The sequence below is a fragment of the Rana temporaria genome, chromosome 4 (genome assembly GCF_905171775.1).
Source record: "Rana temporaria chromosome 4, aRanTem1.1, whole genome shotgun sequence".
Lineage (NCBI taxonomy): Eukaryota > Metazoa > Chordata > Amphibia > Anura > Ranidae > Rana > Rana temporaria.
Genome location: NC_053492.1, coordinates 369,640,945 through 369,785,123, shown reverse-complemented (window position 1 = coordinate 369,785,123; position 144,179 = coordinate 369,640,945). Strand labels below are relative to the sequence as shown.

The 144,179-nt window shown below is 45.0% G+C and overlaps 1 protein-coding gene across 1 annotated transcript; it reads right to left on the bottom strand.

The window, feature by feature from the left end:
* Window positions 1-25,180: 25,180 nt before the first annotated feature.
* Window positions 25,181-101,603, bottom strand: MEMO1 (mediator of cell motility 1). Its single transcript, XM_040350936.1, has 9 exons — window positions 101,092-101,603; window positions 93,606-93,687; window positions 90,382-90,450; window positions 62,541-62,653; window positions 61,003-61,114; window positions 60,048-60,190; window positions 57,685-57,761; window positions 40,023-40,127; window positions 25,181-25,935 (listed from the first exon to the last, which is right to left on the bottom strand). The coding sequence occupies exons 1-9, from the start codon at window positions 101,150-101,152 to the stop codon at window positions 25,804-25,806; spliced, it is 894 nt and encodes a 297-aa protein (XP_040206870.1). The 5' UTR covers window positions 101,153-101,603; the 3' UTR covers window positions 25,181-25,803.
* Window positions 101,604-144,179: the final 42,576 nt, after the last annotated feature.

The following is a 144,179-nucleotide window of genomic DNA, read 5'->3' as shown; positions in this document are numbered from 1 at the left end:
CTATATGGCAGGCGGCAAGTGGTTAAAGGTTAATTTCCCACATTTGTGGCTTTTAAAATCACAATTAGTGTCTGTGTATAAATAGTCAATGAGTTTGTTAGCTCTCACATGGATGCACTAAGCAGGCTAGACTCTGAGCCATGAGGTAGAAAAGAACAGTCAAAAGACCTGCGTATCAAGGTAATGAAACTTTACAAAGATGGAAAAGGATATAAAAAGATATCCAAAGCCTTGAATATGCCAGTCAGTACTGTTCAATCACTCAAGAAGTGGAAAAAGATGGTGTGGTTGTTTTTAAGGAGCACAATAAGATGATACTTGAACAAAAAAGAGCTGCATGGTCAAGTTGCCAGAAAGAAGCCTTTACTGTACAAGTTCCACAAAAAAAGCCTGTTTACAATATGCCCAACAACACCTTGACATGCCTCATTGGCTTTTTTGTGGCATTGGCGCAGTAAAGGCTTCCTTCTGGCAGCTCAACCATGCAGCTCTCTTTTGTTCAAGTATCGTTGAATTGTGCTCATTAACTTACAGCCCAAGGACATCATATGAGGTCTTTGACTTTCAGTGGGGATATCTTAATGATGCCTGCAGCTACAGTCATCATTCAAATATCATCTTTTAGAGCGATTTTGTGCACCGTAAAAATGATCATAGCAACAGTTCTACAGCTTAATCATTCTTACAGGTGACTGGAGGGGACATCCTCCCTCCCTCCGGGCTCTCCAATGCCATCAGGGATCCGGAGAAAGAGTCCGCCTCCGCTGGATGTAGAGCATAGAGATTTCCGGTGACCAGATGATCACCAGTCATCTCTATGACCGTCGAAGGCCCCGACGTGACGTTATGATGGACCGCGGTTGTAAACAAAGCCGCAACCTCAGCTGGAAAGCATGGGATCATTCATTTTTTTTATGATCTGATGCTGTCCAGCCTGGAGGAGAGATGTGGGGTCTTATAGACCCCATATCTCTCCATAAATAGAACCTATTACTCACCATTCCTATTACAAGGGATGTTTACATTCCTTGTAATCTGAATAAAAGTGATCAAACATTTTTTCAAGAAAAAGAGTATAAATAGAAAAAATGCAAGTAAAATAAACAATAATATATTTTTTAAAGCGCCCCCATCCCTGTGTGCTTGTGCACAGAAGTGAATGCACAAGCAAGTCCCGCCCACATATGTAAACGCCATTCAAACCACACATTTGAGGTATCGCCGCGTGCATTAGAGTGAGAGCAACAATTATAGCACTAGACCTCCTTTAAAGCTTCACCTATGAAGATTTTAAAGTACCAAAGTTTGGCGCCATTCCACGACATGTTGGGTATCTTTTTACTCGGTATAACATCATATTTCGCATTATACAAAAAAATGGGCTAACTTTACTGTTTTGTTATTTTTAATTCATGAAACATGTTTGAAAAATGTTGTGCAAATACCGTGCGACATAAAAAGTTGCAACGACTGCCATTTTATTCCCTAGGGCAGGGGTGCCCAACCTTTTGAAGAGCGAGGGCCATTTAAGCGACTTGGTAAATGGTCGCGGGCCACAATGAGTGGAGCAGTGGATGTCATGTCCGTGTCTGCTCTGCATATGCAGAGCGGAGACGGACACAACCCACTATACTCTTTTTTTTTTTTTGCGGATCGGATTGGAGGAAGGACACAAGTCGGTTTATGTCTGCCACTACTTAGAGATGAATGGAGGGTCCAATTGGTCAGGCTGTCGGATTGACCGTGTGAAAGGGGTCCAAGGCTGCTTTCACACTGATGCGCTGCGGTTTACCTGCACAACGGGTGCAACACAGTGTACCTTTTGGCTTTCCTGCACTTTGCAACAGACTTCTATTATATTCTGCAGGTTTTGTGCACTTTCAAAAATCTCACCAAACTCGCAGGTAATAACAGAAGTCTATGACTCAGTGCAGGTAACCCGCAAGTAAACTGCTCTGCAGCCCAGTAACCACTGCAGAACAGATATGCCCATATATACACTGTGATTTTAGTAACAAACTGACCTTTAATAACAATATTCTATCCCAGAGCAGGAGGTCACGGGCCACATCAGAAGCCTCCACGGGCCACATGTGGCCCCCGGGCCACTGGTTGGGCAGCCCTGCCCTAGGGTATCTGCTAAAATAAATAAATAAATATTATATATATATATATATATAATGTTTGGGAGTTCTGGGTAATTTTCTAGCAAAAAAAATATGATTTTACATGTAGGAGAGGAGTGCCAAAGTAAACCTGGTATAAAAACAACCACTCTGTCTTTTTGGAGAACAGCCTGTATTTCTCCTGCGGTTAACTGTGGGTTTGTCTTTATATCCTGAGCAATTCTTCTGCCAGTTGTAGCCAGGGCCGGACTGGGAATGAAAACCAGCCCTGGAAATAATTTCACAGTATAACGTCAGAGAGAGAGAGGGGGGTGCAGCAATGAGAGAGAAAGATGCAATGCCCTGCAGGCCAAAACAACTATAAATGCACATTTATTTTTACCTGCTTTAAAAAAATAAAAATAAATCCATGAGAGAGCAAGAGAGGGGCTGGGGTGCAATGGTGAGAGAGAGGGGTGCCATGGTGAGAGAGAGAGGGGGTGCAACCGTGAGAGAGAGGGGGGGTGCAACAGTGAGAGAGAGGGTGCGCAACGGTGAGAGAGAGGGTGTGCAACGGTGAGAGAGAGAGGGTGCGCAACGGTGAGAGAGAGAGGGTGCGCAACGGTGAGAGAGAGAGGGTGCGCAACGGTGAGAGAGAGAGGGTGCAACGGTGAGAGAGAGAGGGTGCAACGGTGAGAGAGAGAGGGTGCAACGGTGAGTGGGAGGGTGCAATGGTGAGGGGGAGGGAGTGCAACGGTGAGAGAGTGCAACGGTGAGAGAGAGAGAGTGCAACAGTGAGAGAGAGTGCAACGGTGAGAGAGAGAGAGTGCAACGGTGAGAGAGTGCAACGGTGAGAGAGAGAGAGAGTGCAACGGTGAGAGAGAGAGAGTGCAACGGTGAGAGAGAGAGTGCAATGGTGAGAGAGAGAGTGCAACGGTGAGAGAGAGAGAGTGCAACGGTGAGAGAGAGAGAGAGAGTGCAACGGTGAGAGAGGGTGTGCAATGGAGAGAGTGTGCAACAGTGAGGGGGAGGGTGCAACGGTGAGAGAGAGAGGGTGCAACGGTGAGAGAGGGGGGTAGCTTAGGTGACAGAGAGGGGGGGGGTGTGAACCATGCTATGGTGAGAGAGAGATTATTATACAGATTACAATTTGCAGGGGCAGCAAAGGTGACAGAGAGAGGGGGGGGGGGTGCACCATGCAATGGTGAGAGTCTGAGAGACTCTCACCATTGCATGGTGCACCCCCCTCTCTCTGTCACCTTTGCTGCCCCTGCAAATTGTAATCTGTATAATGATCTCTCTCTCTCGCCATTGCATGGTGCACGCCCCCCCTGAGATTATTGTACAGATTATAATTTGCAGGGGTAGCAAAAGCGACAGAGAGGGGGGGGGGGCACCATATGCAGAGAGGGGGAGGGGGGCACCATGCAATGCCTGGTGAAAGAGAGATTGTTATAAAATTACAATATGCAGGGCAAGCAAAGGTAGGTGACACTGACAGAGAGAGGAAGGGGGGGGGTCGCTGCACCGTGCAATTGTTAATTATACTGTGATTGCAATTTGTGTTCACCTGACCCGAGTTCCTGTGCTCCAACTCCGAGGGCGGCCGACGCCATTCACTCCTCCTGTGACCTCCCTGCAGACAGACATTGTGGGCGGTGCTGGCGCTGCACAGGCAGATGGAACTTGGAAGGGGGAAATAGAGCATAGAGCAGAAGAACCACTGCGTTCTGAAGTTCTCCTGCTCGGCTCCTCCCCTCAAGGTTGACATGATCACGCTGAGAAGGAAAGTGTGACGGCGATCATGGCGACCGCAACCCATTGGCCTGCCGCTTCTTTTACTAACATTACACGGCAATCCCTCCCTGCATAATTTATACAGTGCGATGGCGGCCGCAGCTGTGGCGATGTCGGCCGCGGCTGCGGCCCGCCGCTGTTTTGTATTAGGCTTACTGGAGACAATTCAGCCCCAGGGCACTGAAATGCAGGCGGCCTACCGGGAATTTTCCCGGGATCCCGGTAGGCCAGTCCGGCCCTGGTTGTAGCTACAATCTTTCTTGGTCTACCTGACCTTGGCTTGGTATCAAAAGATCCCCTAATTTTCCACTTCTTAATAAGTGATTAAACAGTACTGACTTGCGTGTTCAAGGCTTTGGATATCTTTCTATATCCTTTTCCATCTTTGTAAAGTTTCATTGCCTTGTTGTCTTTTGACTGTTCTTTTCTACCTCCTCATGGCTCAGTGCCTGTTTAGTGCATCCATGCGAGAGCTCACAAACTCATTGACTATTTTTACACAGACACTAAAAATAATAGTGGGGTACATTTTCCTTGTTGTTTCACAGAAAGTCGGAACTGAGGAAAGAAACAATGTACGAAAATTCTCTTACGACAAAGACTTTTTTTTGTTTCTGATCAGGTGCAGTCTTTTGTTTCTGATTTGTCTTGTGTAGAAATCATAAAAAAACGATACACATTAAACAAAAATCGTTCATTCTGGTCCCAAAAATTTTGGAGTTTGTCCCTTTGGAAATTTTAGTTCAGAAGGTCGGAATCGGCTGTCAAAAATTGTGTACACACTATCAGAAAATTGTATAATCATTCCTCAGACGAAAATGTTTGCCCGATTTTCTAATAGTGTGTATGAACCATTAGTCAAGGTGTGCATTCATGGTCCAGAGCCATTGACATTGCCTCTACATTACCCTGTCTCCAAAGACTCACTCTGTGAGTAGGTAAATCAGGCAGAGCACTGGAAGCTACCTTATTGTCTTGGATTACTGGGAGCTTATACAATATCTGCTTTTTGCCAGTTCCCAATTGTGAGGAACTGAGCACTAAATGTAATGTGCTAGCTGGAGAGCAATGTGTAAACAGTTTCTGTCAAAATATATAAAGTCGAGGATGCATCTGCCTGTTGCTGCCCCTGCAATGGAAAGAGGCACGTGTCTTTATCTGCAAGCTGCCAACAGTTCCCTGGTAACCTCAAATACCTGCTACTAGCTTTTTGGGTTTTGTGAATACCTGAGGCCTTGCTTCATAACCTGAACTCTTGTGACTCAACTTCTACTCGGCAGGTTTGGCTATAGACAGAGAGGGGTTAATCCTGCTGCAATGGATAACCCATGCTCACACTTCACTAAGGAATCTGGAACTGCTTTTTCTGTACCTTCTTAAGGTGCCATGGCTCCTGCCTTGTTGGCTGGGATCCTTACTACAGTCACAAAAAACGTTATGGCCAAATGGGTAACACTTCCTTGCAGACTCTGACCAGAGACCACAAACACACATCCATGCCTTATTCTGCAAGTTGTATAGCTGATCTACCCATGGCCATACCAGCTTCCAGCTTTTTTTTGCCAGCAGTGGCTGTATGATTCCAATTTGTTCCAGTCTGTACCTGGTGAGACAGTTTTCTGCTATTATTACAGAATTAAGAGAGACAGCTTTGGCTCCTATTGTTTTTGTGTGCCACTGTGAATGTGGAAAATCTGCCTAATGCAGTGTTTCTCAAATCCAGTCCTCAAGGCGCCCTAACAGGTCATGTTTTCAGGCTTTCCATTATTTTGCACAGGTGATTTGATCAGTTTCACTTCCTGAGGCTGGGTTCACACTACTACACTACTTTCATCCTACTTTGCTCTGCTACATTGGTCCTACATTTATCCTACATTGGTCCTACATCCATCCTACTTTCATGAACAGGATACTACTTTGGTCCGACTTCAATGGGTTGAAGTAGGATCAATGTAGGACCAAAAGTAGTACAGGGAGCATTTTCAAAGTCGGACCGACTTGTGTAGGACCAGTTAAGACGGCTCTCATAGGGAAACATTGATTTTCACACGTCATGCTACATGAGGCTCCCAATGTAGGACCGTTTGTCGGACAAGTGTGAACCCAGCCTCAGTTATTACCACAGCCGTTTCATCTGAGAGAAATCCTGAAAACATAACCTGTTGGGGCGCCTTGAGGACTGGAGTTGAGAAACACTGGCCTAGCTTCAAAGACCTTTTCATTACAACCGTTTCTTTTGAGGTTTTCTTCTATGGGGTTTGGACACACCCCAGAATGAATTTGATGCCCTGTAAAAGCTTACTAGACTTCCCATTTGTAAAGGATTTTGTGATCTATCCCTGCTCTGAATCTGTCAGTGGCCCACAAGGTACACCGCGGTAGTAGGGGGTAGGTTTCTGTAATCAAAGACCCTACTAATAAAGTGGTTGATACAGATTTTAGAACTCAGTTTTTGCAAGTAGACCCTGCCCTTCTCTCTGTTCTGGCAATGACTTTAATTTGTCAAATTACACAAGACTTTGTGGACCAGTTCTTTGCGGAATATGACCACAGAGGCTACAAACTTCTATGTGCTCCTCAGATTCTACAGCTGATCTGCCCACAGCCTTATTGGCTTTGAGCCATCAGTCACTGTGACTGTTTATAATTATTCTGAGTCATTCCAATCTTTAGTTGATGAGCTTATCCTTAAGGAGACACATTTTTCAATTATGACAGAATAAAAAAAAAAACTTGATGTTGTGTGCACAACTCCGAATGTAGATCAGCATGCTTTCTCTGGTATCAGGTCTTTTAGAGCCACTGAAGGCTGTAAAGACCTTTTTGTTATAACCAGTTTTTGAGGTCTTCCTCAATAGGGATTGGAAATACTCCAACATGCCTTTGACTCCCTGCAAAGGCTTACTAGACTTGTTCACATTAGTCAAGGATTTTGTCAGACAGTGACCCACTAGGGATGAGCCGAACACCTCCCCGTTTGGTTCGCACCAGAACCTGCGAACAGACCAAAAGTTCATGTGAACTTTAGAACTCTGTTAAAGTCTATGAGACTCAAACGTTTGAAATCTAAAGTGCTAATTTTAAAGGCTAATGTGGAAGTTATTGTCCTAAAAAGTGTTTGGGGACCCGGGTCCTGCTCCAGGTGACATGTATCAATGCAAAAAAAGTTTTTAAAACGCATTTTTTTTCAGGAACAGTGATTTTAATAATGCTTAAAGTGAAACAATAAAAGTGAAATATTCCTTTAAATTTCGTACCTGGGGGGTGTATAGTATGCCTGTGAAGCAGCGCATGTTTCCTGTGCTTAGAACTGTCACTGCACAAAGTGTCATTTCTGAAGGAAAAAAAGTCCATGTTGATGGGGACAAGGGCCTCATCCCCACAACCCTTGCCCGGTGGTTGTGGGGGTCTGTGGGTGGGGGGCTTATTGGAATGTGGAAGACCCCTTTAACAAAGGGGACCCCCAGATCCCGGCCCCCCCTATGTGAATTGGTAATGGGGTACATTGTACCTCTACCATTTCAATAAGGACGTGTAAAGAATTGTAAAAATAAAACACACACACCGTGGAAAAAGTCCTTTATTAAAAAAAATAATAATCCATTGGTGGATCCCATCACGTGACCCACCCCCTCTGACGCAAGGGAGAGCCTAGACTTCCCCAGTGACGTAGTCAGAGGGTGCGTCAGAGGGGGACGGGGTCACGTGACGGGTGGCCCCGCCTTACCTATATAAGAGCTGTCACTGGCTCAAGCCGCGTCATTCGCCGGGCTGTCTCCGGTGGAGACAGGCCGCCGGCGATGCGTGCGCTCTGGATCCCGGGCCTGGATAAAGAGATCTTCTTATCGCTGAACCCCGGTGGAGAGGAGATCACCCGTCGCAGGATACCGACAACGGAGCGGGGACAGAGAGTGGATTACCACTGCTGGATTTTTTTTAATAAAGGACTTTTTCCATGGTGTGTGTTTTATTTTTACAATTCTTTACACTTCCTTAGTGAAATGGTAGGGGTACAATGGTAGGGGTACCCCATTACCAATTCACATATGGGGGGGCCGGGATCTGGAGGTCCCCTTTGTTAAAGGGGTCTTCCAGATTCCGATAAGCCCCCCGCCCGCAGACCCCCACAACCACCGGGCAAGGGTTGTGGGGATGAGGCCCTTGTCCCCATCAACATGGGAACATGGTGCTTTGAGGGGTCACAGATGTTCCTCCCAATGTTGAGGGCATGTGGCCTGGTATGGTTCAGGAGGGGGCACTCTCTCGTCCCCCCTCTTTTCCTGCAACTGGCCAGGTAGCGTGCTCGGATAAGGGGCCTGGTGTGGATTTTTGGGGGAACTCCACACCATTTTTTTTTTATTTGGGGTGGAGTGCCCCATTATATCCATACCAGACCTGAAGGGCCTGGTAATTGAATTTGGGGGGACTCCCATGCTTTTTATTTTTTTTTTTTATAAATGACTTTTCTCTGAATTGCTGGGAGCCGACAATTCATTATAGCCGCGAGTGATTTTAAATTACTTTTTTTCCTTTAGAAATGACACTTTGTGCAGAGACAGTTCTAAGCACGGGAAACATGCACTGCTTCACAGGCATACTATACACCCCCCCCCTAGGTATTACATTTAAAGGAATATTTCACTTTTATTGTTTCACTTTAAGCATTATTAAAATCACTGCTCCCGAAAAAACTTCAGTTTTTAAAACTTTTTTTTGCATTGATACATGTCCCCTGGGGCAGGACCCAGGTCCCCAAACACTTTTTAGGACAATAACTTGCATATTAGCCTTTAAAATTAGCACTTTAGATTTCTCCCATAGACTTTAACAGGGTGTTCTGCGGCTTTTCGAATTTGCCGCGAACACCCCAAATTGTTCACTGTTCACCGAACAGGCAATGTTCGAGTCGAACTCAAAGCTCATCCCTATGACCCACTTTAACAAGCTACATTAGGGCAGTAGGGGATGTTCCTGTATTCAAAGACTCTACCGCTGAGAGGTTTAAAACATCTTTAGAACTCAGGGCCAGATTCACAGAAGAGATACGACGGCTGATTCATAGAATCAGTTACGCATAGATAGCCCTAAGATCCGACAGGTGTAATTGACTTACACCGTCGGATCTTAGGATGCAATTCTAGGCCGGCCACTAGGTGGCGATTCCATAGCGGTCGGCGTAGAATATGCAAATGACTAGTGTGACGGTATCGGTATGATATCCCCGTCAAAGATTCCCTTCTTCCATAAGAACATCACCCCAATATTCCACTAGGAGGAATATCCCTGAGATCGCCCATTAAGCCACACATTAGTCCAGGCTTACTGCTAGAACAAGACAGACTTTAATGTTATATCACACAGCTTATATGTCATTTCCAAAACTGTTACAATGACAAATCTCCGCCCCCCTCACACTGGGGCTTCCAAACAGATGATTAGGCAGACACGGCGGAGCCGATGCTGAAAACACATTTTCTTTAGACAATGACATCAAGGACGCTGATTACTAGTTGTACTGAATACATTAACTAGACCGCTCGACCCCGCATATAGAGAGATAATTACCACACTGGAGCAATCAGAATAATTAACACAAGCCACTTAAACACAGATCTCCTTCACACAACACAATAGATCAATTAACCTTTAGAAATAGTGAGGGGACATTAGCACCTCAATAACCTGTTGGCCGAGGACAGAATTACACAGGGCAAGCAGGGAGAATTACACTGAGACATATAGGCAAATGCATCACAATGGCCCCCCTTTTTCTCCCTGCTACGGCAAACCCGGTTGGACCTTCCCTGGTCCAGTAGGGTTGACGGGTTTAGAGCTTTTAGTCCGAGGTTAACTCCGTTTGGCGTGACTGACCTCCTTTGGCAACTGCTTCAGACTCAGGTATGCCACCGGGTCGTCAGATCACACGCCGGTCAGTCCCAAAGTCTTTGTGCGATCTGCAAAGTCACCAGAAGTCAGTGTGAAGACGGCGAATGGGTCTGTGCGCCGCCATCTAGGTGTCCCGCTATGGGAGGGCCAGGTTATGGCTCTGAAGTGACAGTCACAGGAGATTCATAAAAAGAACGCCAGCCGCCAGTTCTCCTCTTTGAGCTTCTCCAGCTCCATCTCCAGTTCATGGAGCCTGGGGGGGTCAGCCTGCTGTGACCTCAGGTGGTTGTTCTCCTCCTCCATGCGGCTTATGCACTCCTCCAGCTCCATGTACTCACGGATCAGCTCCTGCTTGCTCATGTCCTGCAGGCTCTCCACGTGGTCCTTCATCATCAGGAACTGGGTGGTGGTGTAAGGGGCCACCGGTGGGCCCTTGGCGAACATCTCGGCCCGCATCTGGGACGCCCGCTGCGACTCCCTCTCCTCCAGTCGCTTCTTCTCCTCCCAGGTCAGCTTGTTATACGGCTTCCAGGACCTCTTCTTCTTGGGGGGTAGCCGGCGGTGCCTCTTTCTGCCCAGCTCCCTCCAAGGCCCCTCCGGCTCATGGCTGTCGCCCATGACCAGCTGACAATGGTGTTCCCTGTTGTCCGTAATAACAGATTGTACCGTGAGGACTTCGTAAATGGTGTCCAATGGTTCTTCCGGACCCAGCTCCTGGAGATCCCAAGCCGAGTCTACACAATGGGCTGCTGCTGGTGGGCGGTACCCAGGTTGAGACCAATTTGACCTGGTGTTGTCGTTCATGGGGCAATTCTGCTTGAAGTGACCCAGCTGTTTGCACCGGAAGCAGCGTTGTTCGTTGTCCTCCTGGCGTGGATAGCGAGGGCTAGATGTCATCGGTCTGTTAGGTGGTTGGTATCTAGCGGCTGGTGGGTGTGAGGGCGCCGTTGGTCTTGGAGGTTGTACCCGTGGTGTGACCTGGTTTGTCTTGCGAGTATCCGCATATTCATCTGCCAACTTCGCGGCCTCTGGTAGAGTCATGGGCCTGCGATCTCTCACCCAATCTTTGACATCCGTCTGGATGTGATTGTAAAATTGCTCCAGGAGCATTAGTTGCAAAATGTCCTCTGCGGTGGTGGCCTGGCTGCTGTTAACCCAGTTAGAGGCCGACAGGGACAACTGGCATGCCCATTCCGCGTAAGAGTCTTTCGTGGTTTTGCGTGAGTCCCTGAACTTCTGTCGGTGGGACTCTGGGGTTACTGCATAACGAGCCAGGAGCGCTTCTTTAACCCGGGCGTAGCTATGGATATCCTGATCTGGCACGGTCCGGAAAGCATCAGAAGCTTTGCCTGACAGTTTGCCTGACAATATTGCAACCCAGTCTCCTCTAGCTATTCGGTGCAGGTTACATTGTCGCTCAAAATCTGCCAGGTAGTTATCAATTTCACAGTCCTTTTCATCAAAAGCTTTAAAAGCGCTAAACGGAATCTTCCTTGTGTCTGCTGTGCTGTACTCACTGTTCGGAGAATGTGCGGCTGCTTGTTGGACTGCTGCCAGTTTTAACTGTAGCTCTGCGTCTCTTATTTGTTTATCCTTCTGTAGCTCTGCGTCTCTTATTTGTTTAGCCTCCTGTAGTTCTGCCTTTGCTAACAGGTCCATCACTTTCAGCACCACATCCGTTGTTGGGTTTGGGCCGAACCATGCTAGCTTCTCTCTCATTAGCTTGTTGGCTGGCGATTCCTCCTCCTGAATCACTGGTGTCTCCATCTCTTGTACTGCTGGCGTTGCTGCAATCCCGTCCTCCTGGTCTATCTCCATTGATTCTGCTATGATGACCCGCTTGGTTTTGTTGCTAGCAATCCTTCCACGAACTTCAAGTAGTTCTTCCAGTGTCTGCTTGGAATCCGGGTGTGAAGGGGAATAGAAGGGAAAATCCCACTGCTACCAACCAATTGTGACGGTATCGGTATGATATCCCCGTCAAAGATTCCCTTCTTCCATAAGAACATCACCCCAATATTCCACTAGGAGGAATATCCCTGAGATCGCCCATTAAGCCACACATTAGTCCAGGTTTACTGCTAGAACAAGACAGACTTTAATGTTATATCACACAGCTTATATGTCATTTCCAAAACGGTTACAATGACAAATCTCCGCCCCCCTCACACTGGGGCTTCCATACAGATGATTAGGCAGACACGGCGGAGCCGATGCTGAAAACACATTTTCTTTAGACAATGACATCAAGGACGCCGATTACTAGTTGTACTGAATACATTAACTAGACCGCTCGACCCCGCATATAGAGAGATAATTACCACACTGGAGCAATCAGAATAATTAACACAAGCCACTTAAACACAGATCTCCTTCACACAACACAATAGATCAATTAACCTTTAGAAATAGTGAGGGGACATTAGCACGTCAATAACCTGTTAGCCGAGGACAGAATTACACAGGGCAAGCAGGGAGAATTACACTGAGACATATAGGCAAATGCATCACAACTAGTTACGGCGATCCACGAAGATCCGCGCGTTCGTCGCAATCCCGTACGTCGTCGCTTTTTCCCGTTGCAAAATTACACCTGCTTTAACAAGGCTTATCTTTAGATCAGCCATGTTAAAGTATGGCCGTCGTTCCCGCGTCGAATTTTTTTTTTTTGCGTAAGACGTCTAGGAATACGAAACGCCGTTACGTACGTCGCAGTTCAAAAAAAAGTCAGGGCGCCGTAATTTCCGCCGAGCGGAATTACGTTACACCGCCGCAAGTTTACAGGTAGGAGCTTTGTGAATCAGGCACTTACGCTGTAAACCTGCGGCGGTGTAATGTAAATCAGATACGTTACGCCGCTCTGGAGCAACGTAATTGTACCTGAATCTGGCCCTCGGTTCTCATCGTTAGGCCCTGCCCTTCCCCCTTACTCTGGCTGTGACTTTTTCTTCTGTGAAACTATGGAAGAATGGTCAAAAGCCCTGAATAGTGATCTTTCCATTACAGCAGTGGAACCCCCACTACTAGCTGCAGCTTTACACATCAGCTGTGATGGACAGATGGAAGCATTTCGACTATCAATACACATGTTTAGGACACTGGTTAAAGCACTGGTCTGTGGATCCTGTATCCAAGGAGCACATGACTCATATGGTCTTTGAGGGACAAAATCTCTTTGAACCAGCCCTTATTATCATCAAGGATGTCTATGGAGACCAGAACACCTACCTGCCACAGCAAAAGAGGCAGAGGGAACGGTCTGTTAAGTATTTTCTCTTTCATTTCTCTACTTCTGTAGGATGCACACCTAGAACTCCTAACTGTGGTTCGGTGGCTACCAGCAAAGTCAGTGGTAAAATGCCTACTAAACTCTAGAAAAGACCTTCATCAGCATGGAGGTGCATCCTCACTTTCCAACCTAAAGGGACGTTTGTGAATCTTTGCAGACAACTGCATAGCTTGCACCCTAGGTGCAGGAGGTGACATTTCAAGAGTACAAACTGAACCTTGGCCTATCATCCCCTCTTTAGCTCCTTACTTTTAACCTTTCCTGTGTCACTGCCTTGATTAGCAGATATTCATCTAGCTCTTTGCAGTCTTCTGGACCAGGAACAGGTCTGGTATCAGAAAGGCTTCAAAATCTATACTCCAACTTAAATACCAGTACCACTTGGTACAGTGTTAAGCTCCATACAGATGCAGTCTGCCATAGCCCGACAGGCTGCCTGCAGTCGGGCTGGATGTTGCCCCTGTGAATGGCTTTGTAAGTTGTTAGTACAGTAAAACCTTGGATTGCGAGTAACTTGGTCTACAAGTGTTTTACAAGTTAAAAAAAAAAAAAAGATGTAACCTGACACGACCAATAATGGCATGCCTCCACCCCTAAAAAATGATTTAATACAAATAATCAATGGACATGATTGGTACAAGAAATTCAAAATAGATAATACAGATCATCATATAGACATGATTTACAAGATAACATACAGGCATATATATATATATATATATATATAAAAATTGAAAATTCATAATTTGGACAGGCTTGTCTTGGCACCCTTAGATTTTACTAAAAAGGTGGATGAGTAAAATGTCTATTAGTATATGGTGCCCTCTAGGGGAAGGAAATAACAAGTACAAACAACTGGTCAATAACTTACAAATCAGCTCATAAGCTGTGCCCAGCTTATAAATGGGAAAAATCTGTGGTCTTGGATACAATGTCTCACCCGGGGTTGAAGCAGTAGACCCAACCCCCCAGAAAAAGGGGAGCAAGGGGAACAGACATGGGACATGCCAGACTGTTACCACACAGTCCCCGAATGTGGTGTGTGCACTCAACATACACACCAGTCCAACATACACACCACTACAAATTGTATTTTTTTTATAAAATTGTGAATGAATGAAATAAATATAAATGAAAAAAAAAAAAGTGAGTGAATGAAATTGGTATATCTATTGAGTGAACCATCTATGTGTTCCCACAAAGGGAGTACGGAGTAAATGTGTCAAAATGTGTATGTGGGTGTATCTCACAAATAAAAAAAAAAAGTAAGATATGTACAACTAAAGCATGTATAGAATTGTAAATAAATAAATGTTGACACATTTCTGTAGCGGTGTACAATCAACAAGTTAAATGCAGTGTGTGTATATACGGAGTCATAAGGTGACCCCCAGCTACCTGAATTGGGTGAAGGTGACATGAATGGTGTCCCTTCCTGGTGATAGGAACATGTGAGGCGATCTGCTGGCTTGCTCTGGCTGATATACCCCTGCTGGAGGGCAGGTCCCCCCGCCAACGTCATTGCAGCAAGGAAGAGGCAAGGAGACTGGCCCACTTACGGAACATATGCCCGCAACAGATACCCACCCACCTAAGCTGCGAAGTAAGACGGAGGACTGTTCCTGCTCCCCCTATAGCAAAACAGGGATGAGGAAGGAGAAAGAGCTGAAGCGCATCGCAACCCCTAAGTAATATAGGTAATTACCATTAAAACCTATTATAAAAAAAAAAAGGTAAAAGCTATTACCTTTTGTACCACCAACCCCTCCCTTTAGAATGTAAGCTCTATGAGCAGGGCCCTCCTGTATTGAACTGTACTGTAGTTGTGCTGTCCCCCCTCTACATTGTAAATCGCTGTGTAAACTTTTGGGGCTATATAAATCGTGTATAATAATAAGTAATTAACTAAAGATAGGAAATTATTAACTAAGGGTGTTTCTATATATATATAATATATATATATATATATATATATATATATATATATATATAAAAAATCAGACAGAGGTGCACAAAAAAGGGGGCCCATGGTGCACTTCCCGGCACCAAGGAAAAATTATATCAACTGTATATGAGGAACAACTGATAATAAACAGTGAATAAATGATAAATAAGTTAAATAAATTAAATAAATAGATAAATACCGGTACTTAAAGCGGGAGTTCACCCATAAACCGAAAGAAGTAGCCGAACGTTGGTGCGGCTCTATACGGCGCCTGCGCACCGACGTTCAGCTACTTTCGGAAAATCGTGACGCGATGGATGTCAATCAAAATAGGAACGCCCAGTCCCGCAGCCCATACCCGGAAGCGGCGGAGAAGATCGCTCTCTACAACGGTAAGTACAGCTTCGATTTTAAAACAACTAGCCGATTCCCCTAGACAAAATGAGCATCAATCTAAGGGTAAAAAGTGGTATTTCCGGGTGAACCTCCACTTTAAGGTGAAATAAAATCTATCTATAGCATCAGCTGTTTAAAATAAATGAAAAGACATTTATAAAACATAAAACAAAGTATCAAGATAATAGAACCAAAGTCTGATTGATAAAACAGCGCTAGTTATTGGATAAAGTCTAACTCCTCAAAAAATAGAAGTCCAGAAACAGGTACAGTTCTAAGGTGATCAGTGCTTCTAGGATAGGCTTTGTAGTGCACCCTACACCAATTCCCAGTCTTCACCTCAAAAGTGGGTCACACTCTCCCTCTGGGGTTCACACTCACCAGAAGGCAAATAGATAAGAGCCTTGTATACCAATTTCTCTTAATTAGGCTTCCATCATCTCTCCAGGATCAGCAGGGGTTAATTTCATTCAGGGCACATAAAAAACGAAGGCACTAAATAGTGTAATCCTGTTTAATAAACGCCCCCCTGCAAACACAGCCCCGCTTCCAATATACATGCAATATAAATACTTGTGATGAACATAAAAAGAGAATAGAAAGGGTTCACCGCTGTCCTCCGAACACAGGGGCCGCGCGTGTGCTGGGAAGCACTGTGCTGATAAGACCTTTCCTGGTTACAGTATGGTTGGCGGTGGAACGCACTTCTCTTCCTGGTTACGCCGTTGTAGCCACGCCTTGATGCGTTTCGTCACTTCCGACTTCAACAGAGGGCGTGATCAGTCTATTTATTATACCTCCTCCACGGCCATTGGATATGACAGCCCTGCCTTCCTGATCCCGATTGGTGCATCATAGGGCGGAAGTTAAAACAGGACGTCAGCCGTGTCGAGTCACTGGGATATTTAAACATAGTAATATGTAAAACCTGCACATAAATAAGTTTGAAAAATACAATGCGCCCGCAAAGTGTGTCACATGATCATGGATTAATCATGTCTAGCTGGCATAATTTCTATTTGTATGCAATAAATTGCAGCGATGTGACCTGGCTTAGGTAGGAAACAGCTTTTAATAAAAAGACGTGACACATCACGGCCACTCAAAGCAGCTATTATCGAGGAGGTAGACATCGATAAGCAAAAGATATATATATGTATAGATAAAAGATATATGATATCAGAAATTAAATGTCAATGACTTAAATAGGTAAATATATTAAATATACCCAATATCAGTTTTAGTCAATGGTAATAGTCGAAGGCGAAGGCTGATTAAAATGAATAAAAATTCATAAAATATTCTTAAAAAGATATAAAATATAGCCAGACCATGATTAAACCTATACAAAAATTAGAAACTATATATATATATCTAAATTATCTGAGTTAAAAGAAAAGACAAAATGAAACCATAAATATATATAAAATACCTAGATATGTAAAATTATATATAAATATACAATATAAGTACAAATAAATATATAGGATAAAAATAATAATAAAAATAAAGATAAATTAGAGTAAAAGGGAGGATAATCGGTAATCACTAATAAAGCAGTTGATGTCAAGGTCTACATTCAATCCTTTCGGCAATAAAGTATCAACTGTATATATCCACTGTGTTTCATAATTCTCGAACACAGTTGGATCCTCTCCATGCTGGTTTTATGTGATCAACCCCCCAAAATTTGAGGCCTGCTGGGTTGCGATCATGGAATAACTTGAAAATGTAGCGATACATTGTGGTCTTTGTAGCCTAATTTGATATTTGCAACATGTTCTGCTATGCTCACTTTCAATACCCTTTTTGTACGGCCTATGTACAGGAGTTTGCAAGGGCATTCAAGGATGTAAACTACATAGGAAGTATTGCAAGTTATGAATTCCATTATAGGGAACTCGATCTTATTGGATGTGGAAATAAAGGTTTCAACCGCTCTCATTGGTCTATTAGCTTCCCTGGCATTTCCTACAAGGGAAGAAGCCATCTTTGTCCCAGATGGACGGGAGTTTTTTAGGGGGATCTAGAACTTTTTTTTACGATTGTCTCCATAATTGGGAGCTTTCCTATAAATAAAGCCTGGTTTGGTTGGAATGACTGTTTTAAGTATTCTATCCAAGAAAAGAATATGCCAGTGGCCAATGAAGATCTTCTCCACTTCTTTATATTGACTGTGGTAGCCTGAAATAAAACTCCATTCATGTATATTTCTATCTTTGGAGGGTACAGTCTCTTTTAAACAATTTATTCTAGGTACTTCTAGAAGGTTTTCTATAATCTTCACAACTCGATCTTCTTGATATCCTTTCTCCATAAATTTCTCTTTAAGTATCAGAGATTGTGACTTGAAGTCTTCATCATTAGAGCAATTACGCCTTACTCGCATTAATTGACCCTTCGGGATATTTCTCAGCCACATCGGGTGATGTCCACTTTGCATAGGGAGGTAGCTGTTGGAATCCGTTGGTTTAAAGTAAACACTTGTTCCTAATTTATTATCATTCCTATAGATGTTCAAGTCCAGGAAGTGTATACTTTGTTGGTTATACTCACTTGTTAGGTGAATATTACATGTGTTAATATTTAGCTCTTCCAGGAATTTTTCCAAAGAAAATAAAGACCCTGCCCATATAAAAAATAGATCGCCTATGTACCTCCGATATAAAACCAATTCATTTCTCTTAACATTAAAAATAGTTTTATCCTCCCATTCGGCCATAAAAAGGTTAGCTATGCTTGGAGCAAATTTAGCTCCCATTGCTACACCTTTCTTTTGAGAGTAAAAACATCCATCGTACAAGTAGTTATGCCCCAGAAATCTAAAGAGTTACGTAAAAACACCTTTTGAGCATATGTGATGTCATTCCTCTGAGACAATGCCCAATTCAGGGCCAACAGAGCGTCATTGTGTTGGATCTCTGTATACAGGGATCCTACATCTGCCGTTACTAGGAAAACTTCACTTCTTCCAGAAAGATCAATGTCTTGTAACAGGATAAGTAAGTCTTTTGTATCCTTTAGATAGGCTCGTGTTTGGGTAACACTTTTTTGTAGATAGTGGTCCAAGTACTGACCTAAACGAGATGTAATAGAGCCTATCCCATTTACTATGGGTCTTGCTGGGGGGTGGTTAAGGTCTTTGTGGATTTTGGGAAGAGTATAGATAGTAGGTATCCTACTACTGCTTGGAACTAGGTATTTCCTCTCCTTTTTGGAAACAGCTCTTGTTTTGATACCCGCTTTCCACTAAAACCTTCAGGTTTTCTTCATAGTGTGAAGTGGGATCTTTATTCAGCTTAGAGTAGGTGTCTGCGTCTATCAGCATATCCATCATTTGTTTGTGATAGAATTATTTTGTTAAAATGACCACTCCACCTCCTTTATCTGCCGGCCTTATTACAACATCCTTTCTTTTTTACAGTAGTTCTATACCCTCTCTTATGTGTCTTGGATTAACATTTTTCTTAGGTTTCAAGTGTTCTAGATCACGAAGCACCAGACCTTTAAAAACATCAAGAGGTTGATTTGTTCCTAAAAGAGGGTTAAAAAGAGATTTGTTCCGTAGACCATGGTCTGTGGGAACTAGGGACACACTGGCCACTGGGTTTGGATTTCTGTTAAAACATTTTTTTTTTCATGTTCAGCTTCCTGATGTATTTGTGAACATCAATGAACACATTGAACTTGTTTATCGGGCGATTCAGTCCACATTTGAGACCCAAGTATAAAATATTGGTTTCTTTATCGGTTAAAATCGTTAGTTAAATTGAAAATCCCTCATTCTTCTTCTTTTGTTGTTTTCGGGCCCTTCATCCTCTGATTCTTCTCTCCAAGGACCCGATTGTGGCATTCTCTCTCGTTCTTGATAAGGTGGATCCTTCCACTGTGGATCTTTGTATAACGGTCCCTGATTGGGCTTTCTGTATTTGGATGGTTGTTGTGGGTATGTTGGTCTCCTCCCTCTGTAGGTGGATGACCCTCTGCCCCTCTTCTGCCATCCTTGACCTCTCCCTAAAAAAGGACAAGGTGACTGGTAGCTTTGCCTGTTTTCATCCTCCCGTAAGAGTTCATATCTATTATGGACCGGTAGGTGATAGTATCCTTCAGTGGGTGGAAGACTTTGGTTATAATAAACTGGTCCTGAGTTTCTTGCTCTTCCCCTTGTCTGATTTGGTTTGTTCCTTAAAGGCGTAGAGTGATTAATCGGGGCATATTGTGGACCTACATCCCTTCTGTCAATCACAGATGGTATTTGACTGGCAAGTGGTTGAGGTCTGCCAGTAGTTATTTCTTGTTGGGTGTCCATGATGTTTGCCTCATTTTCCCCTCACGTCTACAGTGTTGGTTTGTTGCCACAAATAAAAAAGTTAGTTTGAAAATCACCTACATCACAACGACATTTTTTTTTTTTGTTTTTTTTGGGTTTCTTTATCAACCTTCTCCAATCTTTTCTTTATATGACTTCGCCTATTACCATTGACTTAAACTGATATTGGGTATATTTAATATATTTACCTATTTTAGTCATTGACATTTCATTTCTGATATCATATATCTTTTATCTATACTTATATATATCTTTTGCTTATCGATGTTTACCTCCTCGATAATAGCTGATAATAGCTGCTTTGAGTTGCCCTGATGTGTCACGTCTTTTTATTAAAAGACGTTTCCTACCTAAGCCAAGTCACATCGCTGCAATTTATTGCATAAAAATATAAATTATGCCAGCTAGACATGATTAATCCATGATCATGTGTCACACTTTGCGGGCGCATTGTATTTCTCAAAATTGACGCTCTTTTTTTGTTTATAGCACAAAAAATAAAAACCGCACAGGCGATCAAATACCACCAAAAGAAAGCTATATTTGTGGGGAAAAAAGGACGTAAATTTTGTTTGGGAACCATGTCGCACGTCCGTACAATTGTCAGTTAAATCGACGCAGTGCCGGAAGCTGAAATTTCGCCTGGGCAGGAAGGGGGTATATGTGCCCAGTAAGCAAGTGGTTAAGAGAAATTGGTATACAAGGCTCTTATCTATTTGCCTTCTGGTGAGTGTGAACCCCAGAGGGGGAGTGTGACCCACTTTTGAGGTGAAGACTGGGAATTGATGTAGGGTGCACTACAAAGCCTATCCTAGAAGCACTGATCACCTTAGAACTGTACCTGTTTATGGACTTCTATTTTTTGAGGAGTTGGACTTCATCCAATAACTAGCGCTGTTTTATCAATCAGAGTTTGGTTCTATTAGCTTGATACTTTGTTTATATATATATATATATATATATAAAATGTAGTTATTGATGGTTAGTCAGTAATAGGTGTGGCAGGTCACTGAAAAAACAGGTATCTTCCACCCAGCTATATAAACAACTAAAAATAGATGAGACCTGACAAGACCAGTAATGGCATGCCTCCATCCTTGATATGTTAGTACAAAAAGAAGGAAAGATGATGGGACTTTAAATGAGCCATGTCATTGTAAATGATACATAACATTTTAATGTATGAAGATAAAATAAATATACTTTAATGTCACAATCGCATAGGATAATTAATGATTTAAAAAAATATAATATATCAATAAATCTTAATAGTATATATATTTTAATAGAAGATTAACATACCAAATGTAAAACATAATAAATATAATAAGACTAGCAAAATGTTTTAATAAATCTTAACTTGATAAACGAGCGAGGTCTTGCAATACCAGTAGCTTGGGATCCGACTTGTGAGACTATAAGTTGCGTGATATGTGAAATCCCATTTTAGCCAATGAGAGCTGTCTTAATTAGTACTACTAAAGAAGTCACTCCGACTTTAGAAAATTTCCTGTACTACTTCAAGGCAACTGCTATCCAACTTGTGCCCATAGACTTTAAGGTGGGTTTGAGGTGGTGGTGGGGGGGATGCTTATGCTTAAAAAAAAAAAAAAAAAAAGCTCAATAAAAACATGCACAAGAGCACAAAAAAAAAAAAAAGCAGCACAAACTTCTTCAAGAGGAAATAAAAGCTCAAAATGAGCTGCAGTGTGCATGAGCCCTAAATCTGATCATCATCTTAATTGATGCCATTTGGATCAAGCGTTACAGGAAAATTACCTAGGCATTCCCTGAAGTTGCCTTGAATCTTTTTATATGGACTACAGCCTGAAGGACTTAAAGGGGTTGTAAAGGAAAATAAATGTTTCCCTAAATAGCTTCCTTTATACCTTAGTGCAGTCCTCCTTCACTTACCTCATCCTTCGATTTTGTTTTTAAATGTCCTTATTTCTTCTGAGAAATCCTCACTTCCTGTTCTACTGTCTGTAACTACACACCGTAATGCGAGGCTTTCTCCCTAATGTGGAGAAAGCCTCTTGAGGGGGCGAGCAGGAGGGTCAGGATGCCCACTAAAACGCAGCTCCTTTCTCTATCTGCAAAGTAGAGTGTCCTGATCCTCCTGCTCGCCCCCTCAAGAGGCTTTCTTCACACCAGGGAGAAAGCCTTGCATTACTGTATGTAGTTACAGACAGAAGAACAGGAAGTGAGGATTTCTCAGAAGAAATAAGGACATTTAAAAGCAAAATCAAAGGATGAAGAAAGTGAAGGAGGACTGCACTAAGGTAAAAGGAAGCTAATTAGGGAATTTATTTTTTTACCTTTACAACCCCTTTAAGAAATAATGGAAAAATCAGATGATTCGTTCCTCAACCATTTGGACATAAGGGGAAATTCACTTTGATATGTATACATACAAGTGCTTTGGATTACAAGCATATTTCCAGAACAAATTACACTTGCAATCCAAAGGATTTACAGTATTTGGCGTTTTGCAGCCAATAGAGGGACTGGCAGAGAGGTAGCAGACGCTGAGTGGTTTGCAAGGTGGCCGAGTCTGGCAGCAGCATTCATGGACTGAATAGGGGATAGCGTATGTAAAAGGTAAGCCAATAAGAAGGGCGTTGCAGTAGTCGAGGCAAGAGATGACCAAGGAGTGCATAAGTTGCTTTGTTGTGACATTGGTTAGGAAGGGGCATATTTTGAAGAACTTCCCATGGTTGAGGCAGCAAACTTTGAAAAGTGATTGGAGGTGTGGCCAAAAGGAGTTGAGTCCAGAACACCCTGGCATGCAGGGAGATTGATGGTTGTGCCATTGATCATAAGACATTTTAGTTTTCTTACATGGCTATGGCATGGCATGGCTATGCGTGTTCTATGACTATGGGTTGTGAGAATCTTGCGAGCTACCTAGTGCAAAAAAAATAAAAAAAAAATAAAAATATATATATATATATATATATATATATATATATAAATATATAAAAGAAAAAAAGAAGATGATCAGCAAGTGAAAGGTGCCAGCACTAATCACATCTCCTATACCCTGTTGAAGGCAATTAATGTGCTGCGCTCTATAACCCAAAATAAAATGAATAAAATATATTTTATCTGTAAATTATACTGTGATATATGTCACATCACTGTAAATATGAAAGTAAATTATACTATATAAAAACATGCAAATAAATCAAATACATAAATATAGTGCCACACAGTAGGATATACTAGATAATTCATAAAATTATAGTGCCACAAACATGAATCATAAAGTGCTGTAGTGCATAAAACAGTGATATTCTAAATCAAGATGGAAAATCCATCCAATGTAGTCGATATAAAAGTAATTTTCCTATATATTTAGTGACTTGAAAAAAAAATGAGACAAACCGCTTGCTGCACACTCAGGTGCTCCCCACCCTGAGGTAATGGCTGCTCACCTCTGAGCGTGTGACCTCACAGCCAAGTAAGGTCAAAACATGCTTATAAATCACTCCCCCCCCCCCCCCCCGAGGAAGATACGAAATCCCTTGTATCATGCACTTAAAACACCTAACCCGTGTGAGTACCCAGCATTGGGGTTTTATTTGTCTGCACAATAAACCGTTTTAAACGATAGTATGCCATAGTTTATTTTTACAATGTTCCATGTGAGGACAGCACCAGTAAGCAGCTTTGAAACAGCCTGCCTAGAATCCCTAAAGTGATTCATAAGCATGTTTGACCAAACTTAGCTGTGAGGTCACACGTTCAGAGGTGAGCAGCCATTACCTGAGGGTGGGGAGCATCAGAGTTTGAACACTACAGCAAGCCGTTTGTCACATCTTTTTTTGTTAAGTCACTAAATTGATTGAGATTGATATACTTGATAGATTGATTGATTGATTGATTGATTGATATATATATATATATATATCAATCAAAAGAACTTTATATCAACTACATCGGATGGATTTTCCATCCTGAATTAGAATAACTGTTTCATGCACTACAGCACTTTGAGATTCATGTTTTTATGTATTATAGTCTGTGTGTCACTATATTTATATATTTGATTTATTTGCATGTTTTTATATAGTACAAGTTACATTAATATATATTTACAGCAGCGTATGACATATCACAGTATAATTTACAGATAAAATAAATTTCATTCATTTTAATTTGAGAAGATTTTGGGCGAGATAGAAATAGTCATAGAACATTAATGTGCTGTGCTAACAGTTCACTCAGAGAAGGCAATTGCATACTTTTGGATATACTGGTGTTGATTTACTTAAAGGCTGCCCACTTTAAGGGAAATTGTCCCCCTCACTCACACAAATCGGTTTTCTTTGAAAAGTGCATTTTCACCACATTCCTCAAGCATATATTCCCTTGCAAACAATGGATTTGCTTAAAAACAAAACAAAAAAAAAACACCACACACACACACACACACACTATCTCAATGTCAAATAGAGGATTTAATTCTTTATGTGCCCATTTAAACATTGCATTCAGGTTCATTGCATAAAATGCTCACATATTAACGTGGGTTGCATTTAGGCAGTCCATTTATTTGAATGTGCACCAAATGCAAGCATGTGGTGGTATACTGCAATGCAGGTATGTTACCATGCATTGTGGAACCAGTCAAAATAGCATGTTTTCTAGGTAATACACAATTCCTTTACAAACAGTTGTAGGATGTTCTCAAGCTATGGTGTGTGCAGTCTGAACAGATTGGGCATTTGATATTGGGTTTCCCCAACATGTCTGGTGTATGATCATTTATGTTGTTAAAATGCCTACTAGAGTATTACTACCATGCTATATGTGTTGATGACTTTAGTTAAATCTCTTTTGCAGCTATAAAAAAAAAAAATATATATATATATATATATATATATATATATTTATTATATATATATATATATTAATATATATATATATATATATATATATATATATATATATATATATTCACATATGTATTCTTTGGTTTAAATTGTTTGATCTCCTCCCCATGAGTTGAAGTATACTTCAGTATTGACACAAGCAGGGGAATGCTTTACAGACTCTCCTAATGCCTATGAACACAGACTTGGGTTTTGAGCCCATCACAGGTCAAGTGTTGCTGTGGTGATGGAGCGTGACTTTGCACTTTCAAATAGCATAGATGTGCTGCACTTGTTCTTGGAAATAATTTACACAATAGCACTTTTCTACAGGCTTGCATTTTATGCCTTTCCTCAAGTAAGCATGCTGTACCAGACCACAACAGGATATAGCTGGATCTGCTGCACTTGTATATGGCAGTACACCAATGACAACACTACAACGTTTCAGCTAGAAAACTTGAGACATAAAAGCAAATGAAGATTTGCTGAACAACAAGTTTAAAATATCAATGTAGTACAAACACTTGGTCACATGGGAAAGAAAACACCATATTAACCGATTTGTGTAGCCCTTTATTAGCAACTAAAATAGAAGGTATTTGTTGTACAACACTGGTAATAACCAACTATACATGGGTTGTATTATATTCGAATACAGGATAAAGGATAATTTATAAATGCATTTTTTTTATTTTATTTTTTTATTAAAAAGCTTCCACCCTTTATTTTTGTTATAATTCCGTTTCGTTTTACAACTTGCAAAACTATTCTGAAAGCTGAGTACATGTGCACATATCTGCAAACAGTGCAAATTTAGGTTATGGTAAAAGGCTAACTTATTCCATGTAACTAACATTGTATAATCTTCTGCCACCACCTGCCATTAGTCTTCAAGGTCACAAACAGTTTGACACAACTTCTGATACTATAACCAAGAAAGCAACTCTTGCTTTGAATGGAAGGAAACAAAGTAAATCATGATAGGACTACACCTAAAAAGAAAGGAAAAGTGTGTGTGTGTGTGTGTGTGGGGGGGGGGGATACAAACTGGGTTGAGCTTCCTCTTAATCCCCAGAGCAGCGTTGTGCAACTGCTTGGCTATGACCCCATGGACAGAAAAGAAAACGTTGTGTCAACATTGTGTTTCGAGGTGGCATCCCTGAGAGCTCATTGCTTCAATGCACCACAAGTGCTCCAGCAGCATAACTCACTGAACTGTCCTGCCAGCTTCGGCACTGGCTAGATTGAGCATAGTTCAAAAACGAGAAGCTCATGTTTACTCCATTCCTTCGGAGCTCTGTTGCAGCCTTGAAGATAAACAGGAGAGAATTTATTATTCAAACAATACATTAGGGAAAAAATAAAATAAAATTATAATTTTTTTTTCCTTAAAGGGGTTGTAAAGGTAAACGTTTTTTCATCTTAATGCATTCTATGCATTAAGGTGAAAAAACTTTGACTATACCCCCCCCCCCCCCCCCGTTATACTTACCTGACCCCTCGAAAGTCCTGCGCTCGGCCCTGACATTCTCTTCACCGCTTAGCCTGGCCGTTGATTGGCTAGAGCGGATGGATTGAAAGCAGCGCAACCATTGGCTGCCGCTTCTGTCAATCACATCCAATGACGCGGCGAGCCAGAGTGATGCAGTGAGTGGCTATGGCCGCTCGCTGTGTAACGCCCGCAAGGACTCCACACAATGAGAGGGAGCTTGCATGAATGTGTGGAGTTCTTGCGGGGAGAACCAGAGACACCCGCCGAGGGACCCCAGAAGACGTGGATCTGGGCCACTCTGTGCAAAACTAGCTGCACAGTGGAGGCAAGTATAACATGTTTGTCATTTAAAACAAAAACAAAAAATTCTTTACAACCCCTTTAAGCTCAGACCATGATGATGGATTATAGTTCTCTTGGTTTAAATAAATGTTCATTTTTTTTCCAACTTTTTATTGGCAAAAGTGCAGGAACATAAGGGTATATTACATTAAGAGCATTATCAAACTACAACAAAACAATTAGACCAGGAATAATAGTTAATAAACATTGGTTAATTGCATCAAAAACAAAATGCATAGTGGATTTGAAAAGTTATCCATACAACAGTGATGTTTTAATTAAGAACAAAAGTAAAGAGCAAACAAAGTAAGACTGTCAAGGGTGATAAGTAGGGTGTTATGAATTGTTATGCTTCAATCTTCAACTTAATGCATAGTAGAGGTTGCGACAGGTAGGAACTTCAATTTGTTTGGTGTACTTTGAAGGGTTGCTCTCATTACGGAATACTCTGGTCATGTGTGACTTGTGAATGCATGTGACCAGCACAGGCATTACAGTAGATTCTGGTCTTGTATTAGAGGTTAATGGGGGAGGGGAGGGAAGGGAGGACTAAAACCATAAGAAGATGGTGTAGAGGGGAAGGTAAGATGTTGGAGAAATATAGACTTTCATTTAAAAGAGAAGGGGGAAAAAAAATATATGATTTTCCAGATTAGTACTTACCTAGGTGAATGCAGCATTGATCCGATGCTGCATCTGTCCCCTGGCTCCTCTACACTGATAACGAGCAATCTAACACAGCCACTCGGTTTTTAGAGCTCTATGAGCAGAGAGCCGCAGACTGTCACAGAGCGCTTGTAACACTTATTTCATCACATTCGAATAGATTGAAGTCAATGTTTTTTTTCACGAGACTGAAGAAAGTGCAGAAAAGGGCAACCAAACATAAGAGGCATGGAAGAACTCTGCTGAGGAAAGATAAGAGGAACTGAATGTATTCACTCTTGAGAAGGAGACTAAGAGGGGACATGATCAACATGTACAAATATATAAGGCAGGGGTATCAAACTCAATTTCATCATGGGCTGCATCAGCATTGCCCTTAAAAAGGGCCGGCGGTTGAATCTGTAAGATTAGATGTCCAGCGCATCCCCTCCCATTAGATTGAATGTCAAGGAGCCATCCCACCATCAGATGAGTCCCCTACTCTCCCTTACATCACCAGTGCACTCCCTTTCCTTATGCTGGGAAGAAGCTGGATGCATTGCTTGAAAGCAGAAAGTAGGGGTCTGGGGGAGAACCAGAGGAGGGCTGGAGCTCGCCTGCAGCTGCAGGAGAGGTACGAGGGCCACATGAAATGGCCTGGAGGGCCGGATTCAGCCAGTGAGCCTTGTGTTTGACACCTGTGATACAAGGGGTCCATATAGTGAACTTGGTGTTATTCACTTTACGGTCAACACAGAGGACAAGGGGGCGCTCTTTACGTCTAGAGGAAAATTAGATCATCTCCAAATACGGAAAGTTTTTTTCACAGTAAGAGCTGTGAAAATGTAGAATAGACTCCCTCCAGAGGTGGTTCTGGCCACCTCAGTTGATTGCTTTAACAAAGGCCGATACTTTCCTAAACGGAAATAATATAACTGAATACTAACATATATAGGTAAAGTTGATCCAGGGAAAATCCGATTGCCTCTCGGGGGGTCAGGAAGGAATTTTTTCCCCTGCTGTAGCAAATTGGATCATGCTCTGCTGTTTTTTTTTTGCCTTCCTCTGGATCAACTGTGGGTATAGAATTGGGTAATATGGGATTGTACAATTTTTTTTTTTTTTTTATGGTTGAACTAGATGGACTCATGCCTTTTTTTAAACGTAACTATCTTTTTTTATTGACACCAAATTATATATTTTATGGACATGTTCTATATTTTCATTTTGTATTTTAGTTTTTTTTACATGGTGATGCACTTCAGTGCGCTACTGTGAAATGTATGTGAACTGAGACTAGGTAATTATCAAGACAGTCAAAGCCAATGACAGAGCATCCTTGGTAGAGGCCACAAAAGCAGTTGCTTGTTGAATACAGAGGCTGGTATGTCTACAGTCGGAGTGTCCCATTTCTGATACTGAAGATATCTAGGTAAGGGGGCCATTCCCCTTGATCCAGATGGTGGCAGCCGAGGAGGTCAGCTTTGCAGTTATTCAAGCCCCAGATGTGGACTGCAGAGATCAGATCACTGGACAGTGAATTTCCATCCATGTGATTATCTTGTTTGCTACCTTCAAGGCTGCTTGACGCTTGGTACCCCATTGATGGTTGATGCTTGCCACAGCTGGGGCACTATGACTGGCACCCTGATTAAGTGTCCTTATGGAAGGATCCAGTGTTAGAGTCACCTGTACTGCTACACGCTCCAAGATTTTGATGGGGAGCTTGAATTCTGTGTGTGACCAGGTTACCTGAACCATGAGGGGCCAAAAGACTCCTCCCCAGTCTGAAAGACTGGCATCTATTACATGCCAGTGATCAGGAAGAAAAGACTTCCCGTTAAGTCTGGGCTCGAGACGCAACAAGTTAGGGAATTCCTTGCTTGGCTAGACAGGGGCATGGGTAGGCCATGTGGAGGAGCAGGTTTGTTTCAGGTCGACAAGATGTTGTGTTGGAGAACTTGAATGAAATTAGATGAATGGTATATTCAAGAATAGATCTCTTTCTGATTCCGCATCAGTGGTTACACTTAATACAGGATATCTCAATTGGGAATATAACTTGGACAGATCATGCCCCGGTAACAATGGAAATAACCTGGGGAGAGGGAACTCAGACGTCAGAATGGAGATGGAAATTAAATGAGAGTCTACTACAGAATCCCTACATAATTGAAGATGTAAAAAAAAGAAATAGGGTGGTACTTTCAGATAAATGATACTGAAGAAAATGATCCGGGTATAGTTTGGGAAGCCCATAAATCAGTGATTCGAGGGGTTCTAATTAAACATGGTTCCCGAGTAAAGAAAGCAAGAGAAAAACAAATAAAAGAAATATTAGAAAAGATACAGAGATTGGAAATACAACATAAAAAAAAAAAGACAGAAACTGGTATAGGAACTGAACTAACACATTTAAGAAGACAGGTAGCGGATCTCCTTAGATATAAGGCTGAAGCGGTTTTACAATATGTAGAGAAGATGACGTATGACTCAGGTGATAAATGTGGGAAGTTACTAGCAAAAAAACTGAAAAAATTACAGTCACGGTCATATATCCCATTTATTAAAACTAAAGAAGATCAAAAACTTCATCTTTCAAAAGAAATAGCACAGGAATTTAGGAAATACTATGCCTCGTTATATAATCTAAAAGGGGAGGAGAACCCCCCTGGGTCTGTGGAGAAATATATATCCTCAGCAGGTCTGACTAGATTAACATCCCCAGAACGAAGGGACCTAGAAAAACCAATTACTATGGAGGAAGTGCAATCAATAATGAAAACAATAAAACATGGTAAAGCCCCTGGCCCAGATGGGTTCACTATACAATATTACAAAAGTTTTAGTACACTACTGGGGACCTATATGACTAAATTATTTAATACAATAGGACAAACTAGATCGTTACCGTCAGAGGCGTTATTAGCACATATCACGGTTATCCCAAAAGAAGGGAAGGACCCAGGGGCATGTACTAGTTATAGACCAATATCATTAATAAATGTAGACATTAAAATTTTGACAAAGATTTTGGCATCCCGCATACAGCCCTATCTATCAAAACTGGTACACTTAGATCAAGTTGGGTTTATACCAACTAGAGAAGCGAGAGATAGTACCATTAAAGTGTTAAATTTAATAAATCAAGCTAACAAAAATAAGATATCGAGTGTTTTCCTGAATTCAGACGCAGAGAAAGTATTCGAGAGAGTGAATTGGGAGTTTATGCTGGGAACAGTAAAACAAATGGGGTTGGGAGAACGGATGTCACAATGGATAGAGGGGGTGTATGCGGGACCCAGAGACTTGGTAAAAGTAAATGGTGTATACTCTGAGCCTCTGGCAATTACAAATGGTACTAGGCAGGGCTGCCCCCTGTCGCCTTTACTATTCGCCCTGACGTTAGAACCACTATTAAATAAGATTCGACAGAACAGAGATATAGTGGGTATTCAACTAGGAGGAAGGGAATACAAAGTATCGGCTTACACGGATGACATTCTCTTCTCCCTGGTAAAACCACAGATATCCCTTCCAAATTTAATGAAAGAAGTAGAACTTTACGGGAAGATGTCAAATTTCAAAATAAACTATAGTAAATCTGAAGCGATGGGGGTCGCTCTGCCGGAGTCGATTAAAAACAGTTTAGAATATAGCTTTAAGTTTAAGTGGACGACGAGGGCATTGAATTATTTGGGGACACAAATGCCACCAGATTTAAAGGATATTTTGGAGTTAAACTTTAAACCACTACTGGGTACAGTTAGAACAATGCTAGATGGATGGAGTAGAGGAATGCACTCTTGGTTTGGGAGATCTAATATTTTAAAAATGAGTGTAGTGCCAAAATTTCTATCTCTTTCAAGCTCTACCAATTCAGATCCCCATGTCGTACATCAATCAAGTCTGGGCTTTATTCACAAAATTTATATGGGGGAGTAAAAGGCCAAGGATCGGTAGGAAACTATTGATCCTGCCCAAGAAGGCTGAAGGAATATCAGCACCGGATATGCTAAAATATTATCAAGCAGTTCAATTGGGAAGGATAGCAGATTGGAGTAGACATGGGGATTATAAATTGTGGATCACTATAGAGCAACAAATGTGCCCTGTACCGTTGAATAGGGCTATATGGTGTTATTCAGCATTACCCCTTACAGTTAAAACCCATCCAACGATAGGCCCAACTTTATGGACTGGAAATAAAGTATGTCATAACTCGAATTTCTCGACTAAAAACTCCCCCCTCTATCCGATAATAGGAAATCCAGAATTTCAGCCAGGCATGGATTCTCAAATATTTAAGAAATTAAAAGAAAATGGTAGATTTTAAGCCTCCCACTTTTTGGGAGAAAGTGGGTGGATGACAATAGGAGAAATAGTACAAGGGGGAGGGAGTTGTGGGATACCGATATGGCAAGCGCGACAGGTACGACATTTTCTGGAGACTCTGGGTGGTGCAGAAAAGTACAAACGGGCACTCACAAAATTTGAGGAGTACTGTGGAGGAAAGGAACCATTAGCCCCATATGGTCGCTAAAATGTATACACTGCTGACTGCACCACCAGAAGACTTTAGAATGTCGAGCCTGGTCAAATGGGAGAGAGATTTAGGAGAAACCTTCTCCCCAATACAAAGCCAAAATATTATAAATTTAGCACTAAAATCTTCAAGATGTACGAAAATACAAGAATTAAGTTATAAAATATTAACAAGATGGTATTATACGCCAGCGCGTCTAAATATATATTTTCCTGAAATGTCAGATAGATGTTGGAGAGGTTGTGGGGAGAAAGGGACAAAGTTGCATACATTCTGGGGATGTCCAATAATACGACAATTCTGGGAAACGGTACGGAGAATTACACAAGAATTTACGGAATACCAGATTCCAGATGACCCCTCGTTTTTCCTTTTACATCATACTGAAATTTCTCGGGTAGGATATATGGGATCAATGATATGTCATTTGATAAATGCGGCAAAAAGTTGTATCGCAACAAAATGCAAAGACTCCATGGCACCTCCAATATCTATGTGGCTGAAAAAAGTAAGGAAAATAGGGATAATGGAGAAACTCCTCCCAAGAACAATAGATAAGAAAGAGCAAATTAAAATGATATGGGCACCCTGGGAATTATTTGTACAATCGGAGGAAGGCAAAAAGTTTTTAGGGGTATAAGGATAAAGATTAACAGATGGAAGAAAGAAGGGAAATAGAAGAGAGATTATATTGCGTTCGGGGGGAGACTGCGGAGGGGGGGGGGGGGCGATGTATGTTTTTCTTTTTTTTTTTCTCTCCTCTATTATAATTATTATAGTTATATTTTTAATTTTTTTTTCTTTTTTCTTCCCGGTCTATGGATATCCACGGCCGGAGGTGGAGATGGGGGTCTAGAGGTGGGGATAAGAGGGGAGGAAAGGAGGGGTTTAAAATGAGGAAGGAAGCGTGACAGGGATACTGAGGGAATTAGTCCATTATATAGAGAATATATGGATAATTAGGGCGGAGATGGAATACTTGGGGAAGTTGGAAATTTAGTTAAAAGTAGTGAGTATTTTTGTTTATTATATCTCTCTTAGGGGAATGGTCTGAAATTATCAGTGATATAGATATTATAATCTCCTTCGGAAAGTAATTTATGAATAGAAAATAAAGTTGAAGAGAGAGAACAAATGTAATATCCATATATATGTTGATGTATAGGACTGTGACTAGTCCTTTTCTTATGTTTTCTGTAGGGTTGTCCCGATACCACTTTTTTAGGACAGAGTACGAGTACCGATACTTTTTTTTCAAGTAGTCGCCGATACCGAATACCGATACTTTTTTTTAAATGTGTCCCCAAATGCAGAAATGTCCCCCCACAAATGCAGCCATGTCCCCCCACAAATGCAGCCATGTCCCCCCACAAATGCAGCCATGTCCCCCCACAAATGCAGCCATGTCCCCCCACAAATGCAGCCATGTCCCCCCACAAATGCAGCCATGTCCCCCCACAAATGCAGCCATGTCCCCCCACAAATGCAGCCATGTCCCCCCACAAATGCAGCCATGTCCCCCCACAAATGCAGCCATGTCCCCCCACAAATGCAGCCATGTCCCCCCACAAATGCAGCCATGTCCCCCCACATCCAGCAATGTCCCCCACATCCAGCAATGTCCCCCACATCCAGCAATGTCCCCCACATCCAGCAATGTCCCCCACATCCAGCAATGTCCCCCACATCCAGCAATGTCCCCCACTTCCAGCAATGTCCCCCATTTCCAGCAATGTCCCCCATTTCCAGCAATGTCCCCCATTTCCAGCAATGTCCCCCATTTCCAGCAATGTCCCCCATTTCCAGCAATGTCCCCCATATCCAGCAATGTCCCCCATATCCAGCAATGTCCCCCATATCCAGCAATGTCCCCATATCCAGCAATGTCCCCCATATCCAGCAATGTCCCCCATATGCAGCAATGTCCCCATATCCAGCAATGTCCCCATATCCAGCAATGTCCCCACATCCAGCAATGTCCCCACATCCAGCAATGTCCCCACATCCAGCAATGTCCCCCACATCCAGCAATGTCCCCCCATCCAGCAATGTCCCCCGTATGCAGCAATGTCCCCCGTATGCAGCAATGTCCCAATATCCAGCAATGTCCCCCACATGCAGCCATGTCCCCCGTATCCAGTAATGTCCCCCGTATCCAGTAATGTCCCCCGTATCCAGTAATGTCCCCCGTATCCAGTAATGTCCCCCGTATCCAGCAAGGTCTCCCCATATGCAGCCATGTCCTGTCCCCCTTACCTTCATCGCGGCGCATCCCCGCTGCCGCCGACTGCTTAATACGGGCGGGAACATTACAGCTTTGAATAGCTGTAATGATTGGCGCCGCGCTGCAGATAGACACTCCCCCTTGCTCGGGATTGGACAGTTCACCCGAGCAAGGGGGAGTGTCTATACGCGGCGGGGCGGGAAACACTACAGCTATTCAAATGAATGCTGTAATGTTCCCCGCACGTATTAACCAAGCGGGGATGCGGCGGGATGCGTTGTAGCGGCAGGATGCGTCGGGGTTGGCGACGGCGGGGGGGGGGGGGGGGAAGTATTCTATTTTGGCATCGGGGGTATTTGCGGGAGTACGAGTACTCCCGCAAATACTCGGAATCGGTCCCGATACTAGTATCGGTATCGGGACAACCCTAGTTTTCTGTATCGCTTTCTTGCTCTTTGTTTTTGTTTTTGAAAAGAAATAAAATGAAAATAAAAATATAGAATTTAAAAAAAAGAAATTAGATGAATGGTACAGTCTTGAAGGAGGGTACCATGAGGTTTAAAACATGGAGAATCAGTTTGTGGGATTAAGCTCAGATACAGAATTTTCTAATCTGAAAGAAAAATGTTTGCTTGGGATGTGTATTCCAGGCAAAGAGAAGGTTGCATTTTTAGAAAACTGAGCACTCAACCAAAGGCCAGGAGCATCTGAATTGCCCGCAATTGTAATGCCGACACCACGGAGAGGAGAGGGAGAAAAATGGAGGGTTTGAGCAGCCACATAGCTGGAACATTGGACAGGTGAGTGTATATTAAGTCTTTTAAACTATTAGACTGGAACTCTGCTTTAGGCCTCATGCCCACGGACGTTTTTACAGCCACTTTTCTGAGCGTTTTTTGCAGCTTAAAAACGGCTCTCCATGTTAGCCTATGGCGTTTTTGAGCTGTAAATGGCCGAGCCGTTCTTAAGCTGCAAAAAAAAACCCAGGACCAGTGCGTTCTGAAGCTCCAGCGTTAGAGCTGTAAAGACGTCAGACGCCGGCAAACGTAATTTAACGAGGCTTAACGCTGTGTTAAGCCTCGTCATGCATTTCTTTCTCTATTCAAAATCAATGGTTCCCTATGGGAGCCATTGATTTGAATAGAGGTCGCACCAGAAGTCGGATCAAGATGATCCGACTTGCGGGGCGAGAATCTTGAAGGAGAACCCCGCGCAAATTAAAAAATAAAATAAAAAATGTGCGCGAGGTTCCCTTCAGTCTGGTATAGATTTTAAGGGGAACACCTACGCTGCAAAGACCCAAAGACTCCATACCAGACCCTTATCCGAGCACGCGGCCCGGCAGGTCAGGAATAGGGGTGGGGACGAGCGAGTGCCCCCCCTCCTGAGCCGTATCAGTCTGCATGCCCTCAACATGGGGGGGTGGGTGCTTTGGGGCAGGGGGGGGCACTTCACCCCCCCATCCCAAAGCACCGTTGTCCCCATTACCTCTTACCGACAACCCTGGCCGTTGGTTGTCGGGGTCTGCGGGCGGCGGGCTTATCGGAATCTGAGAGCCCCCTTTAATAAGGGGGCCCCCAGATCCCGGCCCCCCACCCTATGTGAATGAGTATGGGGTACATCGTACTCCTACCCATTCACCATGGGTAGAAAAAAGGTCAATAAAAAAAACACTACACAGGTTAGCTGTGAGCTGAAAGAAGACAGCGGTGGTGCCCGGCAGAAGACCCCCGAAGTCAAAAGAAGACCCCCGGAGCTGCCTAAAAAACTACTTTAAAAACCTGTGTAGTGTTTTTTTTATTGACATTTTTCTACCACCAGGTGAATGGGTAGGGGTACGATGTACCCCATACTCAATTACATAGGGTGGGGGGCCCCCTTATTATAGAGGGCTCTCAGATTCAGATTCCCACCGCCTGCAGACCCCGACAACAAGAGGCTCTTCCTGACAACCCTGGCCCCCATCAACATGGGGACAACGGTGCTTTGGGGTGGGGGGCGCAGTGCCCCCCCTGGCCCAAAGCACCCACCCCCCATGTTGAGGGCATGCGGACTGGTACGGCTCAGGAGGGGGCGCTCGTCCCCACCCCCATTCCTGACCGGCCGACGTGCTCGGATAAGGGTCTGGTATGGATTCTGGGGGAACCCCCACTCCGTTTTTGCGGCGTAGGCGTTTCCTTAAAATCCATACAAGACCGGACGGTCTGGTATCATCCTGGGGGGAACCTCACGCAAATGTTTTTTTAATTTGCGCGGGGTTCCCCTTCAAGATTCTCAGCACACGAGTCGCCCCGCAAGTCGGATGATCTTGATCCGACTTCTGGTGCGACCTCTATTCAAATCAATGGCTCCCATAGGGAACCATTGATTTTGAATAGAGAGAAAAACGCAGGGGAAAACTAGCGCGGCAAAACGTGCATTGAATTCAATGCAAAACGCGAAAAAATTGCATTAAAAAACAGTTTTTTTCCTGGCGTCTGTACTAGCCTTACAGCCCGTTTTTTTAAAACGTCAGTGGGCATGAGGCCTTAAGTTTAAAGTAGAACTTCACAAATATTAAGTAAACACGAGATTTCAGTGCAGAAGAGATCTACAAGGTCTACTCTGCATTAACACTCTTACTGGCTTGTTAGCAGGGTACACAATGTCTGCATCTGCTGAGAAAAAAAACACGATTCCTATGCATGCACTCAAGTGACATCATCCAAGCTTGGCCAATCAAAAATTTACAAAGATTGGAGCCTGGAAGAAGACCAGCTAAAATGCCATTTGCCAGTGAAAGTGCTTGAGGATACTGCATTGCTGGAGTGAAGTCAATTACAGTTCAAAATGTAAAAACCTCTACTTATAATCAGCAGCAAAGAGAAATTTGCAGCCTCTGTCTTTGCAGCCTACAAATAAACCATAAGAACATTGCCCAAGATGCCCAAAACGCAACTATTTTTTTTTTTAAATCAGGAAAATGTTTATTGTGCCACAAACATAAGAAAAACAAAAAACAAAGTACAGGCCATTTTCATGAAAGTCACAAATAATAACGAAGGAGCAAAAGTACATCCTGCACGATACAATATTGGCACCAAAATTATAAACATGACACACTACATCAGAAAAAAAAAAAAAAAAAGGTAAACATTTTTAAGACAGTGCTGGGCGGGCAGGAATAGTCTCCCACCTATCACGACTAAACAAGCGGCCAACGGGCCACAACTCAATCCCACAACCCCACAGTCTGCCCACACAGTCAAGACCATTTCTCAACATTAAATAGAATCATATTTTGGGCATGGGAATGTTATACAATATACAATTCAAACAAAGCCAATACCAGCTTCTGTATAGAAAAAGAAGAAAAAAAAAGCCCCCCTACTACTCAGACCCGCAACAACCGAGTCAAAACCAGTCTCGGAGGTGCAAGTCCAGGGGTCTCTAACCAGGGCTGCCAAATGGAGTTAAATTTCCGGAATGCATTTCTATGCCGATATGTATGGTGCTCTTTTATAAGGATAAAAGTTAACTTGTTCGATCCATTGTTTCTTGGTAGGGACATGCGGGGACAACCAGAGTCTAGCTATTCATTTTCTTGCTAGGTATAAAAGTCTGATCACAGCTATATTAACCGGATGAGGGTAAATTTCTTCATCTACTGCACCCAGTCCAATGGGACCCTAACTTGGAACACAGAGGACATAACCTCAGTAACAGTACCCCAGAACCGGGGCAGCGCCACATCAGGTGTATAAGGGAACCCTCTTCACAGTGTTTGGGACAAAGAGAAGAATCCCTCCTTCCCCATCGGAACAGTTGAACAGGTGTGCGGTAGGCCCTATGTAGCAAAAACGGGTGTGACAGCCTATGAGACTTCGAAACTGAAGTAAGAGGGCCAGCTTGCAAACATGTGCCCCACGTTTCGCCATTAATAACTCTCAGGTCCTCCGTCCACCCTCTCCTACAAGATAAAGTTGCTGAGTCTTGTACTGTCGATAATAGAGTAGAGTAGATATGGGATATTAGGCCTTTCTTATCCTTACCGAAAAATATATCTTTTATCTAGTGATGATTAGATAATTGGAGAACAGAAATCTGACCCTGAGCCTGCAATGCGTGCCGGAGCTGCAAGTATCTATAGAATTGATGTCTAGGGAGGTTAAATTCATCCTGCAAGTCCTGAAACGATTTAATTATATTCTGGTGATAAAGCTGAGCAATATTGTAAATACCAGCCAGTTCCCATGACAGGAAACCGTCCAGCTTAGAGACTTCCGCTAAATTGGGATTGTCCCACAAAAGGAGTCTCCGCAATAAATCCTGAAATACACAAATTAGACCGTACCATAGACCACAGTTTAAGGATAAACCACGGTAGGCACAGCTTGTGGCAGGTGCGGAAACCCCGCCTCCAAGCATGCCAGAACCAAAGCATTCCGAGACCCCATATGTAACAGAATGTCAGTAGAATCACAGGCCTTGATACACCCCATTCCACTGAAATTCTGCAACTGAGAAGCCAGGAAGTAGAATTTGGGGTTAGGGACTGCAGCTCCTCCCTGATCTTTACCATATTGCAATGTGGAAAGTCGAATACGAGCAGCCTTTTTTCTCCAAATTAAAGATCTAAATAAGGTATCTATCCGAGTGAACCACTTACGAGGAATCCACTGAGGGGAATTATACATGATATATAAGAGTTGGGGGCCCCATACCATCTTGATAAAATGTATCCTACCTATAACTGAAAGCGGTAGTTTACACCAGGCAGTACAAGTAATTTGTAATCTTTTGAAAAGGGGTAGGAGATTATCCTCTAAGTACTTCTGTGGGCTAGCCGATATATGAACCCCAAATATTTAAAAGAGGAGATCACCTTCAGGGACCGTGCAGCATCCGGCAACAAAGCAATAGGGCCATCTATGGGCAGAAGGACAGATTTACTCCAATTAATCGAGAAACCCGACAAGGAGCCAAATTGTTCGATCAACTCCATTGCTGCCGTAAGGGACGTGTCCACATCCCCCAAGTACAGCAGAGTATCATCCGCGTAAAGGGATATCTTTTCCATGCATAGACCCCTATTAAAGCCAACAATCGAAGGGGATGATCTTATCAAAGCTGCCAATGGTTCAAGAGCCAAAGCAAATCGCAGGGGTGACAACGGACACCCCTGTTTTGTGCCTCTAAACAATGGAAAAGAGTCCGAGATCTCCATTCACACGGATCCTAGCTGAGGGGGCGGCATACAACAAACGCACCCACCTGATGAAGTTGTCCACCAGGCCAAATCGGCCTAAGACCTCCCATAAATAGGGTCATTCGACGCTGTCAAATACTTTGACAGCATCCAATGAGAGAATTGCCCTCTGGCCTTCATTGTCAGCAGGTATCTGAAGATTAAGAAAGAGACACCTGATATTAAGGGCTGTCGACCGGGAAGGAATAAACCCCGATTGATCCCTATGAACAAGCTTGTGTATGACTTTGGCCAGTCTGGTAGCTAGCACCCACGTTTTTTTTTTTACCAAAAATATGAAGAATACATATTGGCCTAAACTGATGAAAATTTGTTTTACCTTTTTGATGGGATATTTGTTAAGGCAAAAAAATTAATTATTCTTCAAAATTATCGGCTTTTTTGTTTATAGCGCAAAAAAAAAAAAAAACCCACACACATGATCAAATACAACCAAAAGAAAGCCATTTTCAGAAAAAAATTATAAAAAAATTGTTTGGGCATAGCGTCGCAGGACTGCATAATTGTCAGTTAAAGCGATGCAGTGCCATGTTGCAAAAAAATGGCCTGGTCATTAAGGGGGAAAATCTTCCGGTCGTTAAGTGGTTAAACAATGGTGTAGTTTGCATTTAATAAAATCTCGAAAGGAAATACTTGGCTAAAATCTGATGGAAACATACTGCTTTAATAAAGATTTGGAATCATATCAATATAAAGAAACAGATCAGGTTTTTCATTAAGTTTGTGGAAAGAGATATAGGTCTTTGTAACCTGACAGTTTTTTTAATATGATGTAGAATATAACAGAAACAGATAGATATCAATAGCATAGATTCACTAAATATAAGCAAGATGCTAACTTTAAAAAAAAAAAAAAAAAAAAAAAAAAACAACAACAGCAAACAATATGATACTCACGTTTAATAACACCCCAATGGGGTGTCTTCCACATATAGTATTATGATACTTCTTCAAGTAATTACTAAATGGCACAGGATCTAGTTGTTCTATAATACTCATACCCTGAAAAAGGAAGCAAAAGAGCTGGTTAAAAAAAAAAAAATGAGGTACAGGTGTAGGAAAAATTACTGGTATATATTTACATACAGTGTAAATCAATCATCGGTATCCAAAGGGGCTCTTGCCAATTCTAAAGCACTATTTTTAATGCCAATATTTATATGGCAAAAAATATATATATATATATATATATATATATATATATATATATATATATATATATATATATACCCCAGTGTGAATGTTTAACATTAAAAACAAGTAGTATGTATCTTTTTGGAATATTTCAGCCCGTTCCCGAAATTAGGTGGCCCTTAAAGAAACTGGCGAGAAAAATGCTTTGTGTCAGCTGTCTTTGTTGATCTACATTCTATAGAATGGAGAGAGGAATCTTAAGATCTTGATAGGTTCAAAAGGGTTGTTTCTGCAGGACAGCGAGAATCAAGTTGAGATTCTAAGAAAGCACAGGGTGCTGCAACAGGTAGTTTGTTGTTGAACCTGAAGGCTAAAAAGGTGTCCACATCTGAAATCTGCCCTTTCACATGTTAGATTGAAGACATCTAGAAGAGGTTCCCATATGATCCAGGCGGTAGTAGCAGAGATAATTTGTTTTTCAGTCGTCCAGTCCCGAGATGTGGGCCGCAGAGTTCGCTGGACACTTGGCGTCTGTTTAAGAGATGACCTGGTTTACCCTTTTCAAGGCAGCAAGACTCCTGGTGCCCCCTTGATGGCCGATCTAGGCCACCGCCATGTTATTGTCTGACTGCAGAAGGGGGATACAGTGCTGTAAGGCCAGCATGACTGCGCTGAGCCCCATGATGTTGATGGGAAGCATTGCTTCCCTCGATGACCATGTTCCTTGGACTCCCCTAGGGACTGGAACACTCCAGCCTGAGACTTGCATTTGTGCCACTACTTTCCAGTGATAGGAAATGTCTCCCCCTCTGTTAGGGCTGAGGTGGCAATCCACCAAGCTAGAGAATGCCTTACTTGGCTGGAAGAAGCATGTGCAAATCAGAAAAAGCAGCCTGCTTTTTCCAGGTTAGCAAGATATTTTGTTGGAGAGTTCTTGAATGGTGGTAGGCAAATTATACTTCAAAAAGGAGGCTACCATTAGGTCAAGAACTCAGAATTTCAATGTGGGGAGGTCTCTTAGTTCTCAATTCTCAAGCATGTGCTCTTAGAAAAATAATAGGATTTTTAATAACAGCTTACCTGTAAAAATCCTTTTCTTGGATTACACCACGGGACACAGAGCCTCTATTCATTACATAGTGGGTTGTATGGTCACCAGAGGTGATTGGACACTGGCACAACCAACTAAGACAAGTTCCCCTCCATATAACCCCCCCAAGGGAAGTACCTCCGTTTTGTAGCAAAGCAGCAAGGTCCCCATAAGAAGGGAGGGACCTCTGTGTCCCGTGGTGTACTCCAAGAAAAGGATTTTACAGGTAAGCCGTTATTAAAAATCCTATTTTCTTTATCGTACACCATGGGACACAGAGCTGCTATTCATTACATAGTAGGACGTCCCAGAGCAATGCTCAATGAAGGGTGGGAGACACAGATCCAAGCAGGCCGCTAACGGAATAAAAACCTAGACCGCTGCCTGCAGCATGCTACGCAGAATCCTCATGTCCTCCTACATTTATTTGATAGAATTTGGTAAATGTCTGGACTGAAGACCAAGTTGCAGCTTTACAGATCTGAGCCATCGAAGACTGGTGATGCACCGCCCATGAAGCACTTATTGCCCTGGTAGAGTGCACCTTAACAGAAAAAGGAGGATTCTTGTTCCTTAAACCATAAGCTTGTCGAATCCACCTAGAAATGGTGGATTTTGATGCCGCTTGGCCCTTCCTGGGACCATCTGGCACAATAAACAAAGACATCTGTTTTGCTTATCTGGGCAGCTGCCTGCAGATACATTTTTACTGCTCTCACTACATCTAGAGTGAAATAGCTTTCCCCCCGCTGACTGCGGCTCAGGAAAAAAGGAAGGCAAAACAATGTCTTGATTTAAATGAAACGCTGATACCACCTTTGGAAGAATGGTAGGATGGGGGCGTAGTACAATCTTGTCCTTGTGACAAACTAAATAAGGCTCTTTATAAGAAAGAGCTGCTAACTCTGATACTCTTCTAGCAGAAGAGCTAGCAATCAAAAAGGCCAATTTCCTGCTCAAAAGAATCAAAGGAATATGGTGGATAGGTTTAAAAGGTTGCTTTTGCAAGACTGACAATACCAAGTTCAAATCCCAGGGACATAAGGGAGATTTGACTGGCGGGTTTATCCACAATACTCCCTGAATGAATGCCCGGACTAGGGAATGAGATGCCAGCGGTCTCTGAAAAAAAAACTGATAGAGCGGATATTTGACCCTTGATGGTACTCAGGGCTAATTCCATATCCACTCCCAATTGGCAAAAGGCGAGAATCCTATTTATGGCATACTTTTGAGGATTCCACCCTCTGGATTCACACTAGGAAACATACGCCTTCCAGACTCTGTAGTAGATTAGCCTGGAGGCTGGCTTTCTAGCATTGAGTGTAGAAAGAACTAGACCAGAGACCCCTCGTTTCTTCAAAATGTAGGTCTCAGTAGCCAGACCGTCAAATTTAGCTTCTGTAAGGAAGGATGTAACACTGGACCCTGTGATAGCAGGTCGTGACGTAGTGTAAGCACCCAAGGTCTTCCTACCGCCATCTTTATGATCTCCGCGTACCAGCACCTCCTGGGCCAATTTGGGGCCTCTAGGAGTACCGGCATTCCCTTCTTGATCTTGCAAAGCAATCTCTGTAAGAGAGGGATCGGGGGGAATGTATAGATCAGTGAAAACTGATTCCAAGGAATTATCAGAGCATCCGTTCCGTAGGCCAATAGATCTCTCATCCTGGACACAAAGTTGTCCAACTTCGTTGAGCCTGGAAGCTAGCAGGTCTACATCCGAGGTTCCCTATCTCTGGCATATTGCCTGAAAGACCTCGGGGTGGAGAGACCACTCTCCAGGAGACAGTTGCTGGCGACTTATAGTCCGCTTGCCAGGTCTCTACCCCTGGAATGAAGATTGCAGAAAGACAAGGAACATGTTCTTCTGCCCATGTCAAAATCAGATTCACTTCCTTATGGCCATCTCGACTCCGGGTGCCTCCTTGGTGATTGATATAAGCTACTGCAATAGCATTGTCGGATTGAATCCGAACAAGGTGACCCTGTAACCTGTCTGTCCAGGTTCTGAGGGCCAAGTATACTGCCCGAATTTCCAGTATGTTGATGGGCAGGCTCTCTTCAGTTCTGGCACAGGTACCCTGGGCTGAAGCTTCTTCCAATACTGCTCCCCAGCCCAACAGGCTGGCATCCGTAGACACGACCTTCCAGGTGACTGGCAGAAAGGACCTTCCTTTCCGCAGGTTCTCGGTCTTTAACCACCAACTGAAGCTTTGACGCACCTGTGGAGACAGGCGCATGGGTAAATTCAGAGGTTGGCTTTTCCTGTTCCAGGCAGCTAGAATATTGCCTTGCAGTAGTCTCGAATGAAACTGGGCATAAGGAACAGCCTCCAAGGAGGCCACCATCTTCCCCAATAGTCTCATAAAAAGGCGAATCGATGGTCCCTTCTTCGCCCTGACTTTGTGGATCAATTCTCTTAACGACCTGACATTTGGCTCTAGCAGGAATACCCTGCTTTGGGCTGTGTCTATAATCATGCCCAAATACTCTACCCTTCTTAGGGCTTGCAGGGAAGGACTTCTGTAAATTTATGATCCATCCTAAATGCTCCAAGTATTTTACTGTATTGAGCACTGCATGATCTAATCCTGCCACTGACTGATCTATCACAAGTAGATCGTCTAGGTAGGTAGTCAGAGGACATCTCCATTTGGTTTTGGAACCACAAAGAGGTTTGAGTAAAAACCTAAACCTTGCTCTTTTTAGGGGTACTTCCATGATTACCCCTTGAGACATTAAGTGATCCAATCCTTTGAAGGATTTTCTTTTTAATGGATCTTTGGAGAGCCTTGAACTTCGGAACCAGTAAGGTGGGATCTCTCAAAATTCCAGCTTGTACCCTAGGAATACTGCAGAAATAACCCACTTGTCCTGAATCTGTCTGCCATGCCGCTGAAAAATGCCGAAGCCACCCCCCACACTCGGCCCCAAGCGGGGGGGGCCTCTTCATAAAGAGGCTTTGGGGTTTTGCCTACCGGCTTTTGAACCCCACAGCTTCTTGTTCTTCTGGGCCGGATATTCTTTAGCCTTTGTGGCAGGCTGAAAATGCAGCCGCCACTGGCTGGAGGCAGATCTTCCAGGAGCCGGGGAGAGAGAACGTTTAAAACAAGGACACTTGTTTTTCTTCTTCTCTGGCAAAAAAGTAGTCTTACCGCTTGATATTTTTTGAATATACTTTTCCAAATCATCGCCAAAGAGGCATTCGCCATGAAAGGGGAAACTGGACAAGAGCTTTTTGCATGGGGCTTCTGCTGACCAATGTTTTAGCAATGCTTTCTGCGCATATGCACCAGCTGAAGCGTAAGGGTGAGATGCCTGTTGAATAGAATCTCTAATGGCATCCACTGTAAAACATAAGGCCCTAGGCATATTTTCCCAAAATCACCTGATCCTTTAAGACCTGACACATACCAACTGCCGCCACAGCAGGTTGGATTGCTGCGCCCGCCAGGAGAAAGGAAGCCCTTAATAAAGATTCCAACTTCTTCTCAGAAGGATCTTTAAATACTTGGACATTGTCCACCAGACAAGTTAAGCTTTTATTTACACAAGAGATAGCTGCATCCACAGCAGGCAGACTCTATTTCTTGGTAAACCTCTCCTCCATAGGATAAAGAACTTTAAACTTTCTAGGAGTAGAAAAAACGCTTATCTTGATGTTTCCTGTCTGCGTAAATCAGATTCTCCAATAAAGGATGGATTGGAAAGGCACAAGCAGCCTGTGGTGATTTTAATGAACCCAGAGAGGACACAGGCGACTCAGTTAATTCAGAAGAGGGCAATCTTAATGTAGAGCGTACCTCTTTAGCATAACATTGCAGCTGCAACGCCAGAACCTGGGAAGCAGAAAGGCTCTTCTGATATTATTGATCCCTCCGAGTCCTCATCCCCTGATGGGGCCTCATCCTTCTCAAATTTTTCTGAAAGGAGATCTAAAACAGAAGGAGATCTGCTTCGCTTTTTGTCCTTTTCTGAGGACTTTGCGATGAATGCAGCGATTCTCCCTTCTAAGTTGTTCAGGGCTGTCGCCAAAGTGTGCTCAGTGACATATGCAGGGCACCGGCACCACAGGAGAGACTGCTACTCCTGATAGAGGCAATGTCTCATCCTGTACAGGTGTATCAGATATTACAGGAGAGGAAGGTACCGAGCAGGCGCAGCTAGAGCCTTCTGTCTCAGGCGGCGGTGCTTTTTTTGTCTTAGTCCCCGAATTTCTTCGCTGGTTACACATTTTACTAAGCAAACCGAGGTACCAAAAAATGCATACACTACTGTGCTAGTTTAGCAATTTCACATAAGTATGCAGCTAATAACACAGTTTCATGCTAGAATAGATGTCTATCTTGGGAGTGCTCAGCCAACTACATGGAGATCTTACGTGCCCTTACGCTGCTGTCTCCCCTCAAGGAAAGCTCCAGGCTTGTAAGGCCATCACTTTCTGCCTAATTGCCAGGAATAGCATGCCCGCGCACATGCACCGGCCTGCCCCCTCCCATCGCTGTATAGCTCAATGCGCGCCCGACCGAGGGGGTAATGGCTGCGATCAAACATGAGGGAGATCCCTCTGACACCTGCCTGAGAGGAGGGAAAGGCATCCCGTTCATGGCAGAGCTTCTGCAGCGGAAGGAGTGTGCTGTCTGAAGGAACGGACACTGCTCTGGATCCTGGTGAGTGGAACTCAGCTCTTTACTCCCACCAGTGGTGGCCAGAAAAAAAAAAAGACACCTACTCAAAAATAGGAAAGGTCCTTAAGCTGCAAACTTAAGACTGTTTCTTAGCTTACCTTATCCCCGCCGCAGGTTTTCTGCCAAGTACAACCAATCTTCCCCCATCACGGTGGGGTATGTGTGCCAACCTTCAGGGATATAGGTTCCTACTTAGAGGCTTCTCCCCTGGGCCTTGTAAAAAAACTCTGCCAGTACTTTTAGTGTATAGTAGCGAAAGTGCTGGACCCTAGAACCCAGTCTTCCAAAGAGAGACATTACAGGCGACACCTCGTCCACGAGGTCCGGATACCATCCAGTTTTGGCGTAAAATTTTAGGAGTCTTGGATGGACCCAAAAGTGTAGCTTTTTTACCCCCCAAGGGTTTCTTTGGCAGAGCTTCCTTCAGCACATCCAACACCTTAGACACTGGAGAAAAAAAATTGGAGGTACTTCCCTTAGGGGAGGGGTTATATGGAGGGGAACTTGTCTTCATCGGTTGTGCCAGTGCCCAATCACCTCTGGTAACCATACAACCCACTATGTAATGAATAGAGGCTCTGTGTTCCGTGGTGTACGATAAAGAAAACAATTTTCTGGTAGAAAAACTTTCGCTTGGGGATGTGTCCAGGACCAGACCCAAGTATTCCAGGCAAAGGAAAGGCTGGAATGCAGATTTGTTGAAACTGATCACGCAGCTAAAGGCCTGGAGCATCTGTATTGGACATGTCCTGATAACCAAAATAGAGTCAAGTCCTTAAGAAGGTGGTCTAAAAAGCCTGTGACTTGGATGCCTTAAATTCTGAGTGAACACTCGGAGCAGAGGACAGGCCAAAGGGCAGTTTGACAAACAGGATGTGGGCGGAGCCCATAGTGCCAGGCGGGGGAACCCGAGAAGAGGGAATCTTCAAATCAAAAGAGCAGGCAAGTAGAATATAGGTTTGTGATTTAAAAAATAAAGCATGAGCCTTTAGTATTTAAAAGGGCAAGGATGATTTTCTCAGTGAAGGGAAAAAGAAAAAAAAGGGGGGGGGGGAAGAAAGGTTCATCACATTCAGACAGTATCACAAAACTGAGGGTTCACACAGAGACAGATTTAGTTCCTGTACAGATAGAAAGTTTGATTTCACTATTAGAGAATCTCCATAACATCACCTAACCCTATGTAACTGGGTGCAAAAACATACCCAGACCAATCAAATTCCATTAGGAATACACTGGTGCTACTATAGAAGGCTACTGAAGGAGGATTGCTTGCAAGTCTCATTTTACATTTCTAGCCAATCTAAAAACAGCCTTTGCCCATGAAGATCTCACACATTACTCTGGGTGGAAACCCATCCCAAAGAATGGTTTGAAGATGGTCTTATAACATTCTCTAGAAAAGTATGGAGGAAGCACAAGATATCCTCTGATAGGTACGGTCATAAAAGTTTTCCTTTTGGAAAAATAAAGGCTGCACACCCATTATCAAATATTTGAAGAAGAGAGCTCACAAGTGTATACAAGAAGAATGTTTCTTAGTTTTGTTTGTATATATTTTGCATTCTCCGAGTTACTAGATGGAACTTTCAACTTGTTTTTCAAGTTGTTGGTATATTTGAAAACAAAAAGCCAGTTGGTTACAAACCTCAAAAGCTCACTTTACAAGTCATGGACTTATCAGCATTAAAATACTTATCCAAAAACTCTGCTGTCCTTTTTGTCAAGTGCTTTAGGATTTTTTTTTCCTTCAGTTTCAAAAGTTAAGCAGAAATAGGATTTTATACTCGCCGTAAAATCCTTTTCTCTGAGTTCATGGACGGACACAGCCTTAATCTTGACAAAGTGGGAAAGCTCCTTTAGGAGTAACTAGGCAGAAAGTGTTAACAACTTCAAATCTGAACAGCCCCACCCCGGGTGCGGTCCTACTGGCTATATCCACTCAGCCTGCACCAAGCAGTTCAGTTCGTAGCAAGCAGTACAAACTTAAAAAAAGAGGGGTGGGTGCTGTGTCCGTCCATGAACTCAGAGAAAAGGATTTTACAGTAAGTATAAAATCCTATTTTCTCTTTCGTTCATGGACGGACGGACACAGCCTTAATCTTGACAAAGTGGGACGTCCCAAAGCAGTGTCAAAATGAGGGGTGGGAACAGCATAAAATTAAACTTCACCCCAAAACTCTAAACAGCCGCCTTGCAAAACTTTGCGGCCAAAGAAGCATCCGAAGATGCACTCACATCAACAAGTAAAGTTTAGTGAAAGTGTGACTGGGCGACCAGGTCGCCGCCTTACACACAGACGCTTGATGTCAGAAAGCCCAAGAGGCACCATTGCCCTGGTCGAATGCATCATGACAGGGAGGCACCCGACCCTTTATGGTGTAAGCCTGATCAGGATCTGTCGGATCCACCTCGAAATGGTGGCCGATGAGACCGCTTGGCCCTTCTTGAGACCAGCCACTGAAACAAACAGTGAGTCTGAACTCCGGATGGAGCAGTAACAGACAAGTATATTCTCGGAGCTCGGACAAGGTCCAAGGAATGTCACGTCGTCTCCTTAGGATTCGACGGATAGGGACACAAGGATGGGGAGTACAATGTCTTCCTTGAGATGGAAGGTCGAAATGACCTTAGGAAGAAAATAAGGCTGCGGCCGCAGCACCAGCTTATCCTTGTGGAAAATCAGATAGGGAGCCTTTCATGACAAGGCTGCCAGCTCAGAACCCGTCTTAACTGACATAACAGCCACCAAAAGGACCACTTTCTGAGAAAGTGTCAACAAGGGAACTTCCCTAATGTTCTTAAACGCCCTTAAGGCCATTGACTGTAAAGCAGGATGACGTATGGGACCTTGCGACAGCAGGTACTCTCGTAGCGATAGACGCCAAGGGACGTCTGCTATTCAAATCACCACGGAGGTAGTGGAGGGGCCGCATGCCGAACCCCCTGTACAAACGTTCTCACTAGAGAGTGAGCCGCCAGGGGTTGTTGAAAAAAGACAGCCAGGGCAGATATTTGCCCCATAATCGTACTTAAAGCAAATTTTTGGTCCGCCTCATGCTGCAAGAACAGCAGGACTCTGGGAACCAAATAAGCACGCGGATGTCACCTCATTTACTCACGAATGGATATGTAGGTCTTCCAAGTGCGATGGTAAATCTTCCTGGAGGACGATTTCTGAGCACTCCTCATGGTAGAGATCACAGAGTCTGACAGGCCACGGTCTCTTAGCACCAGGCTCTCAACAGCCCTGCCGTTAAGCCAGTGACTGTAAAACAGGATGGCATATGGGACCTTGAGGCAGCAGGTCGTCTGCTACTAGACGCACTAGGTCGGCGTACCAAGGACGCCAAGGCCAATTCGGAGCAATTGGGATCATTGGAATCCCCTCTCTGTGAAGCAGATGAGGAAGGAGCTTTAGAGGAGGGAAGGCATAGGTTAGCCGGTACTGCCTCCACAGTGCCACTAAAGCATCTGTTGCGTCTGCCCATGGGTCTCTTGACCTGACCACAAACCCCAATATCTTCCGATTGAGTCGAGACACCAGGAGATCTACGTCTGGCGTGCCCCATCTTGGGCAAAGGAGCTGAAACACATCCGGGTGCAGAGACCATTCTCCTTGGTCCAGCATCTGGCAACTCAGGTAGTCCGGCTGCCAGTTTTCCACGCCCGGAATGTAACAGGTGGCTCACCCGGAATGGATAATCCAGGGATGATGGGCACTTGTCCCATCTGGACAGAATTTCCTTCGGTAGCACTCGCGTGTGAGATTGAGCATTTGGTACCGCCTCGAAGGAGGCCACCATGAGGCCCAGGACTCGCATGCAAAAGAGTGATGACCATTTCTGGGATGTCAACCGCCGCACCGCAGCCCGAAGGGTCTGCAACTTTTCCACAGGGAAAAAAACCTTTGCCTCTGAGGAGTCCAGAATCAACCCCAGATATACTAGGCGTTGAGTCGGTTACTGACTTCTGAATGTTCAGTACCCAACCAAAGTGTCGGAGGGTTTGACAGGTTATAGAAACCCTCACCTCTAATTCTGAGGCTGAAGCGGCCCTCAGAAGCAGGTCGTTCAAGTAGCCCACAAAAGCAATGCCACGTTGTCTAAGTAGGGCGAGAATTGGGGCAAGCACCTTAGTGCCGATGCCCGGCCAAAGGAGAGAGCCACATCCAAAAAACGCAGATATCTCTGATGCTTTGTGCATATGGGGACATGTAAATAGGCATCCCTGATGTCCAAGGATGCCAGAAGGTCCCCCGGCAGTGACGACAGAGCGAACCGATTCCATCCAGGATCTTTGTACCTTCACAAAGCAATTGAGGGCCCTAAGGTCCAGAATTGGGCGAACGCCCTCCTTCTTTGGTAGTATGAACAGATTGGAGTAAAACCCCCGAAACCGTTCCAGAAACTGGGACAGGAATAACCACCCCGCGTTTTAGCAGGTCTTGAACTGTCCCAAATAGGGCTTCCCGACGAGTCGGTTGTAGCTGGAGGGAAACAAAATCTGTTTGGTGGGCAAGATAGAAATTCTATCTTGTACCCTGAAGACACTATTTCGCAAACCCACCGGTCAGGGACCTGAGATGTCCACCGGGTCGCGAAGACGTACCCCCACCTGAGAGATGGGTGGGGGCAAACCTTCATGCAGACGTAGCTTTGTCCGCAGGTTTGTTGGGTTTGCGAAACCAGGGACGTCTCTGTCCCTGAGCAGGCACCATTTCGGTCTGTGGTCTTACCCGCCGTACTGGGCGGACGAAAAAAAAAACGCTTGTGTGCGGTAAAGAAGGGCCCTTGTCTACGGCGTGGCTCCTTTCCCTTTTTGGACTGTAAGAGCAGTGTGCTCTTACCTCCTGTAGCATCTTTAAATATGTCATCCAGGGAAGCTCCAAAGTCTGTCGCCCTTAAAGGGCAAGTCATCAGGGCTTTCTTGGAAGATTGGTCGGTAGACCAACTCTTTAACCAAAGTAGACGGAGTAACACCACCGCCTGACTTGAAGCTCTAGCCAGCAGATGAATAGTGTCCAAGGCTGATTCACAAATGAATTTTAGGCCTTGTACTAGTTGGTCAGCTAGGGCTACCTCGTTCGAGGAAGCTTGACGTGCTTGTAACCCATTGAGCAGCATCTTTGCCCATTCCGTGAGTGTCTGAGACACCAGGGACCCAACTATGGTTGGGCGGTACGCTGAACCCACTACTGTGTACAGGTTGCAGGTGATCGCCTCAGCCATCTTGTCCGCAGGGACTTTGAAGGCAGGAGCCCCCTCCACCAGTATGGTGGTAAGCTTGTTTAATCTGGACACAGAAGGGTCCACTATCGGGGGCGAGGTCCATCTTTTCAGGAAACTCTCTTCAAGAGGGTAACGCACCGCTAGATTTTTGGGGGCTGAAAAAACCTTCTGTGGTTTATCCCACTCCTTGTATAAAAGTTTGTCTAAATAAGACACACAAGGAGACACTTTAGCAGTGCGGGTTGCCTTACGGAACCCAAAAGGGACTGGCGCATCTGCTGCTTCTGCAGACCCCTCTATTTTTTGAGTATCTCGCACTGCGGTGATAAGGTCACTTACTAGAGCCCTATCGGCTGCTGACCTGGGTCCGAGGTTGTCCTCACTGTCTGGGCGATCTTGGTCCGCATCTTCAGATACCTCAGAGGCAGGGTCATGAGCGCTAGCTGGACCCGGTTCCGCATCTGAGTTGTCCCCAGAAGATGGCGGGGGGAGGGGGCGCTTTCTAGCCCCCGTTCTCCCACGCGCTGCTTCCACCTTGGCCACAAAGGCATCTAGGATTGCCGACATAGCGTCCACCGATACATCGGGTGCAGGGGCATAAATTGCCAGCTCAGGTGTCTCGGGGGAAAAAGCGTCCACACACCTGACACACGGACTCCCAAACAAGTAACCCACCACTCCTGGCTGCAGCAGAGAAGAGGGGTCCCCCCCCAGAGGACTCACCACCCAGGAACCGTTGTAGATGGTTTAGATAGCAGAGCTGCTTCCTGCAGAGTGTGTCTGTCGATCTGTGCTCTCCAAAGCTGGGATCGAAGGATATTTGTGGGGCTGCTATTTTTGTCAATCTTTCAGACTGCTCAGTCAGCAGCATGTATCTGTTCATCTGCCGTTTTTAAATGTGATCCATGGTACAATGGCCGCCGATCTGACACTAGAGGCCAACAGGGCAGAAAACCAGAGTGCAGCAGAGTAATGCAGCAGTCAGTACACATCAGCAGAAATCACCAGAAAAATAGCCGCGGAGCGTCGCTAGGCCAATACAGATGCGGCTACAAGAACATGGCTGCCAGTGCAAGTAAAGAAATACAGCATGGACACACCAAACATGGCCGCCGACAGCATGGAGCAGGACACACAGGAAAGCAAAATCTCTTATGCAGCTTTATACATTGTGCAAGTAAAGAAATACAGCATGGACACACCAAACATGGCCGCTGACAGCATGGAGCAGGACACACAGGTAAGCAAAATCTCTAATGCAGCTTTATACATTGCTTTAGTGACTTATGGATCCCCAAGTGAAGCTCCCCAGAGGAACCCCTGCCCAGCAGCTAGCTCAGAGAGTCTAAGGAGGAGGGAAGGGAGGGAGGGGAGAAGGGGGATAAGACCCTTTATTCACCTAGTGACCGGTAAAAAACCATGGGAATCAATCTTACCTTCACCGAGATCCCTTCATTGGTTGCCAGTAAAAGACAGAATCACTTTCAAGGCACTCTGCCTAATCCATAAGTGTATTCAAGGAAACGCCCCCCAATATCTATGCGAAAAAATAAAAGCCCATAACCCCAATCGCGTTCTGCGATCCACCAATCAAAACCTACTCCAGATACCCAAAGCCAGATACAAGTCCAAAGGAGATCGAAGATTTGCAGTCCAGGGACCTCAGCTGTGGAATGCACTACCAACCACCATCCGACTGGAGTCGGACCACTTGGCCTTTAGGAGAAAGATTAAAAACCCATCTCTTCTGAGGTCAAGGGGTTCCTTACCCATGAAATGGATACAGCGGCCAGAGGCAATTCAGTTCGCATGTGTTGCGCTTTACAAGTTTCTCACTCACTCACCTCTCCAGGGATGCCCAGCTCTGTCTTCCTGCTGAAACAGGGGATTACCACTTACCGTTCCTGAGGGTTGTGCTGGAAGCATCCTAGACAGACCATCTCCCGCATGGTAACGGAGGTGACTGTCGGCCCGGCTGCTGCGACTCGTCCCTATAGACCAGTCATATGTGTGCCCTGGAGCGTCTAGCTCACCGGCCATCCGTAGTGACGGGTATGTCGTGGACGACCCAGTGCGCAACTATGGTCGGCACACGCTCGATGGCCGAAATTGGGGGGACTCCAAGGATCTGGGATCTAGCCTGTCGCATAGTCGGCAGTTGATCGAAGATCACAGGAAAAAAAAAAAATCCAAAGTAGATTTGAAATAAAGCCTCCAGGCCTATGGGCCCGAAGGGAGCCATGTCTTCTCCTTAACTAGGCAGAAAAAAAACTGTACTGCTTGGTGTAGGCTGATGGGATATAGCCAGTAGGACCGCACCCGGGGCTGGGCTGTTCAGCTTTGAAGTTAACACTTTCTGCCTAGTCACTCCTAAAGGAAGGCTATTTCCCAATTTGTCAAGATTAAGGGTGTCCGTCCATGAACGAAAGAGAAAATTAGTTTCTCTTAGAAGCGGAATTAAAAACTTGGGTTAAAAGAAAAAAAAAAAAAAACACAACAAAAACAAGTGCTAGCAGGTAGGGCCACTCTGTGCCATGACTTTTGTGTGCATGCATGGGAGTCACATCACGGCATAGCCATTCAAGGAATTGAACAGAGAAAACCTGGTAAAAAGTCTAGGAGAAGATGGAAGCACTTTGGAGCGCTGACAGCATAGTGCTGCAGAGCGCTGCTTGATAGGCAAGTCAGTCAAAGAGTCAATAAAAAAACAAAAAAAAACGTTTTAGCCAACGCACGCATTTCCAAAAAGCTAGCCAAATCACTTAGTCTGCAAAATTTAACTTTATTGCCCAAACCGCAATAATATCCCAGGCTCCATGTGTGACCCACAATTGATGTGAATGATCACAGCTGTTTAAACAACCTCACCTGGCACATCATCAAATACAATGGTCAAAAACTAAAGTTTTACAGAAGGACATAATCCCCTTCATGACCAATGTAAATGAACCCCTTTTTTGAAGCAGCAACATTTTATAGTTTAAACTTGTGTTACTTTAACCACACTACATAAATGATGTTCACATTCTTTTTTTCAGGGCATAGATGACTTCCAATTAGGAAGCATCTTGCAAAACTTTTTTAAACAAAAATGCCAAGGGGTTAATATACAAATATGGCTATTGGCACAAAATGTAATACTTGCACATCTATGGATTCCTATAATGGAGATATTCCATTGTATGTGCATCCTTCAAACATTTTGCTGCCGGGCCCCGCACTCTACTTTTAACCTCAGGTGGCCAGATTTTTGTGATTTTACAGTCTAGTTGTCTTTGCTCTGTAAGCATGAAAAATACCCCAAACCATACATTTTCTGAAAGCACAGGACCACTAGAATATTAGCCAATTTTATACAACCCTATAATAGTTGCAAATGTTTACATAAATACATTTCTATTTAAATGCACCAAAACCATTAGTGCACATAAGCACAACTTACAAAAAAAACGATGAAAAGAGAACATTGAATTGAGTTTATATTTGTACATTTTGGAAGGGAAGGTATGCAAACTGTAAATAAGCAACTTGCACTAAAAATCTGGAGGTAGTATGCTTTGATAAAATGGATGCAGTTAGACATTTTGTTTAAATGCAGTGTTACATGTAGTAACATGGCATAATCTACTGCCCCTTTAAAATTAGTGATTTTTTTTTTTATTATTAATATAAACAAAACACCTTTAGCCTAGGTTCACACTGCTGCGAATTCAAAATCGCGGTAAAATACGCGATTTTACCGCGATTTCGCCGCAATTTAATGTAAATCGCGGCCCGAAATCGCAAAAAGTAGTACAGGAACTACTTTTTGAAATCGCAGATGTGGCGTCACACTGATTAGGACAGTGCCATTGCCGACAATTGCCGCCGATTTGAGATGCAATTTGACATGTCAAATCGCATCTCAAATCGTACCCAGTGTGAACCAGGGCTTACAATGTCTTTTGTTAAAGGTTTTTATTGCCATATGCACATAAAACGAAAAAGAGAAATCGGTTACAGACATTGGTGTACGATAAACCGTAACATTATCGTCATCGTTCCATTACAATACATTGTTAGTGCTGTACCCATCGACATTGCTGTACGTACATGTCATTTCTGTCAATCCAGAACACAAACATAGATAAAAATAAAAGGAAATGACACAAGAGGTTAAAATGCCTCTAAACTGTTGTGAAGTGTGCTATTACCTATCCATCCCCGTAAACTCAAATTGAACATACTTTATTCAGTACAGGCCTTGACTTATTAAACAAGAAAACCCTCAAGGGTCATCTGTCACTGTGTCATCGGAGTCAACACATTTGGCCCAAATTTTACAGATTCTTTTTTTTTTTTTAGAGCCCCCATAGCTTTGCAAGTCATTTTGTACAGTGTAACATTTGCATTGACTATAGCTTTCAAAGATAATGTGAGGTATTCTCTCCTAATCAATTTACAAAAAAAAAAAACAAACAAAAAAAAAAACAACACACACCAATCTTAACGTTCTCATATTATTGCTCTTAAGTTCGTCCTCCATTATGCCCAGAAGCCCCACCAGCGGACTACATATTTGGAAGATCAAAAACCATCTGCGATAAACTGAGGGACCATAGGGGACGAATCCTATTGCACTCCTATACCATATGTAGAAAATATCCCTACTCCAAGACATTTATGACATGTGGGTGACTCTTCTCCCCATTTTATATAATTTAAGACGCGTATAATACATTTCATGTGAATATCTTAATTGTATCATCTTATCTCTGGCTGAAATAACTGTGGGCATATACGATACCAACACTTCCTCTAATGTTCCACCGTTAGTTTGGGTATAATAGTGCACCATCTGTCCATTTTCTTATTTTTTGTACTTTAAACTCTTATCAAGGCACTATAACTAGGTAGACATCAGTTTATAATAGTCGAGACAGAATTTTTTTTCTAAATTCGTATTCTCTAGCTTAATTGGTTAACCCCCAAACTGACCTTGTGCTGCATGTTTTAAACACCGTCATGATTACCTGCTCTGTGCAAGGGTTTTGCACAATGCGGCCGCTATTCTCTTCTGGGGTCCCCTGCCGGCGCTCCTGGCTCTTTCTTCGAGTGCCCCCACGGAGAGCTGCTTTCAATGGGGACACTGATGCGGGTGCTTTCCAGAGTCCTGCGGCTGTGTCCATTAACACAGACAGATTTGGCCTGACCCCCCGTGCCACTGGATTTGATTGACAGCACCAGGAGCCAAATGTCGCCTGCTGCTATCATTCTGTCCATTGAGGACCCGAGACAACGGCTGGAGTTGCTGGGCGCGTTGTCGCAGGAACGATCGGGTTCAGGTAAGAAAAAAGGGGGGCTCCTGCAGCACAGAAAGTTTTTCACCTTAATGCATAGTTTTCTAAACACTAAAAATCATTTACACAGGGAGGCGTAACACAAGCGGAAGGTCCAGCACTGAGCCAGTGCGTCCAGACCAGCCGCTTGGTCCTGCATGTTCAGAGAAAAAGTAGTAGGCCTCACTCCGACTCCAGCACCCTTCTGCTGAAGTCCGATATCTGGTTTAGGCTGCCCTTCAGCTCTTAAGGATGCCAAGTTGTCTTCTGCCCAAGCTAATCTGTAAGGTCAAAATTAGAAGACACCTGCTTTCTGCGCCTTCTTGCCTCGAGATGTAGGCCATTGCCGTGGCGTGGTCAGATAACACCTGGATGTGTTAGTCCCTGATTATCTCTTTGAAGACCCACAGCCCCAGGAAATTAGTTCCCTCCAGTTGGACCTTCTAGATTCCTCCGTTCAAGACCCCTGGGTCATCCTGCTTTCCATATGTGCACCCCACCCCCAGGAGCTTGCATCTGTTAAAGTTTTCCCAGTGTTGGGCTGGCAAGACAGAGGGGGAAAAAAACATCTTTTCTGTCCTGAAAGATGAGGTGAGAAAAGTATACTTATAGCACACTAGGTATGAGCAGTGGTTATCAGAGAACACAGGCACAGTGGGAGGGGGGGGGGGGGGTCTGATTGAGGCACAGGGTCAATCCAAGGACGTGGGCGCCGGTGCCGAGTCCTACATTTGGCGTCCATAGATGCCAAATGTAGGACTCAGCAAGGTAACCCCCTTGGAGAGTGCTTCTCCTAGGCAGTTATACGATGCTGGGAAGAGCCGCGAGAGACCCCAGAAGTCGATGATCGGGGCCTAACTGTACAGTGGAGGTTTTACAATCACTTTAAAGCAGTATTAAACCCAAAAGCAAACATATTGCTGCTTACCAATACTTAGGAGTGATATAATGGTAATCTGGAGATTATTTGAAATTAGAGAAAGTCATTGTAAAGAAATAACATGCTTAATCTGCAGAAAAAAAATTGCAATATGCTGACTTCGTGTAATGTTTGAAAAAAAAAAAAAAAAAAAAAAAAAAAAAAACATTGCTTACCATTCTGTCTAAGTTTTCAATTGATCTATATATTTCTCCTTGAGATTCATCATAATATGTATAACGAAATCGCTGACCTGGAAAACAAGATAAAAAAATAAAAAATATCAAAATTAGTAATCCCCCTTACAGTAAATATATATTTTTTTTATTAAATAAAACTCCGCTCATCGTGAACATTCAATATTAAAATCTGTACAGGGGGATAATGCATATCCACTCCATGCCAACTCACTATACTAGATCCAGTTGGTACTGGTAATATTATATTCTCATAGCACAATTGTTGTATTCATGAGCCCAAATATCAGACCAGAAACCATAATTCCACTAATAGAAGATCTCCTATTGTCAAAGCCCAAATTGTTACCAGCCCTGCTGATCTCATATTTATCATGGGTAGCAACAACAGCCAATTCACATTAACAAGGGGAATTGGCTCAATGCTGTCGCTCATATTCTCCAAATATTCTATCCTTTTAAATTTTTTAAAAGTGATCACTGGGTATAGGTTAAGCTTTATAGGGCAATGGATGACCTAAATTATGAGGAGAGATTACAGAAATTAAACGTTTTTTTCATGGAAAAAGGGGGGTTGAGAGGGGATACGACATGATTATACAAGTTTTTCAGTGGTGACTACAGTATTGGAAACAGTTTAATCTAGGGTGCCACATCATGAAGTTGGACCAGAAGCAGTTTAATCTTAAAGCTGAGCTCTACCCAAAAGGTGAAGTTCCGCTTTAAGGCCTCCTCCACCCCCCTCTCCTCTAAATTGCATGACGACCTGCTCCAATCACCTAGGTCGGCGAGCCAATCGCAGACGACCACAGGGGGATTTACAGGTGGATCGTGACCACGGCTCTACCTCCCAACCTCCGCTGCTCTCCTGTTAACTGTAGAGCAGGGGTTGCTCACCGATTGGTTGCTAGGCAGTAGGGCCGAAACAACTAATCGATTAATCGACAACTAATTGATTTCCAAATTAATCGATTTACAATTTTCATAATCAATTAATCAGCCAGTAACATAATGGGGTTAAAAAATTAAAAAAAATAGCCTGTTATAGTACAAAAAAGCAAATCGCTACTGTAAATATTACTTTCACTGTCCCACAGTAAAAAAAAAAAAAAAGGAACCCCTTACAGTAGCGATTTATTTGCTCTTTGTACTTATTTTTGTTTTTTTAACCCCATTATGTTACTAAACATCTCAGGCCTGGGTTCACGCCTCTGTTTTTTGGTGCATTTTTCAGAAACACACTACAGTTCATTTACATGTTTTCCTATGGGACACGTTCACATCCATGATTTTTTTTCAGCTGCTGCGTATTTGGAAAGGGCAAGGACTTTTTAACGCAAAACGGTGCTATTTTTTTTTTTTTTGGTTCAATATACTTCAATGGAGAAGCTGCAGAAAAGCATGTAATGCGTTTTTGCGGCAATTTGTGTTTTGTAATCTGCCCAACAACAAATTGGCCCAAAAAAAATGCGATTTTTTTTTTTTAAGGCTATTATCCGATTAATCGAAACAATAATCGGCCAACTAATCGATTATGAAAATAATCTTTAGTTGCAGCCCTACTAGGCAGCACTGACAACCAATCACCAGCTTGCTATTATGAGCTTTGGCAGCTCCCGTCTCCTGATCTCTGCTCTGATGCACACTGGCAGGCAAGTGCTACCTACACAGTACTGCATCAGACACTGTTTTTTGGGGGGGGGTGGTGGTACAGAGGACACTGCATTGGGGGGGGGGGCAGGGGACACTACAATGGGAGGGTGATGTAAAGGGGACAAGGGTTAACAATTGTGATGTTTTTTTTTTATAGAGAGCTTGATACCCCTCAACTCCCCGTGCCTTTCTCCATGTTGTCCAGGTAGATCACAACCTCTGAAAGGTTGCCTAGGCGATCAGAGTGGACGTTTTCGACCCCCCTCCCTCCCCGCAGTCATCTGGGAAATGTTTTTTTTTTAGCTGGGAACAGTGTTGCATTATGGTGCAATTTAGGTGAGACAGCTCTGAAAGCTGAAAATTGGCCTGGGCAGGAAGGGGGGTAAGCCTCTGTCCACAATATTGCGATGCGGGAACCAGCACGTTTCCAGTGCGGGTTCCCGTGTCGCATTTCTCCCTAGCAGGCAGTCCACATTGTCCTCTCTGCGGACTGCTGCGGGTGTCAATACAAAGTTAATAACACCCCCAGATCAGTTCGCAGATTACAGAGGGAACTGTGAATTTGGACAGGAATCGGATTGCATGGGTGTAAACCCAGGCTGAAAGTGAAGCGGTTAAATATACATAGAAATACTGAATACCTAAAATGCTGAAAAATACCAACGCTTTAGTGAACTGAAAATACTTACCCCAGTGGCAAAAATCTGAAGAAATTACAAAAAGATTTGAAGGATCTGCTAAATATTTGCTAAAAAGTTTTCCAAATTCTTGTTCCTTTGATTCACTAAGAGCTCCGACCAACACAGGAACAATGGTAAACTCATCCTTATGGCTAAGGAAAGCAGAAAACAGAACTGGGTCACAGAAGTTATTTTAAGCAAATAAAAATTCAAGCATTAGAGCAAAATTTAGCAACTACAGAACGTTATATTATAGAAGAGGATCATGCAAAAAAAAATAAAAAATCTGAATCTCGCTACACTATTAAAATGCAGTCATTTCCAGGTAAAAATTTGCTGAAGATTTCTTAACCCAGTAAAGCTTTCTGTCTAGGCCCCGATATGATTGCACATTATAATGGCTGTAATTTTCTGTAACTTTTGAACAGTACGGAACAGGCGACAAATAAAAGGTTACCCTACACTTTTTTTTAGTGACAATGGTTAGCAGTACAAATAGAGAGGAGTGAATATACTTAAACAGTGACATGGGCAGCAAAGAATCCTGATAGAGGGTCTAACCACTCCCAATGCAGCTGGTGTTAGGTAAGCTGCAAGTTCCAAGTTGGAGGGTGTAAAAACTATACTTCCTGGCATCAATGAAAGTCTAATCAAGGCAGTGGCATACACCTCAAACTTAGCCATTTGTTACTCAGCAGATTATAAATAAACATTTTCTTTAAGCAGAGTAAGGCCCCTTTTACACTGCCACAACTTGAAATTCACATGATGAAGCCACGATTTTAGGGAATACCTGTGTAAACATGAGGTCTATGGACCTCAACTCGCATCAGAGTCAGGCCAAAAGTAGTACAGGTACAGCCTGCAGAAACTGCTTTCTACACAAAATTTGATGCAATTCTCAGGGGAAGAAATCAATTCACATCAGTATTGAGTGAAATCACATAAAATAATAAAAACACACCTTTCCATTGCTTTAGCAGTGTAAGGTAGATGCATTTCAATGCTATGCTCATCTTCATCTGTTTGCATTGACATTCGCTCAAACATCCCAGTCTTCCACAACTCTCCGTAAACTGAAAACATCCAAAAGCACAAGTAGGCTTTATTTTCCATATAGGCACACTAATGACAAACCCAGACAACAGCATTAACATGATCTTACTGTAGCCATGATTCTCTTTACCATTGAGGCTTTGGTAACAATTTTCTTTCCATAAAAATAGCATAAAAGTGTTTTTCTTAGACACTGGGGGTTATTTACGAAAGGCAAATACACTTTGCACTACAAGTGTACTTGAAAGTGCAATCGCTTTAGATCGCTGTAGATCTGAGGGGAAACTGAAATGAGGAGAAGCTCTGCTGATTTTATTATCCAATCATGTACAAGCTAAAATGCTGTTTTTTTTATTATTTTCCTTGCATGTCGCCCTCAGATCTACAATGACTGCACTTCCAAGCGCACTTGTAGTGCAAAGTGGATTTGCCTTTCGTAAATAACCCCCAATGTCTCCTTGCCCACGCAGGACACAGGGACAGTGTCTTTGGAAATTGAATTACTGTCAAGGGGTCCATTATATGTGTCAGAAAATGATGGATCAGACATTTTTGTGCATTCTGGTCAATTAAATAAACACAACTAATTTTTACGCACAAGGCATTATAATATGCATATGGAATGCAATGCACAAGAGCAGACAGGTGTAAAATAGAATCTTAAAGCCCAGCCTTAAGTTTTTGAATAGAGTAGAGAAAGCTTACAACCTCTGTTAGGATTTTATTTCTGTGTCAGAGATGGTCACAGGAAGAGTATTTTACCAATAGTTAGCTACAATAGGGCCAGGCAGTGCAAAAAGAATAAAATGTGGGGAGGGATTAGCGTTTCTCAGGTTTAGATAGATGGTGTTTTTTTGTTCTGACCTTCGTTACAGTACCAGAAAAAAAAAAATCAACAACTGAATAAATCTCAATCTTCCAGGGTGTTTGAAACTATGTATATTACACGCATTTAATAAGACTGCTCCCCAACACGCTTTTAAATATTTGTTTTATTGTAACATTAACGGGGTACTGACAGGTTTAATACAGATAAGCCACACAATTTAAGGCTGGCTGTCTCCATCAACATGCTTATTACATTTTTACATAAAACCAGTATTCATTACATACCTTATTTTACTCAGTGACATCACTGGGTCTCTATGCTTTTCTAGGCAATGCAGTCAGATCATGGTTGGTGGGAGGGGCCAGAAGTGTGAGGGAGCAGGAGAGTTTTTTTTTTAGTTGTTCTTTGGTGGTAGGTAATGGCAAGTAATATACAGCTAAAGTTTAAGAAAAAATTCCTTTGAAAAAAAAAAAAAACACACCCCACCACAATGTATAATCCACCAATGGATCCATAATCCATCATCTAAAAATACAATACATCAGACTATATAAAACACATACAGAATACTGTTGCTTAGGTGACTGTAAGACTATGATGCTCGCTCTCAACCATACCTTTCTGATCAATATGGAGATCATAGAGGGGTGTTCTATATATATCCACAGTGGAAAGTGCACATCTAGAAAGAGCCACATGGTGAGAAGGACCGAGAATGAATACTCTTCGCCTGTTTGAGTAAAAGAAAAGTAATATATTAGCTTCGTAATCAAAAAACACATCAGGGGCACATTTATAAAGATGTAAAAACGACAGTAAAATACAAACCTAATGAAACTAGTTTTGTGCACTTGTGCCTCTTAAAATGCAATGGGACTACTCCTGTAATGTTACCATGGCAACAAATTATATATATATATATACACACACATACACACACACATACATATGTATTTAGTCAGCCACCAATCGTGCAAGTTCTCCCACTTAAAAAGATGAGAGGCCTGTAATTGTCATCATGGGTATACCTCAACTATGAGAGACAAAATGTGGAAACAAATCAAGACAATCACATTGTCTGATTTGGAAAGAATTTATTTGCAAATTATGGTGGAAAATAAGTATTTGGCGACAGAGAAAAGTTCCCAATGGGGTTTTTAGGCAAGCTCAAATGAAGAATTAGATGCAATGTGTAAAATTGTAAAAAGGTTTATTAGGGAATGTCACATACACCAAATGGAAATGGGGACTATAAATAAGATATGAGTTGCGGTATAAACAACGGACATTATACAATATTTTCATATACCATATTTTTCGACGTATAAGACGCAGTTTTACTACTCCAAAAAACAGAGTGAAATGTCCCTGCGTCTTATAGTGTGAATGCTGACCAGTCACTGCCCCCCCCCCCCCCCCCCGGCGAAAAATACGGTAATTAACAGCATACAACAGGTTATTATACAGCTGGATACAGGAAACATCGCATATATAAAAATCCTAACGCGTTTCGACCATAAGGGTATTCAGAGGTTTTTAGTTGTAACTGAAAAGGAAATTACAGAAGATTATTTAGTGGTATTACGTATTTTTATTACTTGGCCACCCACCCTACCCTGGGCCCCGTCTATGTAGAGGCACTTTCCATAAGAAGAGGGGAGGGGGGGAGAGGAAGGAGTGAGATACAATATATGGGTAGTACCTCAGTTTTGTAGCAAACAATAAGGTCCCCATAAGAAGGGGGACCTCTGTGTCCCGTGGTGTACTCCAAGAAAAGGATTTTACAGGTAAGCCGTTTTAAAAATCCTATTTTCTTTATCGTACATCATGGGACACAGAGCCTTAAATCATTACATAATGGGACGTCCCAGAGCAATGCTCAATATGAAGGGGGGGGGGGGGGAAGACACAGATCAAGCAGGTCGCTATGGACAAGAGACCCTATACTGCTACCTGCAGCACACTTCGCCCGAAAGCGGTATCCTCGTGTCCTTTCACATCTATCTGAAAAAAATTGAAAAATGTGTGGACTGAAGACCAAGTTGCAGCTTTACAGATCTGAGCCAACGAAGCCTGGTGGTGCACTGCCCATGAAGCACTTATCGCCCTGTAGAGTGCGCCCTAACAGAAAAAGGAAGAGTTCTGTTCTTTAAATTATAGGCTTGAATAATTGTTTGTCGAATCCACCTGGAGATAGTGGATTTTGATGCCACTTGTCCCTTCTTGGGACCATCTGGCAAAATAAACAAAACATCAGTTTTGCGTATCTGAGCGGTTGCCTGCAGATAGGGTTGTCCCGATACCGATACTAGTATCGGTATCGGGACCGATACCAAGTATTTGCGGGACTACTTGTACTCCCGCAAATGCCCCTGATGCCTGGCCGAATACTCAGCCCACCCAACCCCCCGCCGCCGCTACGCCGCATCCCCGCCGGTTGGTTAATACGGGCGGGGAACATTACAGCTTTCATTTGAATAGCTGTAGTGTTTCCCGCCACGTATAGACACTCCCCTTGCTCGGGATTGGACGGGTGATCTGCCCAATCCCGAGCAAGGGGGAGTGTCTATACGCGGCAGGAAACACTACAGCTATTCAAATGAAAGCTGTAATGTTCCCCGTCCGTATTAACCAAGCAGCGGCGGCGGCGCGGCAGCATCTAGGTATGGGGGAGATGGCTGCTTATATGGGGGGGGGGCATGGCTGCTTATATGGGGGGGGACATGGCTGCATATGGGGGGGGGGACGACATGGCTGCATATGGGGGGGGACGACATGGCTGCATATGGGGGGGGGAACGACATGGCTGCATATGGGGGGGGGGGACACGGCTGCATATGGGGGGGGGACATGGCTGCATATGGGGGGGGGACATGGCTGCATATGGGGGGGGGACATGGCTGCATATGGGGGGGGGGACATGGCTGCATATGGGGGGGGGGGGACATGGCTGCATATGGGGGGGGGGGGACATGGCTGCATATGGGGGGGGGACATGGCTGCATATGGGTGGGGGACATGGCTGCATATGGGGGGGGACATGGCTGCATATGGGGGGACATGGCTGCATATGGGGGGGGGGACGTGGCTGCATCTGTGGGGGGGGACGTGGCTGCATCTGTGGGGGGGACGTGGCAGCATCTGTGGGGGGGGGGGACGTGGCTGCATCTGTGGGGGGGACGTGGCTGCATCTGTGGGGGGGACGTGGCTGCATCTGTGGGGGGGGGGACGTGGCTGCATCTGTGGGGGGGGACGTGGCTGCATCTGTGGGGGGGGGGACATGGCTGCATCTGTGGGGGGGACGTGGCTGCATCTGTGGGGGGGACGTGGCTGCATCTGTGGGGGGACGTGGCTGCATCTGTGGGGGGACGTGGCTGCATTTGGGGACACATTTAAAAAAAAGTATCGGTATTGGCGAGTACAAAAAAAGCCAGAACAGTGTCCCGATTTAAATGAAAAGCCGACACCACCTGGGGTAAAAAGGCAGGCGGGGGTTGTAGTACAGTCTTGTCTTTATGACAAAATGAAATAGGCTTTTTACAAGAAAGCGCTGCTAATTCAGATACTCTTCTAGCTGAAGAGATAGCAATCAAAAATGCCAATTTCCTGCTTAAAAGGATCAGCGGGATCTGGCGAATAGGCTCAAAGGGTTGCTTCTGCAACACTGACAATACTAAATTCAGATCCCATGGGCACAAAGGAGACTTGACTGGTGGATTGATCCGCAGTACCCACTGAATGAAAGCCCAAACTAGGGAATGAGATGCCAACTGTCTCTGAAAGAAGACTGATAGAGCTGATATTTTTTAACAGATACGTTTTTATTCATCAGCAAAATAGAAAAATTAACACGGTACACCGGTAACCAGCCTCCAGCATTAGACCGCCCTAATCCGGAATTGACCGTCTCCTCACCCATCTCCCCCACACCTTATCAAATTTCCAGGGACATTTCCAGCCCATATAGGTCAGCTTGTAAAGGGGCAACACCTTATCCACCATTGACCTCCACTGTGAGATCGTCGGCGGGTCAGCCAATTTCCACTTACACAAAATTGCCTTTCTGGCATAAAAGGCAGAGTAGAAGACAAATAGCGGTTTATGTTTATTGGGCGTGACAGTGTCACAAACTCCCAGCAGAAGGTTTCTAGGATCCAGGTCAACATGCAGCCCTCCAGTCTCATTAATCTCAGTCACCACTCCCCTCCAAAAATCTTGAATAATAGGGCACACTACGTGTATAAAGGTACCCACCTCAGTCAGACATTTGGGACACCGGCCCGAGCAGGAGGGATAGATCCTAGCCAGCTTTTGAGGGGTATAATAAGCCTTATGTAGAAACTTAAGCTACATAAATCTATTCCTGGCTGAGATCATCAGCAGAATGTACTGCTGGATCCCCTCATCCCAGTCATCCGAGTCCAGGCCCGGAATGTCGCTCTGCCAGCTTTGGAAGAGCTGCGCAGCTGGACTTGCGGCCAAGGAAGAGATCCTAAGATACAGGGAGGAAAGGATACGATCGGCAAATTGGAACGACAAGTAGGATTCTACACTGTGGGAAACCACCGTTGAGGCGTGGGGAATTTGCGCCTGGATAGCATGGCGTAACTGCAGGAATCTAAAAAACATCCAAGAAGGCAAGCAAAATTTGGCCTTAAGGGTGTCATAGTGTAGGAGAGTACCAGCCAGCATCACATGCTGCACCTTGGTAATTCCAAACCTAGCCCATACGCTGGGATCAGGGATTTTCTGCAAGTGGGGAAATCGGGGGGGAAATCGTCTGAGAGGGGAAAATGGACTTCGACAGCTGTTCCCAAACACTAACCCTAGTTTTCATGGACACGGTCATACCAGCCTGTGCCTTCGGCCCCCTGAACACAAGGTTACTCAATGCACCATACGATCCCAGAATAGCCGCTTCCAGGGCGACCACCGGGTTCGACCCAGCTTGTGCAAACCACCAACGGATGGTCACAAGGTCCGCAGCCCAGTAGTATTGGCGAAAGCAGGGAAGGGAGAGACCCCCCCCCCCCCATCATTAATGGTAGCTGTAGTTTCAATTTAGCTATTCTGGGGGTACCACCTGCCCAAATAAAACTACTGACTACTCGATCCAATTTAACAAAAAAGGTATTAGGGATAGGGACCGGGGTGTTCCTGAACACATAAAGAAACTTAGAGAGAAAGCTCATTTTTATAAAAGATTAACCCTGCCTACCAGGGAAAGGGGCAATGATCTCCACTGCTGGCATTTTAGGATCAGGTGCTGTAGTACCGGGTACACATTATCCTCTAGATAGAGAGAGGGATTGGCCTGTATGTCTATGCCCAGGTATCTAAATCGTGACACCCACGTCAGCTGGGAACCAGTCCGAGGAGGGGGCTGCAGCGTCTGGGACAGGGAAAAGAGGACTGACTTCGACCAGTTGATCCTAATGCTGGAGAATACCCCAAATCGGTCTATCAGGGTCAGAGCCGTGTCGAGGGAGTCCAGGGCATCAGGCAGGTACAACAGGGCGTCGTCCGCATACAAGGAGATTTTCTCCCAGATAGGCCCTACGCTGATACCCGGTATAAGAGGGGATGTCCTAACCTGAATAGCCATGGGCTCCATGGCCAAGGCAAAAAGGCCCGGAGACCAAGGGCATCCCTGCCTAGTGCCCCGACCGAGAGGGAACGGTGAAGAGAGAATCCCATTCGTACTAACCCTGGCCGTTAGGGACCCATACAGCAGTCGGATCCAGGAAATGAAGTTCGGGCCAAAGCCAAACTTGCCATAGGAAGGGCCACTCGACCTAGTCAAATGCCTTTTCCGTATCGAGGGACGCCACCACCCCAGGGGAGGGTGCCACCCCCCGAATGCGCAATATTGGTATAGAGGCGCCTGATATTGACGTCCGTACCCTTACCGGGCATGAAGCCAGATAGATCCTCATGAACCAGAGACAAAATTACTGAGTTTAGACGAGTAGCAAGAACCTTAGTTAGGATCTTCGCATCCACGTTGAGCAGAGAAATTGGGCGGTAAGACCCACAAAGCTCAGGGTCTTTACCCGGCTTAGGCACAACAACAATGATCGCCTCTGACATCGAGTGTGGGAGATGACCCGTTTCTAACATAGTGAGGAGGGGGGAATGGAAACGGGAGGTCAAATCCTCCCCATGCTCTTTATAGAACTCCACCGGGAGTCCATCTGGACCCGGCGTCTTAGCCGACTGAAGAGAAGCCACCGCCGTATCTTTCAGGGTAAAGGGGGCATCTAGTCTATTGCGGGCTTCAGAGATAAGCTGCGGAAAGTCTACCGTCTCCAAGAAGGACAGTAAGTCATCCGCGTCATACGCCACCCGAGAGGAATATAGTCTAGCATAGAAGGTCCGGAATTGGGCATTAATCTCCTGTGGATCCGTGCACAAGGATCCATCTATGTCCCTAACCCGAGCAATATGTGCCGCCAAGGAACGTTCCTTAGAGAGCCAGACCAGCAATCCACCAGTGCGCTCACTCTGCTCAAAAATCCTCTGTGACTGAGAGAGTAGTATCTTCCGGGAAGAAAAAGCACGGAGGACGGCTATCTCCCTGTAAAGCACTTGTGGGTGACCATAAACCTCCCTATCCCCATAGCGGATATAGGGGTTTATTTACGAAAGGCAAATCCTCTTTGCACTACAAGTGCAGTCGCTGTAGATCTGAGGGGGACATGCAAGGAAAATAAAAAACATAATTTTGGCTTGCACATGATTGGATGATAAAATCAGAGAGCTTCCCCTAATTTCAGAGCTTCCCCTCAGATCTACAGCAACTGCACTTAAAAGTGCACTTGTAGTGCAAAGTGGATTTGCCTTTCGTAAATAACCCCCATAGTGTGCCTCCAAACTTTGTGCACTGTCCTCCGCCTCCTTAAGAGACAGACGATTACCTACGTGCTCTGCCAATGAGGAGCCGATACTGGCCACGAAAATGGGCTTTAAAAGCATCCCATACAACCGCTGGCGCAGCCGTCTCAACATTTCGCGGCCAGAAATCAGCTAGTTCAGTTGCCACAGCCAGGGAAACCCGCTCATCAGATACCCAATAACTGGACAGCCTCCACAGAGGGGGACCTGCATCTAGACCAATATCCAGCTGCAAGCAGACTGGAGCATGGTCAGAAATACCCCGTAGCAGAATGGAGGCAGCCAGAGTACGGGGAAGCAAACTATCACTCAAGTAAATAAGGTCAATACAGGAAAATGTTGCAAAGGTGGCCGAGTGACACGTAAACTGTCTTGCTGCGGGTGCTTCCATCTCCAAACATCAGTTAGCCCGCACGCCTCTGCCCATCTAGACAAAGGAGAGTCCAAAGACGGATGAGGGGAAAGTCTATCTATCTGTGGGACAGGGGCCATATTAAAATCACCAGCCAAAAGGATCTGTGCAGCCGGGTATTGTGCAACTATTAGAGCAAGTTTATGTAACAATGACATATTAGCTGGAGGAGGTATACAAATCCCCACAATAACCATCTCACTTCTGGCACATCTGGCATGAATAACATAACGCCCCTCAGCGTCCAGGTGAAGATTTAACAATTCAAATGGCAGGGACTTGCGGATAAGGATACTAACCCCCCCTGGAGTAGGAGGAGTAGAGTGAGTGATAAGAAAGCCCTACCCAGGATTTTTTTAAGGACCAAAACTCTACTACCCATCAAATGGGTTTCTTGGAGTATGCATATATGTGGGGACTGTGACGTTTTAGAAAATTAAACACTAATGCACGTTTAACTTTATCATTTAACCCCCGGACATTCCAGGAGATCACAGTTATGAGGGCCATGGAGCATACAGTAAACAATGTGATGCAAGCCAAATCTCCACCTGCAGCGCCTCAGGCGCCAACATCGTAAGACTGAACAGAGGCATAAAAATCATAATAGTCAGAAATCTTGGGAGGTAGAAACCTTGCAGCATCAAGAAATACATCATAAAAAAGTGTACCAAAAATAGGAGTGCATTATAAACCTGGGGTGAACGCCACCCAACCATACAAAACATATCCCAAACATTTCCCCCCTCTCCCCACCCCACGAACTTGGGTGCGTTTCAATCCCAGAACAAAACATGGCTACCGCCAATAGGGGTCCTGTACTGTGGCGCACCAGGGCAGGCAGCCAACTAGCACTGCCTCAGTCCATCCAGCAGAGAGGTCTCCAGCCTGGCATGAGCAAAAAAAAAAAAAAAAAAAAAGATATCAATGAAAAACTGTCAATTCAGGATAAAGTGTACCTGTAGCAAAAGAGATCACCCTGGGGGCACAAACTTACTAGTCGTTACTTCATAGGACCTGAGCGGGTACATGGGCTAATCCTAGGAGAGCAAGGGAGAGGGGGGGGGGGGCGGGAGCATAACAAGACCCAGGCAAAGCAGCCAAGTGTCAATGTCCTCCCGTAGGCTGCAGTCTTCAGCGACAGACACATGTCCCAAACAGTCACAACAAGACAAAGGGGAACAAAGCAAGGTGAAAAAAAAACTGCAATCCATTACGCTGCAACCGCATGCATCTGTGCCAGTGCCAGGGTGCAAATTGATCCAAGAACATCAATAATCCAGGCAGGCATAGAACCCAGCAGGCAGGCAGCCCCCCCTCCAGAAAATTAGCACTCATACCTCACTCTCCCAGTCAGGCAGGGTAGGGACATTCGGAGCACGTATGACAGGAGGAGGAGAGGCCCAGTACCCGATAAACAAGAACCCAGACAGGGAAGGACCATCAGGCCCTGGGAAGAGTATCCAGCCTGCTTGAGGCATCGTCGGCGATGTAAAGAAGCGCCATCTTGCACACAGACTCGCCGGGAAAAGCATGCTGTATTTAATTTTCCTGTTACGAAGATTGAGCTTGACATGGTCAAACGACCTCCTCTGCCTCTGGCTATCCACCGAATAGTCAGGGAAGATCATAAGCTTGGTAGCTTCATAACGCAGCACATCCAGGTTCCTAGCCTCTCTGAGCACTGGGTCTCTATCTCTGAAATTGAGAAGTTTCAATATGAACGTGCAAGGGGGCTCCCAGCAGGGGGGCTGGTTGCCGGCATCCTGTGGGCCCGTTCTACCACAAAGTGGGCCGAAAAAGAAGCCTGGAGCAAAAGCGCACGGAGCAGCCGCTCCGTGAAAGTCGTGGGATTAGACCCATCCGCCCGCTCCGGGAGTCCCACTATGCGGAGGTTATTTCTCCGATTCCGCGCGGGACTCCAGACTTTTCACTTTAGCCTTGAGTGTGCAGGGAAGCCGAGTGGTCCTACAGCAGGTCTTCAGCGTCACTCACCCTGCGCTCCACCGTAGTGACTCTGCCCCGAACAGTGTCCACATCACTACTTACGCATGGACTTACAGTCCGTAATCGCCTACATCAGAGCGGCAAAATTACTCTGCTCCAGCAAGGCCGGAGCCCTCTCGCCGTCCTCGGTCTGCGACGCCATGTTGGAAGTGGGAGCAGCAGCAAGCGAGGCCGGAATTTCGCCGGGGGATTTGGCACGTTTTGCGGGAGGAAGAGGATTTATTTCTTTCATATCCACACCTAGCTGGCAAAAGGCGAGAATCCCGCTTAGGTCATATCCTTGAGGATTCCATTTGTTAGTTTTACACCATGAAACATACGCTTTCCAGACTCTATAGTAAATAAGCTTGGAAGCTGGCAATAAGTGTAGAATGCACTGGACCCGAGATCCCTCTCTTCTTCAGAATGTGGGTCTCAACATCCAAACCGTCAGATTTAGCTTTTGTAAGGAAGGATGGAACACTAGACCTTGCTACAGCAGGTTGTGACGAAGCGGAAGATTCCAGGGTTTTCCTACCGCCATCTTTATGATTTTGGCATACCAGGGTCTTCTGGGCCAATCTGGGGCCACTAAGATTACAGGAATTCTTTCCTTCTTGATCCTGCAAAGTAGCCTTTGTAAGAGAGCGATCGGAGGAGACGCATAGATCAGTGAGAACAGATTCCACGGAATTATTAGAGCATCCAATCCGTAGGCCAGAGGATCTCTTGTCCTAGACACAAAGTTGTCCAACTTTCTGTTGAACCTGGAAGCTAGCAGGTCTGTATCCGGGGTCCCCCATCTCTGGTAAATGGCCAGAAAAATCAGGGTGGAGAGACCACTCTCCTGGTGACAACTGCTGGCGACTCAGATAGTCCGCTTGCCAGTTTTCTACCCCTGGAATGAAGATTGCAGAGACAAGGAACATGTTCCTCTGCCCATGTCAAAATCCGATTCACATCTTTCTGAGTGCCCTGACTGCAGGTGCCTCCCTGGTTATTGATGTAAGCTACTGCAGTAGCACTGTCAGATTGAATCCGAAACTGGGTGACCCTGTAACCTGTGTGTCCAGGTTCTGAGGGCCAAGTATACTGCCCGTATTTCCAGTATGTTGATGGGCAGGCCGCTTTCAGTCTTGGCCCAGGTTCCCTGGGCTGAAGCTTCTTCCAACACTGCTCCCCAGCCCATTAGGCTGGCATCCGTAGACACCACCTTCCAGGTGTCTGGGAGAATAGATATTCCTTTGCGCAATTTTTTGGCCTTTAACCACCAACTGAAGCTTTGGCTCATTTGTGAAGACAGGCGCATGGGTAAATCCAGAGCTTGGATCTTTCTGTTCCAGGCGGCTAAAATACTGCCTTGAAGGAGTCTCGAATGAAACTGGGCGTAAGGGACAGCCTCGAAGGAGGCTACCATCTTCCCCAATAACCTCATACAAAGGCGAATAGACGGTCCTTCCTTTGCCTTGACCTTGTGGATCAGGTCCTTTAGCGACTTGATCTTTGGCTCTGGTAGGAATACCCGGCTTTGGGCTGTGTCTATGACCATGCCCAAATACTCTACCCTTCTTTGGGCTTGTAGAGAGGATTTTTGTAAGTTTACAATCCATCTAAATGCTCCAGGTATCTTATTGTGGTGAGCACAGCGTGATCTAATCCTGCCTCTGACTGATCTATCACGAGTAGATCGTCTAGATAGGCTGTTATCGCTATGCCCTGTGCCCTCAGATTTGCCAACAGAGGGGCTAGCTACTTTGTAAATACCCAGGGTGCGGTAGCCACACCAAAGGGCAGAGCCAGAAACTGGAAGTGCCGATGTTTTATCGCAAACCTTAAGAACTTTTGGTCAGCGGGATTGATAGGCACATGCAAGTATGCGTCTTTGATGTCTATTGACGCCATAAATTCTCCGCCTTGTAGGGTGACTACTACTGATCAAATAGTTTCCATTCAGAAATGGCAAATGTTTAGAAATTGATTTAAAGATCTTGGTTTCAGAATGGGTCTGACATCTTCGTTTGGTTTTGGGATCACAAAGAGGTTTAAATAAAAACCTGAACCTTGCTTCTTTAGGGGTACTTCTGTGATCACCCCTTGAGACAGCAAGTGATCCAATCCCTTGAAGAAGGATGCTCTTTTTAATGGATCCTTGCGCTTTGGAACTGAGAAGATGGGAGCTCTCGAAATTCCAGCTTGTACCCTAGGGATACTGTGGATACTACCCATTTGTACTGGATTTCTGTCTGCCATGCTGCTGAAAACTGACGAACCCGTCCCCCCACTCGGCCGAGCGGGGATGCCTCTTCATGAAGAGGCTTTGGGGTTCTGCTTATTAGCCTTTGAACCCCACTGCTTCCAGTTTTTCTGGGCCTGGTCCTCTTTAGCCTTTGTGGCTGGCTGAAAATGCTGTCGCCACTGGCTGGAGGTAGACTTACCAGAAGCCGGGGAGAGAGAGAGAACGTTTAAAACAAGGTCGCTTGTTTTTCTTCTCTGGTAATAGAGTGGTCTTTCCACTCGATATCTTTAAGATATATTTTTCCAAATATTCCACCAAAAGAGGCATTCGCCATGGAAGGGGAAACTAGCCAAAAGCTTTTTGCATAGTGCCTCTGCTGACCAATGCTTTAGTCAAAGAATTCTGCGCATATGCACCAGCTGGGGTGCGAGACAAGATGCTTGCTTTAGGCAAATTCTCCCACAATTTGACAGCAGGTTGGGCAACTGACCCAGCCAGAAGGAAGGAAGATTTTAGGAAAGATTCCAACTTATTTTCCGAAGGATCTTTGAACACCTGTACGTTATCCACTGGACAAGTCAGGTTCTTATTTACACAAGAAACGGCTGCATCTACAGAATGCAGACTCCACTTCTTGGAAAACTCTTCCTTCATAGGATAAAGAATGTCAAACTTCTTTGGAGGTGAGAAGCGCTTGTCTGGATGTAGCCAGTCTGCGTAGATTAACTTTTTTAATAACGGATGAACTGGAAAAGAGCATGCACCCTGCAGGGATTTTAATGAGCCCAGGGAGGAGACAGGTGATTCAGTTAACGCCTAAGAGGGAAACCTGAATGTAGTACACACTGTTTCAGCATAACATTGTACCCATGGCCTTAGCATCTGGGAAGCAGAAAAGGGTTCCTCTGAAATCCCTGATCCGTCCGACTCCTCATCCCTGTCCTCTGTAGGCGTTGCCTCATCCTTCTCTTCAGATTTTTCTGAAAGGAGATCTAAAACAAAAAGGAGATCTGCGTCGCTTTTTTTGTCCTTTTGCAAAGACTTTGCGATTAGCATAGCGATCTTACTTTCTAATTTTTCCAGGGCTGCGGTAAAAGTGTCTTCAGTGACATATGCAGGCCCAGTTGCCACCGGAGAAATTGTTACCCCCGATAGTGGCAATAGCTCCTTCTGTATAGGTATGTCAAAATTTACAGGGGAGGAAGGTACCGAGCAGGCAGCGGTGCTTTCTTGATCCCTGAATTCCTTCTAAGGGAAGACATATTACCAAGCAACAAGCCGAGGTACCACAATGCATATACTACTGTGCTAAATTTAGCAATCTACATCAAGTATGCAACTTAAAACACACAGTTTCATGCTATAGAGTAGGTATCTCTCTTGGTAGTGCCCCACCAACCACATAGAGGTTATGTGCCCCCTGAATGCTGCTGTGTCCCAAAGGAAGAAAGAAGAAAGAAGAAACCCTCTAGCAATACACACCAAACTGAGCATGTGCAGCCTGACTCCAGTAACTATTTTATCAGGACATGTTTTGGAGTCAGTGGAAGGAAGAGGATCTGTGCATACAGGATCAAACAGCCTTTTCACACAATGCAAAGGATTAACCCCTTAGGTTCCACAGGGAGTATAAAACAAGCATGCTTTACTGCATATATAGACTGATTTTACTGTTGTGGGTTTAGCAAAACTAAGGACCAGAATAGGTTTAATCAACCGCTCTATTTTTGACACCTAATTCTAAAGACCTAGGGGCTGTGTTAAAGCAACACTGGGAAAGAGGAGGCAGTTTACTGCTCCCCATGTTTTTTTGGTAGTCCATCTGTTTATTTTCTCCAGGGGATCTGTAAGAATCCTATTGTCTCAAAGGAATATTCTTACATTAGGAGGATCGAAGAGTACAAAAAGGAACCAAGACATTTTTCTGGCAGCCAAGCTTAAGAAAAATGAAACCTCTAAAGCAGGGATATGCAATTAGCGGACCTCCAGCTGTTGCAAAACTCCAAGTCCCATCATGCCTCTGTCTCTGGGTGTCATGCTTGTGGCTGTCAGTCTTGCTATGCCTCATGGAACTATGTAGTTCTGCAACAGCTGGAGGTCCGCTAATTGCATATCCCTGCTCTGAAAAGAATGACTGCTTTGTTAGGTGCCAGCTCATCCATAAAGTGTGTGGTCTGGAAACGTAGGTGAAATGCTTGCCATTTACAATGATATGAGGACTTTGTTTAGTAAAATTGCATAATTGAAATAGGATTTTTTTTGTAAAACAAAATCATTTTTAAGCATGGATCGCAATTTAGCATTAGCCAACAATTTCTCAAATAAAACAAAGACATTACCTTGCATCAGGAGAGAACATCAAGGGGTGAATTGCAGGTATAGCAGCCAATTTATTTCTAATTCTCTTTATTAGAAAATACGTTTAAGGTACAAAACATAGCCATTGAGGCATACCATGACTAACAGGTAAACATAACCAAGTATAACTTACAACTTATCCTAAAACTCTAACCATGCATTGCTCAGATTCACAGCAGATAAGAGCTTTGCAGGTATTGATATTACCAAAAGGAATCACACTCCCTCCAGTTCACCAGGAGCCTGATGCTACAAGAACAGTTTTCAATTGTTGTTGCACCAATATCCTAGCCTGTACAATCACCTGTGTAGCTTAGGTATAAACCACTGTCCGTTTTAAAGAGCAATAGATACTCAGGAAGCTATATTGATCGAATCTACTGGTTCCCGATCATCTACCGTGGAATCTGAGTCCATCCACAAGTGCCAGACTATCATACTTTTTGGGACATCCTCGGTATAAATTTGCCGCTTTATAAAAGGGGTACCACAATTAACAAGGCTGTGGAAAGCAAAGGGCCAGGGTCTCGTAAGAAACGCATTAGAAAATCAACGTAGAGTGCTAGTTTTCCAGACACCTTGCTTGACCTCTGCAAGGCCTCAGCCAACGGCTCCATCACTAAGGCAAATGACACAGGGGAAAGAGGGCGCCCCTGCCTTGTTCCCCTCTTGACCAGAAAGGAGGGTGCGATTTTACCATTCAGCCCAATATGAGCCTTAGGGGTCCTGTAGAGTAAGGCTATCCATTTCATAAGCACCAGACCAAACCCAAAGAGTTCCAAAACGTGCATCATGTAGGACCAACAGCCTGCATCAAAAGCCTTCTCAATAGCGAGGGCCACTAGGACTCTCGTCAGGTGGTAGCTGGATAATTCTCATATTCAAGTATTGAGCTCCAAGATCTAGCAAGTTATCAAGCCATTCACCAGAGGGGCTTTGACACCTCATCTGCAGGGCATTGTTATGCTTTTTCATCTACCTACAAGTTAATACAAGGACTAAATCACATTTTAGGCCTATTTAAAGTTTAGCCTTTAAATGCTGGTCTGAAGAGCAATGTGTATAGCAAATAAGCTGCAACAGCTTTCTTGAAGCTCCTAGGGTCCCCAAACACACTGCTGACATACAGCAGCCAATATCAGATGCAGTGAGGTGGTGTGATGCATGATTCAGAGCACCACACAGTCCCCTTTGTTTCTTAACTTTATTTGAAGTGCAAAAAGTGACACTTCATTCATGTCACTGAACGGCATGGTGCGTTTCACTGCTGTTTGGTGACATGTGGTGCCACGCTAGCGGCCGAAAAAGGGTTAAAAGCACAGCTGAAATGTCGCTTTGCCGGCACTGTCCCAGATTTAAATGGGTGCAGGGGTGCTTTAGAAGCAGCGTATACACCGCTCCTAAGGCACCTCAAAAGGCAGGAGAGGAGGTGTCCTGTAGTTCTAACTTTTTTTTTCAAAACACAGTTCCAGCAAAGACAGCAAATTATCATCGCCCTAGTGTTATTTGCAGTATCACCAGGTGTTAAAAAAAAAAAAAAAAAAAAAAAAAAAAAGGGGGGGGGGGTAGAATGTAGTCACCACATACATATAAGGACTAGTAAACAGCAATTTTCCTGGGTTTAGATATACGTTTATTCCGCACTACTTTGACAGAGTACTTTAACCAGTTGTTGGCAATCATTTTCATTTGCAGCACATTGAAAATCAACCAGTCAAGTGATTCCCAATAAAAAAGGTTAAACTTCACATTAGCATCATATTCAACATTTTTGTTAGTAGTATTTTGAGGGCTGAATTTCATCTTACTGTGACTCACAACAACTTAATTTTATATAGCTTGGAGACTATTGCAATAATCAGGACTAGCTCACACCCTGTTGGGTTGGATTTTTAGGGCTATAACCTATTTTTTAATGTCAACTCTATATCAATCAGGCTTGTAGGGAAAAAAGTTCACCTGAGCCGACTGAAGGACTGAGGAAGGCGGCGAGCAACTAAATTATGTAAACATTTAAATCACATTTATCAAAGTATTACATCCAGTCCTATTAATGCTGGTGTGTAAAGTTTATTTGCTAAAAACTGCATTTGCATAGGAAAAAAAAAAAATCATAAAGCAGACAAAAAGTAGGTTCTCTTTTACATATCAAGTCATTGAAGGTTTAGTGGTAAACGATGGACATGCCAGTAAAAAAAGAGATTTTTAATACAGCTTACCTGTAAAATCTTTTTCTTGGAGTACATCAGGGGACACAGAGCGGCATATTCATTACTATATGGGTTATATGGAGTACCTTCAGGTGATGGACACTGGCAATCTCAAAAACAGGAAGTGCCCCTCCCTATATAACCCCCTCCCATAGGAGGAGTACCTCAGTTTTGTAGCAAGCAGTATGCCTCCCAAAATGGTCCCCAAAAGAGGGGTGGGAGCTCTGTGTCCCGTGATGTACTCCAAGAAAAAGATTTTACAGGTAAGCTGTATTAAAAATCTCTTTCTTTATCGTACATCACGGGACACAGAGCGGCATATGCATTACTATATGGGATGTCCCAAAGCAATACTTACAATGAGGGGAGGGAGAACATCTTCCCAAGACAAAAGGATTTCATTTAGAGATATACTCAAATCATAATAAATCCAACTTAGTTGAGAAAAAATAATTTTAAATTTTAAATTTAACTCAAAAGGGAGCCCCCGGAATCCGAGGGTCTCAAACTGCAGCCTGCAGCACTGCCTGCCCAAAGGCTGTATCAGTATTCCTTCTTACGTCCAACTGGTAGAATTTTGTAAACGTGTGGACAGAAGACCAGGTTGCCGCCTTGCAAACTTGAGCCATAGAGATCTGGTGGTGTGCTGCCCAGGAAGCGCCCATGGCCCTAGTAGAATGAGCCTTTAATGATAACGGAGGAGGCAACCCTTTCAAGCCGTAGGCCTGAGTGATTAACTGTTTAATCCACCTCGAGATGGTGGATTTTGCAGCTGCCTGCCCCTTCTTGGGCCCATCCGGTAAAATGAACAACACATCTGTTTTCCGGATCTTCTCTGTAGCTTTAAGATAGGCCTTCATGGCCCTGACAATATCCAAGGTATGCAGCAACCCTTCCTTTCTGGAAGTAGGTTTAGGAAAGAAGGATGGTAATACCAAATCCTGGTTTAGATGAAAACTGGATATAACCTTTGGTAGGAAGGAAGGATGAGGGCGGAGAACGACCCTGTCCTTATGCAAAATAAGATATGGTTCCTTACAGGATAAGGCTGCCAGTTCCGATACTCTTCTGGCGGAAACTATGGCGACCAAAAATACTAACTTCCTTGTCAGTAAAACCAAAGGAATTTCAGCCAACGGCTCAAAAGGTTTGATTCTGTAAACTTAACAGAACAAGATTTAAATCCCACGGACAAAGCGGGGATTTAACTGGAGGATTAATACGTAAGACCCCCTGCATGAAGGTCTTAACCAGCGAGTGGGTGGCCAGCGGCCGCTGAAACCACACTGACAAAGCTGAAATCTGTCCTTTGATAGTGCTTAATGCCAGTCCTTTATCCACTCCTAGCTGGAGAAAACGTAATACTCTATCGATGGTAAACTTACGAGAAAGCCATAGCTTGGACTCACACCAGCCTACATAGGCCTTCCAGACCCTGTAATAAATCACCCTAGAGACCGGTTTCCTGGCTCTGATTAGGGTAGAGATTACTTTCTGAGACAGACCTCTACCCCTGAGAATCAGGGATTCAGCTTCCAGGCCGTCAAATTTAGATGCCGTAAGGCAGGGTGGAGGATCGGACCTTGCGATAGCAGGTCTGGCCGTAGAGGAAGAGTCCAAGGGTCTCCCACTACCATCTTTAGGATTAGTGAATACCATGCCCTTCTGGGCCATGATGGAGCTACCAGGATGACTGGTATGTGCTCCACCCTGATCCTGCGCAGCAGGCGGGGTAGTAACTGGAGCGGGGGAAAAGCATAAAGAAGTTTGAACTGATGCCAAGGGCAAACCAGCGCATCGGTTCCGCAGGCCATCGGATCCCTTGAGCGGGATATGAACCTGTCTAGCTTCTTGTTGAGTCTTGATGCCATGACGTCCACGTCCGGCACTCCCCATCTCTGGCAGAGTGTCTGAAAGACCTGTGGATGTAGAGACCATTCCCCCGGCAACAGAGTCTGGCGACTTAAGAAGTCCGCCTGAAGGTTGCCCACTCCTGGAATGAATATTGCCGATATGCAGGGCACATGAGCTTCTGCCCATAGGAGAATCAAGCTCACCTCTCTCTGAGCGGCTTGACTCTTGGTTCCCCCTTGGTGATTTATGTATGCCACTGCCGTGGCATTGTCCGATTGAATTCTCACCGGGAACCCCTGCAACTTGGCCGTCCAAGCCCTGAGGGCTAGTCGAGCAGCTCTGAGCTCCAAGATGTTGATGGGCAACTGCTTCTCTGGCTTTGCCCAAGTGCCTTGGCGAGTGCAACCATCCAAAATTGCTCCCCAGCCTGTCAGGCTGGCGTCTGTGGTTACTATCTTCCAAGCCACTGGGCTGAAAGACTTCCCCTTCAGTAGATTCTGAGGGTCTAACCACCAACACAGACTTTGTCGGACTCTTGATGAGAGCGGCAAAGGGATATCTAAGGCCTGTGGCCTCCTGCTCCATGCTGACAGGATGGCTGCCTGCAGGATGCGAGTGTGGCTCTGGGCGTACGGTACCGCCTCGAATGTGGCCACCATCTTGCCTAGTAACCGCATACATAGGCGAACAGTTGGTTCTTTCTTGCTTAGAACCAGTAGGATTAATTCCTTGATGGCTTTGACTTTTATCAGAGGCAGAAACACCCTCTGTTGTTCTGTGTCTAATCTCATGCCGAGATATTCCAACTGCCTTGTGGGCTGGAATGCTGATTTTTCTCGATTTAGGACCCAGCCGAACCTCTCGAGGTACTGAACTGTGAGGGCCACTGCTCGTTCCAAGCCAGGAGACGAGTGATCTATGACTAGGAGGTCGTCCAGGTATGCTAGGATCGTGACCCCTTGGATCCTTAGATTGGCTAGGATTGGAGCTAGGACCTTCGTAAACACCCGGGGGGCCGTAGCCAACCCGAAGGGAAGCGCCACGAATTGGAAATGACGTAGAGCCACCGAGAAGCGTAGAAATCTTTGATGTGGCTGGTAAACTGGAACATGAAGGTTAGCATCCTTTATGTCTATGGATGACATAAAATCGTCCTTCTGAAGTGCGGCAGCTGCTGACCGCACGGATTCCATCCAAAATGAGCGGACCTTTAGGTATGCATTCACCATTTTTAAGTCCAAAATTGGCCTGACATCGCCGTTGGGCTTTGGGATGATGAATAGGTTGGAGTAGAAACCTAGCCCCTGTTCTTGGACTGGTACCTCTACTATTACCTCCTGAGAGAGTAGATGATTCAATGCCGCTATTAATGCGGCTCCCTTCTTCGGATCGTTTGGTACTCTTGACTCCTGAAAATGAGGAGGAGGAAACTTTAGGAAGTCTAGTTTGTAGCCTGTAGCCACGGAAGACCGTACCCATCTGTCGGGAATGCTGGCCTCCCAAACCTCTGCAAAGAGACGCAGTCTTCCCCCCACCTTCGTGGGTGGGGGCGCCCCTTCATAAGGCCGGCTTGGGGGCTGGCTTTGCTGGCTTGCGAAACCACTGCTTCTTGCTTCCGGCGGCCTGTCCCTGCGACTTGTTAAAGTTTGATCTTGCAGGAGGCCGTCGATACTGTTTGGTATTGGAAGGCCCCTGGCCAGGGGAGTACTGTCGTTTAAACGCAGGCCCCCAAAACTTTTTCTTGGTGGGCAACAGAGTACTTTTTCCGCTTGAAATAGTCTGAATGTATTTATCCAGGTCTTCTCCGAAGAGTCGTCCTCCATGGAAGGGGAACCCTACCAAGAGCTTCTTGCATGGGGGCTCTGCCTCCCAGCTCTTTAACCATAAGAGTCTTCTCATATGGATAAGGGATAACAATAAACGTGACGCTTGCTGGATAGAATCCTTAATCGCATCTACCGTAAAGCGTATGGCCCTAGGGACGTCCGAAAATTCTTCTGCCTGTTGGGCAGGAATAAGTTTAAGCATCTGCTTAGCTTGATCCGATAATGCTTGTGCAACCCCAATTGCAGCCACAGCTGGCTGCACTACTGCCCTTGCAGTAGTGAAGGAGGTTTTAAGTAGCGTTTCCAAGCGTTTATCCACCGGATCCTTGAACACCTGTATGTTTTCTACAGGGCATGTTAAAGATTTGTTAACACATGAGATGGCTGCGTCTACAGCCGGGGCTGCCCATCTCTTGGAAAATTTCTCTTCCATAGGATATAAGGCAGAGAATCTTTTTGGTGGTACAAAGATTCTATCTGGCTTGGCCCAATCTTGGAACATAACTTCCTCTAGTAGAGGATGGATCGGAAAAACCGCATTGGGTTGAAGCGCTCTTAGTGAGCCCAAAGCGGAGACCGTTGATACTTGGAGATCTGGTACTGGCAAGTTGAACGTCCTATGGACCAAGTCTGTTAAAACTTGAACCCACCAGCTCTCCCCTTGGGAGGCTGCGCCAGACTCCTCCGTACCCGGATCCTCGATCCCTGAACCTACTTGGTCCTTGTCCAAGAGGTCTTCCAATTCCCCTGCGGAAGGGACCTCCTCATCTGAGGGTTCACGCTCGGGCGACGGAGATCTATTCAGTTTTTTGCCCCGCATAGCCTTGGCTATCATTTTTTCCATTCTTTTTTCCATCTCCTTTAGAGAGGTGGACAGTACCTCGTCCGTGACCACCCTAGGGTTGGACTGACCCGTGTCAGCTCTAGCCCCAGATCTCGATGGTCCCACCAAGGCTCCCTCTGGGGAAAGTAGCGGCATGACTTTGTCCGAGACCTCAGACCCTCTGGGGGAATCCCCACCTCTTGTACCCTCTGAACCAGATGCCATGGTACAATACCGAGGTACGCCCGCTACTTAACGGTGTTTGGGAAAATAAATAGTTGTTGCCCAAAAAACCTTTCTGGGGGAAAAAATGCCTTCTTTCTTATTAACTTGGTTTGTTTTCTTTTTTTTTTTTTAAACCAAAGAAAGAAAAACCATTCTGTCCCCCTTTAGTAGTATTTGCCCAAAAAAACTGCTGAAAAAGAAACCCTATCTCTAGGGTAAAAGACAGTCTTTTTGAAGACTGTAATACTCTTCTTTGGCCACTGTGTGTCCTCGGCGCCCCACGCTGCCGCTCTGGTCCTTCCTCTCTCAGTTCCAACACTTCACTGAGCTGGGAACTTTTTGGAAGGGCCGCCCCTTCCTTTTACCTACAGGCCCGCCCTTCCCCTGTCAGCAAACGGCGCGAAGTGCGCCCATATCACGGTGACGCGCACGTGCGCCGGCGGGGGGGGGGGGCTGGAGGGGGCCACACGAGAAGGTCAGAGGCTGATCCTGCCGTCCACGTCCAGGATCCACAGAGCGGCATTTTTTCCTGCAGCAACCGCCTGGACCTCTCTGAGCAGGCTTGCAGGTAGGAGCATTCACTCCCTTTTACATAAGAAACCTCAGTAGATTCCCAGGGGCTTCTCTTAGAGAGAATTGTCACTATACACACAGGCCCTTTTTCAATGCTTTCTAGCACCAGTTGCAATACTACCAGGGAGGTCACGATTATGGGGAATATATACATACAGAGTCATCCTATCCTAAGATATGTGACTCACCTTGCCAGATGCAGCGCATAAACCATAGGCATGTCCCACTGTGACCTTCCCCCAGAAAAAACCTGCTGCGAACCAAGTTCCGCAAGTTTCCCCTTCACTTACCTGCTCCATGCCGCAGGACTTTGCACAGCAAGAGGTCCAATCTTCCCCCATCTCCGTGGGGCGTCTAGACCTTCAGGCCCTGGGTTCCTATGAAGGATCCACTGTCCTGGGCCCATATAGCACCCTGGCAACAGAAACATTAGGCCCCCAAAGGTTTCTAAGTTCTGGGCCCAGAGTCCAGCTCTCTGTGACAGAAAGCATTATGGGCTATACCCCAATGGTTTGGGGTCCGGTTACTGACCACTTTAGCACTGAGGCCTTTGGACAGAACCGGTTAGCCCACCTTAATCCCAAGGATGTGGAGGCAAGCTAAACCATGACCAACACCTAAGACACTGGCGTAAAAACTGAGGTACTCCTCCTATGGGAGGGGGTTATATAGGGAGGGGCACTTCCTGTTTTTGAGATTGCCAGTGTCCATCACCTGAAGGTACGCCATATAACCCATATAGTAATGAATATGCCGCTCTGTGTCCCGTGATGTACGATAAAGAAATGTGTGTAAAATCCTCTGTTAGCCCTAACAGTTGGTACTGCTCACTCATTACATTCCTAAAGCCACTGGCTTCTAACTGACCTGCTGATAAAGTAAAACAGCCTTCCCAAAGCCAGAGACAATAGAATGTCAGCATAACCTGAAATGTTATAGGCTTCCTGTGTCTGTTAATAGATGAGAGATGCAAATGCAAAAAGAAAAAATAAAGCCAACTCCAGGCAAAGCAAAATGTATCCCTTGCAATGAGGATGCTTGAATTTTTCCCAGAGTTGGTCGGACAATGCTTGGTTATTTCTTTATGGCAAAATAAGACCAGACTAATGAACACACACTTGGCACAAATAAAAAAGGTTTCTGCATACAAGCATTATAACAGATGTGCAGATACAGACAGAGGAGTCTGGGCTTAAAGTGGAGGTCCACCCAATTTTTTTTTAAACCCAGCAGCTACAAATACTGCAGCTGCCGATTTTGAAAAAAAAAAAAAAAAATGGACACTTGCGTGTCCAGCGTGCCCGCGATGTCGGCAGCCAAGGCCAAGCAATCGCTTGCCTCTCGGCTGCCCCCGCCATCATCCTCAGTTAGGGAATCAGGAAGTGAAGCGTTGCAGCTTCACTGCCCGGTTCCCTACTGCACATGCGGGAGCAGAGCCCCCCCACTGGTCCCCGATGTCTCCTGGGACCGGTGGGTTTTCCAGAGGACAGGGGGGGCTAGGGACGCGAAGGGGTGTGACTCCCGCAGCAGTCTATTCCTGGAAGTGGGTGCAAATACCTGTATTATACAGGTATCTGCACCCGCCTCCCCCCTGAAAAGGTGCCAAATGTGACACATGTGCGTTTAGGGACACAAGAAAACAATAGGGCCCAACACATAGGTACATATTTTCTGCTTAAGTTTCACTTTAACCACTTAAAAGGGGTTTTCCACCTTTTTTTTTTTAAGTTTATTAAAAGTCAGCAGCTACAAAAAGTAGCTGCTGGCTTTTAATAAACTGACACTTACCTGCTCCACGGCTCCAGCGACGCGCCTGCCGGGGCTCCGCTCCTCGCCGGCCGGCGTCTTCATTCTTAGTGTGGGCACTCGGCAGTGACAGCTTTCGACTTCACTGCCGGGCACCCACTGCGCATGCGCGAGCGGCGCCGTCCGATTGGACAGGCGCTCGCCTACAGGGAGGGGCTGTGAAAAGGCGATTAAGCTAATCGCCTTTCCAGCTCCTCGGCGGAAGGAGGAAGTGGGACAGGAAGTCCCCTTCTCCTGAAGCCCTCACTCCCCCACCCAAAAAAAAATTACATGCCAAATGTGGCATGTAAGGGAGCGAGGAGTGGGTTAAGCGCAAGTTCAATTTTTAGGTGGAACTCCCCTTTAAGGACTGCCGCACGACTATCTACGTCGACAGAATGGCACGGCTAGGCACATGGACGTATATATACACGTCCTCTTTAAGAGCCCAGCCATGGGTCGCGAGCATGCCACGATTGGGTCACAGGAGCTGAAGAACGGGGAGAGGCGAGTGTAAACAAACCTTCCCCGTTCTTCTCTGTGGCAGTGTGTTCCCTGATATAGGAAATGACGATCAGTGACGTCACACGCCCAGCCCCCTACAGTAAGAAACACACATGAGCTCACACTTAACCCCTACAGCGCCCCCTAGTGGTTAACCCCTTCACTGCCATTGTCATTTTCACAGTAAGCAGTGCATTTTTATAGCACTTTTTGCTGAAAATGACAATGGTCCGAAAAATGTGTCAAAAGTGGCCGATGTGTTCGCCGCCATTAGTAGTAATTTTTTTTTTTTTATACCCTATTAGGTTTTTATACCCTATTTTGTAAACACTATACATTTTGCGCAAACCAATCGATAAACGATTATTGCGTTTTTTTTTACCAAAAATAGGTAGAAGAATACGTATCGGCCTAAACTGAGGAAATTTGTGGTTTTTTTATATCTTTTTTGGGGCCATTTATTATAGCAAAAAGTAAAAAATATTGAATTTTTTTCAAAATTGTCGTTATATTTTTGTTTATAGCGCAAAAAATAAAAACCACAGAGGTGATCAAATACCACCAAAAGAAAGCTCTATTTGTGGGAAAAAAGGATGCCAATTTTGTTTGGGAGCCACGTCCCACGACTGCGCAATTGTCAGTTAAAGCGACGCAGTGCCGAATCGCAAAACGGCTGCACGAGCAAGGACATTCCAAGGCGCCCATCAATAGGGCGTAGGGTATTACTTTCCCGCTCCCGGGCAGACAGTCCGCCAGAAAGAGCAGGCGTTAGACCCGTAGCTGGGGAAGCGTTTGGCAGTCAGTCTCCCTGAGTCTCTGTCCTTCTTCTGAGTACTTGAAAATGTTGTATAGCTGCCAAGTCTCAGAGTATGTCTCCTGGCGCTGTTGGCTGGAGAGGATCAGGTCTTCCATTCGACTGATCTCATCGACCCTATTCAGCCAAAGAGCAACAGTCGGGGGGTGGGGGGACTTCCATCGGAGAGGTACGCAGGCTCTGGCTGCGTCCAAAAGGTGGCGCACCACTGACTTTTTGTAAGTTCCAGGTGGTATATTGGTTGCCTGTAAGAGGAAATAGGCCGGGTCTTCCGGCACTGTATGCCCCGTGAACTTTTGAGTGATCCGGCGTACCTCACCCCAGAAGCCCCTGATCCACGAGCAAGACCAGAACACATGAAGTAGGGTACCTTTCTCCTGCTGGCATCTCCAGCAGGTGTCGGTAGTGTTGTTAAAGATACTTTTAAGTGTCATTTTATGATTTTCTAATTGATAAAAACCCAGAGTAACAGATGGCTTTTCTATCAGTTATAGCCTACCATAAAAGGCATAGGAAATAGCAGCGAATTCAGCATTCCTGCCGTGGGCGTAGGACGGATTGTAAAAAGGGGGTAGTAGAACCCTCGCTACGGATCTAATATTTTCAAAGTACTGCAGTGATACTAGTAGGTATATGCAAATTGTTTAAGTGGCAGCCTCTACGTGAAATTCCACCTAAATGGAATATGGAAAGTGATTAGGGGTGATGTAGTAGGTGTTGGTGCCTCTTAATAGAGTATATGAAAAAATGTATAAATATAAAAAATAATAAATTGACAAATAAAAATATTGATATAGTGCTTTCCAATATAGAACTATAACTTGGTCCACATGTGACTCATTTAGGTATGTGAATTAAACCATATGTTAAACCATGAAAAATATAAATTATATACAAAGTCCGTGCTATTTAAAATAAATAAAATTAAATAATGAAAGTGCTCTGTGCCGTGCTTATGCGCCTCCCTTTCGGGTCACGGCGCATTCGACCAGGGCGATCGGGGCCTCCTGGGCTTTCCGACATCAAGCCTCTGTGTTACAAGTGTGTAAGGCTGCGACCTGGTCGTCGGTCCACACTTTTTCAAAGTTTTATAAGGTGGATGTGAGTGCATCTTCTGATGCCTCCTTCGGCCGCAGGGTGTTACAGGCAGCAGTTTAAGGTTGGAGTTCCTCCGTTGAGTAACTCCGGTTTTGTTTGGGATGTAACCTGTTTGCTGTGTTATTTTTCCCACCCCTCGAATTTTTTGACACTGCTTGGGGACGTCCCTAAGGTCAATGAAGGCTGTGTCCATCTATGAACGAAAGAGAAAAAAGGATTTTTGTACTCACCGTAAAATCCATTTCTCTGAGTTCATAGACGGACACAGCACCCACCCCTCCTTGGTTTGTACTGCTTGTTACGAACTGAAGCTGCTAGAGCAGGGTGTGGGTTATGCCTGGGGGAGACACGCCCCCTGGGAGGAGCGTCATGAAGGAAAGTTTTAACACCTTAAGTGCTGTAGAATTCTGCCTAAATCTCCTGGTAGGAAGAAGCATAACCCTAAGGTCAATGAAGGCTGTGTCTGTCTATGAACGAAAGAGAAATTACACTTTTTTTAATAAAAAAATAAAACAGTAAAGTTATCCCCATTTTTTTTAATATTATGAAAGATAATGTTACGCCGAGTAAATTCATACCCAACATGTCACGCTTCAAAATTGCGTCCGCTCGTTGAATGCCGACAAACTTTTACCCTTTAAAATCTTCATAGGCGACGTTTCAAAAAATCTACAGGTTGCATGTTTTGAGTTACAGAGGAGGTCTAGGGCTAGAATTGTTGCTCTCACTCTACCAATCGCGGCGATACCTCACATGTGTGGTTTGAACACCGTTTACATATGCGGGCGCTGCTTACGTATGTGTTCGCTTCTGCGCGCAAGCTCGTCGGGACGGGGTGCGTTTTCTGGCTCCTAACTTTTTTATCTGGCTCCTAGATTCCAAGCAAATTTGTCAAACCCTGTTCTATGACTCTGGCAAGATATTTTGGTTTGAAAGGGGAGCACTGGGCGATTGCCACAGGAAGATTATAGGAGTCATTCATCTGGCACATTTGTATTGATGTGTACGAGTAAAAAAAAAAAAATGTATGCGCCCACATCTCATCTAAGCGCCAAAATTTTGGAAAGGATTTTTAAATCCATAGGCAATATCTTTATTAGATGTTTAGGATTAAAACTATCAGGGTTTCCCTTAAGGCCCATACACACGGTCTGACTTTTTGCCAACAAACTTCAAAACAAGCAAGTTTTCAAAATAGTCCGACCGTGTGTACGCTCCATCGGACAAACTTTTTCGTGTTTCATCGGACAAAAAGTTCGGTCTGCAAACGGAAAAACTGTATGTCAACAAGAGTCCGATGGTGCCTAGTCCGACCGTGTGTACAGCAAGCAATCGGACTTTTGTACAAAATACAATATGCACATGCTCAGAAGCAAAGACCAGCCGGAAGCGTTCTGTCTAGTAAAACTAGCGTTCGTATTTGAAAGAGTACATTCGTGACGCGGCAAGTTCTGAAATCAAGAAAAGCAGCGCACATTCTCTTCTTCTTTATAATGTCATAATACTAAAAGCTGCTTTGCTGGTGATACTGATGTATTGCTGGTGAAACAAATGTCTTTACTTTGGATTAGTGAATTTTGGTTATATGAATCAAACAAATTTCTATATTTTTTTTGTGGGTCAAGTTAGCACAACCCCACTGAAAATCGCAAATGCACACAGACAAACCTCTGCTTAGGCTGGCTTCACACTGAAGCGTCAGCCGCGGTGACTGTATAGCCGCGCTATTTGTAGCGCGGCTATACCATCGTTTTTACTGCGATATTCGGCCGCTAGCGGTGAGGTTTTAACCCCCGCTAGCGGCCGAAAAAGGGTTAATACCGCCCGCGTTGCGGCGGTATTACAGCGCTTTCCCATTGATTTCAATGGGAAGGCGCGGTATAGGAGCGGTGAACACACCGCTCCTATACCGCGTTAAAGAAGCAGCTAGCAGGACTTTTGGAGCGTTCCTGTTAGCGCGCCGCTTCAGTGTGAAAGCCTTCGGGCTTTCACATTGAAGAGTACAGGGCATGATTTTTCATGCGGTATAGCAGCGCTATTTTTAGCGCTGTACCGCATGAAAAACAACCCAATGTGAAAGGGGCCTAACTCTCGATTAGCAGAATGAGCCCAAAGGGTGACCCCGGAGAATTGAACTTCCTCTTTTAAACTCTCGTCAGTACGTTGAAATGTCACTATGTTCGTGTTTGTTGCTGAAAAAGTCAGAGCATGTGTATGCTATGGGTGTGACCGGACAACTCCCTTCCGACAAAAATCCAAGGGAAAGTTTGTATGATGTCCGATCGTGTGTATGAGGCTTAAGAGAGTGGAAGTATTTGGTCTTCAAAAGTGGTGACATACATTGTGGACATTCTTTATAGCAATTGTTCTTTATGGGTAATGTATCATTCAATGGGGAAACCATCTGGGCAAAGACTTTACTTATCAGACGTAAAAAATCATATCCAACCAAGTATTGTGAAGCAGGTTGGCAGGAGTACTGTGCAATCAGGGTGCTTCCATCTCCACACCATAACAACATTACATCTCTCTTTCCAGATCAAGGTGTACAGTCTGCTGCAACAGAAATCAGCCATGTCTCATGCTAGTTATATGTCCCATATCTGTAGGTGAATGAAGACACCAGGAGTCCATTTGTTTCTTACATGGAAAAAGAAAGACTTGATAATGAATTTTTTCCCCCCAAAAAATAAAAAGATAAACCCCCCCCCCTTTTTATATCCAAACAGGATGTTTACAACATTCTGACAATGGGGAAAAAAATAAATTATGCTGTCCACTTTGACCCACAAAAGCAATGAATAAAACAAGGGCTTGACCAGGAAAAAAAACAAATAAATAAATAAATAAAAAAACTTACGTAATGGAAGGGTCTACTTGCTTGTAGGCATGAGCAGCACAGGATCCACAGTAGGTATATCCAGCATGACTATTTAGAAATATTTAACATGGTTATTTATAGAATTTGATAACACAAATGATTTAAAACAGCAGCAGTGAACATTTCCTAAGATGCTTATATAATTTTTTTTTTTTTTTTTTAAAACCTGCAAGGCAAAAGGCATAATCAGCTAGTATGCACCACATACTAGCTGATTATGAAATACTTACCTAGGAACGAGGTGAAGAACACTTACCTGGTCCACGCCGAGCGAGATGTCATCTTGCTCCGGCGTGTCTTCCAGGTATCGCCGCTCCAGCGCCGTGATTGGCTGGAGCGGCGATGACGTCACTCCCGCGCGTGCGCGCAGGAGATTTAAAATCGTCAAGGTCCGGCGGCTGCCGGTCCTTTCGCCGTGGATTCCCCTTGCGCATGCACCGATGCAATCAGCGGCGCATTGCGAGGGGAATATCTCCTAAACCGTACAGGTTTAGGAGATATTCTTTATACCTACAGGTAAGCCTTATTATAGGCTTACCTGTAGGTAAAAGTGAAAAATAAGGGTTTACAACCACTTAAAAAAAAAAAACATGTCCATTATTGAACAAGCTAAGCAAAAATAGTATATTACTAGCATATTGGTTAAAAACTGGTCAACTTTTCATTTAAAACATCCCCCCACCAGCTTATTACCAAGCTATATTATGTTAACATTGCCTTTTGTCAGCCCAATTCTGACTGACATTTTAGTAAATGCAAAAATCATCGCCCTGCCTTCCATCTAATATTGCATCAGCCTCCGTTCACACAGGTGCGACTTGTCATGCGAGTTGACAGTTCCAAATCACATGACAAGTTGCGCCTCATTGCCAGAAATTGGAACTTTTCATGTCACAGTGATTATGAAAAGGTCCCTGCACTACATTTTATTGATTTCATTGAGACTTGCATAGACTTCTGTTAAATGAAGTTGCAATGAAATCAGCACAGCTTTGAGAATCGCGTTGAAGTAAGCTTGATATCAAAGTCACACCGGTGTGAACCAGGGCTGACCCTTTGACATAAATGGACCGATTTTGTCAGTTTTTCAGGCAGACCTGATCAGAGAATCCATTCTCTATGGAGAGGCGGGTGAAAACAGACAGGTGTCAATTTACACCTGCCTACATCCAATTCGATCCATTAAAAACAGACAGATTGGGGGGGGGGGGGGGGGGATCTATCCCCTTCTGTACAGGGAATCAGATAAGGATGACAGGCAGTCCATTTACCGTGCCGTGAAAAAGTACGCATACCCCTTGACATTTTCCACATTTTGTCATGTTACAACCAACATTTTTTATGTATTTTATGGGAGACAACACAAAGTGGTACATAGTTGTGAAGTGGAAGTAAAATGATAAATTGATTTCAATTTTTTTTCTTACAAATAAATATCTGAAAAGAGTGGCGTGCATTTGTAATCAGCCCCTTTTACTCTGATACCTATTAGGCCCCCTTTCACACAGGCCTGAACAGATGCTCCATGCAGCTCTATGGAGCGACAGATGTCAGTGGTGACATGTTCACTGACATCCGATCAATTCAGATGGTGTCCATCTGTCTGGTGGATCGGATGAAAAATAGACAGGCAGTCCATTTTCATCTGATCCGCCATAGAGAGTCAAGCTCTGACAGGTCCGTCCCTGCACAGTGACCAGACGGACCTGTCAACCGCCAGCTCCGCAGGGATCAATGGAGCGATTACCACTGAGCAAGCAGAGTCTGTACATGGACATCCCCATGTGAAAGGGGCCTAACTAAAACTAGTGGAAGCAATTGCCATCAGAAGTCACCTAATTAGTATAAAGGATAAAGTCCACTTGTGTGTAATTTAAGTTTAGTATTAATACAGCTGTTCTGTGAAGCCCTCGGGTTGTTTTAGAGAAGCTTAGTGAACAAACAGCATCTTGAAGGTCAAGAAACACACCAGACATGTCAGGGATAAAGTTGTGGAGACATTTAAAGCAGGGTTAGGTTATAAGAAAAAATCCCAAGCTTTGAACATCTCACGGAGAACTGTTCAATCCATCAACCGAAAATGAATTGACTATGGCACAACTGCAAACCTCAAAACACTTCGCCATCCACCTAAACTGACAGGCTGGGCAAGGAAAGCATTAGTCAGAGAAAGTAGCCAAGAGGCCCATGGTAACTCTGGAGGAACTGCAGAGATCCACAGCTCAGGTGGGAAAATCTGTCCACAGGACAACTATTAGTCGTGCGCACCACAAATCTGATCTTTATGGAAGAGTGGCAAGAAGAAAGCCATAAGAAGTCCCATTTTCAGTTTACGAGAAGCCATGTGGGAGACACAGCAAACACATAGAAGAAGGTGCTCTGGTCAGATCAGACCAAAATTGAACTTTTTGGTCTAAAAGCAAAACGCTATGTGTGGTGGAAAACTTACACTGCACATCACCCTGAACTCACGGCGAAACGTGGTGTGGCAGCATCATGTCGTGAGGAGGTTTTTTCTTTAGCCAGGACAGGGAAACTGGTCAGAATTGATGGGAAGCTCGATGGAGCCAAATACAGGGCAATCTTGGAAGAAAACCTGTTCAAGTCTGAAAAGACTTGACTGGGGCAGAGGTCCAGCAGGATAACGACCCCTATCCATGTGCAGACCTTAATCCAATAGGGAATCTGTGGCAAGACTTGAAAAATTGCTCATCAGACATTCTCCATCCAATCTGACAGAGCTTGAGACATTTTGCAAAGATAAATGGGCAAGACTTTTACTCTCTAGGGAGGTGCAAAGCTGGTAGAGACATCTCCAAAAAGACTTGCAACTGTGATTGCAGTAAAAGGTGGTGCTACAAATGCATGCCACACTTTTCACATATTTGTAAAAAATAAAAATTGAAAACCACTTATCAATATCCTTTCACCTAATTATGCCACTTTGTGTTGGTCTATAACATAAAATCCCAATAAAATACATTTATGTTTCTGGTTATAACATGACAAAATTTGGAAAATTTCAAGGGGTATGAATACTTTTTCAGGGCACTGTATGTCCACTCTGCATAAGAAGAGAGGACACGGACCAGTCTGCCTGCTCAGAGGACAGATCCCCGCTGAGCTGGCTGAGTCTACCCCATGTGGAAGGCGCCTAACAGAATGAGTCCTAGTATTTTTAAAACAGAATAATCAATACTTACGGTGCAATAATGGCTCTTGCAGGTCTTTTTGAAGTTTGTGCCTGGGACAGCCAACCTTCCAACTGCGCACTCAGCTGGGGCCCTACAATAATCAGAAACCAAGCCATCAAAACGTGAGAATTTACAATAATTGAGCTATTGCAACAAACCGTAAACCAGTGTTACAAAATGTTTCTTCAGGTGCTACCAACTACATGTATTTCAGACACACTCTGGTAGAAGTTTATTAACCACTTGCTAACCAGCTCACACCGATATACATCGGCAAAGTGGCACGTTCCGAAAAAAATAATAAAATCGCTGTATGGGTAAGTCTTCCCCTTTAAGAGCCATAGAAGGCACGCCCCCGCTGCAGGGTGGGGGACCCAATGTGTGTGGCTGGCGGGCACGATCGCCGCCAGCCACCTGCGATCGCAAGCACGAGAGACAGAATGGGGATCTGGGTGACACAAGCGCATCGGTGCTATGGGGGCTCACGCGTTCCCCTCCTTCTGAGGGGAAAAATCATACCACACCCTTCAGTCAAAATAAATTAAAATAAATAAAAAAAGGCATTGTACCCCTACCATTTCACAAAAAAAGGGTGTGAAAAATTTTAAAAACGACGACAGGATACGGCTTGGGACAAGTCCTTTATTAAATATAAAGAAGAAGAAGAAAAAAAAAAAAAAAGATTCCAGCATTGTAATCCATTCTCTATCTCCAGCGAGGATAGACGCACACGATACCGCCTATACCAGAGGCACCGTCCGAATAACGCACAAGCTGTTTGACAGCTCTTTTATAACCGAGGGCGGGGCCACCTGTGACCCCACCACCTCTGACGTGTCACGCGGAAACCTCTGTTGCGTCAGAGGGGCGGGGTCATCTGTCCATGTCATGGGTGGCCCTGCCATTTTATTAAAAAAAAGAACTTGTCCCAAGCCGTCTCCTGTAGTTTTTTAAATTTTCACACTTTCTTGGTGAAATGGTAGGGGTACAATGTACCCCTTACCATTCACATGGGGGGGGCAGGATCTGGAGTTCCCCTTTGTTAAAAGGGGCTTCCAGATTCCGATAAGCCCCCCGCCCGCAGACCCCCACAACCATCGGGCAAGAGTTGCGGGGATGAGGCCCTTGCCCCCCCCTTTTCCTGCGGCCTGCCAGGTTGCGTGCTCGGATAAGGGTCTGGCATGGATTTTTTTTGGGGGGGAACCCCATGCCATTTTCTTTTAAATTTGACGCAGGGTTCCCCTTAATATCCATACCAGACCTGAAGGGCCTGGTAATGAAATTTAGGGGGACCCCCACGCATTTTTTTTTTATTTTTCAATGACTTTGATCTGTATTGCCAAGACCCGACAATTCATTATAGCCGCGAGTAGTTTTAAATTACTTTTTCCTTTAGAAATGTAATTTAGTGCAGGAAACATGCGCTACTTTGCAGGCATACTATAGAAAGTTAAAGGAATATTTCAGTTTCAAGTTTCAGTTTAAGCATTATGAAAATCACTGCTCCTGAAATTTTTTTTTTTTGCATTGATACATGCCCCCTGGGGGAAGGACCCAGTTCCCTAAACACTTTTTATGACAATAACTTGCATATCAACCTTAGCACTTTTGATTTTTCATGTTCGTGTGCCATAGACTTTAACGGTGTTCTTAGATTCATAGAAATGTTTTGCCTGTTCGCATGTTCTGCTCCGAACCGGGGGGGGGGGGGGGGTGTTCGGCTCATCCCTAGTGGGCATCCACTCACCTGCTGCGGCCACGTCCCTCACCATGTTTTGCCACTGCCGCATCACTGTCAGTGAGTCAACAGCAGGTCAGAGGAGGAGCCTCTGTGGGACAGAGATGACAGTTGCCCTTTAAAAATTATTTAAATCAAGCTTTTTTACTAGCGATTTAAATTGACTTGATTTAAATCAAATCCACCCTGGTACACAGTACAATACATATTTTCCCCCATAGTATCTATGCTTTGCATTTTCTACCCATTTAGGTAGGCTTCATAAAACAGCACAAATACAAAAGCTGCCAGTCGGGAACCACAAAGCTTGACATGTATTAAGGCCTGGGTACACCATACAATGTACAGTAAAACCTTGGTTTGAGAGAGTTTTGCAAAACAAGCTAAATTTAAAAAAAAATAATAATAATTTGACTTGATATACAAGCAATATATGTAGAAGAGATTGGCAGAGAGAGGAGCAGTCTAGATCGGTTAGTAAAGTATAGAAGTCTGACACAGCAGCATTCATAATAGACTGAATGGGGGCTAGTCTGTGTAAAGATAGCCCAGTGAGGAGGGAGTTGCAGTAGTCAAGAAAAGATATAACCAAGCAGTGAACAAGTTGTTTTGTGGTGTCACAAGGAAGGGGCAAATTCTGGAAGTGTTGTGAAGGTCAGTTTTAGAAAGACCAAGTTTGAGAAGTAGTGTGACATACATACGGATTTGTGGCTCAGTAAATTTGTGATATGTGAGGAGACCGTGAGGGAGTGAGCTGGATAGCAGAGAGATATATCTGGGTGTAGTCAGTATAGAGGTGGTATTGGAAGCCATGTGAGGTTATCAACTGGCCAAGGAAAGAGATGTAGAGAGAATGAGGGGCCCCAAAGACAGAGCCTTGGGGTACCCCAACAGAAAGAGTGGAGGAGATTGTGTTGGAGACAGGTGCACTGGGATAGGCAAGAGGAAAACTAGAAGCAGAGTCACAGAGGCCAAGGGAGTGGAGTTTATTAACCACTTAACCCCCGGACCATATTGCTGGTCAAAGACCAGAGCACTTTTTGTGATTCGGCACTGCATCGCTTTAACTGACAATTGCGCGGTCGTGCGACGTGGCTCCCCAAAAAAATTGGCATCTTTTTTTCCCAGAAATAGAGCTTTCTTTTGGTGGTATTTGATCACCTCTGCGGTCTTTATTTATTGCGCTATAAACAAAAATAGAGCGTCAATTTTGAAAAAAATGAATATTTTTTAGCTTTTTGCTATAATAAATATCCCCCAAAAATATATAAAAAAACTTTTTTTCCTCAGTTTAGGCCGATACATATTCTTCTACATATTTTTCAAAATAGGGGGTATTTTTATTTAAAAAAATGTTTTACTAGTAATGGCGGCGATCAGAGATTTTTTTTACGGTACGGCAACATTATGGCGGACACTTCTGACACATTTTTGGGACCATTGGCATTTTTATAGCGATCAGTGCTATAAAAATGCATTGGATTACTATAAAAAATGCCACTGGCATTGAAGGGGTTAACACTAGGGGGCGGGGAAGGGGTTAAGTATGTTCCCTGGGTGTGTTCTAACTGTAGGGGGGGGTGGACTGACATGGGGAAATGACTGATCTTCTGTTCATACATTGTATGAACAGAAGATCAGCATTTCTCTCCCTGACAGGACCGGGAGCTGTGTGTTTACACACACAGCTCCCGGTCCTCGCTCTGTAACGAGTGATCGCGTGTGCCCGGGGGCGATCCCGCCCGCCGGGCACTCACATGGAAGTCCGGGGCGCGCACGAGCCCCTAGTGGCCTGCGCGAGAGCCGACGTATAGCTACGGGCTCTCGCGCAGGGGAGCCGACCTGCCGCCGTAAAAAAACGACAGCTGGTCGGCAACTAGTTAAATGGATATTAAAAGGGCTATTTTTTTTGTTAAAGAACATACATGTTACTTACCTGCTCTGTGCAGTGGTTTTGCAGAGCAACCCTGACCCTCGTCTTCTCGGGTGACCTGCAGGCGCTCCTAGCCCCTCCCACTTGTCGAGTGCGACCAGCTTGCAATGGGGTCACCCAAGCAGGCACACTCCCGAGCCACTTCTCTGTACGTCCATTGAGACACGGAGCCACAGCTCAGCCCCAAACCACTCCTCATTGGTTCACTAGCTGATTGACAATGGCTCCTGCTGTTCTTTCAACCAATGAGGGGGGGGGGGAGTCCCGGAGAGCCAAGACTTTGGGACCTTCATGCATAGAATACATGAAGGTAAAAAGCCTTTAAAACCACTTTGAGGAGGAGCATCGTCAACTGTGTCAAAGGCAGCGCAGAGGTCTAAGAGTAGGGGTACGAGTAATGGCTGTGGGTTTTAGCAGTTAGTATACCATTAGGGAATTTTAGTAGAGCAGCTTCAGTGGAATGTTGTGGGCAGAAGCCAGACTGTAGGGGGGTCAAGAAGATTGCCATCAGTGAGGTAGCAACTCATACAGTTGTGGAAAAGGCATACAAGAAGCTGGCAAACAGGAGCAGAGAGATGGGTCTTTCAACAGGTGGAGTCCAGGGAGGTTTTTTTTTTTTTTAAGTTATGGGGCTAACCAGTGCATGTTTGAGCATGGAGATAAAGGTGTTGGTGGAGAGGGAGTGATTGAAGATGAGAGTTAAAATAATTTAGGATACAGCAAGAAGAAGACCATAGTAACCCAGAAGGAAGATGGAATCCCCGTTGGTGGTAACAGCGTGCTGCTGGAGGGCTTAATTTTATGGTGTGCCTTTCATAAAGTGCTAGTATGCAATGCATACTAGCACATCGCATTCATTTGCAGGGAGAAGTTTTGTGGTGGCACTTTTAGGGCTTATTTAGATCTATACATGGCTGTAGGTGTTTTTTTTTCTAGCATTAGGTACATGTTTTATGTGTCAACACGTGCTTTTGAATTTAGCGAAGACAGGGTTAACAGCCATTGACCAAGACTTGTGAAAACCCGCTGCCAAAGCATCAAAGCGCAAGCTCACTTTTCCTAAAGAATTGCTGAAATTACAGTTGTGGGTTGCCCCATCTGGGTGATAAAACTTCTATTGAAAATAAAATTGAGGGAGCCAAGTGGAAAATTGTTGGCAGAACAGTGACTGCATCCAATCAGATGCAGTCACTGTTTAGGTATTGATGCAGCAATGGGTGCAGGCAGACTATGCATTGTGCAGATGGTAGGTTTGGCCCGTTGACATCAAGCCCTAGAGTTTTGTGTGCCTGGGAGGCACAGATGAATGAAACAGCCCACTGCCAGCATGCCATCATAATCAATAGGCTGAAATGTGCTGTGGCTGGACGCTCTACTTATCTGTAATCAAATTGAGGGCCGTATGCACCAACTGCAAGAATTTTGGCATTTGGCGCTAAACATGAATACCACTTAGCACAGTGTGCTGCTTGACAGATTTTGATAGGCTGCCGGCAGTGGGCTGTATACCACACCTGTGCCTCTCGTGTGCCCAGAAACAGGACGATTTCTCACACTGCCTGTGTGCACAACAACTAAATATAGGCAGCAGTAGGAGGTTCATTTAAAGCATGGATGGAAAAAGCTACACGTGTATGGCTGGCTTTATATGCCCTCATACATTGCCAGTCACTTCTATAGGCCTCCCAATGCATTCAAATGCAAAAAGAAAAACTAGGTAATTTTTTTCAAAATGTACTGCAGTGCTGGGATTGTAACAGATGCGATCTTTATTAATGTGAACCACAACACGTGTGTTTTAGCAACACTGAAAGCAGGCTTTTAATCTGCCAAATCACTTCTATACAATATAATCCAACTACAAGTCTGTCTCACACTGTGCCCCCAACACGCACTCCGTGTCTCATAGGATGCAGTGGCAGGATCTGATAAGTATAAAGACCAGTGGGGGTGCACTTATATCCTGCCATGTCTCCCATGCTTCTCTCAGCCCACACACACCAGACAGTCCATGATAGACTGGTGACAGGGTCTCTTTAGTCAGGATAAAGAACATTGGTAAGGGTGTATTTCCATCCTGCCATGTTACTCGGCCCTCCATCATGCTCATTCAGCATAAGCACACTCTAGGATTTAATCTCGGTAGGATGCAAGGACAGTCTCTTTAGTCAATATAAAGCCCGGGGAGGGGGGGGGGGGGGCACCCTTACATCCCGCTGCCTTGTGACTTAGCCTTCCATCACCCCCATACAATATAAATCACACCCTGTGTATGTCCCAGACCCTCCATGCCTCTGGCTCTCAGAGTAGGATGCAGTGACAGGGTATCTAGTGAGTACAGAGACTGGTGGGGGCTGCTCTTCCATCCTGTCACTCAGCCCTCTACTACCACCCCCCCCCCCCCATATAATCACACTGTCTCCTGCTCTCTTGGCAGGATGCAATGAGCAGTGTGTAATCTGTAATCAGTACAAAGCCCAGAGGGGGGGGGGGTGCTCTTCCATCCTGCCATGCCACGAAACATATCACACCCCATGTGTCTCACACTCCACGTCTTTCGTTCTCACGGTACGATGCAATGACGGGGTCTCTTTGGTCAATACCAAGACCCTTGGGGAGAACATGTCCAGCTTGCCATGTCGCTCAGGCGCGCCCCCCCATAATCACACTCCATGTGTCCCCAGGCCCCTCCATGCATTTGGCTCTCGTAGTAGGATGCAATGAAAGGTGTCTTCGGTCAATATAAAGCCCAGTGGAGGGGAATCAAACCTCCATCCTGTCAAGTCAATCCCCCCCCACCAATCCCCCTCATACAACATAACACGTTATGTGTCTCCCCAGGCCCCTCCATGTCTCCTGCTCTCTATGTAGGATGCAATGACAGGTGTATCTAATCAGTACAAAGCATGGGGGGTGGCAAACTTCCATCCTGCCATGTCACTAGGACACAGGTGCTCAGCCTGTTGTGGAACTACAATTGCCATCATGCCTCTGCCTTTGTGAGTCATGCTTGCAACTGTCATCCTTCTAATGCCTCCTGGGGCTTGTAGTTCTACAACAGCTGGAGGGCCACAGGAGAGCCCTAGGACAGTGATTGTGAACCTTAGCACCCCCAGATGTTTTGGAACCATAGTTCCCATGATGCTTATGCACTCTGCAGCATAGTTGAGCATCATGTTGTAGTGTAGTGACAGGGACTTTGATCAGTATAAAGACCATTGTAGAGTGGGTGCATTTCCATCCTGCCACATCACCCCAATATAATCACACTCCACGTCTACTGCTCTCTCAGTAGGATGTAATGACAGGTGTCTATTCAGTACAAAAGCCCAGGGGGGGGGGGGTGTACCTCCATCCTGCCATGTCACTCAGCTCTCCATCACCCCAATACAACATAATCACACTCCACATCTCCCCAGGCCCATGACTCATGTTAGGATGCAATGACAGGGACTTTTTAGTGAGTAGAAAGCCCAACAGGGGGCGCACTTCCATCCTCCCATGTCACTCACCCCCCCCCCCCCCCCCCCCCAATTACCCTCATACATATAAATCACACTCGTCTCCCTAGGCCCCTCATATTATGATGCAATGACAGGGAGTCTTTGGTCAGTACAAAGCTCAGCAGGGGGCACACTCCCATGTCACTCAGCCGCACCCTCATACATATAAATCCAACTCCATGTTTCACCAGGCCCCTCCATGCCTCTGGCTCATATTAGGATGCAATGACAGGGACTCTTTAGTAAATTGAAAGTCCAGCAGGGGGCGCACTTTCATACAGTGTCCTCCCACCCCCAGCCTGGCCTCCCCTCCTCCGGTACCTGAGGCGGTGTACCAGCTCCCGGCGTGGCTCGCATCCCTGCACAGCGCTCGGTTGGACATCTTGGTGCCGGAGCCGCCTATGTTGTGTCAACGGGCAGTGCGGGCTGAGTGTCGGGCGCTGTGTGCAATGTACGGAGGGCTGAGCACGGCCGGGTACACAGTACAGGGAGGAGCGCTGACACTAATAACAGGAAGGCTGTGCTCCCCCGGTCACATCTAGATTGGGAGGCTGGGACCACATCTGTTTCCGGCCGGACACAGGTGGAGCAGTCTCCGCGGGAGACCACCGGCCTGGCCTTCTATACTGTCTGCGCCCAGCTTGCTGACAGGGCGGACAGAGCGGCTCGCTCTGACTAGGGCTCAGTGAAACGTGTGGCGGGGGGAGGCCTGGCTGGAAGCGGTGCGGGACTGAAGGCCTCTCACACCGGCTAAAAGTGCTCCGACAGGGAGGCGGCCGCAAGCAGTGCAAACGCTTTAGTGGTTTGGCCCCTCTGAGCGGCGGTGGAGGAAGAGGTTATGTGGGCGGGACGATCTGTGATTGGATTGCGTCGGGCGGTGTCTGGGCGGGATGCTGATGACATCAGGAGCCGGGTGGTCTGCTGGGGATTGGTCAGAAGGGTCTGGGCACGACACCCAGGGTGCATTCTTAGGACTAATAATGGAGGGGGGTGGAGCGCCTATGGCGAGGCCTGATTGGGCGGCTAGTCTCTAGGGGGAAGAGGGCAGATTTGGGTGTTTATGTTGGCTATGTTAGAGCCTGTGTGGAGCGGCTTTTGTTATGCTGCTCCACAGTCCACACAAGTCAATGGAGATTATGGGAAGGGAAAACCTGCCTGAAGCAAGTCACATGCACATGATAATGAGGTCTGAATGATGTAAGAAGCTTCTCAAACTGATGCAATTTACACCAGCCCATGATCAGGGCCGTCTTAATAACATCATGGGTCCCTGGGCAAAGTAATGCTTTGGGGCCCCTACAATGGAGACAGTGCAGGTTAACAGACATCAAGTGGGTATAGGGTTGCCAACTCATCCCTTTAAAACAGAACACATATTAATTACACAGGTTCTGAGGCTAATTTAATGCAAATAAGGCACCAAGTGAGTTTAATTACCTCCTTAATCAGCCACAGAACCTGTGTAATTAATATGTGTTCTGTTTTAAAGGGATGAGTTGGCAACCCACTGTGGGTAGGACGCAGAAAAGCAGAGCTTCCCCCTTTGGCTGGAGCTCCGCAATAACTACATGAACAATTATTCTGTACAGCAAAGAAACAGTGTGAAAATACTACATAAAGTAACAAAGCTGTCCTGTACATATAATATATCTGCTATATTGATGCCTCCCAGCACTATGGCCCCTCTACACCCCAGATATTGCCTAGCACTCTGATCCCTCTACACCCCAGATATCCCCCCAGCATACCTCCCAACTTTCTGAGATGGGAATGAGGGACACCTATCAGCAAAAGTATGCAGGCATAGGACACACCCCTTGCCACGCCCCTTAAAGGAGAATTGTACAAAAAAATACGATTGGTTAAACCCACAAGTGCTTTTTTTACCACTACTATTTCTTAATATTGGCTTTTGGACTTTACAAATGCAGCAATTTAGAAATCAGATGAAAGTTTAGTGCTGGTAAACACTTTTTGACAGATAAAAAGTGCATTTTATATACATCTATATAGATCAGATCAACATGAGGGACACATGAGGAGAATGAGGGATAGAGGGACATTGCTCCAAATCAGGGACAGTTGGGAGGTATGCCCCCAGCACTCTGACCCCTCTACATCCCAGATATCCCCCCCAGCACTCTGACCCCTCTACACCCCAGATATCCCCCAGCTAGGGTTGCCACCTCATCCCTTTAAAAAGGAACACATCTGAATTACAGAGATTCTGAGGCTAATTTAATGCAGATAAGGCACCAAGTGAGTTTAATTACCACCTTAATCAGCCACAGAACCTGTGTAATTCAGATGTGTTCCTTTTTAAAGGGATGAGGTGGCAACCCTACCCCCAGCACTGTAACCATATACCATAAGATACCCCTTGTATTGTGACCCCACTACATCCCTAATATCCCCTACACTGTGGTCTCTCTGCATCCCCGATACCTCTAGCACTATAGCCACCCAAGCTACCCCAAGCATTGCTACCCCCTATACACCCTTGATATCCCCCAGCACCATTATTCCATCCATGTAGTACCCCCTTTTCCAGTGGAGATACAGTGCATGTAAACTTTTGGCTCTACCCACCTCCAGCACTGCACTTAACTAAACCCAATCAAGCAGGCAGAAGGAGGGACGGAGGAGGAAGCATTCCTTCAGGCATTCCAAGCCTTTTGGTGCAAGCAGTGCTGGACAGCTGGGCTCACCATGACACCATCCACAATGCTACTTCCACAGGTGGGCTTTCAGTGCTGTCGACTCGGCCGCTCCCACTCCAGCTCCTACCCTGCAGCCTTCGAGTCCCGAGCATTCAAGCTGCATGGGGCGGGGTCAGAGCAGCACTGGCGCTCCGGCTGTGCCCCTCCCTGCTGCCTGTGAAATAATAGGTATCGTTCTGCACAGCATGTTGCAATGCTGCCAGCCTGCCTTCCCTGTGTATCCATCACTCTCAGTGCCATCATAGGGGCTCCCAATTTCGGGGCAGCGTGGGCTCAAGTATCAGCTATTTTGGGGAAAGTGCAGGGGCCCGCCATGCAGCTGGGGCCCCTGGGCCGTGCCCTCTCATTAAGACAGCCCTGCCCATGATCTGCAAAGGGGTTTTGTTCACATAGATTCGAAGCTCGAAGTCTGGCGCATTCTGGGATTGATCGCCACACAAATGTGTTGTGCTGTCTCTTTAACAATGGCCCCCTTCCCATGGGGGATGTGATCAGGTACACCTGTCAGTTTTTCAGGTGATCAGAAGGTCAGTGTTGCCAACCCCCTGAAGTGAAATTTACTGGCAAGGATGCCAAAATTTATGAACGGCACCAATTTTTTACTGGCAAAAATCATGAAAATTACTGGCAGAGCCGCATTTTTTACTGACACTGCAAAAAAGTACCTAAAATCACTGTTTTCAGTGCTAAACAGTGCACGTATAAATATTTGAACTATAAACACATAGCTAGTGCTATTAGCAATGTGTTTAAAGGGGTGTTCCACTCATTTTTAATGTTTATTAAAAGTCAGCAGCTACAAAAAGTCTTGCTGCTGGCTTTTAATAAACATACACTCACCTGCTCCACGTTCCAGCGATTCTAAGTGTGGGCAGCCGGCCGTGACAGCTTTCGGCTTCATGGCCGGGCACCCACTGTGCATGCGCGAGCGGCGCTGCGCCATCCGATTGGACAGGCGATCGCCTGGGACCTGTCACGTGTCCCAGGCGATCGCCTACAGGGAGGGTCTGCCAAAAGGCGATTAGACTATTCGCCTTTGCAGCCCCTCGGCAGAAGGAGGAAGTGGGACAGGAAGTCCCACTCCTCCTGAAGCCCCCACTCCCCCCCCAAAAAAATTACATGCCAAATGTGGCATGTAAGGGGGCGAGGAGTGGATTAAACGGAAGTTCCACTTTTGGGCAGAACTCCGCTTTAAGTTAAACAAAAGTCAAAAAACATATTTCTACATTGACATAATGGCCAGATCACTATAACCCAGCCAGCACTGGGTTCCCCCCTTACATCAGAGTCTGCAGGGATCCCCCTTACAATGAAAGAGAACTCTTATGTAAAGGGGAACGCTGCAGATCATGATCTAAGGGGGAACTCTGATGTAAGGGGAGGCTCTGGTGACCAGAGTCCACCTTATATCAGAGTCCACTGCATTCCCTTTACATCAGAGTTACCACTTACATCAGGGTCTGCAGCATTACCCTTTCACTGTAAGGGGCAATCCTGTGGACTCTGATGTAAAGGGGAATGCCAGGAACTCAGATGTGGGGGGCACTCTGGTGACTAGAGACCACCTTCCGCCGAGTGAATACACAAAAGTAAGGGGAGTTACTATTATATGGGGAACCTTTACGTATATCAGTGCCTCTTACATTATTTTATTCACTCCCCTTACATCAGCAAACCCCCCCCCCCCCAGACTGACCTGGCGGCGCTGTCAGGGCACAGACCTTTCATGGTCACATTCCCCAGTTGGTTCTGGGTAGAATCGAACCTGGGACCTCTCCATTTTCAGGTCCGGCTCTTTGTCTCTGAGCCACTGCTCAGTTCTATTCTGTGTGCTGTCCGTTGGAGCCTGGTTCTGAACCTGTACTTCTGTGGACCAATCAGTGGCCAGTGCGGCCTATTTAAGCCAGCCCCTTCCCCTTTGCTAATTGCTGGTTCGTTGTCAGCTTTACCCTGTGAGAGAACCTTGAAACCTGAATACCCTGACCTGTTTGACCCGGATTGGACCTTGACTATTCTCTGCCGTCTCCTACACTTGACCCCTGCCTGCTTATCGGATTTGCTGTTGTCTCCTGCCCCTTGACCTTGGCTTGCTCTCACGGACTTCCTCTGATCTCTCCAACTCCTGACCCACGGCCTGTGACCCGGATTTGCCTTGTTTCCTGTTGGTCCCTTCTGGACTTACCTGCCTGTTCCTGCCTGATCAACGACTGTCTCCAGTCCTCTGCACCTGCCCTGTTTTCGTCAGCTGCACCAAGTCTGCCTACCAGTTCCCGGCACCGGTGCCTCCTTGTGCCGTCCCTCCTCTGTTCTAACTCCAGGGAGTGGTCTGCACAGGGTCGCAAAGGTGAGCCGCCCTCAGCATCTCGGCCTCGGTGAGTACTTACCTTAATGGTCCTGACAGTACGAACCAGCCATTATGTCTGAGGCCGACAGGGCATGCTCACCCCTTGAAAACCTGTGTCAACAGGTGTCTGTTTTGACGGTTGCCGTTCAAGAATTGCAAGAAGGTAAACCCTTACATAATGGACTAACTAATGATATGGAGTCCGCAGACTTGTACAAGATGCTCACCTCCCTGGCTCTGCAAGTCTCCAGCCTGAACCATACTATTCAGGAACTACAACAAGAAGTCCAAAAATTTAAAGGGACAACACGCCCAGCCCCGGAACCAGCATGTTATGAACCGTTTGTTGTCATGCCAGAAAAATTTGGTGGTAGCCGTGCATCCTTCCTGTGCTTTAAAACTGATTGTGAGCTGTTGTTCACCCTCAAACCTAGGACCTATGCCACGGATTATATAAAGGTTCGAGCCTCCATCAATTTGCTAACAGGGCAGATCAAATCATGGGCTCATCTGCTGTTGCAGGAAAAGAGTCCAGTCTTGGACAGCTGGGAGACGTTCATGTCTGCGCTGGACTCATATATTCCTGTTTCCAAGAAGACCAGCGCTCCCAGGTCTGCTCTTAGTTCACGGGGCCTACGGGTACCCAGGGATAGGAAGCCCCAGTACGGTTATGACCTCCAGTCAGCCCAGTGTGTGCCAAATTATGAGACTCCGTATGTGCCCAGCCTGGAAGCTTCCCCATCACAAGGTCTTGACATTTCTGTGGATGCACACACGCCTACCTTGGAGGAGGAAGAACTCATGCAGATCGGGGCCATCCGGTCCAGCCTATCTGAGGTAGAAAGAGAGCGGAGGAGAGGCTATGGACTTTGCTTTTATTGTGGTGCTAGCGGGCACCTTATATCGCTCTGCCCAACTCGCCCACCTCGGCCAAAGCTTCTTCAGCTGGGTACTATTGGGAGTTTTTTCTATGCCTCAGAATCTGTACCTACCTTTCCAGTGTCCCCAGTTCCGGTTCCAGTGTCCCCAGTTCCAGTGTCTTCAGTTCCAGTGACTTCAGTTCCAGTGTCTTCAGTTCCAGTGTCCCCAGTTCCAGTGTCTTCAGTTCCAGTGTCTTCAGTTCCAGTGTCTTCAGTTCCAGTGTCTTCAGTTCCAGTGACTTCAGTTCCAGTGTCTTCAGTTCCAGTGTCCCCAGTTCCAGTGTCTTCAGTTCCAGTGTCTTCAGTTCCAGTGTCTTCAGTTCCAGTGTCTTCAGTTCCTGTGTCTTCAGTTCCAGTGTCTTCAGTTCCAGTGTCTTCAGTTCCAGTGTCCCCAGTTCCTGTGTCCCCAGTTGAAATTCCAGATCATATCTCCCCAAGTGAAGTTCTCCCTCCAGACTGCACATATGCCTCAAATGGTACCATGGTTTGTAAACGGGATCTGGAGATATTTGAACGAGCTTTACAAGCGAGGAGGGCACCCCCTACCAGAACTTCAGGATCAACTAAGTCCAAAAAGAAAAAGTAAAGATCTACATGCTCCCTGTTCTATCCGAGCTTCCATCAGGAGCATCCGGAACTAATGGACAGTTTGGGCATCCGGAGTCCGCCCCTAGGGGGGGGGGCACTGTCAGGGCACAGACCTTTCACGGTCACATTCCTCAGTTGGTTCTGGGTAGAATCGAACCTGGGACCTCTCCATTTTCAGGTCCGGCTCTTTGTCTCTGAGCCACTGCTCAGTTCTATTCTGTGTGCTCTCCGTTGGAGCCTGGTTCTGAACCTGTACTTCTGTGGACCAATCAGTGGCCAGTGCGGCCTATTTAAGCCAGCCCCTTGCCCTTTGCTAATTGCTGGTTCGTTGTCAGCTTTACCCTGTGAGAGAACCTTGAAACCTGAATACCCTGACCTGTTTGACCCGGATTGGACCTTGACTATTCTCTGCCGTCTCCTACACTTGACCCCTGCCTGCTTATCGGATTTGCTGTTGTCTCCTGCCCCTTGACCTTGGCTTGCTCTCACGGACTTCCTCTGATCTCTCCAACTCCTGACCCACGGCCTGTGACCCGGATTTGCCTTGTTTCCTGTTGGTCCCTTCTGGACTTACCTGCCTGTTCCTGCCTGATCAACGACTGTCTCCAGTCCTCTGCACCTGCCCTGTTTTCGTTAGCTGCACCAAGTCTGCCTACCAGTTCCCGGCACCGGTGCCTCCTTGTGCCGTCCCTCCTTTGTTCTAACTCCAGGGAGTGGTCTGCACAGGGTCGCAAAGGTGAGCCGCCCTCAGCATCTCGGCCTCGGTGAGTACTTACCTTAATGGTCCTGACAGGCGCTGTCACTGACCTCTCAGGTGCATCGTGCAGGGCTTAGTCAGATGGCTCCAGCTTGGCGGCTCTGCTTCTCCTATGGTCATCTCTCCACAGTCCACATACGTCCGACTTCTCCCGTGACCCCCATGATCCCGGCAGTGCTCCCACTCATGACTCCTCTCCCGACTCCCCTCAGAGACTGCAGACATGGTGTAGTAAATGGTCAGAGGCTGCGGGCAGGATACAGGAACAGGAGATGGTCAGAGGCTGCGGGCAGGATATGGTCAGAGGCTGCGGGCAGGAGATGGTCAGAGGCTGCGGGCAGGACATGGTCAGAGGCTCAGGGCAGAAGATGGTCAGAGGCTCAGGGCAAGAGATGGTCAGAAGCTGCGGGCAGGAGATGGTCAGAGGCTGCGGGCAGGAGATGGTCAGAGGTTCAGGGTAGGAGATGGTCAGAGGTTCAGGGTAGGAGATGGTCAGGGCTGCGGGCAGGAGATGGTCAGAGGCTGCGGGTAGAAGATGGTCAGAGAGGCTCAGGGCAGGAGATGGTCAAGCTGCGGGCAGGACTCAGGAGATAGTCACAGGCTGCGGGCAGGAGATGGCCTCCTCTACAATGTCCTCCTCACCCCCCCAGTAATGTCCTCCCATGGCCCGTTACTCAAGATGCTCCTCTCTGCACCGTTGCGATGCGCTCCCCCCGTGGAACTGCCGCGCAGAGAACTTAAAACAAGTGGCGACTTCTGTTTAAAAATGGCACCAGGTGGCAGCATTACGTTACTGCACATGTGCCGCCCAGCCGAGCTTGCTACGATGTTCCCTGAGTCCTGCAAGCTTCGGAACAGCGCATGCACAGTTGCATGGCCGGCCCGCAGCCATCTTTCTAACTGGCATTCGCGGACACCCCAAAAAATGGGGTAAAAATACCAGACTGTACGTAAATTAACGTACGGTTGGCAACACTGTAGAAGGTTCATGCATTCACAATGACAGCGTGTCCATTTATACCCACCTACGTCAGGGTCCGAACTGGTCTGCTAAAAAAAACAGAAAGGGCCGTTCACACAGGGCTGTCAGTGTGCGGGCTCCGCTTTGCTTAGCGGGAACCGCTCCATCGATTGCCGCTGAGCAGGCAGATGACAGGTCTGTCTCTGCACACTGTGCAGGGACCAACCTGTCAGAGCACCGCTCTCCCCTATGGGGGATCGGATGACAACGGACCGTAGAGTCTGTTGTCACCCGATCCGCCAGATGGAAGGAAAAATAGGGGTTTCCTCCGTCACACTGGCGGGTCAGACGTCAGCAGGCATGACATCTATGGCTCCATAGAGGAGCATGGAGCACCCGTTCAGGTCTGCCTAAAAAACTGGCAGGCAGACCTAAACGGTCCGCCCATGTGAAAGGGCCCAAAGGAATCCGTCTTCTTCTGTTTAGGTGGATCAGATCAGAGGGAGGTCAGGTGGAAGGCTCTTGTCAGTTTTTCAGGCGATCAGAGAGTTCATGTATTCCCATTGACAGGCCGGTGTAAGCAGACTTGTGTTTATACCCACCTACCTCCGGATCCGATCTGGTCTGCTAAAACAAAAAAAAGGAAGAGGATCCATCCATCCTCTTCTGGTGGATCAGAGGGCAGTCAGCTGGAAGGCCCCTTTCACACAACAGTTCTGATCAGGTCCATTGACCAGATTTTCAGGTGGACCTGGTCGGATGGTCCATTCACCCCTATGGACCAGCGGGTGTAAACGGACTTGTGTTCATTTACACCCACCTACCGCTTATCCGGTCAACAAAAAAAAAGCAGAAGGGGTTCTGTCCTCTTCCTTTTTGGCAGATCAGATCAGAGGGTAGTCAGGTGTATACTGTAAGCAGAATCTGTTTACACTCAGCAGCTCATAGAGCAGAGCAGGTTCTATCGGTGTCCACTCTGCAGAAACTGAGCACACGTGGATGTGTCATCCGCCTGCTCTGCTCCAAGCAGGAAAGCTAATCCCCTGATGATTGGAATTTAATCTGCCCCTTTCACGTGGGACAGACTGCTTTTTGATCAGCAGTGGATCTGTTTGCTGTTCAGAGCAGGCAGAGGACACATCTGTGAATAATAAACAGTACAGCGCTAAAATAAACAACAAAGTGAAAGAAAGATCTGAATGAATCGATCTTATGGTATAATACTGTCATAACAGATACATACTGTGGGGCAGATCCACATACAAATAGATTGGCGCAGCGTATGTGAGATACGCTACGCCGCTGTAACTTACATTAGGCCGGTTCGAATCCCCAAAGAATTTGCGCCGTAAATTAATCGGCGATTAGGGGGCGTGTTTCATTTAAATGAAGCGCTTCCCCACGCCGAATGAACTGTGCATGCGCCGTCTCGAAATTTCCCGCCATGCATTGCGCTAAATGACGTCGCAAGGACGTCATTTTTTTTAACGTAGACGTGACTTACGTACATTCCGATTCACGGACGACTTACACAAAAAAAAATTCAAATTAAACGCGGGAACGACGGCCATACTTAACATGGCAAGTCTAACTATACGCGACGAAATAGCAGCTTTAACTATACACCGAAAAAAGCTGACTACAGACGGCATAAAAAAATGCGCCGGCCACTCGTACGTTCGTGGATCATCAGAAATAGCTATTTTGCATACCCGACGCGGAAAACGACGTGAACGCCACCCAGCGGACGCCAAAGTATTGTCTCTTAGGTCCGAAGGCGTACGAAGATGTACACCTGTAGGATCTAACCCAGAAGCCGTCGTATCTTGTTTTGAGGATTCAAAACAACGATACGACGCAGGAAATTTGAAAGTACGCCAGCGTATCAGTAGATACACCGGCGTACTCGTTCTGTGGATCTGCCCCTGAGAGATATATCACCTAGTACCTAAAGTGCCTTGTGAAGAGCATGAACAGTTAGGTGATACAAAAATATTTAAAAGAAAAATATGTGCATGAATAAAGTCCCACAACACTGAGTTGACAGGTGGATCACAAAGGAATTCTGTCCTTAAAGGGTTAATCCGTATAGGTGCTTAGAAGGAAACTTAGGATAGAGCAAACTTCATCCACCAGGAAAACACCCAGTAGTAGTCTCCTTACCCTAACTGTGTGACCACCGTTACAGCGGTCCCAGCAAACATGGGGATTTTAGGTCTCCCTCCGGACCTTTTGTGGAGTATCTGGGATGGTATCTAATGTCTCAAAATATCAGAACAAAAAGAAGACCATAGTGTGATACCGTAAGGCATAAATGTATTTTGCCAAGAAGATTTGCATCTACAAGATCGTAGAAATGTGTGCGCAATGTAAAATAAGTCCGATGAGAGAGATTCTCCTATCTGTTTGTGCTCCGTGCTTCCCTTTCTGGAGAGACGTGAAGAAAAAGAAAACGTACAATCGTGACTTCGCAGACTACTGGAATAAAGTGGTCTTTAAGTGGCAAGTAAGGACAGATGAGGCGACGGAGCGTGAGGTTAGTCTACCACGCCCCCCCCACCTTTCCACTCACTCCCCTTCTGGTTCCTTCTCGGAACAGTTTTGCTGGAGTGGTCAGGCAAAGTAATCAGAGTCTCCCCTACACATAACAGGGGTACACTTCCGTGAAACCAAAAAATAACAAGAACAAATCCAGGAGAAATGGTACTTATCCTGGTCAGACTGAGGTTCAGTCTGTACAGAATAGGAGCCATGAATTCCATAGAGGACGTCCTCCTATGGGGAGATCTCATCCACATATATATTCATTCCTAGGTGTAAATCTGGAAGGCCGATTTCTAAGAAAATTCCTAGGGTCTTCCCTCGGATTGTCGTATCTATGACGTCCATCATGTGGGGATTGGTAACTACCCCTAGGGTCATCATATCCCCGATATGTATGATTATTGATGAAATAAGGGGGGAACTAATGCGCAAACCAACCTAGCCAAGATAAACTACATAAATAAAATATATATTAAAATGCAGCAGCCACCACCAATAGTGCTCACACACTGACAGTAAATGATAAAAATGGGGGATGAGGTGGCGCTTGCAACAAACAATCACTAAAATAGTATTGTAATAAACTCTGCCTCCTGGTATTAATTAGCAGTGTATCACTCTTAGACCAAAATACCATCCAACAAAAATAACCATAAAGTGGAGGATATTGAGAGTGAAAAATTATAATGCAAAATATATGTGACTACACACACGCCGCTGTATATGCTGATCTTACAGCACTGTTTGTAAGTGAATACTTTTTTTCAATAAATACTGTTTGTAATCGTACACTATGGAGGCATTCCTTTGCTTTATTTTGAGAGTCATCGCGCTGAGCCTGTAATTATACTGGAGTGGATCGATCTGTTGATGGTGGGAGATACTATTGGGAAACCACTTCTATAGGCTATTTATTAGCCTTCTTGAGGTAAGGGGCTAGCACGTTTATTTTCTGGTCACCGTGGAGGATCTGGCTGACTGCAAACACAACTACTCTGCATGTCACAGTAAACCAGAGCACAGATGCACTTTATGAACTTTATTTATTAGCCACTGGATTTTTTCACTTTTGCACGATTTGTGCACTGGATATTGATCTTTATCCTATAGTCTTATTGGAACTTTTTTACACAGGGATTTTCGTGTGGATTTTATATTTTTATATTTGTATATATATATAATATTTTTTCACTTTTTGCATTTTTTGGCTTGTTTTTTATTCACGGATTCACTCACCCTATTTATTTGCAATATTTGCATCATTTTTGTGGACAGCTATAGATTGGATATATATTTATTTATTTATTTGCTTAGTTGCACATTGCACTATTTATGGATGAAGCACTGTTTGGATTATTATTACTTGAAGGATATGTTATATGCACAGTTTGAAGCTTGTTACTTTCCTTAGACTACTGTGCTGTCATTAGCACATTGGTCACATATATTTTGCATTATAATTTTTCACTCTCAATATCCTCCACTTTATGGTTATTTTTGTTGGATGGTATTTTGGTCTAAGAGTGATACACTGCTAATTAATACCAGGAGGCAGAGTTTATTACAATACTATTTTAGTGATTGTTTGTTGCAAGCGCCACCTCATCCCCCATTTTTATCATTTACTGTCAGTGTGTGAGCACTATTGGTGGTGGCTGCTGCATTTTAATATATATTTTATTTATGTAGTTTATCTTGGCTAGGTTGGTTTGAGCATTAGTTCCCCCCTTATTTCATACTTGTTGTTAGATCTCTACTACTTGTGCAGCATACCATGGAGGTATTTAAATTTTTGGAGAATAGGGAATTAGATATGGATAATATCTTTGAAAAACCAGAGGAGAACCCTGGTGGAAATATTGAAAATAGTTTTAGGAAAATGGGACATCTGATGGAAAAGAAAATAAATGCTTGGTGGGACATTGCTACCCATGAAAAATACATCAAAGATAGACTAATCCCAAGGAGATTAAGATGGGATGTACCCATCAATGATGGCTTAACTGATAAAGAGTCCACTGATGAGTGGTTCCAGTTTTTCAATGATAAAGGTTTAGAATTGTTACAACTATTGATTAAAAGGAAACAACGGAAAATCAGAGCCATTGATCGTAGTATGACAGAAATAAAAACTAACTTGGAAGGTAGTAAAGACCTTCCTGAATTTCTGGCTCTGTCCAAACAATTACAACGGGACATGGAACAAAAAGATAAGGAGACAGCAGCTAGGAAAAAAAGAAAATACCAGAGGGACATGAAAGACTATGAGGATGATTTGGTGTATAAGTGGCAGAATAAAATTGAAGAAGTAGGAACGACCTCAAATAGGAGCTCTCCGGATCAGGATATAAGAATTGATGATAACAGTAATAAAGAAACAAATCAGAATACTAATACAATGGAAAGAAATCAAGGGGTCAATACCCCAAATCAAAAACCGAGAAAAAATGGGAATAACAATAGCTGGAAACCCTTTTGGAAAAAGAACTGGCAAAACCAGAATGCATATAATGCCCCTAGACCCTTCCAACATATGCCAAATAGGGGGAGATCACGGACACCTCCTTGGAGAAATCAGACTTACCAGGACGCCCATCATTATGAAAATCCAAGACGGGATGGAAATTACTATCAACAGGAAGAGAGAAGGGTCTATGAAAATTCATATAATGTACCAGTGTATAACTACTATGACCACCTGAGAAGAGATGATGGAGGAGGAGGTACAACACCAAGGCATTATGAAAATAGAACACCCAATCGCCATTATTCGTATGGAAGAGAGAATAGGAACGCATCACCAAGGCGTTTTTTAGAGCAAAGACGCCGAGAATCCCCCAGGCGTCACCAGGAGAATGGGGTACAGAGAACACGGAATTGGAGTCCAGAAACCAGACCAGGCAACATGAGGAAAGAAGATCACAGGAATCAGAATGTTCAGAGGAATCGGGACAGGGAAGAGAAAACGAGGAGAACACCAGGAAGGACCCAAGAAAATCAGTCTGGAGGACACGGAAACCAAAGAGAGGATGCAGAGCGGGAGCAAAGAAGCAGAAAAAGAAGAGATTGATAGGAGAAGGGATTATCAATATTAGTGGAATAGAACTCACTAAGGAAGAAATAAAAGTACTGGATAAAGGCCTCAAATATGCCCCTAAGAAAAACTTTAATAAATTCGATGCCTATGTGGACATTAACAAATTTGCGAGAAGCCTTCATATTAAGAAATATATGCTAAACAAACCAGGAGAGGGTGTAACAAGAAATCTCATGGAAGCAACAGATGTGGTGTTTAGTAACCTTAGAAACAAATCGGTATTCAACCCACCCATCAGCAATGATGGACATATTGAGGCGTTCAGACGGATGGTATTAAAAGATCTACAGGATTTGAAAATCAAGAAAATCTCGGATCCAGGAGACATCAAGAATGGCATAAGAAAATTGGAAGAAAGAAAGGACGTGGTTGTAAGGCAAGCTGATAAGGGGGGGGCTATTGTCATTCAGTCCAAAGAGGCCTATAAGAAAGAGATTGAACGACAACTGAGTGACAGTACAACATATTTGAGGCTACCGGGAAATCCTATAGTTAGGTATAAAGATGATTTAGCAAGCCTTATAAAAAGAGGAACCGGAAAAGGCTTATTGAATAAAAAAGAAGCTAAATACCTTCAACCACTGGGATGTAAAATTACAGTTCTTTATACGCTCCCTAAAATACACAAATCGAGAGAAGATCCCCCAGGAAGACCTATCGTGAATGGGATTAACTCTGTAGGTGCCAGAATAGGTGAATATATAGATTGGTTCTTGCAACCCTTAGTGAAAAAGACGGAATCGTACCTCAGAGATACCAAACATCTCATCCAGTTATTGGACACGATTTCACTTGATGGGAATTCTATTTATTTGGCAACAGCTGATGTATCTTCATTATATACGATTATTAACCATAAAGAAGCAATACAGGCCACAGAGTGGGCACTGAATGGTTTAAGTGATTTGAAAACCGCACAGAAGAATTTTATTTGCAATTGTCTAGACTACAGTCTGGATCACAATTATTTCTGGTACGGAAATGAGTATTTCAAGCAAATCTGCGGTATTGCGATGGGCGCGAAGTATGCACCAAGTGTTGCCAATTTATATATGGCTGAATGGGAAGCAGATGTTTTATATAACAGAAAACCGCAACAGTTAATTTTATACAGACGTTTTATTGATGATATTTTAATTATTTGGGCAGGAGATAGGGAGAGTCTTATGGACTTTGGTTTTTATCTGAACACAAATGAAAAGAATATTAAATTGACCTGGGAGATTAGCAATGAAAAAATTCATTTCCTTGATCTGGAAATTACCAAAGAAGGAACAAAATTGGTAACACAAACGCACTTCAAAACTGTGGATAGAAACAGTTACTTGCCTTTGGATAGTTGTCACCACACACCCTGGTTAGACAATATACCAAAGGGTCAGTTATTGAGATTAAGGAGAAATTGCACCAAAACCGAAGTATTCTTGAAACAGGCAGATTTTATTGGCAAGAGATTTATGGAAAAGGGTTATAAATCCGATTTTATTGGGAAAAAAATACAAGATGTGGTTACCCTTGATAGAAATACACTGATCCAGGACTCTACAAGAAAAAACTCCTATATGGGGGGAGTACCCCTAATATTGGACTATAATGTGCAGCACAAGCAGATAGAGGCGATCTGTAAGAAATATTGGCACATTGTGAGGGCAGATCGCCATCTGGCACCAATACTACCAGAAAAGCCATTATTTACATATAGGAGGGCCCCTACTTTACGGGATATGATTGCCAAAAATGTTCTTGATCCCCCAGAGAAGAAAAGTTTTTCATTTTTTAATGAGAAAGGCTACTATCCTTGTAAAAGATGTTTTACTTGTAAACATACTAAGGAGAGTAAGAAGAAGAAAGAGGTCTTTAAATCGTGCTTCACAGGGAAGGAGTATAAAATTAAGGATTTTATTTCATGTGAGACTGAAGGGGTTGTCTACCTTCTGGAATGTCCATGTAAGATCCAATATGTTGGTAGAACCAAGAGAAAATTATGGAAAAGACTACGTGAGCATACGCAGAATATACTAAATGGGTTCCCTAAGCATAGTCTGTCTCGTCATTATGATCAATACCACAATAAGGACCCTTCCTCATTAATGGTGTGGGGTATAGAAAAGTATAAACCCCATTGGAGAGGGGACAATAAAGTGCAGAAAATTAGCCAGGCAGAATCCCGCTGGATACACGAATTGTGCACTTTAAAGCCACATGGACACAATGTGGAATTTGATCTTAATTGCTTTATCTCAAACTTTTAAGATTTTATCTTTTATATTATTTAATTAATTGATTTTAATCCTTACTTGCCATTCATGGATTTTAATTACTTGTTGCGGTTCTCCAAACTATTTTAATTATTAGTGATTCACATTTATCTATTGTTTTTCCTTTATTGATTATTATGGATTTTAAATTCATTCTCGCTCCCTCTGAGATCCTCTATATAATACTGGGCATGTTCTATTTGGTAAAATCTATTTCCTCTAGTTGTCTGTTGTAAAACCAGGATTAATTATTTGCATATTTCCAGGGTCTGGTCTCCCTGAGCCTATGGATTTTTACATTTGTGATAATACATTGTTTGTCCAGCAGGGGGTAGTGGCGTACCCTCACTATCTGCTATTGTTATTTCCCATTACTTGCTATTATGCATATCCTCCGGCAGCCACCAGGGGGGGCAGTATATAATTTATTTTTGTATTTCATTCATTGTTAGAATTTCAATGATTTATTAATGGATTTTTGTTTTTAAATGCGAGTTCGTCCTGGCGACATTGCAGTTATGTCATTGCTATGGTTCGCTGGCCGTTTTTTCTCGTAATACTGATTAACCAACCACTATAAATGTCACCCACGTACCAGCCGCCCTCCATCCTATGATTAAGCAACGTTGACAGTTGCGATACGCGTGAGGACATTGGAGGGCTGTTGGTGACGTCACCCGCTTGCGGCCGCAGAGCGGGAGACACAGGACTACACACACGCCGCTGTATATGCTGATCTTACAGCACTGTTTGTAAGTGAATACTTTTTTTCAATAAATACTGTTTGTAATCGTACACTATGGAGGCATTCCTTTGCTTTATTTTGAGAGTCATCGCGCTGAGCCTGTAATTATACTGGAGTGGATCGATCTGTTGATGGTGGGAGATACTATTGGGAAACCACTTCTATAGGCTATTTATTAGCCTTCTTGAGGTAAGGGGCTAGCACGTTTATTTTCTGGTCACCGTGGAGGATCTGGCTGACTGCAAACACAACTACTCTGCATGTCACAGTAAACCAGAGCACAGATGCACTTTATGAACTTTATTTATTAGCCACTGGATTTTTTCACTTTTGCACGATTTGTGCACTGGATATTGATCTTTATCCTATAGTCTTATTGGAACTTTTTTACACAGGGATTTTCGTGTGGATTTTATATTTTTATATTTGTATATATATATAATATTTTTTCACTTTTTGCATTTTTTGGCTTGTTTTTTATTCACGGATTCACTCACCCTATTTATTTGCAATATTTGCATCATTTTTGTGGACAGCTATAGATTGGATATATATTTATTTATTTATTTGCTTAGTTGCACATTGCACTATTTATGGATGAAGCACTGTTTGGATTATTATTACTTGAAGGATATGTTATATGCACAGTTTGAAGCTTGTTACTTTCCTTAGACTACTGTGCTGTCATTAGCACATTGGTCACATATATTTTGCATTATAATTTTTCACTCTCAATATCCTCCACTTTATGGTTATTTTTGTTGGATGGTATTTTGGTCTAAGAGTGATACACTGCTAATTAATACCAGGAGGCAGAGTTTATTACAATACTATTTTAGTGATTGTTTGTTGCAAGCGCCACCTCATCCCCCATTTTTATGATTATTGATGTAGGATCCCGGGACCCGACTAGCACCCGACTAATCTGATCCATCCCAGGATACCGGGCGGATAGCTTTCACACAGCGGTCTAATGTAATATTCAAATTTTCTGAGTTACAGAATTTTAGGTTTTCAATACTTGTAAGCCATAATCATCAAAAAAAGAATACAAAACAAAAAATGTAGCGCTACTTTTTTTGTTTTGTATTGTTTTTCATCCACTTGTCTTTGGTTTCGTAGCTGCTTACCTTTCATAGACAGCGCGGAATTATTTTGGTCTTTGTTTCCATAAAAAAAGAAGAAATGCTTGAAATATATCGTGAATAAAGTGACAAGTGCTTTTGCGCTAAAATAGACCCTTAATAAATGTACCCACCAAAAAATATGAAATGAATACGGTGCAGCAAAACCTAATAATGCTTACATAACATTGAACAAGAATCAAATAAAAGAGATTCTGCGCAACGTATCACGCAAGTGAACTAACAGTGTCACATAAAAAATGGAAAAATAATAACATAAAGTGATAAATATTAATAAATCGCTGTTAATATAAGATAAAGGAGATGTGGGGGTGGTGGCGCTGTCTCTAATGGAGGCTGTAAGTACCGGGAATATTAGTACATAAGTGACTTCTATCTGACCCAATAAAGCTGACAGCTGGTGGGTCTAAGAAATAAATATAAAAGTGCCTTAGTAAGGTCCTCAAAGGAGGACTAACACAATAATAGTGTGTGCTGAAAATGGTATAAAGTATATGTGACTACCAGTCACAAGTGATCCAGTGTAGTTGTGAATGCATTAAGTAATTATTATTCAATACATGGTGTCAGAAAACACAATCATGAAAGAAGTATAATAATAATGTGCAATAAACAACGGCTGCGCCGCTGACGGTCAAAACCGGTGGTGCAGCAATGTAATGAGACAGGATAACAGTAAAAATAAGAAAGTTCCAAATAAGCAATCCGGTGTGGAAGAATATATAAGAAATATATAAAAAAATATATATAAAAAAATTATTAATAGTTCATGTGTGTTCAATCAAAAAATATATGAAAAATATATATATGAAAAGTATATATATAAAAAATAATTTGTGATCAAGTGCATCCAATCAGGGTGAATATTCACAGTCTGCAATTATGTGACTTCTCGCAGTGGCTCCGGTGCTCCCCCTCCTGGGTCCCTACTCACCAGAGGCACTCACCCCTGCAGGGGTAAAGTGCATAAATGATGATATCCTAACGGCTCGGTCCCTCTCCTGCCCGGATTTTCCAGGTGTGTTCTCTGGTCCTGGCGATACCGGGCTTCTTGGGTATCCGGGTTCCTCCAGGGGGAAAAAAAGGACTTCTCATAGGGTAGTAGGTTCAAAAGGGATTGGTTTTATTAATAGTACCGCCGCAAATGCTGGCATGTACACAAAGCAAAAATTACAAAAATTATAAAAAGTTAATTCAATAAAACTAGGGATAAATTCCAATAAAAGTGTTTAAAAGCAAGGTAGAAGCAGATGGGTAGCTATCAAGGTAGCAAGCCTCCCAGCACAACACTCGTACCGGTAAAAGGAGTCAGCGCCAGCCTGGGAACGGCGTGCGTTCCACCGTATGATCCGCTGCAATCAGCTGGTTAACCCGGAAGTGTGTGCCGGCGTGCGTGTGTCCGCTCAGCAGATGGGCAGCTATCAAGGTAGCAAGCCTCCCAGCACAACACTCGTACCGGTAAAAGGAGTCAGCGCCAGCCTGGGAACGGCGTGCGTTCCACCGTATGATCCGCTGCAATCAGCTGGTTAACCCGGAAATGTGTGCCGGCTGTTAATATAAGAGCTGACAGAATTCAGCAATGAATATATCCAAAATACAGTGCAGTGCAATCAGTCCACAAATATATGCAGTACTATGAGAATTAATGTGCAAAAAATGTGAAAACAAGTTGTGCAAAGGAATTTAAATGAGAGAATCCAGTCCCAAAAAATAAGCACAAATCAGCTGTCAGAACGGATGCACTGGGTGAAGATAAGCACCAGCTCGATACTGTAAATAAACAGCAGTGTAGCAGAAGATGAACCAGATCCCTGACTGGGCTCCCGGGACTCTTACCTCTCAGCCCTCCTTAATGGGCATAAATGAACAGCACACTAGCAGCCTTCTATGGGTGGTCACAACTGCTTCCTCTCTCAGTCTGATGAATCCTCCCTCTGTTAGATCAGGTGCTCCTCAAAACCGAGTGGGTAAATATAAAGCAGAAATATATCACTGTGTATAACGCATCTATACAAAATGTATGAGATTCACTTTTTGAATTGAATTACCGAAATAAATACATTTTTTAGATGCACCTGTATATTTGGGGCCGGGGTGGAATTTTGCAAAATGTTTGGGCTAAAAGGGCCGGCAGTGTGACTTTGGACCATTTTTGAGCAAAAAGGGCCATGGTGTAATTTTGGACTATTTTTGGGCTAAAAGGGCAGTCAGTGCAATTTTTAATAATTTTTGGGCTAAAAGGGCTGGCAGTGCGTTTTTGGACAATTTTTGGGCCAAAAGCGCCCGGGTGCAATTTTGGACCATTTTTGGGCTAAAAGGGCCGGCAGTGTGATTTTAGACCATTTTTGGGCTAAAAGGGGCAGGGTGTAATTTTGCACCATTTTTGGGCTGAAAGGGGCAGGGTGTGATTTTGGACCATTTTTGGGCTAAAAGGGCCTGGGTGTAATTTTGGACCATTTCTGGGCTAAAAGGGCCGGCAGTGTGATTTTGGACCATTTCTGGACTAAAAGGGCCGACAGTGTGATTTTGGACCATTTTTGGGCTAAAAGGGCCAGGGTGTAATTTTGCAAAATGTTTGGGCTAAAAGGGCCGGCAGTGCGATTTTGGACCATTTATAGGCTAAAAGGGCCGGCAGTGCGATTTTGGACCATTTTTGGGCTAAATGGGCAAGGGTGTTATTTTGCACCATTTTTGGGCTAAAGGGCCGACAGTGTGATTTTGGACCATTTTTGGGCTAAAAGGGCCAGGGTGTAATTTTGCAAAATGTTTGGGCTAAAAGGGCCGGCAGTGCGATTTTGGACCATTTATAGGCTAAAAGGGCCGGCAGTGCGATTTTGGACCATTTTTGGGCTAAATGGGCAAGGGTGTTATTTTGCACCATTTTTGGGCTAAAGGAGCCGGGGTGCAATTTTGGGCCATTTTTGGGCTAAACGGGCTGGGGTGTAATTTTGGACCATTTTTGGGCTAAAAGGTCCGGCAGTGTGATCTTGGACCATTTTTGGGCTAAAAGGGCTGGGGTGTAATTTTGCACCATTTTGGGCTAAAAGGGCGGGGGTTTAATGTTGCACCATTTTTGGGCTAAAAGGGCCGGGGTGTAATTTTGCACCATTTTTGGGCTAAAAGGGCCGGCAGTGCGATCTTGGACCATTTTTGGGATAAAAGGGCCGGCAGTGTGATTTTGGACTATTTTTGAACGAAAAGGCCATGGGTGTAATTTTGCACCATTTTTGGGCTAAAAAGTCTGGCAGTGTAATTTTGCACCATTTTTGGGCTAGAAGGGCCAGGGTTTAATATTGCATCTTTGGGTTAAAAGGGCCGACAGTGCAATCTTGGACCATTTTTGGGTTAAAAGGGCCGGCAGTGTGATTTTGGACTATTTTTGGGCGAAAGGGCCATGGGTGTACTTTTGCACCATTTTTGGGCTAAAAGGGCTGGCAGTGCGATCTTGGACCATTTTTGGGCTAAAAGGGGCGGGGTGTAATTTTGCATAATTTTTGGGCTTGAAGGGGTGGGGTGTGATTTTGAACTATTTTTGGGCTAATAGGGCCAGGGTGTAATTTTGGACCATTTTTGGGCTAAAAGGGCCGGGGTGCAATTTTGGACCATTTTTGGGCTAAAAGGGCCAGGGTTTAATATTGCATCTTTGGGTTAAAAGGGCCGACAGTGCAATCTTGGACCATTTTTGGGTTAAAAGGGCCGGCAGTGTGATTTTGGACTATTTTTGGGCGAAAGGGCCATGGGTGTACTTTTGCACCATTTTTGGGCTAAAAGGGCTGGCAGTGCGATCTTGGACCATTTTTGGGCTAAAAGGGGCGGGGTGTAATTTTGCATAATTTTTGGGCTTGAAGGGGTGGGGTGTGATTTTGAACTATTTTTGGGCTAATAGGGCCAGGGTGTAATTTTGGACCATTTTTGGGCTAAAAGGGCCGGGGTGCAATTTTGGACCATTTTTGGGCTAAAAGGGCCAGGGTTTAATATTGCATCTTTGGGTTAAAAGGGCCGACAGTGCAATCTTGGACCATTTTTGGGTTAAAAGGGCCGGCAGTGTGATTTTGGACTATTTTTGGGCGAAAGGGCCATGGGTGTACTTTTGCACCATTTTTGGGCTAAAAGGGCTGGCAGTGCGATCTTGGACCATTTTTGGGCTAAAAGGGGCGGGGTGTAATTTTGCATAATTTTTGGGCTTGAAGGGGTGGAGTGTGATTTTGAACTATTTTTGGGCTAATAGGGCCAGGGTGTAATTTTGAACCATTTTTGGGCTAAAAGGGCCGGGGTGCAATTTTGGACCATTTTTGGGCTAAAAGGGCCCGGGGAGCAATTTTGGAGCATTTATGGGCTAAAAGGGCCAGCAGTGCGATTTTGGACCTATTATTGACTAAAAGGGCCGGCAGTGTGATTTTGGACCATATTTGGGCTAAAAGGGGTGGGGTGTAATGTTGCACCATTTTTGGGCTTAAAGGGACAGGGTGTGATTTTGGTCCATTTTTGGGCTAAAAGGTCCGGCAGTGTGATCTTGGACCATTTTTGGGCTAAAAGGGCTGCGTGTAATTTTCTTTTAATCATCCTTTATTTGATTTTAGACAACAAGGAAAACAGAGATTCACAGGTACAATCCAGAGAGGGAAAATAAAAAAAAAAAAATCAAAAGGAGAAAGAAACCAGACCCGAGGAATATTCCTCTGAATTAGCCCCCTCAAATCACGTATAACAGGGATATCAATTGAATTTCCCCAGAGAGAAATAAAAGAAAGAAAGGACACTTCAAAAACATTTCCCCATCATATCATTCTTCATTTATGACCAGAGGAAGGGCAAACAAAGTATAATTGAATATTTTTATCTTATCCCTATTTCCTTCCCCTCCCTCAATCCTCTGAGTTCGGGGCTCTCACCCTAATAACACCTTTATTACCCCATTACGGTTTTGTCCCCTTCATAGCGGGAAATCAAAATCCCGCCATGGTTGGGACATTTCCCTTGTGTCTCCTTGTTTACTTTACTTAACCCCCCCAAAATCCCTAACCCAACCCCCATACCCAACCAAACAAAACAAAAAACATAAAAAAAAAAAAAAAAAAAAAACGCAAACAAAACCCCTGCCTGTCTCCGCCCCCACGGACCTCCCAGCAGTCGTCCCGCCTTCAGTCCACATCCATCAAGGCTTTCCCCTCCTCCGAATATCTGAATCTATTCCATTCCGCCCACGTTTCAAAGTAAACCCTCCGCTTCTGCCTTGAGGTCCACACCAAGTCCTCCATTCTGTTCAGGTTTTCCACTCTGTTAAGCCACATCTTAATGGATGGGGCCCTTGTCTGTTTCCACAGCCCTGGAATACAAGCCCGGGCCGCATTCAGGAGGTGACACACCACTGATTTCCTGTAGCGCCTCACTGATATCTCCACATCCTGGAGTATAAAAAAAGGCCATTCAACTGGTAGTTGTTCCCTACTAAATCTTTGCGTTATTTCCCGGACCCTTCTCCAGTAACTTTGGATTTTGGGACAGGCCCAGAAAATATGCATTAGAGTTCCTCCTTCCTGCCCACATCTCCAGCATCTGTCTGTCGTATCTGGAAAGCATTTACTCAAGATCTCGGGGGTCCGATACCATTGGGACAAAATTTTGTAGTTCATCTCTTGTGTCTTTATACACATGGATGTTTCAAAAATATTCCCTATTATCTTGGTTTTTTGATCTTCTGTAAAGGGTCTTCCTAGTTCCCGTTCCCACTTGTTAAAGAAGGGCATCTGAGAATCAGCTGTTGGAGTATTAAGTAGCTCACCAATTCTTGAGAGGGAGTGCCGTAAAGTCCCCTGTCCACTGCAATACCTCTCAAACCTTGTCAGTCTTCGACAGTATCTAGCTGGTGGTTTTAAAGTGTCTAAGAAATGGTGCAGTTGTAAGGATCTCCAGAAGTCTATTTGGCAAGGCGAGTCTTTCCTTTCCATTTCCTGCCTAGAGATCCAAGTACCCTCCTTCAAAAAATGCGATGCTTGGAACCGCCCCTGTTCCATTAGTTTACTAAAGGGACCGTTCAACGACCCTGGTTCAAACTGCGGATTTCCCAAAATTGGGAAAAGGGGTGAGTCTTCCGTTGATAATATCCCCCTCACAAATAGCTTGTGTGCCACCCGCAAGGTGGGGCCTATCAACGGATGTCTTTTCATATCTATTGGAAGGGCCCGGTAACACCATGCTGCCCGCTTGGTCGTCCTACGGCGGCACACAATGGGTTAAGCTTTCTTCTAACCCCTAAAGGAAGAAAGAACTAAACTAGCAGTGAGACAAGTTAAATCAATTAATTAACTGCAGTGAGTCCACCTGTCCTGAGCCTATAAACCGCCCCCAAGAACACAGACACACGTATTTTTTTCTTTCTTCCTACCTTGAAGAGATGAAGAAGTCGTGAGGCAAGTGCTCACCCCCGGTGCTTCTGGGTTCTTGAGCTATGGGGCGGCCGTATACCGGGTGCTACCTCCGGTCCCTCAGCCTGCACCCCGTCATCCCCTGGTCCGGCAGCAGTGGAATTGATCCCGGTGAAGCTGCCATGCATCCCCGTTCTGCGACGGCTACATGGGTACCGGGGATGTTTGCGCTCCATAGGCCGGAAGTGGCCGCAGCGGACCGCGCACACCGATGACGCACTTCCGGGAGTTCCGGAGTTCGCGTCCAGGACCGGAGGGACGAATGTAAGCGCCAGTGCGGCGGTATTATATATCATTATTCCCGATTTTTTTGTGACTAAATGTGCACTGTTTTGTACTATATTTGGGCAGCCAGGTCTGTGGGTTGGGAAACTCTGCAGCGTCACTTCCGGTCGGGGTCCCCTCACTATTTCTGACTGGCGAGGTCTGCAATGGCTGCACTCAGCCTAGGCAGCAGATTCCTCGGCCGGTCAGAGGTGGGAGCATATTCTTATATTGCCCTTTTGGTATTAAAATGTGGAAGTCATTTACTTTAAAGGGGGGACTTTCTCTCTGTCTCATCTTTTTTCCCAGATGGCATCCTCTGGAAAAGTCAGGAGAAAGTCCAAACATACCTTGTGCAACAAATGTGACCAGCCCATGCCAGAATCATATACAGATAACACCTGTGTATCTTGTTTAAATCAACCTGATGGTGCCAATTCATTTCTAGCATGGTTTAAAGGGGAAATGTCCAATACATTTAAAGAAATTAAGGACTCTCTGGTGCCCAAGAAAAGGAAAAGAAGTTCCAGAGATATTTCCCCCGCTGCATCTATCTCCTCCTCAGGGGAATGTACCGCTTCCTCTTCGTATCAGGAAATTCTGTTTGAGGATCTGGATGACGATTTGTATCTGTTACATAAGGATAAGGTTCCTAAGTTACTGTCGGCAGTAAAGGACACTATAGAATCCTCCAAAGACGTATCGGCCAGGCCGAAGAAGGATCAACTATATTATTTTCCTCAGGTTCCGGAGATGAGATTTCCTTTTCACCCCATTCTTAGTGATTGGTTTAAAAAGGACTGGCCCAACGCTGACAGGAAAACTGATGCGGGGGCCCGCTTTAAATCTTCTTACAGGTTGGATCCTAAAGTTTCATCCGAATGGGAAAACCCACCCAAGCTCGATCTGGCGGCTGCCCGGATGGTTAGGAAGTCTCTGTTTCCCTCAGATGAATCCTCCAAATTATCTGACCCTTTAGAACGCAAGGCAGATAGCTTAGCCAAAAAAAGTTACCTAGCCGCAGCCTCCACCTCAAAAATTGCAGCTTCCTCAATTCCGGTAGCGAGAGCTCTAAGGGTCTGGCTGAGTCAATTGTCTCTAGATATAGAAGAAGGGGTGCCTAGAGACTCTTTATTGAAAGATATTAACATAATGAAGTCTGCTGCAGAATTCTTATGTGATGCCCCTGTGGACGTTCTAAAGTTTTCATCCAGATCCCTCGCTTTATCCAACGCGACCAGGAGGGCGCTTTGGATAAAGCAATGGACGGGTGACTTATCATCAAAGTTCAGTTTTGTTAACATGCCTTTCCATCCTTCATCCATGTTTGGTCCTCATTTGAAAGATATCCTCAAATCTTACAACGAGGAGAAAGATGCTACCTTTCCTGTGGAGAGGAAGAGGCCTAGTAAGCCGTTTTACGGAAGATCCAGATACTCCCCGAAAAGGAATTATTCCTTTCGGGGCAGAAGACCTTTCTATAAGAAGAAGCAGGATTCAGCGACAGCCAAAAAGCAGCCCTTCAACAAGCCCAAGGAAGCTTGACGCCATCAGCGCCTCTCCTCCAGTGGGAGGCAGGCTGAGGTTTTTTTCTCAGATCTGGCAAAAGACATCATCAGACTCCTGGGTAACAGACATCATTGCCAGAGGGTACTCTCTAGAGCTGGATTCTTTTCCTCCACCGAAGTTCATGCTCAACAAACCCTCCAACCCAGTAGTCCTAGAATTAGTGAAAGAGTTCATAAAAAAGCACGCTCTAGAAAAAGTTCCGGATCAAGAGAAATTCCAAGGTCTCTACTCCCCGATATTTCCAGTACCAAAGGCCTCCGGAGGATGGAGGCTAGTAATAGATCTCTCTTTCCTGAACCGTTTTTTTGTGAAACGCAAGTTCAGAATGGAGTCAATTCGGTCTGCCATTGCGAACATAGAAGAGGGCGACTTCCTAGCGTCAGTCGACCTTCAGGACGCATACTTGCACATCCCTATCCTAAGATCTCACAGGAAGTATCTACGGTTCGCTCTGCTATTCAACCACCAGATTCTCCATTATCAGTTCACTTGCCTACCATTTGGCATCACCTCGGCACCTCGAGTTTTTACAAAGGTGGTGGTGGTCCTGACGGCGGCCCTTCGCCTACAGGGGATATGTGTAACACCCTATCTAGACGATTGGCTAGTCAGGGCCCCCTCAGAAGCTATGTTGAGACATCATCTTCTCAAGACCCTTCAAATGCTGGACTCCCACGGTTTTAGGGTGAACGTAAAGAAGTCTTCTCTGATTCCGGCTCAGATCATTCCCTACCTTGGGTTCACAATAAACACACTTCAGATGAAGCTGTTCCTTTCTCATCAGAGAACTTCCAATGTCCAACAAGCGATACAGGATCTCCTAGAAATCAAACACTGCTCAGTAAGGAGAGCGATGAGGGTTTTGGGTATGATGACTTCATCCCTGGAGGCTGTTCCATGGGCCAAGGCCCATTTCAGAATGCTTCAGAACTGCATTCTGTCCCAATGGGACAGGAACCGAGAATCCTTGGAAAGGACTATCAATATTTCTCCTGTAGTGAGGAAGGATCTCATTTGGTGGATACACCCTCAACGCTTCCTGTGGGGCAGGTCCCTCAGGGCTCAGATTCAGACGGTCCTCACCACGGATGCCTCAGGCTCAGCCTGGGGTGCCCATGTGGGAGACCGTTGGGTACAAGAAGCCTGGTCTCAGAAAGAGCTTCAGATGTCTTCGAACTTGAAAGAGCTTACGGCAATCAGGAAGGCACTCATCCATTTCAGACCCGAGGTTCTCAACAAGGCGGTTCAAGTTCAGTCAGACAACTTAGCCACAGTTTTCTACCTGAACAAACAAGGAGGAACACGGAGCCCCTCTATGCAGGAGGAGTGTGCCCGCATCATGCTCTGGGCGGAGGAGAACCTTCTTTCCCTGACGGCCACACACATCAGAGGTGTGGACAATGTAAGAGCGGATTGGCTCAGCAGAAACTCGATCTTGCCGGGGGAGTGGGAGCTGAACCCTCTGGTTTTCAGGAAGATCACCTCCAAGTGGGGCTTGCCCGAATTGGATGCTATGGCGAACTCCCAGAACAAGAAGCTTCCCCAGTTCTGCTCCCTTTCCAGTATGGGGGACCCGCTAGCGATAGATGCTCTATCGATAAGCTGGAAGAATCTTTTCGTTTACATCTTTCCCCCGATTCCATTGATCCCGAAGGTGTTGCAGAAGATTCGGGACGAGAAAGTGAGGGCAGTAGTAATCCTACCATTCTGGCCCAGGAGGGCATGGTTTCCACTAGCCTTGAATATGGCAAGGAACCAGGTCTGGAAATTACCCATCCAGAAGGACCTTCTTCTCCAATCAGGGATGCTCCATCCGGACCTCGAGAAACTCCAGCTTACGGCATGGAATTTGAACTCAGATCCTTGACGGCTCAAGGCCTATCGCAGGAGGTTATAGCTACCCTCCTAGCTTCTAGGAAGCCCGCTACCTTGAAAGTCTACAGTAGAGTGTGGTCCCTCTACTCAGCATGGTGCGCCAGGACTTCATCTTCTCCTGAGCAAGTAGCATCTCTATTACAGTTTTTACAGGAGGGCTTCCAAAAGGGTCTAAAGCCAAACACTCTGAGGGTCCAGCTGACTGCCATTAACTCCTGCCTGAATGGAATATTTTCAAAAACACCCCTTGTCAGCAGGTTTTTCAAAGCAATTAATAAAATAAGACCAGCCTTCCATAAACCGTTACCAGCCTGGAGCTTGCCCTTAGTGCTAAAGAGGTTAACATCACCTCCCTTCGAGCCTCTGGAGAGTTCATCCTTAAGGTTCCTTACTTTCAAATGTTCCTTTCTGGTAGCAATTACGTCCGCCAGAAGAATAAGTGAGCTTCAGGCCCTGTCGTCCAAGGAACCCTATCTCAGGCTGCTTTCGGATGCAGTAATTCTAAGAACTATACCGGGTTTCCTTCCCAAGGTTTCCACCTCCTCGAATATCAATCAGGAAATTGTTTTGCCTGTGTTCAAAGATGGTTCTGAAAATGGCCTACACCTCTTGGATGTTAAAAGAATTATCTCGGCTTACTTGCAGAGAACCTCAGAGTTCAGACAGTCTGAGGCTCTGTTCCTACAATTCCAAGGGCCAAACAAGGGGAAAAAAGCAAGTAAATCTTCGCTGGCGAGGTGGATAAGAGACACTATCAAACACTGTTACCTTTTAGAAGGCAAGGATTCCCCTCTTCTCCTAAGAGCTCACTCTACAAGAGCTACAGCTGCGTCCTGGGCCGAGAGGTATCATGTTCCAATGGACCAGATCTGTAAGGCGGCGACATGGGCTTCACCGAACACCTTCATAAAGCACTACAGAATCGATGTAGTATCGTCCGAGGAATCAGCCTTTGGCTCGAGAGTGCTTCAGGGTGCCTTAAACCATTGATCTCCCCCCCTTTTCTTTTTTGCACTGCTTTGCAAATCCCATTGTGTGCCGCCGTAGGACGACCAGGAATAGGAAAATTTATTCTTACCTGAAATTTTCTTTTCCTGTAGTCCGTAGGCGGCACAGGTTTTCCCTCCCATTAAAATTACTCTATTGCTGCATAAAATACGTGTGTCTGTGTTCTTGGGGGGCGGTTTATAGGCTCAGGACAGGTGGACTCACTGCAGTTAATTAATTGATTTAACTTGTCTCACTGCTAGTTTAGTTCTTTCTTCCTTTAGGGCTTAACCCATTGTGTGCCGCCTACGGACTACAGGAAAAGAAAATTTCAGGTAAGAATAAATTTTCCTAATTTGCAATGTTTTATAACAGAAACAGAAAAAAACATATTTTTTCTAAATTTTCTGTAAATTTTTATTTTTTTTGTGCAGAAAATAAATATCCCAGAGGTGATCAAATACCACCAAAAGAAAGCTCTATTTGTGGGTAAAAAGTGATAAAAATTTTGTTTGGGTACAGTGTAGCATGACCGCGCAAATGTCATTCAAAGTGCAACAGCGCTGAAAGCTAAAAATTAGTCTGGGTGCGAAGGTGTATAAGTGCCCGGTATGGAAGTGGTTAAATACATAAAAACAACAGATAAAATTCATAAATTTGCCCTGATACAGTATAGATGCTATGATTGGTTAGATGGGGGTGGTGCTGGTTGCCAACATGTTTCGCACAAATTAGCGTCGTTGGGGCGCCGCATCCATCTATTTCATATCTTCATCTAATAATATGCAAAAAACAGAACAAATTATTTACATATATTAGTGTTTCAGGGCATGAAAAACATCACATTTTTGCTATGCTCCGGTTGCTATTCAGGAAGATGCTCCCCAAGTTTGAAGCCTCTAGCACCTTCCGTTCAAAAGTTATAGCCCAAAAACCAATTTACACCAATTTCAGGCTGAAGTCCCAAAACACCCAATTTTGGATGGCCAGTTCTCCCGAACCATAACCGATGGCGACTTACTTTCTTCGCCACATTGTAGCCCCATATGTCCTGAACCGACCAAGCCAAGTTTGGGGTCCAATGGTCCAATAGCCGTGGAGATATCGCGTCTCAAGCTAACCCTGTTTCCCCATAGACTCCCATGTTAAACGGTCCATCTTTGGAGGCAAGGTACCGGCCAGCCTTAGGTGCCAGTGACCCCCACCTTTGGTAGACATGTAGCCGAGAGTCTCCCATACAAATGTGGGTAGTTTGGAGGTCCTAGCACCAAAGACCAGAGGGTACCTAGTGTGACCTGTAAATCGGTAAATTCCTGGCAAAAGGTCCCAAAAACATCAAATTTTTGCGATGCTCCGGTTGCTATTCAGGAAGATGCTCCCCAAGTTTAAAGCCTCTAGCACCTTCCGTTCAAAAGTTATAGCCCAAAAAACAATTTACACCAATTTCAGGCTGAAGTCCCAAAACACCCAATTTTGGATGGCCAGTTCTCCCAAACCATAACCGATGGCGACTTACTTTCTTCGCCACATTGTAGCCCCATATGTCCTGAACCGACCAAGCCAAGTTTGGGGTCCAATGGTCCAATAGCCGTGGAGATATCGCATCTCAAGCTAACCCTGTTTCCCCATAGACTCCCATGTTAAACGGTCCATCTTTGGAGGCAAGGTACCGGCCAGCCTTAGGTGCCAGTGACCACACCTTTGGTAGACATGTAGCCGAGAGTCTCCCCTACAAATGTGGGTAGTTTGGAGGTCCTAGCACCAAAGGCCAGAGGGTACCTAGTGTGACCTGTAAATCGGTAAATTCCTGGCAAAAGGTCCCAAAAACATCTAATTTTTGCGATGCTCCGGTTGCTATTCAGGAAGATGCTCCCCAAGTTTGAAGCCTCTAGCACCTTCCGTTCAAAAGTTATAGCCCAAAAACCAATTTACACCAATTTCAGGCTGAAGTCCCAAAACACCCAATTTTGGATGGCCAGTTCTCCCGAACCATAACCGATGGCGACTTACTTTCTTCGCCACATTGTAGCCCCATATGTCCTGAACCGACCAAGCCAAGTTTGGGGTCCAATGGTCCAATAGCCGTGGAGATATCGCGTCTCAAGCTAACCCTGTTTCCCCATAGACTCCCATGTTAAACGGTCCATCTTTGGAGGCAAGGTACCGGCCAGCCTTAGGTGCCAGTGACCCCACCTTTGGTAGACATGTAGCCGAGTGTCTCCCCTACAAATGTGGGTAGTTTGGAGGTCCTAGCACCAAAGGCCAGGGGGTACCTAGTGTGACCTGTAAATCGGTAAATTCCTGGTAAAAGGTCCCGAAAACATGAAATTTTTGCGATGCTCCGGTTGCTATTCAGGAAGATGCTCCCCAAGTTTGAAGCCTCTAGCACCTTCTGTTCAAAAGTTATAGCCCAAAAACCAATTTACACCAATTTCAGGCTGAAGTCCCAAAACACCCAATTTTGGATGGCTAGTTCTCCCGAACCATAACCGATGGCGACTTACTTTCTTGGCCACATTGTAGCCCCATATGTCCTGAACCGACCAAGCCAAGTTTGGGGTCCAATGGTCCAATAGCCGTGGAGATATCGTGTCTCAAGCTAACCCTGTTTCCCCATAGACTCCCATGTTAAACGGTCCATCTTTGGAGGCAAGGTACCGGCCAGCCTTAGGTGCCAGTGACCCCACCTTTGGTAGACATGTAGCCGAGAGTCTCCTCTACAAATGTGGGTAGTTTGGAGGTCCTAGCACCAAAGGCCAGAGGGTACCTAGTGTGACCGGTAAATCGGTAAATTCCTGGTAAAAAGTCCAAAAAACATCAAATTTTTGATATGCTCCGGTTGCTATTCAGGAAGATGCTCCCCAAGTTTGAGGGCTCTAGCACCTTCCGTTCAAAAGTTATAGCCCAAAAACCAATTTACACCAATTTTAGGCAGAAGTCCCAAAACACCAAATTTTGGATGGCCAGATCTCCCGAACCATAACTGATATCGACTTACTTTCTTCGCCACATTGTAGCCCCATATGTCCTGAACAGACCAAGCCAAGTTTGGGGTCCAAGGGTCCAATAGCCATGGAGATATCGCATCTCAAGCTAACCCTGTTTCCCCATAGACTCCCATGTTAAACGGTCCATCTTTGGAGGCAAGGTACTGGCCAGCCTTAGGTGCCAGTGACCCCACCTTTGGTATACATGTAGCCGAGAGTCTCCTCTACAAATGTGGGTAGTTTGGAGGTCCTAGCACCAAAGGCCAGAGGGTACCTAGTGTGACCGGTAAATCGGTAAATTCCTGGTAAAAAGTCCAAAAAACATCAAAATTTTGATATGCTCCGGTTGCTATTCAGGAAGATGCTCCCCAAGTTTGAGGGCTCTAGCACCTTCCGTTCAAAAGTTATAGCCCAAAAACCAATTTACACCAATTTCAGGCAGAAGTCCCAAAACACCAAATTTTGGATGGCCAGTTCTCCCGAACCATAACTGATATCGACTTACTTTCTTCGCCACATTGTAGCCCCATATGTCCTGAACAGACCAAGCCAAGTTTGGGGTCCAAGGGTCCAATAGCCATGGAGATATCGCATCTCAAGCTAACCCTGTTTCCCCATAGACTCCCATGTTAAACGGTCCATCTTTGGAGGCAAGGTACTGGCCAGCCTTAGGTGCCAGTGACCCCACCTTTGGTATACATGTAGCCGAGAGTCTCCTCTACAAATGTGGGTAGTTTGGAGGTCCTAGCACCAAAGGCCAGAGGGTACCTAGTGTGACCGGTAAATCGGAAAATTCCTGGTAAAAAGTCCAAAAAACATCAAAATTTTGATATGCTCCGGTTGCTATTCAGGAAGATGCTCCCCAAGTTTGAGGGCTCTAGCACCTTCCGTTCAAAAGTTATAGCCCAAAAACCAATTTACACCAATTTCAGGCAGAAGTCCCAAAACACCAAATTTTGGATGGCCAGTTCTCCCGAACCATAACTGATATCGACTTACTTTCTTCGCCACATTGTAGCCCCATATGTCCTGAACAGACCAAGCCAAGTTTGGGGTCCAAGGGTCCAATAGCCATGGAGATATCGCATCTCAAGCTAACCCTGTTTCCCCATAGACTCCCATGTTAAACGGTCCATCTTTGGAGGCAAGGTACTGGCCAGCCTTAGGTGCCAGTGACCCCACCTTTGGTATACATGTAGCCGAGAGTCTCCTCTACAAATGTGGGTAGTTTGGAGGTCCTAGCACCAAAGGCCAGAGGGTACCTAGTGTGACCGGTAAATCGGTAAATTCCTGGTAAAAAGTCCAAAAAACATCAAAATTTTGATATGCTCCGGTTGCTATTCAGGAAGATGCTCCCCAAGTTTGAGGGCTCTAGCACCTTCCGTTCAAAAGTTATAGCCCAAAAACCAATTTACACCAATTTCAGGCAGAAGTCCCAAAACACCAAATTTTGGATGGCCAGTTCTCCCGAACCATAACTGATATCGACTTACTTTCTTCGCCACATTGTAGCCCCATATGTCCTGAACAGACCAAGCCAAGTTTGGGGTCCAAGGGTCCAATAGCCGTGGAGATATCGCATCTCAAGCTAACCCTGTTTCCCCATAGACTCCCATGTTAAACGGTCCATCTTTGGAGGCAAGGTACTGGCCAGCCTTAGGTGCCAGTGACCCCACCTTTGGTATACATGTAGCCGAGAGTCTCCTCTACAAATGTGGGTAGTTTGGAGGTCCTAGCACCAAAGGCCAGAGGGTACCTAGTGTGACCGGTAAATCGGTAAATTCCTGGTAAAAAGTCCAAAAAACATCAAAATTTTGATATGCTCCGGTTGCTATTCAGGAAGATGCTCCCCAAGTTTGAGGGCTCTAGCACCTTCCGTTCAAAAGTTATAGCCCAAAAACCAATTTACACCAATTTCAGGCAGAAGTCCCAAAACACCAAATTTTGGATGGCCAGTTCTCCCGAACCATAACTGATATCGACTTACTTTCTTCGCCACATTGTAGCCCCATATGTCCTGAACAGACCAAGCCAAGTTTGGGGTCCAAGGGTCCAATAGCCATGGAGATATCGCATCTCAAGCTAACCCTGTTTCCCCATAGACTCCCATGTTAAACGGTCCATCTTTGGAGGCAAGGTAACGGCCAGCCTTAGGTGCCAGTGACCCCACCTTTGGTATACATGTAGCCGAGAGTCTCCTCTACAAATGTGGGTAGTTTGGAGGTCCTAGCACCAAAGGCCAGAGGGTACCTAGTGTGACCGGTAAATCGGTAAATTCCTGGTAAAAAGTCCAAAAAACATCAAAATTTTGATATGCTCCGGTTGCTATTCAGGAAGATGCTCCCCAAGTTTGAGGGCTCTAGCACCTTCCGTTCAAAAGTTATAGCCCAAAAACCAATTTACACCAATTTCAGGCAGAAGTCCCAAAACACCAAATTTTGGATGGCCAGTTCTCCCGAACCATAACTGATATCGACTTACTTTCTTCGCCACATTGTAGCCCCATATGTCCTGAACAGACCAAGCCAAGTTTGGGGTCCAAGGGTCCAATAGCCATGGAGATATCGCATCTCAAGCTAACCCTGTTTCCCCATAGACTCCCATGTTAAACGGTCCATCTTTGGAGGCAAGGTACTGGCCAGCCTTAGGTGCCAGTGACCCCACCTTTGGTAGACATGTAGCCGAGAGTCTCCTCTACAAATGTGGGTAGTTTGGAGGTCCTAGCACCAAAGGCCAGAGGGTACCTAGTGTGACCGGTAAATCGGAAAATTCCTGGTAAAAAGTCCAAAAAACATCAAAATTTTGATATGCTCCGGTTGCTATTCAGGAAGATGCTCCCCAAGTTTGAGGGCTCTAGCACCTTCCGTTCAAAAGTTATAGCCCAAAAACCAATTTACACCAATTTCAGGCAGAAGTCCCAAAACACCAAATTTTGGATGGCCAGTTCTCCCGAACCATAACTGATATCGACTTACTTTCTTCGCCACATTGTAGCCCCATATGTCCTGAACAGACCAAGCCAAGTTTGGGGTCCAAGGGTCCAATAGCCATGGAGATATCGCATCTCAAGCTAACCCTGTTTCCCCATAGACTCCCATGTTAAACGGTCCATCTTTGGAGGCAAGGTACTGGCCAGCCTTAGGTGCCAGTGACCCCACCTTTGGTATACATGTAGCCGAGAGTCTCCTCTACAAATGTGGGTAGTTTGGAGGTCCTAGCACCAAAGGCCAGAGGGTACCTAGTGTGACCGGTAAATCGGTAAATTCCTGGTAAAAAGTCCAAAAAACATCAAAATTTTGATATGCTCCGGTTGCTATTCAGGAAGATGCTCCCCAAGTTTGAGGGCTCTAGCACCTTCCGTTCAAAAGTTATAGCCCAAAAACCAATTTACACCAATTTCAGGCAGAAGTCCCAAAACACCAAATTTTGGATGGCCAGTTCTCCCGAACCATAACTGATATCGACTTACTTTCTTCGCCACATTGTAGCCCCATATGTCCTGAACAGACCAAGCCAAGTTTGGGGTCCAAGGGTCCAATAGCCGTGGAGATATCGCATCTCAAGCTAACCCTGTTTCCCCATAGACTCCCATGTTAAACGGTCCATCTTTGGAGGCAAGGTACTGGCCAGCCTTAGGTGCCAGTGACCCCACCTTTGGTAGACATGTAGCCGAGAGTCTCCTCTACAAATGTGGGTAGTTTGGAGGTCCTAGCACCAAAGGCCAGAGGGTACCTAGTGTGACCGGTAAATCGGTAAATTCCTGGTAAAAAGTCCAAAAAACATCAAAATTTTGATATGCTCCGGTTGCTATTCAGGAAGATGCTCCCCAAGTTTGAGGGCTCTAGCACCTTCCGTTCAAAAGTTATAGCCCAAAAACCAATTTACACCAATTTCAGGCAGAAGTCCCAAAACACCAAATTTTGGATGGCCAGTTCTCCCGAACCATAACTGATATCGACTTACTTTCTTCGCCACATTGTAGCCCCATATGTCCTGAACAGACCAAGCCAAGTTTGGGGTCCAAGGGTCCAATAGCCATGGAGATATCGCATCTCAAGCTAACCCTGTTTCCCCATAGACTCCCATGTTAAACGGTCCATCTTTGGAGGCAAGGTACTGGCCAGCCTTAGGTGCCAGTGACCCCACCTTTGGTAGACATGTAGCCGAGAGTCTCCTCTACAAATGTGGGTAGTTTGGAGGTCCTAGCACCAAAGGCCAGAGGGTACCTAGTGTGACCGGTAAATCGGTAAATTCCTGGTAAAAAGTCCAAAAAACATCAAAATTTTGATATGCTCCGGTTGCTATTCAGGAAGATGCTCCCCAAGTTTGAGGGCTCTAGCACCTTCCGTTCAAAAGTTATAGCCCAAAAACCAATTTACACCAATTTCAGGCAGAAGTCCCAAAACACCAAATTTTGGATGGCCAGTTCTCCCGAACCATAACTGATATCGACTTACTTTCTTCGCCACATTGTAGCCCCATATGTCCTGAACAGACCAAGCCAAGTTTGGGGTCCAAGGGTCCAATAGCCGTGGAGATATCGCATCTCAAGCTAACCCTGTTTCCCCATAGACTCCCATGTTAAACGGTCCATCTTTGGAGGCAAGGTACTGGCCAGCCTTAGGTGCCAGTGACCCCACCTTTGGTAGACATGTAGCCGAGAGTCTCCTCTACAAATGTGGGTAGTTTGGAGGTCCTAGCACCAAAGGCCAGAGGGTACCTAGTGTGACCGGTAAATCGGTAAATTCCTGGTAAAAAGTCCAAAAAACATCAAAATTTTGATATGCTCCGGTTGCTATTCAGGAAGATGCTCCCCAAGTTTGAGGGCTCTAGCACCTTCCGTTCAAAAGTTATAGCCCAAAAACCAATTTACACCAATTTCAGGCAGAAGTCCCAAAACACCAAATTTTGGATGGCCAGTTCTCCCGAACCATAACTGATATCGACTTACTTTCTTCGCCACATTGTAGCCCCATATGTCCTGAACAGACCAAGCCAAGTTTGGGGTCCAAGGGTCCAATAGCCATGGAGATATCGCATCTCAAGCTAACCCTGTTTCCCCATAGACTCCCATGTTAAACGGTCCATCTTTGGAGGCAAGGTACCGGCCAGCCTTAGGTGCCAGTGACCCCACCTTTGGTATACATGTAGCCGAGAGTCTCCTCTACAAATGTGGGTAGTTTGGAGGTCCTAGCACCAAAGGCCAGAGGGTACCTAGTGTGACCGGTAAATCGGTAAATTCCTGGTAAAAAGTCCAAAAAACATCAAATTTTTGATATGCTCCGGTTGCTATTCAGGAAGATGCTCCCCAAGTTTGAGGGCTCTAGCACCTTCCGTTCAAAAGTTATAGCCCAAAAACCAATTTACACCAATTTCAGGCAGAAGTCCCAAAACACCAAATTTTGGATGGCCAGTTCTCCCGAACCATAACTGATATCGACTTACTTTCTTCGCCACATTGTAGCCCCATATGTCCTGAACAGACCAAGCCAAGTTTGGGGTCCAAGGGTCCAATAGCCGTGGAGATATCGCATCTCAAGCTAACCCTGTTTCCCCATAGACTCCCATGTTAAACGGTCCATCTTTGGAGGCAAGGTACTGGCCAGCCTTAGGTGCCAGTGACCCCACCTTTGGTATACATGTAGCCGAGAGTCTCCTCTACAAATGTGGGTAGTTTGGAGGTCCTAGCACCAAAGGCCAGAGGGTACCTAGTGTGACCGGTAAATCGGTAAATTCCTGGTAAAAAGTCCAAAAAACATCAAAATTTTGATATGCTCCGGTTGCTATTCAGGAAGATGCTCCCCAAGTTTGAGGGCTCTAGCACCTTCCGTTCAAAAGTTATAGCCCAAAAACCAATTTACACCAATTTCAGGCAGAAGTCCCAAAACACCAAATTTTGGATGGCCAGTTCTCCCGAACCATAACTGATATCGACTTACTTTCTTCGCCACATTGTAGCCCCATATGTCCTGAACAGACCAAGCCAAGTTTGGGGTCCAAGGGTCCAATAGCCATGGAGATATCGCATCTCAAGCTAACCCTGTTTCCCCATAGACTCCCATGTTAAACGGTCCATCTTTGGAGGCAAGGTACTGGCCAGCCTTAGGTGCCAGTGACCCCACCTTTGGTATACATGTAGCCGAGAGTCTCCTCTACAAATGTGGGTAGTTTGGAGGTCCTAGCACCAAAGGCCAGAGGGTACCTAGTGTGACCGGTAAATCGGTAAATTCCTGGTAAAAAGTCCAAAAAACATCAAATTTTTGATATGCTCCGGTTGCTATTCAGGAAGATGCTCCCCAAGTTTGAGGGCTCTAGCACCTTCCGTTCAAAAGTTATAGCCCAAAAACCAATTTACACCAATTTCAGGCAGAAGTCCCAAAACACCAAATTTTGGATGGCCAGTTCTCCCGAACCATAACTGATATCGACTTACTTTCTTCGCCACATTGTAGCCCCATATGTCCTGAACAGACCAAGCCAAGTTTGGGGTCCAAGGGTCCAATAGCCGTGGAGATATCGCATCTCAAGCTAACCCTGTTTCCCCATAGACTCCCATGTTAAACGGTCCATCTTTGGAGGCAAGGTACTGGCCAGCCTTAGGTGCCAGTGACCCCACCTTTGGTAGACATGTAGCCGAGAGTCTCCTCTACAAATGTGGGTAGTTTGGAGGTCCTAGCACCAAAGGCCAGAGGGTACCTAGTGTGACCGGTAAATCGGTAAATTCCTGGTAAAAAGTCCAAAAAACATCAAAATTTTGATATGCTCCGGTTGCTATTCAGGAAGATGCTCCCCAAGTTTGAGGGCTCTAGCACCTTCCGTTCAAAAGTTATAGCCCAAAAACCATTTTACACCAATTTCAGGCAGAAGTCCCAAAACACCAAATTTTGGATGGCCAGTTCTCCCGAACCATAACTGATATCGACTTACTTTCTTCGCCACATTGTAGCCCCATATGTCCTGAACAGACCAAGCCAAGTTTGGGGTCCAAGGGTCCAATAGCCGTGGAGATATCGCATCTCAAGCTAACCCTGTTTCCCCATAGACTCCCATGTTAAACGGTCCATCTTTGGAGGCAAGGTACTGGCCAGCCTTAGGTGCCAGTGACCCCACCTTTGGTAGACATGTAGCCGAGAGTCTCCTCTACAAATGTGGGTAGTTTGGAGGTCCTAGCACCAAAGGCCAGAGGGTACCTAGTGTGACCGGTAAATCGGTAAATTCCTGGTAAAAAGTCCAAAAAACATCAAAATTTTGATATGCTCCGGTTGCTATTCAGGAAGATGCTCCCCAAGTTTGAGGGCTCTAGCACCTTCCGTTCAAAAGTTATAGCCCAAAAACCAATTTACACCAATTTCAGGCAGAAGTCCCAAAACACCAAATTTTGGATGGCCAGTTCTCCCGAACCATAACTGATATCGACTTACTTTCTTCGCCACATTGTAGCCCCATATGTCCTGAACAGACCAAGCCAAGTTTGGGGTCCAAGGGTCCAATAGCCATGGAGATATCGCATCTCAAGCTAACCCTGTTTCCCCATAGACTCCCATGTTAAACGGTCCATCTTTGGAGGCAAGGTACTGGCCAGCCTTAGGTGCCAGTGACCCCACCTTTGGTATACATGTAGCCGAGAGTCTCCTCTACAAATGTGGGTAGTTTGGAGGTCCTAGCACCAAAGGCCAGAGGGTACCTAGTGTGACCGGTAAATCGGTAAATTCCTGGTAAAAAGTCCAAAAAACATCAAAATTTTGATATGCTCCGGTTGCTATTCAGGAAGATGCTCCCCAAGTTTGAGGGCTCTAGCACCTTCCGTTCAAAAGTTATAGCCCAAAAACCAATTTACACCAATTTCAGGCAGAAGTCCCAAAACACCAAATTTTGGATGGCCCAGATCTCCCGAACCATAACTGATATCGACTTACTTTCTTCGCCACATTGTAGCCCCATATGTCCTGAACAGACCAAGCCAAGTTTGGGGTCCAAGGGTCCAATAGCCATGGAGATATCGCATCTCAAGCTAACCCTGTTTCCCCATAGACTCCCATGTTAAACGGTCCATCTTTGGAGGCAAGGTAACGGCCAGCCTTAGGTGCCAGTGACCCCACCTTTGGTATACATGTAGCCGAGAGTCTCCTCTACAAATGTGGGTAGTTTGGAGGTCCTAGCACCAAAGGCCAGAGGGTACCTAGTGTGACCGGTAAATCGGTAAATTCCTGGTAAAAAGTCCAAAAAACATCAAAATTTTGATATGCTCCGGTTGCTATTCAGGAAGATGCTCCCCAAGTTTGAGGGCTCTAGCACCTTCCGTTCAAAAGTTATAGCCCAAAAACCAATTTACACCAATTTCAGGCAGAAGTCCCAAAACACCAAATTTTGGATGGCCAGTTCTCCCGAACCATAACTGATATCGACTTACTTTCTTCGCCACATTGTAGCCCCATATGTCCTGAACAGACCAAGCCAAGTTTGGGGTCCAAGGGTCCAATAGCCGTGGAGATATCGCATCTCAAGCTAACCCTGTTTCCCCATAGACTCCCATGTTAAACGGTCCATCTTTGGAGGCAAGGTACGGCCAGCCTTAGGTGCCAGTGACCCCACCTTTGGTAGACATGTAGCCGAGAGTCTCCTCTACAAATGTGGGTAGTTTGGAGGTCCTAGCACCAAAGGCCAGAGGGTACCTAGTGTGACCGGTAAATCGGTAAATTCCTGGTAAAAAGTCCAAAAAACATCAAAATTTTGATATGCTCCGGTTGCTATTCAGGAAGATGCTCCCCAAGTTTGAGGGCTCTAGCACCTTCCGTTCAAAAGTTATAGCCCAAAAACCAATTTACACCAATTTCAGGCAGAAGTCCCAAAACACCAAATTTTGGATGGCCAGTTCTCCCGAACCATAACTGATATCGACTTACTTTCTTCGCCACATTGTAGCCCCATATGTCCTGAACAGACCAAGCCAAGTTTGGGGTCCAAGGGTCCAATAGCCGTGGAGATATCGCATCTCAAGCTAACCCTGTTTCCCCATAGACTCCCATGTTAAACGGTCCATCTTTGGAGGCAAGGTACTGGCCAGCCTTAGGTGCCAGTGACCCCACCTTTGGTAGACATGTAGCCGAGAGTCTCCTCTACAAATGTGGGTAGTTTGGAGGTCCTAGCACCAAAGGCCAGAGGGTACCTAGTGTGACCGGTAAATCGGTAAATTCCTGGTAAAAAGTCCAAAAAACATCAAATTTTTGATATGCTCCGGTTGCTATTCAGGAAGATGCTCCCCAAGTTTGAGGGCTCTAGCACCTTCCGTTCAAAAGTTATAGCCCAAAAACCAATTTACACCAATTTCAGGCAGAAGTCCCAAAACACCAAATTTTGGATGGCCAGTTCTCCCGAACCATAACTGATATCGACTTACTTTCTTCGCCACATTGTAGCCCCATATGTCCTGAACAGACCAAGCCAAGTTTGGGGTCCAAGGGTCCAATAGCCGTGGAGATATCGCATCTCAAGCTAACCCTGTTTCCCCATAGACTCCCATGTTAAACGGTCCATCTTTGGAGGCAAGGTACGGCCAGCCTTAGGTGCCAGTGACCCCACCTTTGGTAGACATGTAGCCGAGAGTCTCCTCTACAAATGTGGGTAGTTTGGAGGTCCTAGCACCAAAGGCCAGAGGGTACCTAGTGTGACCGGTAAATCGGTAAATTCCTGGTAAAAAGTCCAAAAAACATCAAAATTTTGATATGCTCCGGTTGCTATTCAGGAAGATGCTCCCCAAGTTTGAGGGCTCTAGCACCTTCCGTTCAAAAGTTATAGCCCAAAAACCAATTTACACCAATTTTAGGCAGAAGTCCCAAAACACCAAATTTTGGATGGCCAGTTCTCCCGAACCATAACTGATATCGACTTACTTTCTTCGCCACATTGTAGCCCCATATGTCCTGAACAGACCAAGCCAAGTTTGGGGTCCAAGGGTCCAATAGCCATGGAGATATCGCATCTCAAGCTAACCCTGTTTCCCCATAGACTCCCATGTTAAACGGTCCATCTTTGGAGGCAAGGTACTGGCCAGCCTTAGGTGCCAGTGACCCCACCTTTGGTAGACATGTAGCCGAGAGTCTCCTCTACAAATGTGGGTAGTTTGGAGGTCCTAGCACCAAAGGCCAGAGGGTACCTAGTGTGACCGGTAAATCGGTAAATTCCTGGTAAAAAGTCCAAAAAACATCAAAATTTTGATATGCTCCGGTTGCTATTCAGGAAGATGCTCCCCAAGTTTGAGGGCTCTAGCACCTTCCGTTCAAAAGTTATAGCCCAAAAACCAATTTACACCAATTTCAGGCAGAAGTCCCAAAACACCAAATTTTGGATGGCCAGTTCTCCCGAACCATAACTGATATCGACTTACTTTCTTCGCCACATTGTAGCCCCATATGTCCTGAACAGACCAAGCCAAGTTTGGGGTCCAAGGGTCCAATAGCCATGGAGATATCGCATCTCAAGCTAACCCTGTTTCCCCATAGACTCCCATGTTAAACGGTCCATCTTTGGAGGCAAGGTAACGGCCAGCCTTAGGTGCCAGTGACCCCACCTTTGGTATACATGTAGCCGAGAGTCTCCTCTACAAATGTGGGTAGTTTGGAGGTCCTAGCACCAAAGGCCAGAGGGTACCTAGTGTGACCGGTAAATCGGTAAATTCCTGGTAAAAAGTCCAAAAAACATCAAATTTTTGATATGCTCCGGTTGCTATTCAGGAAGATGCTCCCCAAGTTTGAGGGCTCTAGCATCTTCCGTTCAAAAGTTATAGCCCAAAAACCAATTTACACCAATTTCAGGCAGAAGTCCCAAAACACCAAATTTTGGATGGCCAGTTCTCCCGAACCATAACTGATATCGACTTACTTTCTTCGCCACATTGTAGCCCCATATGTCCTGAACAGACCAAGCCAAGTTTGGGGTCCAAGGGTCCAATAGCCATGGAGATATCGCATCTCAAGCTAACCCTGTTTCCCCATAGACTCCCATGTTAAACGGTCCATCTTTGGAGGCAAGGTACTGGCCAGCCTTAGGTGCCAGTGACCCCACCTTTGGTAGACATGTAGCCGAGAGTCTCCTCTACAAATGTGGGTAGTTTGGAGGTCCTAGCACCAAAGGCCAGAGGGTACCTAGTGTGACCGGTAAATCGGTAAATTCCTGGTAAAAAGTCCAAAAAACATCAAAATTTTGATATGCTCCGGTTGCTATTCA

What these genes read in the sequence shown, in the direction of transcription:
- MEMO1 (XM_040350936.1), bottom strand. Translation starts at nt 101,152, where the DNA reads ATGTCCAACCGAGCGCTGTGCAGGGATGCGAGCCACGCCGGGAGCTGG. An exon ending in CAAGTAGACCCTTCCATTAC is followed by an intron (nt 62,654 to 90,381) that starts GTAAGTTTTTTT and finishes TTACTCAAACAG; the next exon opens with GCGAAGAGTATTCATTCTCG. An exon ending in TCTCCATATTGATCAGAAAG is followed by an intron (nt 61,115 to 62,540) that starts GTATGGTTGAGA and finishes GGATGTTTTCAG; the next exon opens with TTTACGGAGAGTTGTGGAAG.